This window comes from Marmota monax, unplaced genomic scaffold (assembly GCF_021218885.2).
Source record: "Marmota monax isolate L192 unplaced genomic scaffold, Marmota_monax_Labrador192_F-V1.1 WCK01_AAM20220418_F8-fsc00022, whole genome shotgun sequence".
Taxonomy (NCBI): Eukaryota; Metazoa; Chordata; class Mammalia; order Rodentia; family Sciuridae; genus Marmota; species Marmota monax.
In genome coordinates this window covers 18,521,122-18,643,017 of record NW_026695215.1, presented here as the reverse complement: position 1 = coordinate 18,643,017, position 121,896 = coordinate 18,521,122, and the positions used below count along the sequence as shown (strand labels likewise).

The window sequence follows — 121,896 nt, the reverse complement described above, 5'->3', positions numbered from 1 at the left end:
AAAATTATACAGCAACTTTTATCAAACAGCAACTACTAGAAAAGAATGGCAGGAAAAAAGGACTTCACAAAAATACACTAAAAAGTTTGACAATTTTATGCAGGAACTGCCAAAATTTTAGTGTTTAATAATTAAGAGCACAACTGACCAAGTTTCAAGATGTGAAGATACCGTGTTCCAGAAACCGGAGAGAAAAATCACTCTAAAAACTTATTATATGTGATAAGAATGCACTATAATATAAAACCTGTCTACACTTAGTAGTAGTTAGTTGCAAAAAGCCATTCAGTCTTCTCTTGGCTTGGAAAAATGGTGTTCCAGATTTCAGGGTAATTAGCAACCTTCAACTCTTTTGTGTGGCAGGTATCTTGTTTTCTCCTTCCAGTTCTTCCACCTCAGCCTGTGTCATGAGGTCTGCGATGTTTTTCTCCAGATCATCAATGCGACTACTCATATCATCAATTCTTCCAATGATCTGGTCGGACATGGTCTGAAATTTATCTTGCATCTGCTGCAGGAGTGTCTGCACCACCGAGGTGAGGTCCTGCACGGTCTTGGGGTCAGTCTTTGCCGTCTCTCCGGTTCCCAGCTTGGCGGCGAGGTCTCAGACTGTCACCCACACTTCCGTTTCCTTTTTTATTTTTGAAATTCATAAATTCAACAAAGACTAAGAAAGGAGAGTCAACCAGTTCTTCCAACCAACCGAGCTTGGAAAGCAGATGGGCCAGTGATAATGACTTTGTCAGACTGGAGGAAGCTGAATCTTAACCTAGTAATCAAGAAATCCAAGGAGCCACTTAACCCATAGTACAGGCCTCACCACTCCTGTAGGAAACAGGAAGAAACTTCTCTGAGAAGTTTGATCAGGCTAAGGGGAAAGACTTGGGACCCGGACACCAGGGGCCTCCTAATGAACAGTCCTCATCACCTGACTGTGGAGGGGCCTGTTGAATTCCAGCCACACATCCTTAGGGCTTCCAGGGACCTTTTGAAAGTCACACTCTTAGGATTTGGTAGCATAGGATCTCTATATTATTATTATTTTTTCTAAACCTTTATTTTATTTATTTATTTTTATGTGGTGCTGAGAATTGAACCCAGGGCCTCACACATGCTAGGCGAGCTCTCTACCACTGAGCCACAACCCCAGCCCAGGCTCTCTATATTATAAAGACATTTTCTTACATGTGTGAGAGAGACCAAAACAACAGATACAAGACTTTTGCAATAAACAGTCTGCAGTAGGAAAAAGTGTGAAAACCAGCTATTTATAATATTCTCAGAGGTAAAAGAAGACATTTCATTCATGAGACAAGAAAAATGCTATGAATCCAAAACTATTGGAATTTTAAGAAGAGAGACAAAATTAAAAGCTCAAAGCTCAATAGAAAGGGTAGGAGAAAAATTTGATAAATTTTCTCAAAAGGTAGAAGAGAAAGTCTGGTGATAGACGATAAGAGAATCCATATAAGAAAGTTATAGAACCAGTTCAGGAGGTCCAATACCCAAATAGTAAAAGTCAAAGAAAGAGAGAACAAGGACAGTAAAGAAGACTACATCATTTAAGAAACAATTTGAGACTTTTTCAGAATTAAAAACTCAAGTATCCAAACTGAGAAGTCCCATTGAGTGTCAAACATGGCACATCATAAAATTTCAGAACACTGGGGGTGAAGAAAGATTTAAAAAGCTTTTAGAGACAAAATCCAGGCTCTCATTTCCCAATCATTTCACCTCTAAACTTTCTTGCATTTTCTCACACATGAGCTTTGAGGGGGACACCTCATAGCCAAACCATAACAATGGTAAAGGGAAATTTCAAGATCACAGTTGCACTGGATTTAGGCAGTAATTCAGACCATTGGAGAAGATCAGAAGACTAGGAGAAAAATATTCAAGAATGTAAAAATGATACACTTCCTAATGATTCTGAACATATTGAGAAGAGACTACTGTATATAGTTGAATTAATGACAAGAATATAGAAAACTAAGCAGATGAAAGACCAAGACCATGTTAAAACTCCATGGAAAAGAAAATGTATTAGAAAATATAAGTAATCATAGCCTACAAACCTAAGGAATAAGTTGTGGATAGTATTTATGGATCATAATAATGTAAACATTGAGTTTATTGAATTTAACTAAAAATGAATGAACTTCATTGGGAGGTTGGGAATAGGAAGTAGGTGTGTGTGGAGGGGTTGGAAAGAATGGTGGAAAAGTCCAAGTAACACGCAGTGTCAGTGTGTTACTTACAGATAGGGATGAAAGCCCAAGACCAAAGCAACTTAAAGTTGAAAGTAGTTTTCTCTGCATGGTGAAATGGGGCCGTGGGTACAAATGCTCTTTTTCATACCAGTCTTATAAGTTGCTTGGATTCTTGAAACTATACATATAAAAGCAAGTCCTAAAGCCAAGGATGCACGAAATAAGAAGAAATGCAAGGCCAGTTGGATATATTAGTTTATGTATTCTCTCTCCCCAGTAGAAACCCAGTAGAGAACAATGCTACCAAGAACACCTCGATCTTCAGGCTTTAGGAATAAAGAATATTAGAACCTTAAAAAGCCTAACTCATGGAACCATAAAAGTTTGAAATCTTTTATTCATAGAATCTCTTTTCTCCTTCGATGTGCTGGGGAACAAACACCTGCTAGGTAAGTGCTCCACCAGTGACCTACATCTCTAGTCCTTAACTCCTTCTTTAAACCTCACAAGTCCATGCTGGCATCTGAGAGGTGTGCCTTCGACCTCTAGTTCAGTTTCTGGCATTGATCCTAGTGGCACCTGCTGAGATGTCTGTGTTATTGGTCCAGGTCTTTCTTGTCTTGACCACAAGACCCTCCTTGTCTGCTGTCCCTCCTCAGCCATGCCCTTTAGCCCCTTGGCTGTACTCCTGAGCCTTGGCAAGGCTGACGCAGACTTGGGGAAGTGATGTAGGTACTGTTGGCTCAAACATCTCCAACCACCATTTTTCTTTCACTGCATCTGTCCCACGATGGGGCTGTGAAACACTTAGGAACCTCACTTACCTTGCTGAACCTTAGCTGGGAGTGAAAGGCATCCCTTCTCCTACACATTCCTAAAACTAATCTGTATAATTTTCTATTTTTGCCTAATGACGTTTACCACAAATGTAGAGGCTTTGCTATCTCACGGTTTCCACAGGTTAGGAGTCTGGTCACTGCTTAGCTGAGTCTATTATAAGGCTCTAGTCAAGATTTCGGCCAGGACTGAGTTCTCATCTGGGCCTCAACTGAGGAGAGATCTTCCAGGCTCATATAGTGGTTGGCGGTGTTTAGTTCCTTGGAGGCTGCCAGATCGAGGTCCTCATTTTCCTGTTGTCATTTGGGGACTACTCTCAGTTCCTTGCCACGAAAACTCACAATATGTCAGTTGGCTTTTTGTAGTCAACAAGATATTTTTTTTTCCTTGTCAATGGACACTACAATCATAGCAGCATAATCACATATATGTAATCATGTTCTGTTGGAAAGTCTAAGAGTCCATCCATACTCAAGAGGAGGGGATTATGTGAAAGCATAGACACCAGGAAGAGGGATACCTTAGAGTCTGCTACAGGCCTGTCTCCTGGACCTAGTGTACCCACCTGGGGTGGGGGACAGAACCTCCACTTTTGTATTCCTTTTTTAAAAATTTCTCTGATTCCTCATGGCCAATGAAGTCTTTTTTTGGGGAAATGACTTGCTCTTCCTCCAGTTATGTTCTACTGTTTGTACAAAGCTGCCTTTTTTTGGTACTCAGAAACCAGGGTTTTCAGATTTTACAATATATTTTTTTTTCTGCCAGAAGTTCCAAAATTTAAAAACTTGAAATTCGCTTTTTCATTGTTTAGTTTTTCCTTCCTTTCCAATCCAGTAAGTCCAGACTGTCCTACCTGCTGCCTGAGGAGTGGGAAAAGGTCATGGGCAAAGGTGAATGACTGGGAATAACATCACTGTGCCTTGCTGTGTCACCCGCTGAAATGACCCGGGTGTTAGTCCCGGCTGTACACTACCAGCTCCTTGCTCTTGGGCAAATCTCTTATTTCCTATGAGCCTCAGTTTCTTTCCCTTTGAAATAGGGATACAATATCTATTCTTATGTTGTGAGAATAAGTAGTCATAAAGTTGTTCAAAACAACTTTGTAAGTTTTAAAGTACCACATGTGTATGTGTTATTATAGTTACTGATTCTCTGTTGGGTGGTTGAAATTGGCCAAAGTGCACACATTGCCACTCTAATGGTGGTTAGAGATGGTGCTCGATTCTGATGAGTCTTCTTTGCATTCCTGAAATTGGCTGAAAGGTCCAGCACTTCTACTGCAGGTTAAATGTGTGATAGCAGATGCTGACTGCAGACTCATTGCTGTGTCAAACTCTGATTTGACTCGAGACTTGACCAAATCAGTGTCACAATGCTAGATGTGTTTAGATGCCTCTGGTAAATCATACAGGTGCCATGAATGAACAGTTAGACTCCCAAACCCAGGCTTATCCACCCCTGGGACTGTTATTCCAAGATGCCATTTAGACAGAGTTTATTCATTCCCTGCACAATGTTCTTTCCATCACAACAGCATCATAACACATCCTGTTCTTGATCCCAGGCTTTGTGCAGGGAGAGTTATATTATGCACAGACTTGCAGAAAAATTTTCTTCACTTTTGACTCAAACAATATTATTTTTAGTAAGAATTTATGAAGGCCCTGCTGTCATGGGGTGGTACGGACAACATAGATAGGCTATAAAATTCCTTTAACTTTCTCCTGGAAATCTCATCTTCTGTTGCTTAGTAGCTCATCTTTTTCTAGAAGGAAAAATTGATGCACATTGCAGAACTGGCTGAAGGACTATAAAATGGGGGAAGCAGATGAATGAAATTAGGACCCTCGGATGGTAGAGGACCTTCCAGACAGGACTGTCTCATTTTGGTCACAGAGGTTTTGAATTTGCTCTCCTGGAAGTTGATAGAAAGATATTTGTTCTCCTCAGTGGGACCTTTTCACACATCTTTCTTTGAAGCAGGCTGACTTGAACACTCCTTGCCACAGTAAATGGCATTACTAAATATCGACAGCGGAGTGGCTGAGGGTTCACGTTGACTTGGGAAAAAAGAAAGAGAGAAGGTGCTCATTGGTCCTAAATGGTGGTGTTTTGGATCAACTGAGGACTCAAGCTTTGGTGGACAAAGGGACAGAATAAGCCACAGGAGCCAGATCAAGAAGCCCAGCCTGCGTGACTGCAGAGAAGGGATGTGGGTATAGGGTGCCAGTGTCTGTGAGGCTTCACAGCCCGAGGGACATAGATGGGTGATGGGACTCCCAGCCTGGGAGTGTCTCCTCCCTGCATGATTTCACATTCCTTGCTCTAGCCCACAGGTGTTAAGTCTGGAAGGAGGAGGGAAAGGCAGAGGGGCTACTAATATTTTTGAGTTTTTACTATGTGCCAAATCCAGGGACTTTGTAGATGGAGCCGCCTTTAGTCACAATAAAAACTATGTGAAGCAAGTACAATGACCATGACTCAGATGAGAAGAATCGAAATAAAAATTTTCGCATAGAACTCAGACGGCAAATCTCTATTTCTGCTCCTAGGAGAAAATGTAGTCTAATGATAGTTCAAGATTTCAATGCAACATGTTTATTTTCTGATCACTTCTGGTTCAAAACTTGACCATTTAAAGACATGCTGCTTGCTCCCCCATACTCCTGCATTTTGGTCAAGAGAGTCTTCAGAAACCAGTGGCCTTGGGGTGGGGGGGGACCTGGCCTGTGGTCTCAGGGTCTGCTGCTGACCCCCTCTTTATCCCATCTTAGTATGGCATGGTGCTCGTCTGGGAGCCCACGTTTCTTCCTCTGTTGGCTTAAGTCTACCTCTGCCCTGGTGTTACTGTGCTGTTGATACCCCAAATTCAATTTCAGAGAGTGTCCCCCAGTCTCAGCTCTCAGGTCCCCTTGCCTTGTGCTATCTGTGGTTACCTCCAGGATGGATGGTCTTTTCTTTTTTTCTTCTTCTTCTTCTTCCTCTTCCTCCCCCTCCTCCTCCTCCTCTCCCTTCTCCTCTTCCTCCTCCTTCTCTTTCTCCTCCTCTCTCCTCCTCCTCCTCCTCCTCCTCCTTCTTTTGGTACCAGCCCTTTTTTATATTTTGTTTTGAGACAGGGTCTTGCTAAGTCCTTAGGGCTTTGTTAAGCTGCTGAGGTTGGTCTTGAACTTTCGATCCTCCTGCCTCAGCCTTCCAAGTCACTGGGATTACAGGTGTGCACCACTGTGCCTGGCTCTAGAATGGTTCTTGGTGCTCATTCTCAGTGGCCTTCTGCCCTCTACTTAGGTCCATGCAAACTCCAGGAACTCCTACAGCCTCTCACTGTCATAACCTGTCACTGTCACTGTCACCCTCAAAGATCCAGGATGGGCAGTGTATCAGTCCTCTCCACTCTGAGAGCCTCTCTGCCCACCCTGGGCTTGGCACAGGGATGAGGGACAGGGTGTTGGGCTCCAAAAAAGCATCTCCTTCCTTCTCCCCCAGCTTGGAAATCTTCCATTTGCTATAGAGTACAAGGACAAACCTGCTCTCTCTATCGGCATCTCCATTTCAAAGTTTTCCTGTCTCACACCTTTGGCCTTAAAATATAAAGAATGAAGCCCCTCGATTCCCAGAGGTAACTAATACTGATAGAAGCTCAGTCAATTGGATGCCCTCTCCTGTTAGAGTTGCAGAGCCTGGGTAGGACACCTGCTATCTAGCAGTACATCAGCAAAAGCTGTGAAATATTATTTCATGGTTCTAATGTTATACCCGTTTCACACTTGGAGAAATTAAGCCTTGGAGATGTTGAGGCCAAGTTGAGGTCCCAGCTGGGGCAAAACCCAGAGGTGTCTCAAAGCAGATGCTTTTCCCCACTGCCCCACCAAACCATGCTACTCTTCAGAGGAGATCAGTGTCAGGTTCTGAATGGCTGCAAGGAAGGTCCATATAATGAGTGACAGGCCCCAAAGCCACACTGAAATTGTTGGTCTTGAAGTGCAACCGGGACAAGAGTCATCACTCAGAGACTTGGCTCTGCCAGGCGAGGCTGTGGGAACCATGGTAAGTGTGCAGGCAATAGGCTCTGGCCGACAGGTCTTTGCTGCTTCAGCCAAAGCAGGAAGGAAAAGCTGGTAAGTGAATTCCCAACTATTCAGACTGTGCTGTGCACTCAAGGAATCAGAAAAACCCACAGGAACCCCCAGTAGGTTCTATCCAGTAACAGGGCTGCAGAGACAAACTAGGGAGAGACAAGGGGACATTCGTAACTTCTGAGGGCTGCCTCACCAGAAGGCATAGACACAATTGAGTGGCCCAAAGACAGCATACAACCCCCCAATTTCCCAGAAAGAAACATGAATTATCATAAATGTAATAGAAGACTTGCAGCTCAGTGAGGTAGATTAAATCCATAAACTGATTTCTGTTTCCTTCTCAAATTTCACTGAAATCATAGAAGGAATAAAAAGATGTAACATCTCAAGGACAACGAGTACAAGAAAGAGCAGACCTTCAGGTACTGCTATTGGAAACCCCGCACACAAAGTGGCCGTGTCACCATATGATCCTCTGCTGTAAAAACCCATCAACCAAAAAGCTCTAACCTGGCACAAGAACATTTTGGACTTCACTTTTAGATAGAAAACCAAAGAACCAAAGATCATCAGGCACTTGAGAAAAGTTTCCTATAGAAAAGATAGTGATCAGAACAAGCAAATAACAAAAGTAACTCTAAGGAAATGCCAACAGGAAATATATAAGAAAACTTCAAAATAAAACAAACAACCCTAAATCTATACAGCCTCAGAGAGATAATATTATATAAGGTAACTTTGCAGAGATAAAAGGTGATACAGCACAGAAGTGCTTCTGAGAATTTAAAATATGATAAAATGATATATTCAATAAATATGATGAGAGATAGCATTGAGGAAGAAAATGTGGATTATAACCCCTAAGAAGTAGAACAAAAAAGCTAGAGATGGAGAATAGGGGAAAAAAGATAAGAAAACTGAAGAATGAGTCCAAAATGTCAACAGTTGACTGATAGAAGCTCAGAAGAGAGAATACTGAGGATAGAAATAATACAAGAGAAATTTTCAGAAATACAGGACAGGAATTTCTGAATTTAAGCCCCAAAATGAATTAATGGGTTTGGCTCTCTCTCATCTATCATCTTCATGTAATTTTAGAACACTAGGATGTGGAGAAGAGCCCTAGACTTTCTAAGGAGAATAAGCCTGTACATGTAAATAATCAGATATCAGAATGGCCATGGAACTAATCTACAGCCTCAGAAGCTGGAAGACAATGAGTAATGCCTTCATAATTCTAGGAAAAGTTAATATTGACCTAGAATTTTATATTCTACCAAACCATTGATCAAGTGTGAAGGTAGAATGACTTTTGAAAACATATGTGTTTTAAAATAAATATTTCTTTTGCCTGATATTCAGAAAGCTACGGAGTGTGTGTTCCACAAATGAGATTGCAAACCAAGAAAGAGAGCATGAAGACAATGTGAGGAAAGGGAAACATATGAGAGAATGGAATTCCCAGGATGGTAGGAATAGAGGTTCTTGGATAGAAAAGTTAGCAGGTCTAGAGAGCACCAGTTGAGATTTGGGTAGCAGGATAAAAGGCTCCAGTGGAAATATTTCCATAAAAACAATTGAAACACAGACAATATCCAGCGTGCTTGGTGACATTGAGATGTATGTCCCCCTACCCCAGGAGCAAATTCATATATAAAGTATAAAACAGAAATCTCAAGAAATAAGAATTTATTATTATTATTATTTAGAAATAAGGAATCAGAAGAAACAGTTTAAACAATGAAATTGTTTCCCTCTGGGGAGTGTGGTTCAGGGGTACAGAGGGCAGGGTCCCAAGGACCGATGTTTTTAAGTCTATAGATATACTTAAAAATATGTAAATGTATTATTTTGAAATTTTCTAATATTTGGCAGTTTTAACCTATGAAAATTACATTCTTCTATGGTTTAACAATAAAATTAAATAAAAGTGTGAGGAGTCCTTAGGTGTAAAGCAGCAGAAAGACAAATACTGCTTGACCGCACTTATATGTGGAATCTAGAAAATCCAAATTTAGAGAGAGTAGAATTATGGTTGCTAGAGGCTGGGGAGAAGGGTTTGTGGAGGTATTGGTAAAAGGATAGAAAATTTCAATAGGAGGAATGAACTCAAGAGAGCTATTGTACAACATTGCAACTATATTTAAGAATAATGTATCCTTGAAATTGCCAAGAGTAGATTTTTATATGTTCTTACCACAAAATGATTAGTATATGAAGCAATATATGTTAATTATCTCAATTTAGCCATCTCACAACATGTATGTATTTCAAGACATCATGTTTTATGCCACAAATCTACATAAATATGTTAATGAAATAAAAATTATAAAGGGCGTAAAGAATAAACAGAGCAATGCTATACATATTAAGATAGGTTTGTTACATGGAATTATAAAAGTCAAGAATTTCCCATCAAGATAGAAAAAGGAAAATAAAAGAAATTATAACCCAGTGAATGAGAACACTGCATTTCTGTCATCTTTGTCCTTCAGGTCAGTGTGTTAATTGTTTTTCCATTATAACATTGCAGTTCCCTTTACAATTTCTTCCATGGTTGTGGCTTCCTTCTTGATAAATCATTATTTAAAAGTAATTCCTTGGCAATCCCTCGATGTCCCTGCATGTTATCTATCCATCTACTTATCTGTCTGTCTGTCTATCTACATCTCTTGCATCTTTTCACCTTCTCCTTCCTCACTTGGTTCAGATTTCCTGGGAGAGGTTGAACAGGACTCAGCACTTCTAGGGCTGGGAGAGGCACAATGGTGCTCTATACAGTGTTGGTTCAGGACCTCGGACAACACAGGAACACCTGCTATCCTGGGAACTGCTTCTGGATGCTCCAGGGAGGCCCTGAGCAGCCCTGTTGACACTGCAGCATGTGTTCCCTTAGCTGCAGCTGGGTGGAACAGAGATGATAAACTTTCACAGGCTGGGAGGGTCAGATTCCCTGCTCTGGGAATTCTGAATTAAATACCAGGGTGCCTCAATTATTTCATTTATTTGTGTAGCTGCAACATGGTGTCTCAAAAACTCTGGGTTATACACCCTGACTTGCAGACTGAAGATCAAGAATGCCAGTCTGCAGTGACAGGACAGTGAAGCAGATATGCAAAGAGGGTCAGAGAGGATAGCTGGAATCAAAATCATGGTGACTTTCTAGTTCCACTTTTGAATTCTTTCTTGAGAAAGGCTGCATTTTTCCTCTTGGGCTTTGTAATACAGCTTAGTGGCCTTGAAATAAATAAACATAATTCCCTTCCTCTGCTTGGGCTAGATGGAGTGGGCTTCTGTTACTTGCAGTTATGAGAATTCTAATGGGCACATGTTAACCTCTAGATTTCTAGAATTTGGTGACACACAGGGCTGCTGATGTTTTGGGGGAGGTGGGGAGCGAGGGAACTGGCAGTTCTGGGCAAGAAGCTTTGCAGGGTACTTGGCATGAGGGTGAATATGATCAGGAAGAGAGCCTAACTAGACTCAATAAATGTCATTTTTCCTTCAAGTTTTGATATCAGTATTTGAAGTGCTCAAAAGCCTAAATGAGCCCAGCTGGTATTTAGCTGTGGTGGGAGGAAATGCTTTTTTTTTTTTTTTTTTTTTGATGAAGATTTTTCTTTCTGGTCTTCCGTGTATGCAGTATGGAATCCATTTTTAGGAAGTGCCTGTCTGTATTAATTTCTTCTCATGCTCAGTATTTTTCTTCCTTCCTCCTGCTCTGTCTGACCTGATGTGATGTCATTTGGGCTGTATTAAACATTTTTTTTTTGAAAAAGAGTGAACATTATACATTTCATCCCCAAAATGCTATTTCTGGGTCTACAATTCATCTCTGCCACGGCATTTTCCTGGTTCCTAAAGGACTCTGGTACAGACGTTCCCTCTCCCCCTCCTCCCTTTCACCTTGGATTCAGCACTAAAAAATGTAAAAGACGTTAATAAGGCAGGAGGTGCTTTTATGCCACAGGGTATAGATGATACTACTGGAAATGAGGAATCTTCTTCCTGAATGTTGTCAATTTGTTACTTTTTCTGAGTCTGCTGGTGGCAGCTCAGCATGGGGCCCTGTTATCTTCTGGCCCAAGCAGCTGGCTTTGGGCGCAAGTCTGGACTGGGAGAGATTGCTTCATGGCCCCAGTGGGACATTTCACAATTTCCTTTTCCTGAGAAACTTAAAAAAGTCATCTAGGCTCTACCACCTGTGTACTTCATTTAGAGCTTTGACCATGTGACTCAGTTCAGGAAAAGCAGCAGCCAGATCCCCTGCTGTGGAGAGGGTGAAATATGGCACCCCGCTGTGGGCTGGTGCCTGGGACCCAGGGTGCAGTGGGTCTGGGAACCAGAACAGTTTGGCTCAACACTTAATTGACATCTTCTGTGTGTGAGCAATGATGCTAGGTCTAAAGATACAGAAGTCAATAAAAGGTGGTCCATGCCCTCCAAGAACTCAGAGTTTACTGATGAAATGGAGAAATAAAGCATATACAATGGGTGAAGTGTAGGGTGAGAAAGTATTACAGGAGCAGGAGGAGAGGTATTGGGGGCTGGTAGGTGTGGAAGGGTGAGAAATAGGTTCTGGAGGGAGGTGACTATCTGATTTGAGTCTTGAAGAGTCTGCTAGAGTAGCCAGGACTAAAGATGGGGGAGAGGCATTCATAAAAAAAAGAACAGCATGGAGGTATGAGATGGAGTGGTCTGGTAGATAAGTAGGCTGCTAGAGTGTTCAGGAGAGGAGGGCTGCAGAGGCAAGGGGGCCAGGCAGTTGGGTGCCATGTTGCAGGGTAGGGGGTTTGGACTTTCTCTTGTAGGTTTTGGGGAATGACCAAAAGCAAGGGTGGGTCTTACATAGACTGGGGAGCTATGCTGCAGTGGGAGCCTGAGGAGGGGAGCCCCTCAGGTGTTGAGAGTCTGAACAGTCTAGGGCAGGAGGGAGCCGTAGGTGTACAGACAGGCAAGGAAGATCCCAACTGGGAACAAGGCCTTGAAAGCCCTGCATCTAAAGTCAGCACTGTGAGGTTAAGTTCAAAGGCGGAGGCAGAGATTGAGTCAGAGCAAGCCTGAGGAGGGCAGAAGAGGTCAGAAGTCAGAGGCCAGCTCAGCAGTTGGAACAGGAAGGACCTGCAGGAATTGTGACCCCAGCCAATTCACCACCTTCCCCTAACTACTCCTCCCCTGACTACCCAATGCCAGGAAATGACAAAGTTCCACTAGCAAGTCCATACCTGCTGTGCTGCAGGGGACTAATAACAACATGCCTGATTATCAAATAGCTGAGGTGGTTCTAGTCAACAGATAATGGCCATGAGGTGGCAATGGAGGTGGAGAGAGGTGGACAGATTGAGATGTACTTTGTGGATTGACACACATACTTGGCTATGAGTTGGCGGTGGGATGGATAAGATGTCTCAGGACTGACTCCCAGTTTTCTGGCTTTTAGCTACTAGATGTTGGTGGGATGCTATGAGTTGTTTATATGGTGTATTAGTTTTCTAGGGATGCTGTAACAAAGTATCACAAAGTAGGTGGCTTAAAAAATATGTTATTTTTTCTCATAGTTCTGCACACCAGAAGTTGATCAATGTGTTGGAATGGGTGTATTCCCCATGAGGGATGTAATGGAAGACTGTGTTCCTTGTCTCTCTCTCCTTGCCTTGCTGATGAGCAGCTTCTCCCTGGGTCTTCTCATTGTCTTTCTTCTATATGTGTCAGTGTCCAATTTTTTCTTCTTGTAAGACACTAGTCTCAACAGATTAGGGTCTACTGAAAGGGTCTTACTTAAGTTTGTCTTTAAAGATTCTTTCTCCAAATAAGGTCACATTTTGAGGTTTCGAGGGTTAGGAATTCAGCACGTGAGTTTTTGGAGGAGCACAGATCAACTTAGAACAATGGAGATGACCAAGAGGGGGAATAGTTTTGTGAAGAAACTGAGTTGTTTAGTATCAATTTTGAAATAACTTTCAGATATATAAGGACAATGTCAGGCTAGCAGTTGTGGATACAGAGTCTGGAGCTCTGAGGTGAAGTCCGGATTGCAGAAACAAATTTAGGAATGTTGGTGGACTTAAATTTTATGTAAAGCCATGGGACTTGGCCCCATGTGTGTATGTGAGGGGAAGGGCACTTGTACACCAGGAAGAAGGATTCAAGTTTTATGCAACAAAAGCCCACTGATGGTTCTTCTACCTACAAAGGGCCCCTGATTTCCAGCATGCCACACAGTTGGTCCTGCAGGTCAGTTACAGAGTAGACATTGGCTTGGCAAGAATTGTGGAGTTCTTGGCAAAGGAATCTTTTATTGCAAATAGGTGTTTATTTAAAAGGAAGGTTATATAGTATCTTTATAATGTGACACATGCTTATTACAAAAAATTCCAGCAAATTAAAGAGTATGATAAAAGTGAAAATTACTCCATACTGGACACTTTATATTCTGTTTGAGCCTTATCCCAGCCTCAGCTATGGCAAATGACTTTGTACAGGGTTTGACCTTCTTCTGTTGATAGCACATTGACTTAAGTAACTTGACCTAGGCCTTCTGTGACACCATGACATGGGATGCCACTGGGAACCTGCTTGTCACTCACACAGCCCAACACTGACAACTCAATTAGTGGGGATGGAAGCCAGCAGATACATAAAACTCCATGTTGACCATTGGGAGAGGGGAATAATTCTGAGAAAACTTTTGTGCATTTCCTCAGGAGAAACTGGCTTGATGGACCACCATTTGCTCATGGTGATGTTCAACTTGAAAGCATCCTCATGTTGACTTTTCCTCCTTCCCTGTTCCATTCTTCTTGGTTTCTAGAGATAACTTCTTGAATAAATTATCTGTTTATCATCTTTGTCCCAAGATGCATTTCAATCACTCAACCCAGAAATAACCTTCTTCAATATGAAAACCCTTCCAGAATCTATGTTCATACACAGAACTGTAGAGAGTTGAAATAAGTTTATAGATATTTTATATATCCTTGAATAGTATTTTTTTTAGAATATCAAAAGGCAATCCTTAAGAAAAGCCAGGTCTGGGACTAGGATAAGGTAACAGGACTTGGAGGGTGCAAAAATTAAGGTGCCACTCATTTGTAGTGTCATATAGGTAGGTGCAGGGTCTGCCTCTCGTCTCACCTAGTCACAGCCCTAAGAGATTCAGTGGGTCTTTTGATGACTATCATTCCAAAAGCTTGTTCAAGAACAGGGCACAATGCTTGCCAGGTAGAGGAGAGCTTTGGGGACAGGATGTTCTCTTCCTTGTGCCATTTCTGTGGGTAGGTAAAGACAGAAGAGTCGATGAGTCTCAAAGAGCACAGGTTTTAGGGCCAGAGGGGCTGAGCTCAAATCCTGGCTCTACCACTCACAAGACCTCAGGCACCTACGTGAGAATTTATCTGTTCATAGTGGGCAAAGCCTGCCACCCCGAATTGTTGGGAGCTGGGTCTGCTCTACTGGAGGTCTGATTATGGCCCTCTCTCATGAGGTGAATATTCTGGGAATCCCAGGATGGTAAGAATTTCTCTGTCCTGGAGAACTGGATAAAAATACTGTATATTAAAGGAGAGTACTTCTAAGTGCATTTTAATTCAATAAATAATCCTTAAGGAACACAGCGTATGATGCATTGAGCTGTAGAGGACGTAAGGACAGAGGTGTAGTTAAGGCAATGGATATCCTTACGATCTCTTGTAGGGCTGTGCCTGGTCTTGCTGCTGTGGTGTCCTATGGGGGGTAGCGGGCCAGAACCTCCTATCCCTTGACTGTTAAGGAGTCCAATACTGGATCCAGGGAGAAGATTATTAGTGGAAGAGAGGAGGGGATGAGGCGAGAGAATAAATGTGAAGAGGGTCGTGGCTGAACACTTTGGAGAGAAGCTGCTCCCCTGACCCTGCTTCTACCTTCATGGCATGCCTGTGGTGAAGTAATGAAGCAGATGCCCATCACCTAATATAGCAGCTATCTTCCTTCTTCCTTCTCTAGACTTGAGTATTCTTGAGGAGGCATGAGGACATTTCTTGGGGGTACAGCAGGGCTGAGTTTGGAAGTAGCCTTAAAAAGACTACTCTTCATTTTACTAAAATATCAGCATAGTTTGGGCATCAAACCAAATTTCTACCCTCCACTGCTCCAGATCAACTCTTTATTATTCTTGACTTTGCTGTGACTGACATCAAGTATTCAGCCATGACCCTCTTTACATTCACATCTGTCAGTCACAGAATTTCACCCACAAACACATAGGTGATTCATGTAAGAAGTGTTGGTCACGACTACTTGTTGCCACCCACAGTAAATCATACTCATTTTTTCTCTGATGTTAACAAAATATCCTTCCTTGACCCCATCCTATTTACCTTTCTCTTTATTTCTTCCAAGTTCTTTCTTTCTACCTGAGTTTTAAAGGGTGCAATCACCTGGTCTTCTCCACAATCACCCCACAGACCCTTTTCTACCAAGATCCTCACCGCATCACTATATCCAATGAGCATCTTTCTGGAAGTGCTCATTCGGTGGTATTGGATACTGCCGGCCATGAATCTCTTCTTGGTTTTCTTCTTTGCTTTCTTTACTACGGCTTTCTCCTGTGTCCCCTCTATCTCTGACTGTCCTTGGTGGGTTCCTTTAGTTTCCTTTGTCCCTCAGATGTTGCTGTTCCTAAACCGTTTGTCCTGACCTCTTCTTTCCTCCTTTACCTTGAGTGTTTTTGATAATTCCTATAATTTTGACTGAAATCTATTAGTCATTGACACTTACATCTAAGTCTGCATCCATCTTACTTCTGAGAATTCAGACCCATGTATCACATTACCTACAGAGTACCAGAAGTGCTTGAAACTCAAGGTGCCCAAACTGGACCTCTTTTTTCCTAGGAAGCCTGGTCTGAATCAAGTACTACCTTTCTCAGTAATTGTTAATCCCATGTATTCAGCTGCCAAGGCCCTGGACATCATCCAAGACCCCTTGCTTTCCTATTTTTCACACACAGCTGATGACCACATTCTGTTCTTTCTGCCTGCTTGATCTCCTGTTTGTTTCCTCTTCTTTATAATCTTTTCATTGGTCTCTTTGGAGTGAGTCTCACCACAGTCAATGTATTCTTCATTTTTTTTTTTGTACCAGGAATTGAACCCAGGGGTGCTTTACCATTGAACCACATCCCCAGTCCCTTTTTACATTTTATTTAGAGACAGGGTCTCACTGAGTTGCCTAGGTCCTTGCTAATTTACTGAGGCTGGCTTTGAGTTTGCTATCCTCCTGTCTCAGCCTCCCGAGCTGCTGGGATTACAGGTGTGTGCCACCACACCTACCATCCATGTATTTGTCAAACTCTTATCAATGTGATTTTTTTAAATAAAATATTTATATTTTTTAGGTGTAGATGGACACAACACAATGCCTTTATTTTTATGTGGTCCCGCTCGTGCTAGGTGAGCGCTTTACCGCTGAGCCACAATCCCAGCCCTCAATGTGATCTTTATACATATCTGACCATTGTTTATACAAATATGACCATCACTCTCTGTTATAAAACTAGTGAGTCTTCTCACCACCTAGAGGAAAAACCTAGGCTTATTAGACTGACCCACCTGAGCTGCTATAATCCAGCTTCTATTCATCTTGCCAGCCTCATCTTTAGGAGAGTTCTATGAACATACTATGCTCAGTGACAGAATGAATAAGTGAAAGAATCCATCATTAAAGTCACTAATAAACACAACAAGTGTACCAAGCAGGTCAAGATCTGCCCCTGTAGAAGCCCACTCATCAGGTTGATAGGTCTATAGGATGTTCTGAATCAAAAAATTTGAAACCAGAGAAAATTTTATTCTTCGTGACTCTGGAGGGCAGGAATAAGGAATTTCAGGGATATAGGATCCAACTCAGCCCAACTTTCTAGCAAGGAGAACTGACCACACAGGGATGGATTTCCCTACAGTAGAACACTCACATTTGGAGGTGACTAAACAAGTAGGTGCCTAATGACCATGGCAGGCAGGATGGAAGAGGAACTCCTGCACTTTGTGAGGTGTGGGACTTTATTACCTCATCTCCTTTCCATGTGAAGGGGAAATAATATTTATTTATTTAGCAGTATTGGGGGTTGAACTGAGAGCTTTGTGTATGCTGGGTAAGTGCTCTACCACTGATCTACTTCCCCAGTCCTTTTTATTTTTTATTTTGAGACAAGGTCTTGCTAAGTTGCCAGGTTGGTCTCCAACTTGCTATCTTCCTGCCTCAGACTCCTGAGTGGTTGGGATGTCAGGTGTGCACCACTACACCTGTCTAGGAGCTAATATTTCTTGAATATCTATTACATGCCTAGAATTGTGCCCCCCCCACATATTCATTTTATCTTACAATTAACCTACGGGAAGGTGCTATTATGATCTCCATTTGATTGAGGAATCTAAAACTCAGAAAGGTAAAATAACTTTCCCAGCACCACACAGAAGATAAGTGACAGAGCTTGGCTTAGACTCCACCCTGGCATGAATCATAGTGTGTTTTTTCCTGAGTGTCACCATCACTATCACCTGGGATCTTGTTAGATGCAGATTCTCAGACCTCATTATAGATCTACTGAATTATAAGGTCTGGGGTGTGGAACCAGAAATCTGTGGTTTTTTTTCTCTTTCATATTTTGGATAATTTAGAAAAAAAAGATGTGCTCTCACTTGTGTGGAATCAGCATTTGGTCTGGTGCCTTCCAGTATGGGGCAGCCTGGGGGGCTTCATGGCAGTCTAAGCATCCTGCAGCCCCCCAGCTGGCTACAATTCTGCAGATTCCAGTTGGTAATTTGGAACCAAATTTTCTCTGAGAATATTTTCTAGTAGTTTCAGATATTGTTCTACAAAAGGAACAATATGAATCTGAGTAAAAGAAAAACAAAACATTAAAAACAGAGAATGGTTTCCACGTTAAAATACAAAGAAGATGCCACAAATCTTCTAATAATCTCCTTTTTATAGAATGAATTCAATAAAAGCAAGTGAAAATTTTGTATTTTGAGAAAAAACCAGATAGAATTGCCGGTGGTAGGCTATCATTTATTTTGTTAATTCAGCAACATTTCAAGTGAGACCCAGACACTATAGCATTTAAAAATAATGCAACCTTGCTCCCAATGCAAGTGGCAAGAGCGAGAGGTCTCCATGGAGCTTTGCAAAAGGGGGGGAAAAAAAGAAATTAAAAACCGTCCACTAATGTGCCGGCTAGTAATGAAATAAGAATCTGACACTTGGTGCATTGAAATGCAAACAAGATGTCCCTGTGTTACCCTGGCAATTCATCATAAAGGCCAGAGCATTGCTGCTTATTATACATGAGGTGCAGTGAATTATTACCAGGCTGGTTCTTCTAACAAACTTTTCAAACTATGTATACGATAGGGTCAAAAAAAGATTTATATATGTGTTTGCATATGTGTGTGTGCTCATGCTAGGAAATACACATTGAAGTGTATGTTTCTCTGCCTGTGAGTACATGGAGCCGAATGAATCTGGATTACAAATGAGAAATTCAGGTAATGACCTAGGTATTTGGAGGCATTTGCTGTCTCTCACTCTCTCTCTCTCTCTCTCTCTCTCTCTCTCTCTCTCTCTCTCTCTCTCGTTGTCACTGTATATGCATGTAAGTATGCATATGTGTGTATGCATGCATAAATTTTAGATGTATACCCACTGTGCAGATGTATCCCTAGATAAGATGCAATCTAGTGTCAAGGAACACTAATCCAAGCAGGTTTTGGAAAATGTGGAGTTTTGGTGGGTTAAGATGGTCTCAGAAAATTATTGCTCGAGGTACTGCACCATCATACCAAAAGGAAGAGTTGGAAAAAAAATTCATGAAATTATGAGAGTTAAAAACAGAAACAAGACCGAAACCTGGGAAGTGACTGTCTGGGTGCTTGGGCTTTTAGAGAAGAAGTTTGGGACACATGGGTGTCTACATGAACATGTGTCTGTCCATTCCCATCCCCCCTCAGTGAAAAGAGAGCTTTGTGTTGGGAGGAGACTTTCAGTTATCCTACTTTTTAGTGCAAAAACCCCCTGAAACTTTAGTCTATTTGTGGTGTGTGTGTGTGTGTGTGTGTGTGTATGCATGTGTGCATGTGCATATAAGGTTAGAACTGGGTTTTGGGCTTGAGTCTGGCAAAAACACAGAGAAGCAAAAACATATTAATGAGAAGATTCTGGTCCAGAATTTAAACTTCACAGATGTTACTTATCACTGCATCTTGAAGAGTTGGCTCTATTGTTAGTATCCTGACGCTCAGGGAGATTGAGTGAAATCCCCAACTACAAAATGGTGAATCTGGGATTTGAACTCTGTCTGGCTACTCTCAAAGCCTTCAGAGTTCCTGAAGAGGGGAGAATCAGAAGAGAAATTGCCCAGTGGGCCGTGATGGCTCTCAGGCAGGTAGACTGGGACTCCAGCATCTGCTTTTGGTTGGAGTGAAACAGTAGGTGTGGGTATGAAGGAAACAGGAAGAAGGTGGGTAGGGGGTTTATAGTGATTTCCCCAGGAAAAATTTCTAGTCATATTTCCTAAACCAATTTCATTATAGGATCTGTCATGAGGTTGGCACCTATGTGGAAAAAATAAATGGAGATTTAAATGGAATATACAGAAAAATATCTGGAAGGTTATTTAACCAACTCCCAATAATAGTTATTACTGGGGAACAAGAGTGTGGGAAGGGAGAAACAGGAGGCTTTAGTTATTATTTACATACCTCAGTTTTAATTTTTTTTTTAAAAACTTCTAATCATATACAAAAGTAGAATAAAAATAATAGAAACAAAATAGAACACATTCTTAGTCCCAGGTTCAACAGTGATCAATTCTTGGATAAACTTGTTTCATTTGAACAGAACATCCCTCCTCCCAGTCCGCCCTCAACCTTCCAGTTTATTTTAAAGAAGCTCTCCAACACTTGTCCCTTTACCACTAATGTATCAAATTAGAAAAGAAAAATCATGTTCTAATATGAAAAGGAGAGAGAAACTAATTTGGCATCCATGATAATTCCAATAGGGTCGGAGTCTCCATGGTTTATTTAATTTTGTTTTCTAATGCATTGATTCTCATACCTGGCTAATCACTGGAATTTCCCAAGAAGGTTTTTAAACATGTAGACTCCAGAGCCAACCAGGACCCAGGGAATCAGAAATCTCCATGGTGGGTCCAGGTATCTCTGATTATAAAGTTCTCCATATGTTTCTGATGATGAGCCACATTTGAGAATACTTGGTCTACTTAAGATAAACTGTTTCAAGAACCTTCCAGCACTTTGGAAAGACTTAATTCCATATAAGCAGTTGATACACTAATTACAAATTTGCCTTATCTAGTCATTAAATTAGGTTCCCTAAGGACTACTCTTTTGGATTAAAGGAGTAGTTGAATGTAGTTAACCTAGTTCTGATTAGTGTATAGCTATAACATAAAAAAACCCTTCATTTAAAAAAATAGTCTACAATTTATACGTATTACCAATGTAATACTAGTCTTTGCTATAATTAGTGCAAAAAACATGCCTTATGTTTATCAGTAGATTCCCATATTTTAACATGAGAAAATGGAATCTCAAGGCAATTAAAAAAAATTGCCTAAGGATGTGCAGCTGGTTAATGACTGATTCAGGACACCTGCAAAACCCACACTGTGGTAGGCACTTATTGACCTGTGGCAAATAATATAGGGTTCCAATATTCCAGGAACTTAGGGCACAGTGAAGAAGCCAGACAGATGGTGTGGCCGTAACTCTCAGTCAATAGAGTTGAGAGATCTGTACCCTGGGGTGAATGACAACAGAAATTACACAAATTCAGGTGTCTCTAGAATGGAAATCAATTTCTATTTTGAGCTCTTATTCTTATGGGAAGTGAATGTTTTCAAACAATATAGATGGTCAGTTCAGATTTCCTGCCCCCTCCCCTTCCATGGGAATGCAATTGAGTTCTGGGGGTGGGGTGGGTATCCGAATGCCAAGGCGTCAGGGAATGGAGAGATTGTCTTCCATCTGGCCTCCACTGAGCACTTCATGTCCATCTGGTCTCTAAGGGCTGATCCATGTAGAATGCAGCTGTGTCTGTCCTGACCACAAGTCTTGTCCCAGACAGTTGGCTGATCTGTGCACTGTGCTCAGAAGATTGAGAACTCTGGGAGGCAGCTTTGGGTCTTCCTTTGGGAACCCCAGGTGGCTAGTTTCGACTTTGCTTTTTTTTAAAAAACTTTTTTCTTTGAATATTTTTAAAGTTGTCAATGGACCTTTTTTATTTCTTTATATATTGTGCTGAGAATCAAACCCAGGGCCTCACACATGCTAGGCAAGTGCTCTACCACTGAGCCCCAGCCCCAGCCCTTGACTTTGCTTCCTTACACATTACTGGGCTTAGGGAGATTCCATGGTTTGGCCCAGTGCTGAGCACCACCTGGGAGTGGATTATAGATACTCCTCACCTCTTAGCCTCACACCTATATGGGAATTCTCTTATATATCCTACTTCCAAAAGACTCTGCTGCATGAGGGTGGGTGGAGGTAGATGGGGTAGATGGGAATGTAAATGGCAGGGCTACTCTTTCAGGGAACAATCAGGGTTCAAATTTCTTCCTTCATACTTACTGCAATACTGTCTTATATCAACCTATCAACCCAATATTCTTGTAGGTTGTACTTATTTTTTAGTAGCATAATGCCAGTATATTTTTCTTTTATCTCCTCTTTCCTTTGTTTCAATTTTCCTGAACTGTAGAATATTCAAAATATTATATGATCTACTGTGTTTGGGAATTGGAATAAAATTATCTTTGCATGACCACATGAATTCTTTAATTTTTTTTTTTTTTTGGTACTGGGGCTTGAACCCAGGGGTAGTTTACCACTGAACCACATCCTCAGTTCTTTTTTTAAAAAAATATTTTGAGACCGGATCTTATTAAGTTGCTGAGGGCCTCACTACATTTCTGAGGCTGGCCTTGAATTTATGATTCTCCTACCTCATATTCCCAAGCCCACCTGAGATTACAGATGTGCACCACTGTCCCCTCCTTTACATCTTTTTAGCATAAACTGTGCCTTGACTTCTTCACAGTTCAGAATGTCAATCCACTCTCTCCTCCACCCCAACAAATAAGACCAAGGGGAATGCATTTGTAGTTGAACTAACTGGGTTTATTACTCATTGCAGTGAGTGGGAGCATATACCACAGGGAATTGGGGTATTGTTAGTAAGAGTTAGAAAGAACTTATAGGATTTGGGCTTGTGTTAAGAGGTTTTGGAAAGGGTTTAAGGAAATGGAGTATTGCTGCTCTAGATTGCTACTGTCAGGAAGTAGGGTAATTCTGTGATTATCTTGCATCTTTGATCTAGAAGGAGGAATGAGTAGGTAGAGGCTAAAGCAATAGCTGGTAAAGAAGCAGTAATTACTGGTATTAGCTTGGAGGGGGAGATGTTGGGTATTTTTGTGGTTTTGGCAACAGTCACGTTCTTTGTTCAGACGTGCCTGTGAAGTGGTCTCGTGTTTGTCTGATCCATCATGATCTCACAGGAGCTTTGTCTACTGTTGATGTTCTGTGAAATTAGTTATGTTTAACAGGCTACCTTCTTATAAGTGCCAGGCCACATCCTCCAAAACCAGGGCCAGGCTGGTAGCATTCACTCCCAAACACCAGGGGCAGTTTTTCTTTTTTGGTACATATAAGCAAGCTCTGAAATCTAGGTTTGTCTTCCCCAAATGGATTTTAGAAATACAAGAGCCAAGAATAAGGCACTTATGATTTCCCATGTTCTCAAAGTATAGCTCCTCAAAATGGGGGGAGCTTTGAGGTATTGGGAAATCCTGCAGAAATTGCATCAATTAAAATACTGAAACATTGCCCCATCTGCACAGTGATGTTACCAGATGTTGGTGCTTTGACAGAGGAAGCATTGGGAAGGGGGAATGTAACACTCTCTTCCTGGAAGAGATGACTTTTGAGGTGGCCCTTTTCAGCAGAGAAAGGGAGAGGAAAGAAAAGGATCTCTAGGCAGAAAGAAAAACATGCATTTTTTTTTTTTTGTACTGGGAGAAACAGATGTAGAGTTTTTCTTGCTCACAGCCACTTCTTGAAAAAAAAAATCAAGAACTCTCCTTGTAGTTCACTCAATAGAAAGTGCTTAGCAATCCCTGAGCGCAGCCAAGTGGTGGGTCCTCACAACCTGGGAGGTTGCCCTGCCCACAAAGAGGAGCTGGGCCAATCAGAGTCTCTCTCAGAACCTTGGACTAGGGAACACCAAGACAAAGAGGCTGTGAGGAGCCAGGATGGGAGCTGAACAACCGTGTAAAGAAGAACCCTGAGGAAGAGTGGGAGCCAAGAGGGGCCCTGGGATGGTGGAGTTGTGAGGAGGCAAGGACCCGAGGCAGAGAGATGGCATGGGGTTGCTGTGACAGACAAGCTGTGGCAGAGAAGCTACCTGACCTGAGCTGAGTGCTGTGATTGTGGAGTGGCAGAGTGGAAATCACTTTCTCCGGTGGTTCCCCCCTTTAATGCCATTGGGACCTGACTTGACTATTATTAGATATGGAAAATTACCCCCCCCCAAAAAAAAGTGAGGCCTGGGAAAAGAGGAGTGAGAAAGAAAGCCACACCTTGGTGGCCCTGATCCTTTCCCAATACATTCTTTTCTGGGGATAAGACAAACTTACAGGGGAGGAGGTTTCCATCAGACCTAGAAAGGCAGTCTCTGGGAAGAGGCCAAAGCATTGATCCTTCCCTAAATAAATCCTTTTCAGATACCAATCACTGACCCCAGGCCTTCCATCCGGTCCAGTGAGATAAATCCCAGATATTGACCAGTGACCCCAGACCGTCTCCCATTTTGCCCAGTAAAGCAGACCCCAAATTCCTGAGTGTGCAAGCTGACACGCTCATTAGTTAAGTCACCTCTCGGTATATAAGCCCAGTCCCCTCCATTGTTCTGTGGCTTATTTTCCAACAGGAGAGTGGGTCCACTCCCATGGGTACAATCCCGTTCCTGAATAAAAGGCCAAGATGATCCGTGACATTTGTGTCTGGCCTGGTCTTTTTTGTGCTAACAACCAGACTCTCTAGTCCTGGGCTCCTGGTCCTTTCCTCTTCATCACCACTCCACATACATCCTTTCAACCCCCAACCTCCCAACTTATTTGAGTTTTTTGAAAGAAACGAATTAAAGCGAGAACAGGGGGAATCAGGACCAGACTAGGTGAGTGCTGTCTGATAAGACCTGGGGTTTAGAAATGTTCCCAAAAGAACTCATTCAATTTTAAGGGACAGAAAACCCAACTCAGCTTGACTCAGAACCAAACAGCCATGTATGATCTCACAGAACTGATAGGCCTGGGGGTAGTTAGCTTCAGGTATGCTGGATTCAGGGGCTCAGAGATGTCAGTGAACTCAGTCTCTCTCTATTTCTGCACTTTTTTTTTTCTCTGCGTTGTCTTCCTTTGGGCAGGCTGTCCTCTAGATTTTCATTCTATGGCTACACACGAAAACAGCTGGCTGGAAGTCTCTGCAAGGGAGCCTAACTGTTCAGCTGGGGTCTGCCCTATAGTCATTATTGATTCATTGCACTCTGTCTTCTTCTTGGAAATGGACGCTTCTTTGAGTAAGAGTAGAAACTACCGAGGGATTGGAATATAGATGTATCCCCAAAACTCAGCTGACATTCAGTATAATTGGTTATAGAGTTCTAAGAAGGAAAACACGTTGTTTCTGATGAAGGGAAGCATAATTAGCACATTGGGAGAAAGATACTATCTTGTGATAATTTCTATAAGTAATTGCTAAACGAATGTGTTAAGTTCCTCTAGTTCAGTGGTTTTTTAAGTTTGGTGTCTGGACCAGCAATAACAGCAGCATCCAGGAGCTTATTGGAAATGCAGACTCTTAGCCCCTCCCCAAATCTATGAATCTGATACTCTGAGCAGCGGGCCCAGACATCTTGGCTTCCTCAGGCCTACCAGGTGACTGATGGATGCTCACATGTGAGTGTCTCTGCTCTGAAGGTTGTGCCCAAGTTCTTATTATTGTATTGAAGCCCACCTGCCTTCTTCAGCAACCTGTGAATGCATGCGACCCATTTCTTGGTTTTCCCTAGGCCTCTGGTCTTTGTATTACACTGCAATAGGATGCCAGAATTGTCTTCCACCAGTTAAATTCAAGTCCCATTTGTATTTAGGAAGTTGATGGTTGTTTTTGGAGGGTACATTCTACCAGAGGTCTTTTCACCTTCAGACTTGTAGTAATTAAACATGAATGTTCTTCTGTATTTTAAAATATTTTTTATTTTTATTGATTGATTGATTAGATACCAGGGATTGGACTTAAGGACACTCAACCCCTGAGCCACATCCCCAGCCCTATTTTGTATTTTATTTAGAGACAGGATCTCACTCAGTTGCTTAGTGCTTCGCTGTTGCTGAGGCTGGATTTGAACTCGCGATCCTCTTGTCTCAGCTTCCCGAACTGCTGGGATTACAGCTTGTGCCATCGTGCCTGGCTTCTTCTGCATTTTTTTAAAAACTGTAAATCTTTGCCAGTGTTGTCAGGGAAAAGCACATAAAATACGACTAGTACAATTTCTTCTCAGTTTCTTGCTTACCATCTTATTAGGAGTAGAAATTTCACTTCTATCTAGTAAATCTAATCAAAATTTCTAATTCTAATTGTTTTTGTCTTCTCTCTTAAAATCAGCATATTAATTCATTTGTATATTTTCAGAACATCTAGCTTTTCCATTTCTATGGCATTTTATGCTTTCTAATTTTTTTCCCCTAAAACCAAACACAGTGAACCATCTTATTAAGAGAAAATGCAAAACCAGACAGTTGTCCTTCAGATTCAAAGACAAACTTCAGATTCAAAACACTGAGAGACTCAGTGTTTTGATTTTTATTTAGGTTTATCATATTACATAGACTTAACTAAAGCTTATTACAATGTTGAAACACCTTTGGGAATTCTGTACTTACAGTATTTAAAAATGTTGGCCAATGCCAAGTAGAATATCATATGTGTGATCTTTCTTCTTTACTTCACCCTATCAAGAACAATGTCATTTATGTTCTGTCTGGGTACAGTCTTGATTAGTTCAGTTATGTAATAAATTTTGAACTTAGACCAGTTCCTCTCACTTTTTTCTTACAAATATTTTTAGTTATTTTAATTTCTTTGTGTTCTATATAAATTTTAGCATAAGTTCTTATTGGAACTTTGGAAGGAATTGCATTAAAGTATAGGTAAATTTAGAGAGAATTGACATATTTACTACATTGAGTTTTTCAATCCTTAAACATGGTATGTTTCCCCATCTATTTAGATCTTCTTTGATGTCATTTGTCTGCCTGGTGGAGTTTTCAGTATATAAATCTTACTCATATTTCTTTAGATTTATACCTATTTAATTTACTTGAGAGATTAGAAATGGTATTATATATATATTTTCATAATACCTTTATTCAATTTATTAATTTTTATGTGGTGCTGAGGATCAAACCTAGAAAAATGGTATTAGATTTTTTAATTTGAGTTCCAAACATTCATTGCTGGAATATAGAATGTAAAATTAAAATTTCTATGTTTATCTTGTATTGTGTAATCTTGTGGAACTCATTTGTTAGTTCTTAGAATTTTTTTTTTTTTGAGATTTCTTGGGATTTTCTATGCAGATCATCATATCATCTGAAAACAGGAAAAGATTTATTTCTTCTTTTCTGACTATTTGTATTTTACTCCCTTTTCTTGCTTTACATGTCTGGATAGAACTTTCATCATTCTGTTTATTAAGAGTGGCAAGAACAGAAATCAGTGCCCTGTTACTCCTTTTATGGGGATAGCATTTGTATCTTACCATTAACTATGTTGTGAGCTGGAGGTTTTCACGTGTGTATGTTCTTTAAGTTTAGAAAGTTCTCCTTATTACTATTTTTTTAGTGTATCTTGTTTCCTTTTTTTATTTGTTGTTTTTAGGCATACATGACAGGAGGGTGTATTTTGACATATAATACATGGAGTATAACCCATTCCAATTAGGATCCCATTCTTGTGGTTGTACATAATGTGGAGTTACACTGGTTATGTATTCATTTATGAGCAAAGGAAAGTTATGTCTGATGCATTTTACTGTCTTTTCTATTCCTATCCCCCCTCTCTTCCCTTCATTCCCCCTTTGTTTAATCCAATAAACTTCTATACTTCTCCTCCTTACCCTCCCTTGTTGTGGGTGAGCATTCATGTAGCAGAGAGAACATTCTGTCTTTGGTTTTTTGGGACTGGCTTATTTCACTTAGTATGATAGTCTCCAGTTCCATCCATTTACAGGCAAATGCCATAATTTAATTCTTTATGGCTGAGTAATATTCCACTGAGTATGCTTTAGTCAGATTTTTCACTGCTGTGGCTAAAGGATCCAATAAGAACAACTGTAAAGGAGGAAAGGTTTATTTAGGGGCTCAAGGTTTCAGAGGTCTTAGTCCATAGAAGGCCGGCTCCATTCTTTGGGGCTTGTGGTGGGGCAGAACACCATGGTAGAAGAGTGTGGCAGGGGGAAGCAGCTCATGTGATGATTAGGAAGGTGGGAGAGAGAGACAGACAGACTCCACTGTCCAGATACAAAATATATACCCCATAGCCCTGTCCTCAATGAACCATTTCCTCCAGCCAAACCCCACCTGCCTCCAGTTACCACTCAGTTAATCTCCTCAGGGATCAATTCACTGATTAGGTTAAGGCTATAACTCAATTATTTCTCCTCCAAACCTTCTTGCATTGTCTCACATGTGAGTTTTTGGGGAGCACCTCATATCCAAACCATAACAGTGTATATGTACCACATTTTCTTTATCCATTCATCTATTGAAGGGCATCTGGGTTGGTTCCATAGCTTAGCTGTGGGGAATTGAGCTGCTAAACACTGATGTGGCTGCATCACTGTAATATGCTGATTTTCAGTTCTTTGGGTATAAACAAAGGAGTGGGAAAGTTGGGTCAAATGGTGGTTCCATTCCAAGTTTTCTAAGGAATCTCCATACAGCTTTCCATAGTGGTTGAACCAATTTGCATTCCCACCAGCAATCCTTTTCCCCCACATCCTTGCCAACATTTATTGTTACTGGTATTCTTTTTTTTTATACTTTTGATATTCTGTGTATAGTCTAAATCAGAACTCATTTAAAGAACTTCTTAGAATCTCTTATGGGATCACCAAAACTTTTTTACCTAACTTCAAATGAGTGAGTCAAGCATATAACTTAGCAGCTTTTTACTTAGAATGAACTCCTGAGGTTGTCAGATTGAACATATAAATAAGAATAGTTACTATTCTGACTTACTGACTATAGCTGAAGTATAAGGCACTTTCAAGAAGAATAGATTATTTTCATTTTACTTATATAAGACAAAAATTTGCAAGTGAGGTATAGTCATTCAGGTCCCCTGCAAATATTTTATATCTAACATAAAATTTAGATGGAACACTGATCTTGGGTTAAATATAACCCAAGATATATTTTTACACAAATATTTTGAACTCAAGAGTTTGCAGAATGAGTATTTCTTTACATTTAACAAATAACTAAAACTGAACAGCAAATAGTTTATTGGTAAGTACATGGTTTCAATTGCAGTAATAAATTCACTTGAACAGGAAACAATAATCAAGTTAAAAGTAATAATGCTTGCTAATCATCAGAAAATCTGTGGCCATTTGGGCTGTCACATAGAAATCCAAAATCACTTAGAGGCCAGATCTTAAAGAAGATTCATTCTCTTATTAGTCCATATGGAATCAGTCCATAATACCTGGAATCTGTAGAATTCTGTAAATTATCACTTTCTAACCAAACATGACCTGTTGGCACATAAATATGGCTTTTAAAGAAATCTGATGGACTAGTGGTGAGGATTTTGTCTCCTTCTAAACCAATTACTTTTTTACAAATATTTGATTTTGGATCACTTGGGCTTTTTGCAATCACAATGTCACCTCTTTGGATACCAAAAAATGTTGGCTAAGCTTTTCTGCAAAGACAATATCTGAATTTTGAATTGTTGGCTCCATTGATGGTCCAGAATACATAGGTCTGTTCTGTAATACATTGAATTTTAGGGTAGTTGCAGGGCTTCCAGGAAGAAATCTAGAAAATGTCTCAAAGCATATGTGGGTGATTCATGGTTTTAGGATTCCTCTGGCCCCAAAGGACCCTGGGAGACCCTCACCCAAGACTCAGGTGGGCCTTTCTCACCGGGGTCCGGCAGAAGTCCTCCCGTTGTTACTTGTATCCTTGATAATTGCCATTCCGTCTGAATGTGATAGAATCTCAGTATAGTTTTAATTTGCATTTATCTAATTGCTAGAGATGTTGAACATTTTTTTCATATATTTATTGACCATTCATATTTCTTCTTCTGTGAAGTTCCAGTTCAGTGCCTTTGCCCATTTATTGATTGGGTTATTTATTTTTTTGGTGTTTATTTTTTTGAGTTCTTTGTATATCCTGGAGATTAATGCTCTACCTGAGGTGCAGGTGGCAAAGGTTTTCTCCCATTCTGTAGGTTCTCTCTTCACAGTCTTGATTATTTCCTTTGCTGTGAAGAAGTTTGATACCATCCCATTTATCAGTTCTTGATTTTACTTATTGCACATTCCTATATACCAATGACGAATCAGCCAAAAGAGAAATCAGGAAAACTATCCAATTCAAAATGCTTGCTAATTCTTTATGGTTGAGTAATATTCCACTGTTTATGCTTTAGTCAGACAAACAAAAAACTTAGGAATCAATCTAACAAAAGCAGTGAAAGACCTCTACATTTGAAAACTATAGAACACTAAAAAAAGAAATTGAAGACCTTAGAAAATGGAAATCTCTCCTATGTTCTGGGATAGGCAGAATTAATATTATCAAAATAGCCATACTATAAAAAGTGCTATACAGATTTAATGCAATTTCTACTAAAATCCCAATGACGTTCTTCATAAAAATAGATAAAGCAGTCATGAAATTCATTTGGAAAAATAAGAGGCCCAGAATAGTCAAAATAATCCTTAGTGAGAAAACTGATGCAGGAAGCATCACAATATCAGATCTAAATTCCTAGTTCAGAGTTATAGTAATAAAACTGCATGGTATTGGCAGCAAAACAGACATGAAGATGAATGGAATAGAAGACACAGAGACACACCCACATAAATACAGTTATCTCATACAAGTGTATGTTTAATACACGGGAGGAAAAGACAGTTTCTTCAACAAATGGTGCTGGTAAAACTGGAAATTCATATGTAGTAGATTGAAATTGAACCCTATTTCTTACCTTGCACAAAACTTAACTCAAAGTGGATCAAGGACCCAGGTGTTAGACCAGAGACCCTGCACCTACTAGAAGAAAAAGTAGGCCCAACTTTACATTATACTGGCTCAGAAACTGACTTCCTCAGTAAGACTCCTAAAGTATAAGAAGTAAAACTGAGTGTATTTCTTTTAATTCATGAGTGGGTATTGGATTTACACTGATTAATATTATCATGTGATTTTTCTTTTTTAACTTGATACTGTAGTGGATTACATTGATTGATTTTTGAATATTGAAATAGCCTTTGTATCCCTCATTTGGTCATGGTATATAATTCCTTTTATATACTACTTAATTTTATTTGCCAATATTATGTTAAGAATTTTTGCATCTAATCTAATGAGGGATATGCTTAGATGTATTCTACAGTTTGATATGTTGTACTTTAATTTTCAGTCAATTCAATTGTCTTTTGATTTCCCTAAATATTTCATCTTTGATTCATGCATTATTTGGAAGTGTTTGTTTGAAGACTTTTCTGTTATCTGTTATTAAATTTTAGTTGATTACATTGTGGTTGTAGATACACTCTCTGATTTATTTTATGTTTGATGAAGTCCCATCTCAAAATAAAAAGGGATGGGGATATACTTCAGTGGTAAGAACAAAGTCTAATTTGGTATATACTCCACAAACACTTGAAAGACATGTATTCTATTTTTGGGTAGAGTGTTATATAGATATTGATTAGATTCTGTTAATGGGATGTGTTGTTGAGTTATTTTACATCGTATTTTTTATTTAGTTTTTCCATCAGTTGGTGAGAGAGGGTTATTTAGTCTATACTATTGTAGATTTGTCTATTCCTCCTTTATTTTGCATCTCTGTTGTTTGGTACATATACACTTAGGATTGCTATGTCTTCTTGGTCAACTGACTCTTTTGTCATATAATGGCATTTTCTATTTTTGGTAATTTTCTTCATCCTGAAGCCTACTTTATATGATCTTAATATAATCACTTCTGCTTTCTTTGATTAATGTTTGTAATATATATAGATATCATACGCTTTAAAAACCTGCTTAAATCTTTATATTTGAAGTGAACTTCTTGTAGATAGCAAGAAGTTCACTTCAAATATAAAGTTCACTTGTTGAGTGAGGTTTCTAGATACACTCTGCCAATCTCTCTTCTGATTAGTATATTTAAACAATTTACATTTAATTATTTATATGCAGTTGGTTAAGTGTTTTATTTATTTATTTATTTTTGTTTTCTATTATAGTTTTCATTTCTCTGTTTTCTTTGTCCTGCCTACCTGTGGGTTTCTTGAACAATCTTTTAAAATGGAATTTCTTAGAGCATTTTCAGCTCACAAAAGCATTGATTGGAAAGTACAGAGAATTCCAAGAATTCCAAGATAATGCGTAGATTCACACATTATCAATATCTCCCAGCAAAGTGGTACATTTGTCACAAATGATGAAATGACATTGACATATCATTATCATGTAGCATTCACAGTTTACATTAGGGGCTTCAACAGCAGAAAAATTTCATTTTAATTATTCTATAGTGCTTTTAGGTATAAAGTTTTATATAATTTTTTTATTAGTTTCTTTAGGAATTAATTTCATATATAAGTGTGTATATATATATAATCTATCTATGTATTATCCATCTGTCTGTCTATCTATCTCCATAGTCTATTGTTCTTGTCATTTGACCAGTTTGAGTGAAAAATAGAAACGTTGTTTCTCTCTCTTTTTTAAATATATATATATATATATATATATATATATATATATATATATATTTAGTTGTAGGTGGACACAATACCTTTATTTTATTTTTATGTGGGGCTGAGGATCGAACCCAGGGCCTCATGTGTGCCAAGTGAGTGCTCTACCACTGAAGCACAGCTCCAGCCCCACCTTGTTTCTCTTTTAAGTGCTTTCATTCTCTCTCCCATTTATAACACATTTTTCTTGAATTTTTTTTCTACGTACATTTAGGAACACATTGGTGTTATAATTTTTCTTCAATTATCAACTATAATTTAGAAATTCAAGAAAAGTCAATAGTATTTACCCATATTTTAAATTATCATACTTTTCTATTGTTTCATTTTTTTCTATTATTCTAAGGTTCTTCAATTTAAATTTACTTCTGTTTAAATAATTTTTCTTAGCTATTTTTTTAAACTTTAAACCCTTGTCTTTTTTAACCTTTATTTTATTTATTTATTTTTATGTGGTGCTGAGGATTGAACCCAGTGCCTCACACGTGCCAGGCAAGTGCTCTATCACTGAGTCACCAACCCCAGGCCTCCTTAGCTATTTTTATAAGGTTAGGTTGGCTGATGGCAAATTCTCTAAGTTCTGCTTAATCTGAGAATGCCTTGATTTCCCATTCATTTCTGAAGGATATTTGTGCCAAGTATAGATTTCTAAGTTGTCATTTCTTTTCTTTGAGCACTTGAAAAATATTGTGTCATTTTCTTCTGACTTTCATAGTTTTTGATGAGAAATCTGCTGTCATAAGAATTTTTTTTTTTGTTTTTTTTAAACCTATAGATAAGGTCATTTTTGTCTGACTGCTTTCAAGACTTTTAAAAAATGTTTTCTATAGTTTTTAGAATTTGAACTATGATACAAGTTAGTATAAACTTATTTCCTTTCTTCCTTCTTTTACAGTACCAGAGATTGAACCCAGGGGTGCCTTACCACTGAACTACAACCCATCATTTTTTATTTTTTATTTTGAGATGGGGCCTCATTAAGTTACCCAGGCCAGCCTTGAACTTGCAATCTTCCTGCCTTACCCTTCCTAGTAGTTGGGATTATGGGTGTGCATCACTGCACCTAGCATTTGGGATGGATTTCTTTGGGTTTGTGTTCTTTAAGATTTGGTCATTTTCTCAAATCTGTAGTTTTATGCCTTTTGCCAAATATTAAAGGTTTTCAGTCATAATTTCTTGGCATACTTTTCCAAAAATATCATGCCTTTTTTCTCCTCTCCTTTCATGACTCTGACAATATAGATATTTTAGTCTCATGGGTTCCTGAGGCTCTTTCTTCCCCCCAGTCTTCATTTTTTGGTGTTATTTAGATTGGGGAATTTCTATTGTCCTCTCTTCCAGTTCATTGCTGCTTCCCTATATTCTTTCTCTTCTCTGTTGAGCCTATCTACTGAGTTTTTTTATTTTGGTTATTGTAATTTTTTTAGCTATGAAATATCCATTTGATTTTGCTTTACATCCTTTACTTATTTTCAGAGAATTTCTGTTTCTTTGCTAAGGATTTCCATTTTTTCATTTCACATGTGTTTGTAATTGATCTTTTAAGTATTTTTGTAATGTTGGTTTTAAAATTGTTAGATAATTCCAACATCTCGATCACCTTGGTTTTGTAATCTTTAATTGTCTTTTTAATTTAGTTTGAGAGTATAGCTTTTTTATATTTTTATCAGGTTTTTTTTTGGGTGTTTTATTATCTTGATGATATTTAAAATGAGCTTTGGTGCCACATTCTGGGACCTGAGTCAGGATGGGATTGATGAAGGGTCATTCACCACTGCATAAATGACTTATCCTGAATACCCCTCTTTTTAGTTTCTGGTTTACACTCAACTGGCCTTGTGTTGGGACTTTTAAAAATTTATCTCCCTTCCCAGAGAATAGTACTTCACTTTTCTGCTGGGGTTCAGGAAGGGGTGTCTCTGCTTGTGGGAAGGGAGAGGGGTCCTTGGAGGCCATTTGCTTCTTAGACAGATTTTCAACTAGCCATATTATTTTCAGCATCAGCTAGTATCTCTTTCATTGTTCAGAGCTACCTGAATTCTAATTTCAGAAACTTTTAAGGGTTTTATGGCATAAATTTCATTGAAAATTCGCTTGTTTTTAGCCATATTCCCAACACCCCAAATCACTGGTTTATAAGCTAGGTTTCTCCAGAGAAACAGAAATCTTTAGAGCGGATTTATTAGATTGGCTCACATGATCACCAGAGGCTGAAAAGTTCCACTATAGCCATTTGCAAAAGAGCCAGAGAGCTGATAATGCTGTTTTGTGTGCTTTTTTTTGCTACTGTGTCCAAAAAGACCTGAAAATAACACTTTTAGAGGAGGAAAAGTTTAATTGGAGTTTACGGTTTCAGTCCACAGACAGCTGGCTCCATTGCTCTGGGCCTAAAGTGAGGCAAAACATCACAGTGGAAGGGCCCAATGGAGGACAACTCAGGAATAAGAGAGAGGGAGAGGGAGGGGGAGAGGGAGAGACATTGGGACTCTGTTCTCCAAGGACAAAATATATACCCCAAATACTTGCCTCCAGAGACCCATCTCCTCCAGCCACACCCTACCCTCCTACTCTTACCACCCAGTCAATCCATTCAAGTGGATAATGCACTAATTGGTTTAAGGCTGTCATAACCCAATCATTTAACCTCCTAACTTTCTTTTAATATCTAAACCATAACAGATGCTCAGTCCAGGAAGCTGGAAGTCTCAGAACCAGAGAGAGGCCAATGATGTCACCTCAGTCGGAGGCTGAAGGTCCAAACCTCCTTTGGAGGGCTGCTGGAATTCCATGTTTAAAGGTTAAGAACTTGGAGTCTAATGTTAAAGTGCAACAGCCGAGAAAAATGGAGAGAGAGAGAGAGAGAGAGAGAGAGAGAGAGAGAGAGAGAGAGCACATGCAAACGCACTTGCCCAAGTTTCTCCCTTGTTCTGCTTTTTTGGTCCATCTGGATCCCCAGCCTATTGGATGGTGCTTCCCACATCCAGAGTGGGTCTTCCCCACTCAATTTGCTGACCCATATGTCAGTCTTCTCTGGAAAACCCTCAGACACACTCATAAATGTGCTTTACTGATTTTCTAGGCATCCTTCAATCTGGCCAAGTTGACACCCAAAACAAGCTGGGAACAGTGGCACATACCTGTAACCCCAGTGGCTTGGGAGGCTAAGGCAGGAGGATTGCAAGTTCAAAGCTAGCCTCAGCAACTTAGCAAGGCCCTCAGCAACTTAGAATCTGTCACTAGATATGTTCAACCTATCATTCTAACTAGAAGAAGTCTTTCCTAAGTGTTAATTTCACTATCTTCATTTTTTTCCACCTACCAATTTCATAACCACTCTCTTGCAAACATCTTCAACACCCTTGTCCTTCTCTTTCTCTTTTCCCCATGACTGTCACAAGCCTGGCTGAACTCAATTGCCTTTCTTCTTCATGCTCATATATAAGATCAGAATATGCTAGAAAAAATGCGTTCAGGCTAACTGGTTACACTTAAAATTTGTCATACCTGATTTTAAATAGGCACAGGACATTGTCTGAAATCTTGCTCTTTTCCCTACTGGGCTTCCTTTTTACTAAGATGATTTCTATTTTTTTCAAACTTCCTATAATGTTTCCCTTCCTCTTCTGTTGATTAGTGTGACCTCATTGCCTCTTTCAGGAACATTCTTGTTTCTGGAGCTCAAAACTTCAATCCTCTCCATTCTCACATTCACATTCTTCTGCTATAGTGAAAGACACATCCTTAACATGGATTAGAATACCCCTCTCACTTTTCAATAACTTTGTTCATGCAGCCATCTTTTTTATATTTAAACTATTTTTTAGACCTTTATTTTATTTATTTTTTATGTGGTGCTGAGCATCGAACCCAGCGCCTCCCACATGCTAGGCCAGTGCTCTACCATGGAGCCACAACCCCAGCCCCTCCTGCAGCCATCTTTATTCTTGCTCCATCTTGGATTTCTTCCTTACTATTGGATCCTTCTGTAATCATGCTGACACATTTCCCACCTCAAAAATTTAACAAAGCAAAACAAGAACCCACCTTCCTTGATATGAATTCTCTCTTCTGTTACTCCATTTGAGCTCCTTGCCTGAGCAAAACTTCTTGTTTACTCTTGCTGTCTTCGTTCTCTTATCTGCCTTCTAAAAGCTAATATCAAATTAAAATTAAATTTTGTCATGGAATATTTCATATAAATTGACAAGCTCCTTCACTTTTCCATCTGTTGGCTTTTGCCTGTGCTCTGCTATGGATGCAGCTTTTGTCTTAGTCACTAATGATCATGTTGTCAGATCTAATTTAATTTCCTTTTACTTGTTTCACTGTTGGTTTTTGTGACAATCTGGTCTTACTTCTATCTATCTTGCTTTTCCACTGGGACTCCCTCAGGTCTGCTAGGTGAGTGTAGGAGTCCCCTGGGCTCAGTCTTGCCTTCTTTCCTTTACCTACTTCCTCTCGTTATGATCTTATCCAGTCTTGGCCTGGTTGCCTCTGTATCTGATCATTTCCTACTACAGCTGTCCAGTGCTGGCCTCTTCCCTGAGCTCAGGTATCCAGTTGCCTTCTTGACCTCTCTGCTTAGACATTTAGGTGACTCTTAGACTTAACTACAGTAAGCACAGTTTGGGTGAACTCTGGATTTTTGACATCTTTCCTCACCAGGATTCTCTCTATAACCTTTCCTGTTCAGTCTTCTGAATCTCCGTGAATTTTGTCCTCTCAGCTGCTTGATTTCCAGACCAAGGCATTACCTTGATTCTTGTCTTTCCTTCACCGCCATCCACAACATTAGTGCATCCTCGGAAATATATTTGGAGTACGTTGGCTTCTCCCTGATTTCAATGCTTCTACCTGGTTCAAGGTACCCTTGATTGCCCTCTGTGGGACCCCACGGTCCACAGCCTTCTCTGCTTCTACTTTTACCCCTCCATGAAGCCAGAATCTTTGCTTTCATATGGAAAAAGAATGAAACCACAGAAAAGTACAGTAATAACAACCTGATAACCATCTCCATGAATACACAAGTGTTGACATGCGATCAGGTACGGTGGCTGAAGTAGGATCTCTTCCAGGTCAGCCTCCACCACTTAATGAGACGCTATCTCAAAATAAAGAATAAAAATGGCTGGGGGAGTGGCTTGGTGGTACAGTGCCCTTGGGTTCAATCCCTAGTGTAGCAAAAATAAACAAAAACAAAACAAAACAGAACAAATGTTAACATGCAGGTGTATTTGTTTTTTACTTCGGATTTTATTTTTCTCAAGTCAAAATAATATTGATTGAGTTGGATTCCTTATTGTACCCTTGTGCCACGCCCCCTTTCCCTTCCTTCCTGATGTTACCACTTTTTACTTGGTCTTTATTCACCGAGAAGGTCACCATGGAATGTGAGGATAGTTTGCTGGGGATTTGGACCATGGGAGAGAAACTGTGCTGGGTTGCCTCTTTATAATAAACAAGTAACTGGACCCAGGCAGGTTGTGGTGTGAAAAGATAGGGTCTTATAGGAAGCAAATGAAGACAGGCAGAAGACGGTCTAGGAAGTCCTCTCTGAGGAAGGAGCGTGTGACCCTCGTCCTGATGATTCATGGATGAGCTGAGAACTGGAAGCAGAACTGACCCAGAGAAGATCAAAGCTTCAAGGCAAGTCAGAGCCTGGCTCTGTTTTCTCAGGTTCATAGGGCCTAAGGAGGGGTCCATATTTATGCTTCTATTTTCTATCCTTGTATCAAATGTCTAGCATTGTTATTTCTAGTATGGTTCTACATTTTTTTTTGACAGTGCTGAGAACTGAACCCAGAGCCTTGCTAGGGCTCTGTCAACTGAGCTACACCCCCAGCCCATGGTTTTGTCTGCCTTAAATAATTTATATCTTGAAGAGATCACACTTCTTTATTTTAAGAACCAAAGAGAATTACGTTAATTTCACCAGCATGGGTGTTCTTGTTTCTCTATATTCTCCAACACTTGATATTGCCTGACTTAAAAAATAATTGGCAAGATGTTAAACAAGTATTCTCTAAAATTAAAGATTGTTGAAAGGATTGTTACATCCTATATCACAGAGAGCAACATACCAGCAGTATCATTGGCCTATAAAGTCAAGCCTATCCATCTCCTAAATCTTTTCATTTCGATTATATAATTATAAAATTATCAGACAGTTTAATTCCTATTTACACCATTTTTACAGATTTTTATCTTTAAAAAAATGAAGATACCAGTGACCATTAGCTTATTTTAAAATTTAGATTTATTTATTTTTATTTTTTATTTTTGGTAGTAGTGATTGAACCCAGGGGTGCTTAACTACTGAGCCACAGCCCTCACCCTTTTTATTTTATATTTTGAGACAGGGTCTCACTAAGTTGTTTAGAGTCTCAATAAGTTGCGGAGGCTGGCTTTGAACTTTCAATCCTCCTGCCTTAGCTTCCTGACTGCTGAGATTACAGGTATGGGCCACCACACCCAGCTAGATTTATTTTGAACTGATAAGTAAAAACATAAAATTATACAGATGGGGTACCATGTGATATTTAGATACATGTATACATATACATAATGTTAAAATCACTTTTAACATGTCTGTCTCCTCAAACATTTATTATTTATTTATGGTAAAATATTCAAAATCTTTTCTTTCAGGCTTTTAAAATACATAGTACCAAGCTGGGCATGGTACACACCTGTAATCCCAGTGACTTGGGAGGCTGAGGCAGGAGGATCACAAGTTCAAGGCCAGCCTCAACAACTTAGTGAGACCCTCTCTCAAAATAAATAAAATAATAATAATAATAATAATAATAATAATAATAATAATAATAATAAAAAGAAAAGACTGAGGATGTAGCTCAGTGCTTAAGTACCGCTGGGCTCAAATCTCAGCACCCTTGCAATAATAATATTACATTATCATTATCTATAGCCATTGTAGTGTGCAGTAGGACATCAGAACTTACTGTTTCTAACTACAATTTAACCATTATTCTTTTATCTATCAACCTATTTAGGAGGTAGATAACTGATCGAATTAGAATGGGCAGCTGTCACGGTATTTCTCAAGCTTGGTTGGTACCATCTAGAGTGTGGATCAGAAGCACACATTTCCAAGTCACTCTCTCTCCAGGAAATTTGATGCATCAGGTTTACCCAGGTGTTGGAAAATTATTTTAAAACAAATGATCCAAGCAACTTTTATTTTTAAAGCAAATTTGGGAAACACTACCCTATAAGAACTTTTGATGGAGAGGCAGCTAATGTGAACTTGGAAAAGAAGGTCCCTGGAGTTTTAGGGAGAATGACAGGGAAACAAGGAATTCCTTGCAGATGCAAGCAGCTTTTGTGACAAAATATTATTTATACGACTGAATAGAAGCAGAAATGTGAGTACTCCACTAGCCAGGTGAGAAATGGAAAAAGAATATCACCTTAGGTAATTTAAGAGAGAAAATGTATCCAGGAATTAGTAATAAGAGGTAATAGAAGGCCTGGGTAAAACAGAAAGGTGAGGTTGGCCAGAGTCATAACTGCAGGAATCCACTAGCAGCCAGGCTGGAGGAGCAGAAGTAGAAACAAGGTAATCAGAACAGGGAGGCCTCTGAGGTTCCTGCTTTGGAGCAGATCCCATGCTTAGATACCCCCAGGCTTGGTCATTGACAGGGGCAGTGCTAACACTGCAGGAGGAAGGCAGGGAGTGAGGGAGAGATAGAGAAAGAGAGAGAACAAACACTGGTGTCTGCTCTCTCCCTCTCTTTAGTCTCCTTCGCTGGCTCTCATTGGCTGAACCTAACTGGAATTCTGCTGGGAAGGCAGTGCAGGAATTGCACTATTTTAAATAGATCTTGAAAAAGTATCGAGGCTATTGGTTGTGTCCTGCAGGCCAAGTTTTAATCCTTCTGTAAGTCCCATCTGGGTTGACTCCCACCTTCCATTTTCCCCACCTCTCTGGGACAGAGGAGTTGGCTGGAGTGTTCCCACAGGGTGCCTCTTGGTCTTTTACATTTGAAATAAGCCTTCCTGGTGCCCAGCCATATTTCTATTGGTTGGCCTCCTGGTGTGGTCTCTACCTTTGAACAAGACCTCAATTGGGGCCCAGCACTTCTGATTGTTGACCATTGACTATTCTTGTTCAATCTGATATCGTTTATGATTTAACAAATGGAAAGAGGCGATCTATGATCCTAAGTCAGAACTAGCAGCCCTTGAAATGAGTCGGGATGCCAGCCTTATTTTGCAAAGCTTACACCTTTTTAAAACAAGTTTGAATTGGTTGTCAAATGTAAAGATTCCGACATTTTCACACAAAAATGAAGCTTCTCTTGAAAGGTCAGGATATTTGGTAACATTGGAGTCTCCTGCCAAGCAGGAGAGTGGCAGCCGTATTACACAGGGCATTTGATCTTCCCAGTGTATGCCTGGCCTGTGCGCATTTGTGTTTTCTGCTAGTAGTCTTAACCGACTGTTTTATTTTAATACACAACTTTATTGAGTTTTAGTTTATAAAATGCAAAAAGAGAGCCATCTGTGTCTGAGACAATTTACCACTGTTCGTGGGTCATATTGAGAGGGAATGATATGATGACAAGGACAGGATTTGGATGAGGATGATGAATGACATACCAGTCACCAGGGGACAGTATCTTGGTGAATACCGATCCTCTGGGCAGATATTAAATTCTTCTCTAGCTCTGTCAACTTGTTTTTTTAATGTGACCAAAATGTCACATAGTGGGGCTTACATAGTGTTTGTCTAGTGTCAAATTTCCCCTAATATCAAACATGATGCTCAAGTTCCTAAATCATACCCTCATAGGAAGGGAAGGACCATAGGGCTGCGTGATCCTTTATCAGATTTCCTAAGTCAGCAAATAATTATAAATCACTTATAAAATATCTTGGTTACCCTGAACACTAAGAAATTTCAAGAATCAATGTGTAGCTACCTAGACAGGAGCTTTGATGAGGAACTCTTTGAAGATGCTTTTCCTTTACAACAGCATAAAGTTATTACTTGGGTTAGCTAGTAAGGTTTTAAGAACTGTTTGAGCATAGTTGACTAGAGGGATGAATGGTTTACTGGCATTCAGTGGAAACAGATTAAAGTGAATTTGTTCTTGGCTTTTCAGTCTCAGTACCACTAAGTTCTTTACTGGGGATTTAGTCTCCACTGCAGTGTGGTGGCCTGATGCAGTTAGTAGGATGGAGTGACCACGAGAGGGTGCCAAAGACAAAAATATGTTGCTGTTGCTGACCTGAACACTATCTGAAAACAGGACATAAAAGGGAAGGAGCCAGAGAGCTAAAGGAAAAGAGGAAGGGATGAACTCACAGACAGAGGGTCGCGAATTCCTTTATAGTTTCGTTGGCAAAGAATTAAAATTACAGAACAAAACAAGATCTACCCACTATGTAACTAGAGTCTGCTTTAAAAGATTTTAGAGGACTTACACAAATGTATTCTGAAGTAGAGTTTGCGATTTGCTCCAGACCCTGGAAGCATTTGTGGGTGAACATTTGTGTCTTCTCTTTGAAGACAATGTCTTTATCCAGCTCTAAGTGAAGATAATCCTGAGTTTTTACTCTTCAGAGTGCATGTCAGGAAGGTCTCAGGACGTTTCCTTCTATTTTCCTTAGTCTCGTCCTGGGATAATTCCCGGGGAAAGATGAAACTCCATTTCAATGTACCTAAAATGTCCAAGAGTCACATAAATGTCAATATTTGTTTTTTTTTTCTCTCCCAAATGAAGGGGATTAGTCTGCAGTGACTCTGCTTTTCTTTCTGCAATGATAACAGTACCACAATGTGAAAGAGCTTTTATAGAGTCTCATGATTTTAAGACTTTAAAAATTGTTTCAAAAATACGTGTTTGGATGCTGGAAAATTAAATCTTTTTGTCTGTACCTTCCCAATAATTTATGTTTATAAACAGCTAAAATGCTAACTTTCCTTAAAATATCTGAATTGCAAGATGTCTTATGGTTCATGATGGACTATTTGAACTTTTTCTTAAACAACATATAGGATTTATCTTGAATTTTTTAAAACCCAAGAGCATAAAGTAGGAATTACTTCTTTAAGGAAATGGAGGTTTTTTCTATGTGGTGCAAAATCTCCCAATAAAAGCAGAGGAATTCAGCGTATAAATAACCATCTATAAGCAAGTCCAAAAGGGCTCCGAAACCTAAGGCTGGACAGTCTTTTGGACACCCAGAAAACTCAAAATAGATTCACCAGTGAGGATGAAATAACCTGTCAGATAGGGAAACTGAGTCTAGACTATGAGCTCCTGCTTAATTAATCATATATATGTATGTATACATATATACATGTATATGTACATGTATATATTACATACATGTGTATATTACAAAAGATATATTTTTTCCTTTTTTTTTTGTGAGAGCATTTTAAAAAAGTTGTGTGGTGTGATACAGGTAATTGCTTAAACTTAAAAGCAACAGTTCCACTGAACAACGAATCTCAGGTAGTGTTTAACACAGGAAGCCGTTTCCATGGAACTAAGGAAACCGTTTGCATCCCAGGGAAGGGCAGGACACAGACCATGAGCAAGGTGAGGGATAAATGGATCTCTCATGGTCAGAGGAATGGGGTCCTCTGACCATCAGTGTTTTGATGCATGGGTAATAAATGACTAGCACGAGACAAGAACAATGAACTCTGCAGATTTGTAGAAGATGCCAACTGCCCAGAATCCTAGCTGGGCTGAAAGTCCAGGCACTCAAAAGAAGAGATTGAACCAAGTATCCGGACTGTGTGTGTGTGTGTCGGGGGAGGGGTGGGAGGTGGGCGTGGCCGGGAGGCCGGAGTAGGACAGCCAAGTTCAAAGTTGCGAAGAGGCTGCGCAGTGCGGAGGGCTGGTCGCGCAGCTGGGCTGCCTGCACCCGGGAACGTGGCTCATCAGTTATCCCGACTGCCAATAGGGGACTGCGTGGCCTGGCTTCCAGAGGACAGATGGCCAACTCCCCTGCGTGCTCCAAGTTCCGTATACACCGTTGAAAACAGATTCTTTTAGATAAAACAGAATGTTCTCCAGCTTTGATAGAATGTTTGAAAACAAAGAGAATATTTCCTCTTTCACTAGGTTCGTGGGGAGGAGCGCTCCTCATCTGCCAGAGCCCGCAGCGTTTGCATATGGAAAGGGCGCAGCAGATACCAGGTCACCAGTGGATGCCACTTGTGTCCCCTGGGAGCCAGGATTCAGCGCTGAGTTGTTCAAACTACTTCACCTCACTCTCTCTTTTTCCCCGCCTAATGTGTCTTGTGTCTTTCCTCCCCTTCTCTTTCATAAAATTTAAAATACAGAAAAGCACTGAGAATAATGTAAACATTGTTTCTGTATCAATATTAGCATAACATCTTTTGTAACAATATCGGCATTTTGTTGTGTTCCTGTCAGGCTATTTTTAAAATGCATATGACATTAGATATTCCCTTGAGGACTGGTGGATTCCTCAAAATCCTTCTCTCTCCCTCCTTCCTTCTTTTCTCCTTCCCCAGAACTAACCACATTCTAAAGTTTGTATATGTTTCTTTTGTCTGATATATTTTTACCACATTAGGGATGCTTGTTTCAAAAAGTAACCAATGGCTTTTTGTGGGGATTATTTACAAAACTTCACCTAAATGTGTGTATATTTCTGTAGATTGCTTTTGTCATTCACCATTATGATTTTGAGTGATATTGCTGTGATATATATATATATAGTTAAGTTCAATTTATTCATTTTAATTTACTATTTTGCAACTAATTTTTAATATAACACAATTAAATTAATCTCTTCACCTTTTGGTGGGCATTATATTGTTTACAGTTTTGCACTATTTATCAGCAATGCTGGAATGAATGTCCTTTGTGGTTCCCTGGAGTATGTAGTTGAGTATTTTCTCCCAATACAGTAGCCACCAGACCCATTATTTGAAGTGTGGCTGGTCCAAATTGTGCTATGCTTTAAATGCAAAATACATGTTGGGATTTGAAGACTTAGTGTAAAAAAGAATGTAAAACCCCAATAATTTTAATATTTCAACTGCATATTGAAATGATGATATGGCTATATTAAGTAAAATATATCATTAAAATTAATGTTAGCTGTTCTTTTTATTTTTAGTGTGGCTATTAGAAATCTTAAAATTATATATGTGACTTGAATTTGTGGCTCACATACTGAACACTGCTGCTATTAGCGTGTTTCTCTGGGACTTGGGTTTTATGTATTCTCATTTTCTGTCCCATTCTTTCTTTTTACTCCTAATGGCAATTGATTTCTAGAGCCATTGCCTACCTATGAAGAGGTTCCTTTCATTGCAAACCCACCAATCATGTCACTCCTTCTATAAGCTTCCTTTCTAGGCTCTACCTGTCTTTTTAATTTCTGCAGGAGCAGGGTGACTGCTAGGGATACTTGTGTGTTTTCTGATGCTCTGGATAGCCGAGGGTGTTTGATGTTTGACTAGCGGATAAGAGAGGTGCAACTCCATTATTTATGGAGTTTTGGGGTTATCACAGCACTCTGTTCTGCCTTCTCAAAACTATTGGTTTGAGATTCTGCTTAAGGACACAGATTTAGCTCTAAGCTATCACACCCAAACTTACAGTATCTGTGAGTCAGCGTCTCTACCCAAGAAACTGAATAAAATCTCTGAAATGCTAATCCATCTCTATGGAGCCCAATAGTGAAGGTTTCAAGAGAGAGAGGTTCCCCTCCCCTTCTCCCCCACGAACTCTTGCCATTATTCTCTAAGAAGGCAGGGATTTGAGACACTCTCAATCCTGCTTGAGACAGGGATTGGGTATGCACTATTCTCCCTGCGATCACAGCCACCTAAAAAATGGCAGCTAAGCCAAGCTGGAAGGAGCCTCTGTTCCCTATAGTGGTGGCTTCCCCATGTGTGACACGGCTCTGCTCTCTTGGCATCACCATTTCCAATGAGAAAATAAATTGCCTCTGTGCAGTCGCATGCAAAGCAGAGAGCCCTTTTAGCTGGCTGGAGCCGGGAGGTTGATAGAGAGTCGGAGTTCTGCTCACCGATTGTTAGTGGGTAGAGCTAGGGATGATTTTTCATTGTCTGCTGAACTCCAAGCACACTCTCTTAGAGTGGGTCTCAAATTTGAAAACAAATCTTCACAGTGGCTTTTCCAACCTGCTTGGTTTTAGAAAGATGGAGATGTTGCTCAAATTTTTCAAAAGCCCAGAAAGTTGAGTGACACTTTTTGTATCTTAGCAGAAATATTTCTACTTGACATGTAACAAACACTCCTATCTTCAACCAAAGCTTTGTTTACAGAAAGGGAGGGACTGTGGGTGGTGGGGGGACCTTTATTTTTAGGGCTAGATTTGAATTGCAATGCCACCACTTTTATTAGCCATGGGGACTTGGACAGGGGATGACTTGCATCTCTAAAATGGGAACAACAGCATTACGTACTTTATAGATTGCTGGAATGATGAAAATATTATTACAACTGCTATTAAGATATAAACCAACTTGAATAGATTCAGTTGGATCAAGCTACTGGTAGCTTTGGAGCCAAATGTCAGGTTCGTTTATTTAAATCAGTTGTTTTCAAGCTAATTCTGAGATGTTTGTCTGAGTGAACTTGTTCAGTCAGTCTTTCTGGAAGAGATTCCTTTCACCTGTATCCCTGCAGTTCTCTTATGGGCCACTAGATGTATGTGAGTGCCATTAAGGACAGAACTCAGATCAGGATAATAATACATCTGTTCCTGGCTAGTTTGTTCTGCTTACCTATTAAAAATATAATTTAATTTTACCTGTTGATTGTAGTTAGAAGAAAATGACATCTGAGGCAAGATAAAGGAGGAGACATTGTATGGGGGGCTGGGCCACCTGTTTTCACAAAGCGGGTGAACATAGATTCTTGGGAGGCAAAGTCTCACTCTTTTTTTTTTAAATATATTTTTAGCTGACAATGGATTTTTTTTACATTTTTAATTTATATGTGGTGCTGAGGATCTAACCCAGGGCCTCACACATGCCAGGCAAGTGCTGTACCACTGAGCCACCACCCCAGTCCCAAAGTCTCAGAGAGCACATGACCTAAATGGATACGCAGCACATGTGTGGTTTTAAAAAAATCTAACTGGGTGCAATTAGGGGATGGCAAATGGAAAAAGCTGAGAAATCCTTTCAGGGTTCATGGGGTGGTTCCTCTAGTTTTTGGGGAAGGGATGGAGCCCTGAGACCCAGATGGTCACCCAGCTCTCTTGAGGGCTTAGAGCTTCCAGAGGCTCAAGCCCACACCTGGCCTCAGCTTCTCAGGGTTTGGTGTGAGAATCATCAGCAGCTTTTATGTTCCTACACGCAGCACGTTACCTTAATGAGCTTGCTTACAATAGCTGCCTTACCTATTTTCTTTCTGCTTTTCAACTTGGCCTTCAAAACTTATCCCTTTTGTATTTTTTTTCCTTGCCGTGGATGTTTACTTCTAAAACAAGAAGGAAGGGAGGGAGAGAGGGGGAGAGAGAGAGAGAGAGAGAGAAAGAGAAATCCATTGATTGGGGAATCTCAGTTTGACCCTGATCCCATGACCCTTAACTTTCCAACGAGATATAATTGGTTGGGTGAGTGAGTGACTGTATTAATCCACTCTGTTCTTTCCAGTTGTACAACTGACTCCATGCAGGACTGGGCTGCACAGGGAAAGGAGCTATCTGCAGCCTCTGGGGTGGTGGCAGATGCACCTTCCTTCCACAGCAGAGTCTTATTTAGGCTCCTAATATTTTTGTTCTGATCTCACCATATATAAATGATGTTAAAACTGGCATGTGGCCCCAGATCTCCATTTCTTGGAGAAAGCATCTCCATTTCTAGGATGATTTACACTTATTTTTAAAGACTAGTAAAAAATTTACACATATTGTCTCCAAATACCAATGAAGTTGAGAAAACCTTCAATTATTAAATAAATTCAGACATTTCTATAAAGATGAAAAATGAAAGAGTTGTTTTATGTTACCTTAGAGCTTTTCCCCTTGATGCTTTCTCCTTTCTGTACAAGTTATTTTTGTCTGTGCTTTGGATTTCTGGGGAGTGCAGCCTCAGCTACAATATGCCTGGGATGGTCAGTTGCAGAACATGGCACAAGGGTCCTCCTGGAGTCAGATGCCCTGGAAGTAGGCCAGGAAGGGAGGGAGGAAATAGTCCCATCTGCTTGTTTTGTCTGGTTCAGGTATGACCAAAGGAGTCATTAAATCCCACAAGATAAATGGATGAATGGCGTGAAACTCATTTATTAATGTAGAAAGAGGTAACCACGCCCCCTGTGAAAGGCAGATCCCTGGAGTCCTAGGTGTGCCTGGAGCTGGGGAGTCTCTATTTGCTGAACCACTGGACTTCCGTATGTATTTGTGCTGAGAATGCAGAGGAAAACTTTTTTGGGGGAGTGGGGTGGGGTAAGGTAGGTCCAAATTTGATGTTTACTTATATCAGAAGAAAAAGTTATATCTTTCCTCATCCACTGCAAACTTCAAGGATGACTCCCCTAAAACAAGTGACAAGTTAACAAAGAAAAACATAGCAGATTTATTTAATGTAAGTTTTGTGTGGCATAGGAGTCTTTGGAAGTGAAGACAGAGAAATGGGAAAAATATGTTGTTGTTTTCATTTAGATAATTACCTTCTCAAAGGATCTGCCTCAAAATGCAATCATATTAGGGTCAGAGATTCAATATATGCATTTTTGGGGGGCACAGTTCAGTCCCCAACATGCACCATTTACTGTCATCATTAGGCTCTCTGCTCCTTGGAGTCGGGCACTTTATCATTCATCTTTATATCTCTAGTGCTCGGCACAATCCTCAATGCATGGTAGGAGCATTGAGGATTGAGGAACTTAAACAATGAGAATCATCAGCATTGAGGAGCTTAAACAATGTCTTCTGTTTGCTGAGACATCTTGTTTTGCTCTGTTTCTGACTCTCCCCTCCTCATGTCCTTGGCTCATATGAATCTTGTCATGGACAAATATCTATACCCAGTGTAGAGCCTTTACTGCTGTTTGCCAAATATCCCTGACTCTCCACATTCTGTAAACTTGTTAGGGTTGTATTGCTTGGGCCCTCTGTGACTGTATGGGGGGCCTTGGAGTGGCACTGGACAGTGAGTTGTGAGTGGAAGTGGTAGGAGTCCCTCCACATATTTCATTGATGGGTGTGAGACCTCCAGAGATTTTGCCCTCTGTTGTGGGGGCCAGCAATGTTCCTGATGGAAGCTTCCTCATCAGCCTGCACCAACAGTGAAAGAGACAGAGTCGCCAGCTGAAGTGGTGAACACGGAGTTGATCAAGACATGTGTTACTGTTGTAAGCTACAGGGATTTGGGGATTGTTGTTTTTGTATAGCATAAATTAGTTCGTTCTAGTGAGTACATTGTCTTCTCCCTTTTATTTCCTTGTACCATTCTAATGGTTCGAACCTTAACCATCTTCATATCTCACTCTCTTGGCCTACTGAAATCCTTCGCACTCTTAAAGCTCAGGTTATTCATTCCTCCATAAAGCATTCCTATGCCTTACCCAGTTGGAATCTGTCTTTCTCTCCTGTGGGTTCCCCATGAATTTCCACCGTAACCTCGTTCATTCTGGAAGTCCAATAGTTTGTGTAAAGTCTGTTTCCTCCACAGTACTGCCAGTTCCATGTGGATAATAATCCCGATGCACGTGTCTTTCCTCACACCAACCTGGACAAATGATGGTTGAACTGAATTGAAACTTTACCTCCACACCCATCACTATGCTTTTGGTGTCCTCCAAGAAATGGTGGTGGTGATGCATTTTTTACCTTCCAGAACCCAAAAACGCTGTGGAATTTGTACTTACAGAAATGCAGGTGCTAATTTTTGGATTTGCCATGTGCTAGCCGTGCCGCCTTGGGCAAGTCACTTATCCTGTATGAGTCTTGCTTGCCTCATTTGTAAAATGGGGATTATTCTCTTATAGGGTTGTCAGGAAAAATTAGATGACATTTGCCAAATGTCATCCCAGAGGTGTCTGGCATGGCTGCCAGTGAGTGTTAGCACTTTTTCCTTTCAACAGTCTATTTGGGAAAGTGGGATTGGATGCTCAGTGCAGAGGAGACATTCTGGAACACCTGGCCCTTCGGAAGAACACTTGGGGATCCTGTAGAATTCTTTCTCATTTTTTTCTCTAATTTTAGGCAGTCTTAAATCTCACCCTTGAACCCAGGAGTGACAAATAATGGATGATTGTAAGATATTTAGGTGAGTTGTATTGGACATCTGTAAAATGTGGTTTATTGCTATTTCAATAGGATGCTTCATCCAGAAAATTCTTGGATGTGGGATCCTTCTTATCCTGATAAGTTCATCTTTGCACAGTAGCAGAAAGGCTCTTTGAATTAATCAGAAGTCTTTCAGTTATGGGGGGAGGGCAGGCAAAATAAGATTGGCTTAAATAAACAGGGGAATTTATTGGTCCATTTAATTGAGACGTCCATGGGTATCTGAAACTGGGCTCACCTTGGATGCTGGTGACCAATAGCTGTCAATCTTCTCTGATGCATTTTCTTAGCTTTTTTTCTCTTGATCTCATTCTTTTCTTTATTATAATAGACAACTTTCCCTTCTTAACCCAGGAAGATGGGTCCTGGACTTTTCCAGCCTTACTTCTCTTAGCACTAACAACCCCCCCCCCCAGCTCCAAGATAAGGTAAGAGACATTCATTTTTATTGTTTTACCAAAAAAAGTTCTGGTGAAGAATCTGATTGGTCACATGATCTGTTATGGTGTAGATATGGGGCATTCCCAAAGCTCATGTGTTAGATAATGCAAGAACGTTTGGAGGATAAATGATTGGGTTGTGAAAGCCTAACCTAATCAGTGCGTTGATCTAGTTGAATGGATTAACTGGATGGTAACCATAAACAGGTAGGTGTGGCTGGAGGAGGGAAGGCCATGAGGGGTGTATATATTTTGTCTCTGGTGAGTGGAGCAGACTCTCTGCTTCCTGGTGGCCATGTCCTGAGTATCTTTCCTCACCCACATCCTTCTGCCATGATGTTTTGCCTTATCTTGGACCCAAAGCAATGGAGTCAGCCATCTATGGACTGAGACTTCTGAAATGATGAGCCCTCAAAGCAACTTTCCTCCTCTGTGTTGTTCTTGTTGGGCCTTTTGGTCACAGTGGAGAAAAAGCAGATAAAACATGATCATTCCTGAACAAATCTCTGCTGTGGGTTGGAGGATGGGTGGAATTCTGATTGATCAGCCTGGGTTTCCAGCCTGGGGGTTGGAGAGGATGGCAGAGGGAGTGCCCATGATTTACAGCACCACAGGTCCACATTCACTAAGAAAAGGGTGTCTCTAGTGGAAGAGATTGGCCTGGCAAATAAAATAGGGTGCTTTGTTTTAGAGAATTTTTCAGTTGCCTCGGTCCATGCCCTCTTTTATTATTATTTTCCTCTAGAGGACTCCCTTCATTAAGTGTCTTCCTTCCACAGACTGCACTTTCTTCCACTGTTGTTTTCTACTTGGAGTTGGCTGACTATTTAATTAGAATTAAGGAGCCTCTTAACCTTTCCCCATACGTAAGTTCGAATGTGAACACCCAGTGGATTCCTGGGGAATGTCTCCGGAAGGATAGAATGAAGACGATAACATCATTTGAATTGTTAGGAAGACGAATTGCTCCTTTTTAAAAATGTTTTCTCCAGGGTTGGGTGAAGTTCAGCCTTCACACAGGTAGTGAAGGAGACAAATGGTGAGGCTTCTGCAAATTGTGGCAGAGCCTATAACTTTAAAAATATGATCTTGTGCTTTGGTAACAAGAATTATATATATATATATATATATATATATATATATATATATATATATATATATATATATATATATATATATATATAAAATCACTCTATAATGTAAACCTGGGGAGACTCGTGCCTTATGTTGGTTGCCATGATCAAATGTTGGTGGTATGATGGTATGACCAGAAACCCAAGCTTGCCCAAATCCTGCCCTGCCAATCAACCCCTGCTCCCCAGGACAACATAAGTGGCAGACATATCCATGTGGGGTTCTCTGGAAAAAGTTGGAATGAAATAGGTTGTATGGGCCTGAGACCTAAGTAGGTTCTCCCTTCTCTTAAAAACTTTGGAATTTTTACTACCTTTTGGTTGACCACATGGAAGAGTAGAACTAAAGAGATGTTGAGGGACTGCTGATGTGGTCAGATCCACTGGCTGGGACTTCACTTCCTCCCTTGGCTGCATGTGGGAGGAAGGAAGAGACAAGGGAAGCTATCAGGTTTCCTTCTGACACTGACAAGATTTCTGATTCTTCCGCATCAAGTAGAGGAGGACTGTTAAGTAAGTGAAGCTCTTCAAAACTCAGTGACTCCATCCTTCCATTCAGTGAATGTTCTGGAACCTATGCTAATCAGATGCCTTCCTCTGAAGGGTGTGGGTGATGAGATCCCACAAAGGCAGAATTAGACCTAGTATGGGAGAAGGATATGAAATCATCCCAGAATTTTATTTTGTTCCATTTTCTGACCTGATTAAAAAGTCTGAAAACATTGGCCTGTTGGCCATTTGAGTCCGGTAAAAACTTAACCTCCATCCCTCAAATCTGCTCAGGGTTCTTGTTGATTAAATGACATATATTTACAAGATAACCATAAGCCAATTCAGACACTTTGTCTTAATGTTTTAGTCAGCTTTTTCAATACTGCAACTAAAGGATTTGACCAGAACAATTATAGGAGGAAAGGTTTATTTGAGGGCTCACAGTTTCGGAGGTCCATAGAAGGCTGGCTCCATTCCTCAGGGTTCCAGGTGAGACAGGAACAACATGGTGGAAGAGTGTGGCAAAGGGAAGCAACTCACATGTGGTCAGGAAGCAGAGTCTTCACTTTTTAGATACAAATATATACCCCAAATCCACACCCCAATTCCCATCTCCTCCAGCCATACCCAACCACTTTAATTACTGCTCGGTTAATCACCATGGGGAGTAATTCACTGATTGGGTTAAGACTCTTATAACCCAATTGTTTCTCCTTTGAACCTTCTTGCATTGTCTCACATGTGAACTTTTAGGGGACACTGCATTTAAACCACAACACTTATGCATGCCATTCTGCCATGATGTGACATAAAATTCTTGAAAAGCTCTGCATTCTACAAAACCACACACTGGAAATAACAGTGTGGGAGATTGTGGAAAAACAGGGTAAGAGAAAGATCACTCAAAACTTAGGCAGTTTTGTCATCAGAACATGGAAAACCAGTTGCAGTCCTGATAAAAATATTAGCAGAGTAAAAAAGATGTTAATTCTCTAACAGGTGAAAAAATACTGCAGTAATTAATTCCATTAATCTAAAAAAATGGTTAATGGAAGTGTGAGTTAGAAAGTGTTTGGCTGTTACAGAGACAACAGCAAAATAAAGATGATAAACACGTTGGAGACTCTTATGGTTTGGATGTGAGGTGTCCCCCAAAAGTGTGAGACAATGCAAAAAGATTCAGAGAAGAAATGATTGGGTTATGAGGACCTTAACCCAACCAGTGAAATAATCACCTGATGGGATTAATTGAGTGGTGAGGGGAAGTAGGGTGTGGCTGGAGGAGGTGGGGCATTGGGGGCGTGGCTTTGGGGTATATATTTGAATCTGGTGCGTGGAATCCCTCCTCCTCCCTCCTCCCTCCTCCTCCTCCTCCTCCTCCTCCTCCTCCTCCTCCTCCTCTTCTTCTTCTTCTTCTTTTCTCTCTCTCTCTCTCTCTCTCTCTCTCTCTCTCTCTCTCTCTCTCTCTCTCTCTCTCTCTCTCTCCCCTTCCTGATCATCGTGTTACCTGCTTCCCTCTGCCACACTCTTTTGCCATAATGTTGGGCCTCAGCTTGAGCCCTGAGGAATGGAGTCTGCTATCTGTGGATTGAGACCTCTGAAACTGTGAGCCCCTAAATAAACTTTTCCTCCCCTAAAATCGTTCTGGTCAGATATTTTAGTCCTAGCAGTGAAAAATCAGACTAAAACAGAGTCAGAGAATGTGGTCTCACCAAATGGGGAGGACAAGGTGTGTAACAGACGGGCATCATGTGCAGCACCTGATCCTTTCCCAGCTTGCTGCATTTGGCACAAAACATTAAAATGTCAGCAAAAGTTGTACCTGAACTACAATGGCTTCTGTGTTAAATTAACATTGTTTCTTCATTTTCCAGTCTTATATGAACCAATTTGCATTACAAATCAGTGAGTTGTGGAAACACTGTACATCTCTGAGATGTGTGCTACCAACTCTTTTATAGTTATGTTTGAGTTTCACTTATGAAATTTACCTCAGGTCTGTTAAATGAAAAGATGCATTTGAATGCTTGCATAACTGATAAATGGTCAGGTAGGCATTTGGTAATGAGATCTTATAATTGTATATGACTATTCTTTTTCCACTTACTTGCTTACCAGCTTTGGGAAAGTTACTTAACTATTTTGTATCTTGTTTCCTCATCTGTCAAATGGAAAAAAAATATTAATATCAGAGCTGTAATGAGGATCAAATGAGATGACTTATAAGTCACTTAGAATAATCCTAATACACAGAAATGCTTCTTCCTATTCCAGGTATTTTAATGTCATTGCCGGAAAAAAGAACATTTTAGAGGTAGGATTAAGTGTCTTTCACTACTTCAAACACAAAACCAAAAAAATCCCATAAAACCATCAACATATTTCCTTCCAGATTTTCAAATTCTATAAGTAGCATCTTTTTTTTTTTTTTTTTGAGGGAGTGTTGAGGATAATTTCCAGTATCTTCATCCTCCATCCATCCTGTAATCTGCAGCTTTTGGCCATTCTTCTCCTTGCTGAAAATTACTCTTTTTGTCGAATATGGATTTCCAGTTTTCCAGCACCATTTGTTGAAGATGATGTCTTTTCTCTGATGCATGTTCTTGGCGCCTTTGTCTAAAATAAGGTAACTGTAATTATGTGGGTTTCTCTCTGTGACCTCTGTTCTGTACCATTGGTCTACCAGTCTGTTTTGGCATCAGTACTATGCTGTTTTTGTTACTATTGCTCTGTAGTATAGTTTAAAGTCTGGTATAGTGATGCCACCTGCTTCACTCTTCCTGCTAAGGATTGCTTTAGCTATTCTGGATCTCTTATTTTTCCAGATGAATTTCATGATTGATTTTTCTATTTCTATGAGAAATGTCATTGGAATTTTGATCAGAATTGCATTAAATCTGTATAGTGCTTTTAATAATATTAATTCTGCCTATCCAAGAGCAAGGTAGAACTTCCCATCTTCTAAGGTCTTCTTTGATTTTTTTTCTTTAGGGTTCTGTAATTTTCATTATATAGATCTTTTACCTCTTTGGTTAAGTTGATTCCCAAGTATTTTTTTTTTTGAGGCTGTTGAGAATGGGGTAGTTTTCCTCATTTCCCTTTCTGAGGATTTGCCACTAATATAGAGAAATGCCTTTGATTTATGGGTGTTGATTTTATATCCTGCTACTTTGCTGAATTCATTTACTAGTTCTAGAAGTTTTCTGGTGGAACTTTTAAGGTCTTCCAGGTATAGAATTATATCATCAGCAAATAGTGTCAATAAACCCCTATCTCTGACCATGCACAAAACTCAACTCAAAATGGATCAAGGACTTAGGAATAAAACCAAAGACCCTGTGTCTAATAGAAGAAAAAGTAGGCCCTAATCTCTATCATGTGGGATTAGGCCCCAACTTTCTTAATTAGAAATCCTATGACACAAGAATTAATAAATGAGATGGACTCAGACTAAAAAGTTTCTTATCAGCAAAAAACAAACAAACAAACAAACAAACAAAAAACAAAAACAAAAAAAACCAAAAAACCCCACAAAAAACAAAAAACAAAACAAAACAAAAAAACAATCTGTGAGGTGAATAGAGAGCCTACATCTTGAGAGCAAATCTTTACCCCTCACACATCAGATAGAGCACTAATCTCTAGAGTATATAAATAACTCAAAAAACTAAGCACCGAAAAAACAAATAACCCAATCAACAAATGGGCCAAGGACCTGAAAAGACACTTCTCAGAAGAGGACATACAATCAATCAACAAATATATGAAAAAATGCTCATCATCCCTAGCAATCAGAGAAATGCAAATCAAAACTACTCTAAGATATCATCTCACTCCAGTCAGAATGGCAGCTATTATGAAGACAAACAACAATAAGTGTTGGTGAGGATGTGGTGAAAAAAGGCACACTCATACACTGCTGGTGGGACTGCAAATTGGTGCAGCCAATATGGAAAGCAGTATGGAGATTTCTTGGAAAACTGAGAATGGAACCACCATTTGACCCAGTTATCCCTCTCCTTGGACTATACCCAAAGTACTTAAAAACAGCATAATACAGGGACACAACCACATCAATGTTTATAGCAGCACAATTCACAATACCTAAATTGTGGAGTCAACCTAGATGCCCTTCAATAGATGAATGGATAAAAAAATAATGTGGCATATATACACAATGGAATATTACTCAGCAATAAAAGAGAATAAAATCATAGCATTTGCAGGTAATTAGAGAAGATAATGCTAAGTGAAGTTAGACAATCCCAAAAAACCAAATGCTGAATGTTTTCTTTGATATAAGGAGGCTGATTCATAGTGGGATAGGGATCGGGAGCATGGGAGGAACAGACGAACTCTAGATAGGGCAGAGGGGTGGGAGGGGAAGGGAGGGGGTATGAGGTAATTAATGATGGTGGAATGAGATGATCATTATTATCCAAAGTGCAGGTATGAAGACACAAACTGGTGTGAATATACTGTGTATACAACCAGAGATATGAAAAATTGTGCTCTATATGTGTAATAAGAATTGTAATGCATTCTGCTATCATATATAAATAATATATATTTATAGTAAATATATATTATTTATAATATATTTATTATATACATTATGTATTTATATTATATATATAATATATATGTCATATATAAATAATATATAGAAAATCTTAAAAAATTATTTTCTTTTAGTGTGTGCAGTTGTTTCCTTAATACATATTTACATATGTACTCTGTCAAGTACTTATATAGTGCTTCCTGGGTGCTGGGAACTATTTATGCACAGATATTAATTTATTTAATTCTCTGAGGTGGGTGTGAGTGTCATGCCTCAGACCCACTGTAGATGTATCTGCTGCCTAGGAGGATTCCCTGTTGGAGCAGATCAGCTCAACCCTGCTGATTGTTGGTTGCTTCCTTGGTCTCTGATATCTATCTTGAGGTTCTTGGATAATTGCACAGGTGGATTCTGCACTATCTGGCTGGCTTTGGTCTTCTAGAATCTTCCTCAGGGAATTCTGGGACCTGAAGCCTACCCTTGCAGGAGAGAAGCACAGAAAGCCTCTGAAATGTTTCCTCTCACAAAACAACACTTAGGTGGGCCAATGAGATCATTTTAGAAAAATGTGTTATCTGTTAAGAAGTTTTAGGTATAATCATTTAATTCACTCAACTTACAGTCTGTGAAAGGATATTTTTTCCTCCCTCATAGCCTCAAAAGTTGTTTTCCTCACTTCCAAAGGAAAAATTTATTATGCATTTTCCTTCATTTAAAAAATATTTAACAACTGATTTGTATGTTGCATGAAAGTTACACATTTCCTAAGATGCATTTGCTATTTTATTTTCTTTCATTCAAAAATGTGTCAGTAATCTTTTTGTTAACATGAAGATAAAGGATTAGTAATGCAAGATGCAGTTTTCTTGTAACCTCCTTGAAAGCAGACTATAGTTTCTTATCTGGCTCCAACATTCATTTTCCTGAATTGAAAAAAAGGCGACTTAAAATGAAATAAACCACATTTGATTCCTAAGAGCATCGCTAGCAGGGAAATGTACTGAGAGAGGCAGACTTGGTCGGATTCCAGAAAGCCCCTCTGCTCCCTGAGTGAGGGAGTTGACTAATTTTGCATTTTAAAGTACAGTATTAATACAGGAAGAATTGTGAATTGTCTCTCATTTGATCACTAATCAGAAGATTTTATTCCCTGAAAACTCAGACTGTTAAGGGGGAAAAAATATAGTGAGATGTAAGTTTTCATGATTTCAGTTTAAAATTTCATTTTATGTATTGGGTACCTACTCTGAGAAAGGAAGTAAGCAAGATGCTGAGACCATTCAGAGAGGAAGGGTTACATCTGCTCTCTCTGACTGTGATGGTGGAGGAAGTATTTGTGGTAGAGGAAAATAAATGCTTGGGTTTTACTCTCAACCGAAATGTTCAGGCATAGAGAGAAGGAACTTGAGGTCTTTTGTGCTCTTATGTATGGTCAGAGGGAGGATCCCTCCACCTCCCCCTTTGGTGGATCTGCATGTGAAGGTGGGGATTTAAGCCATTTGAAATGTTGTGTTGGTGTAGATAGGAATCCATTTCCCCCAGAATCTCTTGGGCTAACAGACCATGCCTTGGGGACCCCTCGCATATGCCATTTCCACAGCATGAACACCCAGCTCAGTCCAGCAAACACCTGGCCTCCTCTGGGTCAGACCCTGGTCAGGGCCCTGGAGGAACATAGGTGAATGAGACCTAGTCCCTGCCCTCTAGGAAATACTTTCAACATAGAACTGATATAAGTGTGGGTCGTGTTCAGCCAGAGGTGGGCCATGTGGAGCAACTTGGGGCTTCTGGGAAGCCTCTTGGAGGCAATGTTAGTTGAGTATTAGTAGTGGGGAAGAGCCTTCCAGGTAAGGGAGGGGACACTGCAGGAAGACATCAGACAGTGCAGCAGAGAGCTCCACCTGGCATTGGTCAGGCCTGGAAAGTACCACTGGGTGTGCTTTGTGAGAGCAGTTCCATGATGTGAGGGGCCTCGTGTCCCAGAGGACCTGTAGGTGCAAGAGTTGGACAGTGGCTCCACTTTCTCCACAGGGAGCTGAGGCTGTGGCTGGGGGAAGTGGTGGGGAAGCTGCCCATGGAGTGGATGAAGGAGACTTCCCCAAGACCAGTCAAAGGAGCACAGAGCAGAAGTGGGGTGGGGATGGATTTGGAAGTGGGCAGGCTCAGGCAGTTGGTGGGACTGGTTGGGGACTAAGTTTTGCTGGGCAGGAAAAACAGAAGGGCAAGAAACACAGGAGTAAGGAGACTGATGAATGTGGTTCAGATCATCAGCCATGTCTCAGCCCTGGGTGGGCCAGAAAGAGGGGCCGAGGGGGGCATAGTAAGATGGAGACATAAAGGGATGATGGTATCTTGGAATCCCTTGAAATGCAAATGTCCCTAAGTGGGGACAACTGGAGAAGCCCCTTATGTCATTAAGCCTGAATCTACTAGAACCTTTTTCTCCAGGCTTGGAGAGTCTGGAACCATGGTAAAGTGCCTGGGGGGTTTAACCTTGATGAGAAAGGGGAGGAGAGAGAGAACATGATGGGCATGCACCTCCTTGCTGTGTACATTGGGCTGGTTGTTATCATGATTTTTTCTGGCTTTAATGAAAGTATTTTCTAAATGTTACATTGAAAGAACCAGAAATTGTCTAGAAGGCAGCTAAGTTAGGCTAGAAGCAGCTCTAAGTGCTGATCTTTCTGGGATGGGAAATGCTCAGACATGGTTAACAAAACTGAGATGGATCAGAGGTGAGACCAGGGCAGGAAGCTAAAATTGGGTCTTGGGAAGAATATTTCAGAAAAGGCCATGTCTAGTGCAGGATAGGCATTCGGTTAATAGTTGTGGAACTCAATTGAATTCAGTTGTAGAGGTGGTAGGACAGGCTGCTCAGAGAGGGGAAGCTGGTGGCAGCTGCTGTTGTGCAGAAGCCTTAATGAGGCAGGATAGATTAGGAACCCTGGTCCCAGGCTCCACTCCACTGTGATTAGTAGAGCCCACATGAGTCTAAGGACCCCCTTTCACCTCATTCCTTTGCATTATTGGAGGAGCTGATTTTCCTGAACTGTAAATAAGATCCTGTTTTTAAAAAGATTGTTCCACCATCCTGACGAGCATGCTCAGAAACCCCCAAGTTTGACCCAGAATAACCTAAGGAAGGAAAGCCCCTATTGAGGACTCCATACGTATTACTTGCATCTCATGCATCTTAAAATCTAGGAATGAACATTTGGTACATGTGCAATAAACATTTTGAGCAAGGCACAGGAATCTGTCAATCACCCCTTGTTTAGCATAAACCACTCCTTACAAAAAACGTGCAAAAGTAAACAAAGGACTCAGGAAGTGCATGCAAGCTCCAATCCCCCCTGAGACTTGGGGAAGATATTTTTATCTTATCTGCACTGCACCCTTGCAGCAGACCTTTCTCCACTAAACTCTCTTAACTGCTTCTCTTTGTCTTGGAGAATTCTTCACACTGCCCATGCACCTGCCATCACCCAGGTTCCAGGACCCTTAGGACCAGAGGAAACAGTGTTACTAGTGGAGCTTCCTGGAGGCCATATGCCAGTTTTGCTGTTCTGTATCCTCCTGGCACCCAGCCTGACACAAAGGACATGCGCGTAGATGAATGCCTCACCCAGAGCAGTTTCCATCTTTGGGAAGCTGAATTAGAAATAAGTGGAGACCGGAAGACAAATCTGGGGCCTACAGGGATGCCTGGCTGGGAGGAGAGAGGTCAGGGGCTGACCACTGGTGATTTGTCCATCATGTGGAAGTTCTTCCATTTCAGTGAAGGAGCAGGGAGTAAGTAAGCAGGAAGGTACTCCCAGAGGCAGAGAGGTAGTATGGTGCCTACCCAGTCTCCCTGTCCCCTGCCATGCTGTTCCTAAACCCCTCTGTCCCCACTATCTCCACCCTTCTCCGACTGACCTTTCTCCTCCATTCTATAGAGTCTACCACATTCACTGAAGGGAACAAAAAGGAACATTGAAAGAGTCAATTCTTGGCTGTTGAGTTCCTAAATAGATTTAAAAACTCATACCAGAGACATCATTCTTGAAACCCAATGCTTTTGATTTGAAACTTTTTCTTTCTTTCTTTTTTTTTTCTTTTACATCAAAAGAATAAGCCCTAAAGGAAGCTGGAAATACAATTCACCACAAACCAGTGGTTCTCAACTCCATCATACCCAGAAGCCTCTCCTTTTCTTTAATTTTTTTCTATTATAGAAAATTCCAAAAATTCCCACCAGTAGAGAGAATTGTAAAAATGAGCCTGATGTAACATCATCCGACATCAATAATTATTGATACATGGTATATCTTGCTTCATCTCTTTCTGACCCACTCAACCTCTCCAAAGACTTCCAAGTAAATCATAGCATTTTATCTACAAATACTTCTGGATGTAATCTCTTAAAATAAAGGACATTTAGGAAACATAACTCCAACATGATTATTACGTCTAAAGATAATGATAATTCAATTAATTCAATTAATTACTATATTCAGAATTCTCCAACTTTTTTTTTTTTTTTTTTTTTTTTGTGGTGCTGAGAATTGAACCCAGGGCTTCGTGCATGCTTAGGCAAATACTCTACCACTGAGCTACATTCCCACTACCCTACTTATAAATTTCTTTGAAACATTTGGTGTTTTGAAAATTTCTTTAATTATCCTGAAATAAAACTGATAAATCTGACCTACACATATAATTACAAAAATCAAAATAATGTCCTAATCGAAAACAGAAGGAAAAAATAAAACAAAAACTCTTTAAATTGAAACATGTATTTTAACATTGTTGTATTTGGATACTACTACTCTATAGGATATCTAATAATGTAGTGCTTGAACTTGAATATAGAGCCACTATGAATATGACAACCTTGAACATAAACTGGTACAGAGTGTCATGGTGATTTAAATATTATGAACAGAATTTTCAGTAGTAATATACTTCTTTGAAATGATGAACAACTCTTGAAATAATTTCTAACAAAATAGGGTTCAATATTTCCTTGATTTACAATATTGTTGCTGTCCTAGAAAATTGAGTATATTTAAATTGTGCAAAATATATTTTATATATATATATAAATATATATAAATTAAGAGTATATTTATCATGTGATTATATATAAATTAAGAGTATATATATATATATATATATATATATATAAAATAAGAGTATATTTATCTTGTGATTATATGTGAAATGGCACTAGGTTATAGGTGCAGAAAATTATAAGTGATTTTTAAACCTATGCAACTGTCTGGAGACACATCACATGGGACTTGGAAAATTCTTCATTGTTGGGACCATCCTTGAGAAGTCTGTTGCTTTTGGTTCCCGTCCATCTGAACTATTTTAGATGAAAAGAGACTGAAGAAACTTGAGAACAAAATTCAATGTATAATTTTTAATTTTATTCTGGATGGAATGAAAAATTACCTATAAAGAACATTACTGGAATAATTGAGGATATTTGTAGAGTAAACAAGGCTAAATTTCTTGATTATTTAAGTGTTGATCTTTTCTTGCAACTCTTCCGTAGATTTAGAAAAAAATTTTGAAATAAAAATCTCTTAGGGAAAATATCCTCAAAAATAAAAATCTTCTGCCATTGTAGGAAATTGTAGTAGATCCAGAGGGAAGGGGATTAAGCTGGGAAAGAAGTAAGAGAGATGGATGTGGAGTGAGACTCCTTCTCTAACCCTGCCTGAGGCTGGGTCCTGGAGGAGTGCCTTGGAACCCCTTTAGATTTGGGCTTCTGAGAGTAGTGATGAGAGTTCTGCCAATCCTCTGGACATTAGGAAGCGGTGGACTTGCTGATGTTCCCTGGGCCACATGGCATGAGAGGAATAAATTCAAGAAATAAATTCTCACAGGCCTCAGAAAATTGATGGAGAGCATCCAAAGGCCCCCACATCCCTGGGAGACTCACTTAATGGCTGATGAAGGGTAAAGAGCTCATGTCAGCAGATGTCTGCAGAGGGCTGAGCATGGCTGTGGCCTAGAAGCCTTCTCCATGTCCATTCCCACATCTTGGACTCTGCTACTATCCTTGGACTTAGCCACTGTTCTGGGTAGAAAGGGCAGTATACAGTGGGGGATCAGGAGGTAAGTGGCACATCACAATGAATTAAAATGTCTGAGTGATCACTAATTTTATGGCAATTACCCAGGGGGTAACTACATTTTTTTTTTCTGCCATCAAGTGGAAACGGGGACCTCAAGGTAGAAACCAAGTGGAGTTATAGAAAGTTACATTTTTTTTTTTTTTTTGGCAAACCTGGTTTTGTGACTGTGAAAACTAGAATCTACTCAAGCATTTAAATCAGATGTGTCCATGGAACAGAGTATTCACTTCCTAAATTTGCATTTACTCACTTTTTTTCAGTGCCGTTGTTTCAATTCTGCCAGTCATGGCAAGGCCTGGGACATTGCTATACAGAATGTATCAGAAAGATGACAGAGAATTGGACAGAACATTGTGCAAATAGAGAAATGCTATTTTAATGGGGGTAGGGAGCTGCTCGGGAAGAAGTGGTGTCTGAAATCGTGAGCGTGGAAGAGTTCCTCAACTCTTGGAGATGGATCTCTTTTCCAGTTCTTTCGTTTCATCTAAGAAGAGATGAAGAAGGTGATTTGTTCCTTTAGTTAAAAATGTATCAATTTGAAAAACTCTTTGTATGGCTAGGTGAGATCTGTAGAGAATCTGTGGGTTCCCTGTGAAATAAAACCCCTGTGCCTGCAGCCCGGCTCCTTTGTTTAATCAGAGGATGCCATAGGAACCAGCAGGGGCAGATGGCTGAGATCCTATCGCGGCAGCCCCAGGATTTAGGAACATTAATTTTAAAGGGGGGATTAAAGCACAGAAGAACATTTTTAAAACATCATGCATTTTCATAAGCACCTAGGCGCTCCCTGGCTGGGTGTTTATGGGATGGACCTTTGGAACACAAACTGATGGAAGCAAGGGAGCTAAATAAAATACCAGGAAGACTTCCTCCCTTGTCTCATGTTTGGTTGGTTGGCTCACAGGATGGAGGGAAAGAGTGGTATGTTTTGCTTTGGTGGCTCCTGGTGGCTCTGGGGATGGAGCCTCTCCTAAGACACTGTGGCTGCCATGGGGGAGTCCTCAGATGTCAGTGCAGCGAGGCAGTCCACCTGTGCTGGGCCAGAACCTACAGTGGTTCACTTACTGCGCTTCAGAGGTCAAATTATTCTGTTTGTGGCCTTCAGACTGGTGGTACCCAAAGACTTTCTGAGAGGCTTGAGGACACACAGGTTAGACCCTCAGATGCCACGTGTCTTCTTTGCTGGAAGTCTGATGACTCTCTTTTCTCTTTGACCTGGGATGGCTAAATCTCCAGGGGCAACAAGCAGTTTTCATCAGAATAGATGTATGTTCCTGGTCCTTGTCCTGTACCCCTTTCTTTTTACCTAGGTGGCAGTGCAGATATAATTATTATGTCTATCAATAATAATTATGAGCTTTAACTGTGTATGGGATTAGGATGTGTCTTATCGTCAACAGCATCTTACGATTCCCTCAGTTGGTTCTTTTTAAAAAGATCCTGTTTTAAAATTTGCAGAATGGTGTCTATAGCTCGAAAGAAAATCCCAGAGACAATGGGCATAGCACTCTTGCAATGTAATGTCACATCACCAATGTTCTTAATGGCACAGAGGATGACATTGCGTGGAAAACCATCATAATTTATGCCTCGGTTTGAAAAGCAACTCAGAAGAGCTGGATTTGGAATGAAGATGATTTAGGAATGCCATAGCCAATTTGTTTTGCTCTGTTACCCTTCATATGAATGCATGAGAAGGACTTATCATTGGAACCTATGCCAGACCTTCATTGTGGGGTCTGCCAGTGGTCAGCCACCCTGCTATTTGCTCCAGGGCCGGAGGTAGAGAAGGGATGGCTGTAGTCATCAGGAATGAAAAATGGAGGCCTTGGACAAATGCCAGAACATAAAACAACAAGACTTCTTTAAGAGGGAACGGAAAGCCTGTGGTGAAATAAAAATGATGAAGAGGTGATTTTAGCAACCGCTGGTGACCTTGATGATTATTTCAAAGTCAGTTATTTTGAATAGTTTAAAGTGTTAACCTTGGCCCTGACCTGCTGCCCTTAGCCATGAGGCTGAAAGTATCTAAACTGAATTATGCAGAAGGCCATTTAGGCTGAGCCTCTTGGCATTCGGAATCGGATGCCATTTTTAATTCTCATTTTCTCATGGTTGCTGTGTGTGTGAGTTTGTGTTTGCAAAAGCAGTTTTGGCCCTGGAATTGCAAGCTGTTCTGTTAAGACCCGGGGCCGCCTTGCTATCTCCTATCTTTGTTCCTCACCTCATTTTGAAGGATTGTTACACATTTGTAAGTACAATGGGATTATTTATTCATTGTGTTTGTCCACTCTTTTCTGTGCCACAAAAGGAGAAATAGCCTGCACTGCGACTTAAAAGCTTTCTGACCGCTCCAAAGTCATGACATTTCCTTTGCTTTTTGATGGCTGGCTTTGAAAAGCAGGGGAAGCTGGGTGACAAACTCTGTGGGCTCCAGGAGGGAGATGACTTGTCGTTGTTGTGAAAAAGCGTATTTAGTCACTTTTAAAAAGCAAATTGTGGACTTAATAGAGCCACACAGTCTCCTTTGGAGATTGCTACAAGGTGGATTGTCTTGATAAAACATTTGAAGCCAGAAATCCATCAAGCCTCAGTGAATGTAAGCACTGACCTGAACTCACGCACACGGGGTTTTCTCACCAAACTTCAGAGTTATATATATATATATATATATATATATATATATATATATATATATATATATATATATATTTAATAGACAAAGGATAACTGTCCAGTATCTTTCATTTTGTCTTCTCTGCAATTCTTCCAGTTTCAAATCAAATGCAAGAGTCCAATGATGAACTATTTCGAGTCTATCTGAGACCAGAGGCATTGGTATCTGTAGGCTCAGCTTTTTGGGTTTCTGCAGAAGCCGTGAATGTGAACTTGACGCTGAGCATTTAGCAAGCCCTTTCATGGCCAAGGGCAAATCTCTATGTTAAACAGAATAGATGCCTTCTCAGCACTACCCACTCCCAACCCCCTCCATCACTGTGATGTTCCCTATCACTGTTGAGATGATACTGATGGAGCAACCCCAGGTCATGTTGATTTCCTCCTGGCTACTTCCCTGTCTTAGAAGCAGCTGCCACCCTGTGAGGACAGAGGCTTCCGGTATGGCTGCACTTTACCTCTAGCTCCTCTGTCCATACCTCTTCTGTCTGAGGAGGGCAAGGGAGAGAGAGAATCATTGTTTCTTGTATTTTTTTCTTTTAAAGTAATATCGATGCTAAGGGATTTTATGAGTAGCTAAGTATGTGTTAATTAGTAAGCCTTTTCCCAACCTTCATTTCTGAGCCTGATTTCTGCTGTCAAAGGGGAGTGACATGCCCTTCCTACTTGTGGACTGTTGATGAAGTACTGCTTCAACGGATCATGCTGAAAAAGCAAAGAAAACAAACAAACAAAAAACCCCCAAACCAACCAAAAAACAAGAAAATAAAACTCCCCAAATAACTCCAAATGAAGAGATTTAATAAGGAATTTATTCGAGAAGGATAACAGACACTTTGTGAATAGTTGGGTTCTGCTGTGATCTAGTGGATCGAGCAAGGTGAACAGAAAGCTCAGGTGGGGAGGGGAGTCCAATTGGAATGGACTCCTCTTGTCTCAGCCCCTGCTTTCCTGGTCTTTCAGCCCAGGTCCTTGAAAGGTTTGTGATTATAGCATTTTTCTTTCTTTTTTTCTCTTTCCTTCTTTCCTTTCTGGAAAAGAAAAATGCAGAAAAATGGAAATATCAAAGTAAGATCAATACTTCTGTACTTACAACCCAGAATTAACTAATATTAACACTTAGTCATTTTGGCTTTATTATTTTTAAAAAAATATTTATTTTTTAGTTGTAGTTGGACACAATAGTTTTATTTTATTCATATATTTTTTTATGTGGGTGCTGAGGACCAAACCCAGGGTCTCACAGGTGCCAGGCGAGCGCTCTACTGCTGAGCCACAACCCCAGCCCTTGACTTTATTCTTTTAAAACCATTTAAATCAAACAGAACATCACTAAAGTTGAAGTCTCCTTTTCCTTCCCCTCCCCAGGACCATTCATGTTCCTCTTTCCTTAGGAAGGGGAACTTGATAATCTTGGTTTATTTTTCTTCCCCATGAAAAGCCAACCAGTATGGCCTGAGCCATTATTATTATTAATTATTTGGGGTACCAGGGATTGACATTGACCACTGAGCCACATCCCCAAGCCATTTTTTGTATTTTATTTAGAGACATGGCCTTGCTGAGTTGCTGAGGCTGGCTTTGAACTTGCGATCCTCCTGCCTCAGCCTCCCAAGCTGCTGGGATAATAGGTATGCACCACTGTGCCCAGCCTGAGCCATTATTATTATTCTTTAAATATAAATAGTGTCATTGTGTTCACAGTATTCTCCTTGCTTTTTCACTCAACTTTTTGATCTTCCAATTCTTTCTGAGTAGAGATGTGTATGTTAATTTTGATTTCTGCATAGTATTTTATTGTATGAGTATATAAATGTCTCCTCTTGATATGTTCAGACACATTAAGAATTGACAATACCATCTGCTTGAAGAGTCCCTTGGGCCCTCTAGACTTCCCCAGTCAGAACTACATGCCCTCTCTACTGGTGGTATAGGTGTTACCCTAGAGATGCTCCTTTTGCCTTTTATGTATTAGATTTCCTCTCTTCTAGTTCCCTATCTTCCTTTTTCTTGCTTTCTTCCTTTCTGTTGACAAAGCTTGTATTACAACAGCTTCCTGAGAAGCGATGGAAGAGAGAGAAAAACTTTTGAGAACTTGAACATCTAAAAATATCTTTATTTTGCCCTTCTCTTTAATACACTTGACAGATGCATAATTTTAGGTTGAAAGTAACTTTATGTCAAAATTTTAAAGACTCTGCTCTGCTCCCCCATCCTCTGCCTTCAGAGGGTTGCTAGTTAGGGCTGCAAAGCTGTTTTGATCACTGTTTTTTGCTTGTTATCTTTTGCAATTATTTTTCCTCTTCGGAAGCTGAAGGGTCTCCTAGTGTTTTGAAATTTCCTGATGGGGTGTCCTGAGCTGGGTTGGTTTTCATCCATTTGCTGGGCCATTGCTGGAACACACTGGGCCCATTCAGTTCCAGGAAATTTCTCTATTAATTTCTTTCCCTCCATTTTCTCTGGCTTCTCTTTCTTTCTTTTTATTTATTGATTAAAAAAATGACAGTGGAATGCATTACAATTCTTATTACACATATATGTCTTCTTTCTCTTAACTCTTGTTATTTCAATGTCAAATCTTCTAAACTGTTCCTCCTAAATTTTTATAGTTTTTCTTCTATTTTCCCATCTCTTTCTCTTTCTGTTTTACCTCCATTTTCCTCTTAACCCTTTTAACTCTCCCAATGAGATTTTTCCCTTTTATTGAAGTTTTTTTAAATTTCCACGAGTCTTTAAAAAATCTTTCCCATGGTGTATTGGCACATGCCTATAATCCCAGCAACTAGGGAGGCAGAGGCAGGCGGATCCCAGTTTTCTTCTTTTTAAAATGCTGTCCTTTATTGCTGTATATCATAGATATACAGTATCTTATTTTGTAATGATATTAACAATAAATGTTATTCTTCCCACATAGAATCTATTTCTTTCAAATGGCCTTCTTCGCTCCCGTCTTCCATTAGAAGACTTCTTCAGATGCCTTGGGGCTCCTGGGTTGTTGTTTTGTGTTTGAGTTGGGCTGGAAACTTGATAGGGACTTGCTAACTCTGTGCTTCACTGCAGGGAGATCAGACTAGGCACCTTTGCTTAGAAATTCCCACCATTGGGATGGGGATATGGCTCAAGCAGTAGCGCGCTCGCCTGGTATGCGTGGGGCGCTGGGTTCGATCCTCAGCACCACATTAAAAAAAAATAAAGATGTGTCCACTGAAAACTAAAAAATAAATATTAAAAAATTCTCTCTCTCAAAAAAAAATTCCTACTATCATTTTCTTTAATTCTGAATATTTGCACTAATACCATACTGTTTTAATGACTAACAAGACTTTTAATGCTCTTGGTTAGAACATAATGTAAGCCTGACTGTCAAAATGCTGGGAACCAAGTAGAGAAAAAACACTGGTGGTCTCAACTTCAGAATTAAGACTTTGACTTTAATTCCTCTGGTTTTCACAAAGGTACCCCTGGCCTCAACTAGGCAGATGTCCCCCAATCCATAGGCTTTCTATTTTATCCTCCCCAGAGAATAAGTGCAGGGTCAGGGAGGGGTAGTTTCCCTATTAGACAAAGTGAAGATGGGAATTTGGGGGTCTAAATGCTTCTTAAACAGACTTTGATCTATTTTCTTGTTTTTAGCTCATCTTTACTCCTGGGTCCTGTCTTGAGGCACTGGTAAAGTCAGAGAATAAATTTCTGGGAGATTCCATTAAATCAGAGTATTTCTTGATTTCTTCACTGTTGGTTTATCTGGCTTTCTCAGGTCTGCTAAGCACGTTACTTCTGCTTTTCAAATTACGAAGTTTGCTGCTGTGGTTCATTTTCTCATTCTTTTGGTGGTTTTATGCCTTGAAAAATTCATTCATTGTTATTTCACTGGGATTTAAGGAGGAAGTGAAGCTAACATGCATTTGAGTTTCCATTGTTAGTTGGAAGCCATTTTCACTTTACCTCTGTACTTTGAAGTTTTGATTTTCAGTCTTATACCTTTAATTAATCTGGAATTCATTTTTTTTATGTGCAGCATAATATTATTGTTTGTTTTGTTTTCTAGTTAGAAAGCTAAAATTTCCAACATTATTAACTGAATATTTCCCTGTTGCTGTATCAACTCATTTCTATCATACACCATATCACCAGGCTTTTTAATTATTACAAAGTTTGTGGCATCTTGACATCTGCTAGGGTCACTATGCTGGTATTTTTTATTTAATTGTATTGATGATTTCTCTTAGAAATTAATTATTTCATTTGAATTTCAATATCAGTTTGCTAAATTTTACTCTTCGGCTAGAATTAGAATCATACTGATCTTATTGGGAAAAAAAGTGCATCTCTTATTCAGTTTCCTGTCCATGAACAAGGTATATCTTATTTATTCAAGGCTGCTTTTATATTATTTCATCATTAAAAATATTTTTTAGTGGTAGATGGACACAATACTCTTTGTTTTATTTATTTATTTTTTTGGTGCTGAGGATTGAACCCAGTGTCTCACACATGCTAGGCAAGTGCTCTACCACTGAGCTATAACCCCAGCCCTGTTTCATCATTTTTAATAATATTCTCTAAGACAGTTTATTAGACTTATTCATAGTTTGCTTACATTTTTTTGTTGCTATTGTGAATTATATGTACATCCATATCCCATTGCATGTTTTAAATTGTAATTGTTATTGCTGTATGGGGTGTTATTGATCTTAGTGTATTGATTTTGTAGCCAGTGAACATCTTTTGTTGCTTCTTATAGTTACTATATAGATAATCTTGCTTTCATAAATGGATAATATTAATTGCAAATAGTAGCAAGTTGAGTATCTTTCTGCAATAAGGACTTCCACTATAACATTGAACCTCAGCAGGCATCATTTTATTTTATCTTAATGATGATGTTTCTAAAATTTCACCATGATAAATGATGTTTGCTCTAGGTATTTGGCAGATACTTTAAAAATCCTATTAAGAAAATTCTCTTCTCTTTAGAGTTTACCAAGACCATTTAAAAAAAACAACAAACCAAAGATGGATGCTTAATTTTAACAAATGATTTGTCAGCACCAACTGACATTAGTGTGAGTTTCATATTAATAGATTTTCTGATGCTGTACTTTCTTTACATCTTGGTTAGAACATGGCTTGTGATGTAATTTAAGAAATACTATTGGATTTGACATTAATATTTTAAGGCTCTTCCAAGTAGATTAACAAACTTGGCTTATAATTACCTTTTATAACACTGTGCCTTTCTGGTTTTATGATCAGTTTGTTATTGTTTGTTACTGGGTTTGTGATCAAATTGTTTATTTGTTATTAATTTAGTAAAATTAGTTGGGGCCTTTCCTTCCTTCCTCTTTGAAACATTTTCTGTGAGATAGGAAGGATCCTGTCTTTGAAGTTTTGGTAAGAGTCATCTATAAAACAAGATAACCCCTGGTGGCTTTGGTAGACCACACATTTGGGTCACTGATTCCATTTCTTGCTTCCAGAATATTCTGAAAGGACCGTCCTGACCAACCAAAGCTGGTCTACCATCTGAGTAAGCTAACTGGACACAGGTGTTGAACCAGGCACCCCAGGGATATGCTGTTTGCTGGGCAGAGCTGTGGTCCTCAGGACACATTCAGTACCATAGCAAGGAAAGGTAGAAAGATGCTACTGGATACCAGTGACTTACAATGAACCTCCAAGTGATGAGAGATGTATTCTCTAATTAAAATGTGTATTATTGTACAGAGTATCACTGTGTCTCATCTGGACAACTATAGTTCTACAACCTTTAAGATAGAAAAAAAAAAAAAAAGGAATTCTCTCCAATGTCCTTTGCAGTGTTGGGAGATTACTCTGTCATCTTGTGAACAGAATTGATTCCAGAGCTATGATTACACAAGGGCATAGTCAGCATTGGGCCTGAGGGTTGTTTTTGGAAACAATCTCAGGAGAAGTCAGATTTTCCGCCACTAATTTTTTTTTATTTGCAAAGTAAAATTTAAGACATTTCAAAGTACTTTCATTTTTAATCATGCGGCTGCCACTGTTTAAGTAAAAATTTCACTTGAAATGAATATAGACCCACCTTGGGAATTGCTTTCCAAACCTAAAAGAACTTAGATAAGCGTCCTTCTTAAATTCAGTTCTCTTTTGAAGAGAAACAAGTAATGACTTTCAAAGTACTTAATGTATTATAAAGGAGTGGCAAGGGGAAACAAATTTCCTTTAATATAACCTCTTATTTTAATAACACAGGGACAGATCTCACTGAAATAAAGTCTTCTTTGGTATATCAATCATTTTATCTCAAAACAAGGGTACACTGAAAATTGGGTCATAAAAACATGAACTTTATCTCCGGTTGTTAATTCAGGAGGCTAAAAACACCTGCTGGAGGAAGGACATCCTTTCATATACATTGAAGTCTCATTAGTTAGTTGCTAAGGAAAAGCCAGATTTAGTCTTAGTTTGTCATTTAACCCATAGGGAACTAATTTTTATAAGCAAATCAGTTAATGCTCAAGGTCTTTTTTTTTTTTTTTCTCTTTCATAATGGAGAGTGACATGCTTGTTTCTTGGACCATGTTTTAGGAGACATGGAGGAATCTGGCCTTTAGTGGGATATGTACCAGCTCAGCAAAGCAAGGAAAACAACACTTTGCTATTAGTTGGGCTCTGTCCCTGAACTCCAATATGGATTTCTAGCAAATGAGGTTAATCTAGTGGCACAAATACATTAGTGGATAATAGGTTAGGCAATACATGGCCTCAAATTAGAGCACATTTTTCAGAATGATAATGATGTCCTTCTGTTCTGATAAGTGACCATTTCCATCTTGATGGACTTCTTCAGAGGTAACTATTCATCCCATGAAGAGTGAAGGGAACAAGGAGATATTTGGGCAGTTCATTGAAAGAGGTCCCAGTGCCTTCCCATGGGCAGGGTTAGGTTTTACAACTTATTTTAGTGTAATCTGGGTACATGCTGCTTTGTATTCTGCTTGGGGCACATGACCCTGCCTCCTTTCCATTTGGAAGGACTGTTTAGTATTCAGTTTTATTGATAGTCTGCCAGTTAATTAAAACCATCTTCAATGTCTGGCTTTAATTCTTTCCTCCCCTTTTGACTTTTCAATGTGTACATGAGTGTGTATTTGTGTGTGTGTGTGTGTGTGTGTGTGTGTGTGTGTGTGAATGTATACAGGGGAGGCTATAGCATCATTTCATGACAGAACTTGGAATCACAATGTGATGAAGGATCCTCTATTTGGAGCTTTGGTGGCAGATGGCAGGGGCACTGATGTAAGTGAGACAGTAATTGCTGAAGACCTTTCTATATCTTATCCATTATGGGAGATATGAACAAGAGCAGTGCTGAAAAATTCATCTCAGGAATGTGCCTTTTGAGAGAAAGGTCTAATATTTTACAATAATATGATTACAGTGCCTGGACCTAGTAGATGATTGATGCATATTTGTTTATTAGTTGATTGACTTCATATTAGAAATGCTCCAATTTAAGGCAAACATTCGAGGTTTCTGAATCAGTGCAGGTTATGGAGGAGAGTCTCTGCCCCTTGTTTTTGCATATGGAATGATTGTGTTGCACCAAAAGATGTTTATTATTCTGATGCTGTAAGATGTGTCTGCCTACTTAATAAGCTGCTCCTGCCCCTTCTTCTGTCCACAGTGGTGCCAGAACAGCCAACCATAAAGTAACAAATTCTGTCAATCTTGCAGTTTTCGGGTTTACATTATTTCAACATTATTTTTGTGAGTTCTCCTTTTCCCCCTCAGTGGATTGCATGAGATTTAAAAAAATGAAATTAATGGATGATTTCGCTTGTTGAAGCCACAGCTCTAGAAGCAGGGGAAGGGGAATGAGTCTACCTAGAATAGAAGAGTTGTTTTAAATTTAATTTTCTAGTGTCTAGTTGCTATGGCTAGTCTGGGTAAATGGATGAACAGTGAATAAAGAAAATGAACAGATAAATCAATATTAATGTTTTCCTTTCTGTGCCTCAGAATCCATCATAAGACCATGGCTGGGTCCCAATTTTTGGCACCAATCAAAATGACAACCTTAGTTGTTGGGATCATGCCGTGATACATTTGTTTTTGGAAGGCAGAGATAAACTAGGGAAAGATGGAATGCTGTATTTTTCCAACAGAGACATTGTTTGTATTGTTCTTGTCCTATTTTCCTCTCCAAAGGCCAACAAGTTCTTTGGTCCAGGGCGGTGTGCTAATGTTCCCCAAATCGCCACTGTGCTGCTCAGAGCACAGCCCAACACAGTATCTCTCCTTCCCCAGGAGATTCCAAAGGCTCTTGTGACATCCTTGTCTTAGAGTTTCCTACAAAATGCCCCACCTGGAGACTTTCATTATAACCTGGCAACAGGTAAATGGAGGATGCTGTTTGCAGAACTGGCTACATAATTTGTGGTGTCTGGTGCAAAAAGAAAGTGTGGGGCCCAAAGTTAAAATTATTAAGAATGTCAAGACAGGGCTGGGGTTGTAGCTCAGTGGTAAAGCACTTGCCTAGTATGTGTGAGGCACTGGGTTGGGTCCTCAACACCACATAAAAAGAAATAAATAAAATAAAGGTATTGTGACCATCAACAACTAAAAAAATGTCAAGACAGCAAGAGCAGAGCATTACACAAAGTTCAGGGTCTCTTTTAAGTGGGGACCCTGTGTGGCTGCACAGACTTATGTCCATGAAAGCTGACCTTGACCATCAGGGTATTTGCCTTCTCAAAAAGGTACACTGGAGACACAGCTTCTCGGAGACAGAGAGATTTTCTCTATGCCTTACTTCCCTTTTTTAAATCATATCTGGTGATGCTGTGTGTCCCACTGGCCTCTCAGGTCCCTGCTTAGGGCTCTAGTCCCATCTTCCTATTTTACCTGCTCCTCTGCCTCACCTGCAGATCCAGCTCCCCCTGCTCCCATCTACATCATCAGCAAAATGGTCCAAGGAATCTCTACCAGTTGCTGAGGCCTCGTCTCTCCCTCCACATCTGTTGGCTCCATATATTCAGAGCTCCACTTCTTCTCTCCACTTCACCTTGATCACTCTAGTCCTAGCCACCTGGAGCTCTCACCTGTACTGTTGTGGTGACCAGCCTCCAAGCTACTCTGCATGTCTCAGCCCCACTTGCCTGCACCCTCCAGTCTCTCCTCAAAGAGCACAGGGTGTCTCCTTGACCTCAAAACCCTTCACTCACCTTACCTTACTTTTTGTGTCCCAGTCTTTGGCTACTCTCACCTTTACTCTGTCCTGGACAGTGTGACCTCCTTGCTTTTCCTAGAGAAAACAGAGCATACTTGTGCCAGGGTTCATGTTTCCTATTTCCTTTCCAAAGAACATCCTTCCCCAGATAACCACATGGCCACTGCTTCCCAGCTTCAAGTCCTTAAATGTCCATCTATTGCTCCCCCGGCCCCTCCAACAAACTCTGCTCCATATTTTATTTTTTCCTTAGCACTTTCCGCCCTATGCTGTGCAATATATTTCACTCACATATTTACTTATGTTTGGGTCCCCTTCTAGAAACTTCATGAAGGTGGGGCTTTTTTTCTGCTTGTTTTCCTGTGACTCTCCAGTGCTCAGCTGATACCTGGCACATAGCAGATGTAAACTTCATGTTGGCAGGAGGATGGTTCTCTGCCAGAATTGGGCTGTCTTGGGCATTTTCTGCTGTATTTTAGAGTTGTCTGGCCTTGGCCTGCTTACCTTTACTTGCTTCTCATTTGTTTATTCAGAAAGGAGCTAGGAGTTATGGATACACTAGTGAGAAAGAGACAGCTTCCTGGCCTTGTCATATTTACATGCTATGGGAAAGAAGAAAAGAAAAGGAAAGCAAAGAAGGCAGTATTTCAGAAGATTGTGACAAAGGTGTGATAGCTTCCAAGCTGTAGAAACCAGGTATGGCCAAGAAGCAGAAGCCACTAGTCCCCAGGGCTCAGCTGCCTCAGATACTGATGCTTGTGGGTGCTCTGTCTCCTGGGGCAGAGATCATGAGGATCAAATGGAACTATGTCCAAATTCCATTTCTACCACATGACTTTCTATGTAGTTCCTGAGCTGTACTTATTCAACAAATGCTTATTGTTGCTTCCAGTATAGGATGACAGTCCCTGGAGGCTCACATGCCCACATACCAGCTGGAGGAGGCGTTGAGTTGCTGGAGCAACACTGGGGTCCCCTCCCTATACCAGAAGTTAACTGCTAATTTCTGGGATTGGGGAGACAAGGGGGACTCTTAGGGAAGGGCCTGGAATCAGTGGCTTATTACCAACCATTCCGAAATATTTGCATTTTAACTGTGTATTTTCAGAAACTAAGCCCTGTGAGGAAGAAGCAAATGGTGAAATCATAATCCCTCTCCACCAGCCACTTACAGTCTTGTGGCTGGGTAGGAAAATACAAAACAGTAGACATACATGGTGTTATTTAATTTGCACATATTCTCCACTAGGAAGCAGAGCAGCATAGTGGTCCAGAGTATAGACTCTGAACAGTTGTCTGTGTTCAAATTCAGTCTGGGTCACCTACTTAGATATGTAATTTAGGACAGGTTACTGACCCTTTCTGTGTCTCAGTCTCTCCTTCTGTAAAGAGAAGATAATGATTGGCTGGAGATGATAGTGATTTCCTAGGGTTGGTGTGAGGACTGAATGCATTCATTCATATAACAATTACAACAGTGACAACACTGTCTCAATGTTTTGCAATGCTACCACAGAATACCTGGGGCTAGTAATTTGTAAAGACTAGATTTCTATCTCTTCCAGTTGTGGAGGCTGGAAAGTCCAAGATCAAAGGACTGGCATCTGATGTGGTGAGAGCCTTCATGCTGTGTCATCCCATGGCAGAAGGTGGAAGAGAGAGAGAGAGAGAGAGAGAGAGAGAGAGAGAGAGAGAGAGAGAGAGAGAGAGAGAGAGAGAGAGAAAACAAGCAAGAGTGCAGGAGGGAATGCAACTTGCTTTAATAACAAACTCACTCTCTCAGGAATGAACCTACTTCCATGAAAATGGCATTGATTCATTCATGAGGGCCTAATTCTCAACTCCCAATGCTGTTGCATTGAGGATTAAGTTTCCAACACAAGAACTTCGGGGGGCATATTCAAACCACGGCAAACTCTATGCCCACTAACAGAGGAGCATTCTGAGTTTCAACAATTCATGAGCCCTCTCAAGTTTACACTGAAAACTTGAGAAATCAGGACTGAAACCCAGATCCTTAGATTTAATCCTGTGTTATTTTCTATTCCGATCAAATAATTCCTAAGCAAGCTCCTAGTGAAATTTTACGTAGAGGTCTGTTTGAATTAATTCTCCTTACCTCAATACCAGTCAGTCCATTCAAACTAGGATGGACTGATTAGTTTACAGCTTTCGTAACCTACTCATTTCACCTCTGAATACTTCTGTTTAACATAAAAGCTTTGGGGGTCACCTCATATTTGAATCATAACCGCCTAAATGGCCCAGTTTGGCCTTGACTTCTCTATCCTCCTGCCTTAACCTCCCAAGTGAGCTGGGATTATATGCGTGTGCCACCATGCCAGGGTCCACCCAATTAAATTTAATACCGCAGGTAAACTAAATATCTGTTTGTGTTTATGTACACTCGTGTTTGTACATAAAAAAGATTATTTTTTGCCTACCAAGAACATATTTTTTTCCCCCTAAAGAAGAATGCATGTGTTGGATAAAAGACTAGAGATCTGAAGAATAGAAAGAATAGAAGTTAGAAGTTCCTTACTCAAGTTCTTTCGGTGATACATTTGCAATTTTTATTTACCTGCAAGGTGGTTTTATTGGGTGCAGTTGAAGTTTGATTGTCATTCTCTATCAGTACTTTGAAACTTTTTTTTTTTTTAAGGGCCAAGGACTTAACTTAGGGCCTTGCCCGTGCTAAATCCCCAACCCCAGTACATTGAAGATTTTATTTCACTAACTTCAGGACTTCATTTCTGCTGTTGAGGAACTGCTTTGTTTCTATGCAAGTGACGTGTCTTTTTGATGTTAAGATCTTCTCGTTGTCTTTGGTGATCTGTGTCTGTGAATTTATTTTTATTTATTCTGCTTAATAAATGTTGTACTTCCTATTTATGAAGATTCAGGTTTTCCATCAGTTCTAGAAGATTCTTAACTGTTTATCTTCATTCTTGCTTCTCTTCCATTGTCTCTATTCTTTCCTTCTGTTTCTCTGCTTGGATGCAAGTTACTCTTTTGCCCACATCTCTTACATCTCTCTCTTTTTTTATTTGTCTTTTTAGTCATATGTGACAGTAGAGTGTATTTTGACATATTTATACAAACATGGAGTACATCTTATTCTAATTAGGATCCCAGTCTTGTGGTTGTACATGATATGGAAATTCACTGTGGTGTATTCATATATGAATATAGGAAAGTCAGGTCAGACTTATTCCACTGTCTTAGCATCTACATATCAGAAAGAACATTGAACTTTTGGCTTTTGGAATTTGCCCACATCTCTTAACCTCTTATGTATTCAGCTTCTTATTTTTCTAATACAATTTTCTCCAGATTCATATTTCAATTCATGATTTTTTTTAGAGGTGACTTACCTGCTGTCTAACCTATTCATTTAATTTCAACTATTATATTTTTATTTCTAAAAGTTCTTTCAGTACTTTAAGAAAATCTACTAGCTAATTCTTGATGCCTTTCAGTTAGTGTTCACTTTAAAATTTCTTTTACTTACTTAAGACATTCCATACAGAAATTTAAATTCTGATTTTGAGATTATTTTAAGTTCTTAGGTTCAACCATTGTTTTGGTTTTCTGTTGATTCTTTTTTTTTTTTTTAAAAAAATTATTTTTAATTGTAGGTGGGCACAATACCTTTATTTTATTTGTATGTGGTGCTGAGGATTGAACTCAGTGCCTCACTCATGCTAGGCGAGCACTCTACCTCTGAGGCACAACCCCAGCCCTTTCTGTTGATTCTTAAACTTGCTTGTTGCCTTGTGTGAGTTTTGTAAAAAAAAATTTTTTAATGAGCTCTTATTTTGATGTCCTTCCTCTATGGAACTCCTGAGGGCACTGTCTCAGGGACGTGTTTTTTCCATGGAAGATTTCCCTTTGTATATGCTAGAAACTGGGGAGCATTACCAGAAATACTTTTATGTTCTTTGAGAGTGAGAAAGATGCTGGCTCAGATTTAGCACTTTCATGAGGACCAAGGCTCAGTTTCTTGGTAGCAGATGTGATGTTAGCAATGTTTCACTTTTCAATCAGGACACACTTTTGCATTTACTTCCTGCAAAAATGCCCAACACTAGGTTCAACTTGCTGTTTTCTTTTAAAAAATTTTCTTTGAAAGTTTCCTTTTTGGAGAGTCTAGTAATTAACTAAAATTTTTTATGTGTTATAGTTTATCTAGGATATAATAGTAGTTTAGAATGAGAACCCTTCAGAGTAGCTTCTCTGTCTTATTTCTGAAAGCTGCAGTCTGAAACACACTATATGCCTTTCATGTATTGAAGCTGACAATGCATTTCCCACATATGATGTCTATTTTGACCCTCACAATTTTTAAAGTAAAAAATATTCAATTTCACTTATGTTTTTTTTTTAAATTTTTTATTGTTGGTTGTTCAAAACATTACAAATTTCTTGACATATCATATTCCACACTTTGATTCAAGTGGGTTATGAACTCCCACCTTCACCCCATACACAGATTGCAGAATCACATCAGTTACACATCCATTGATTTACATATTGCCATACTAGTGTCTGTTGTGCTCCGCTGCCTTTCCCATCCTCCACCATGCCCCCTCCCCACCTCTCCCCTCCCCTCCCCTCCTCTCTCTCTACCCCCTCCACTGTATAACCCTGAGGGTCTCCTTCCATTTCCAAGCAATTTCCCTTCTCTCTCCCTTTCCCTCCCACCTCTCATCCCTGTTAAATGTTAATCTTCTTCTCATGCTCTTCGTCCCTACTCTGTTCTTAGTTACTCTCCTTATATCAAAGAAGACATTTGGCATTTGTTTTTTAGGGATTGGCTAGCTTCACTTAGCATAATCTGCTCTAGTGCCATCCATTTCCCTGCAAATTCTATGATTTTGTCATTTTTTAATGCAGAGTAATACTCCATTGTGTATAAATGCCACATTTTTTTTATCCATTCGTCTATTGAAGGGCATCTAGGTTGGTTCCACAGTCTTGCTATTGTGAATTGTGCTGCTATGAACATCAAAGTAGCAGTGTCCCTGTAGCATGCTCTTTTTAGGTCTTTAGGGAATAGACCAAGAAGGGGAATAGCTGGGTCAAATGGTGGCTCCATTCCCAGCTTTCCAAGAAACCTCCATACTGCTTTCCAAATTGGCTGCACCAATTTGCAGTCCCACCAGCAATGTACAAGTGTACCCTTTTCCCCACATCCTTGCCAGCACTTGTGGTTGTTTGACTTCCTAATGGCTGCCAATCTTACTGGAGTGGGATGGTATCTTAGGGTGGTTTTGATTTGCATTTCTCTGACAGCTAGAGATGGTGAGCATTTTTTCATGTACTTGTTGATTGACTGTATGTCCTCCTCTGAGAAGTGTCTGTTCAGGTCCTTGGCCCATTTGTTGATTGGGTTGTTTGTTCTCTTATTGTCTAATTTTTTGAGTTCTTTGTATACTCTGGATATTAGGGCTCTATCTGAAGTGTGAGGAGTAAAGATTTGTTCCCAGGGTGTAGGCTCCCTATTTACCTCTCTTATTGTTTCTTTTGCTGAGAAAAAACTTTTTAGTTTGAGTAAGTCCCATTTGTTGATTCTAGTTATTAACTTTTGTGCTATGGGTGTCCTATTGAGGAATTTGGAGCCCGACCCCACAGTATGTAGATCGTAGCCAACTTTTTCTTCTATCAGACGGCGTGTCTCTGATTTGATATCAAGCTCCTTGATCCATTTTGAATTCACTTTTGTGCATGGCGAGAGAAAGGGATTCAGTTTCATTTTGTTGCATATGGATTTCCAGTTTTCCCAGCACCATTTGTTGAAGATGCTATCCTTCCTCCATTGCATGCTTTTAGCCCCTTTATCAAATATAAGATAGTTGTAGTTTTGTGGATTGGTTTCTGTGTCCTCTATTCTGTACCATTGGTCCACCCGCCTGTTTTGGTACCAGTACCATGCTGTTTTTGTTACTATTGCTCTGTAGTATAGTTTGAAGTCTGGTATCGCTATACCACCTGATTCACACTTCCTGCTTAGCATTGTTTTTGCTATTCTGGGTCTTTTATTTTTCCATATGAATTTCATGATTGCTTTCTCTATTTCTACAAGAAATGCCTTTGGGATTTTGATTGTCATTGCATTAAACCTATAGAGAACTTTTGGTAATATCGCCATTTTGATGATGTTAGTTCTGCCTATCCAGGAACAGGGTATATTTTTCCATCTTCTAAGATCTTCTTCTATTTCTCTCTTTAGGGTTCTGTAGTTTTCACTGTATAAGTCTTTCACCTCTTTTGTTAGGTTGATTCCCAAGTATTTTATTTTTTTTTTTGAAGATATTTTGAATGGAGTGGTTGTCCTCATTTCCATTTCAGAGGATTTGTCGCTGATATACAGGAATGCCTTTGATTTATGTGTGTTGATTTTATATCCTGCCACTTTGCTGAATTCATTTATTAGCTCTAATAGTTTCTTTGTAGAGCCTTTTGGGTCTGCTAGGTATAGAATCATATCATCTGCAAATAGTGATAATTTAAGTTCTTCTTTTCCTATTTTTATGCCTTTAATTTCTTTCGTCTGTCTAATTGCTCTGGCCAGTGTTTAGAGAACTATGTTGAACAAAAGTGGAGAGAGAGGGCATCCCTGTCTTGTTGCAGATTTTAGAGGGAATGCCTTCAGTTTTTCTCCATTCAGAATGATGCTAGCCTGAGGCTTAGCATAGATTGCTTTTACAATATTGAGGTATGTTCCTGTTATCCCTAGTTTTTCTAGAGTTTTGAACATAAAGGGATGCTGTAGTTTGTCGAATGCTTTTTCCGCATCTATCGAGATGATCATATGGTTCTTATTTTTAAGTCTATTGATGTGGTGAATAACATTTATTGATTTCCGTATATTGAACCAGCCTTGCATCCCAGGGATGAATCCTACTTGATCATGGTGCACAATTTTTTTGATATGTTTTTGTATTCGATTCGCCAGAATTTTATTGAGGATTTTTGCATCTAGGTTCATTAGAGATATTGGTCTGTAGTTTTCTTTCTTTGAAGTGTCTTTGTCTGGTTTAGGTATCAGGGTGATGTTGGCCTCATAGAATGAATTTGGAAGTTCTCCCTCTTTTTCTATTTCCTGAAGTAGCTTGAAAAGTATTGGTATTAGTTCTTCTTTAAAGGTTTTGTAAAACTCTGCTGTATACCCATCCGGTCCTGGGCTTTTCTTAGTTGGTAGTCTTTTTATGGTTTCTTCTATTTCCTCAATAGATATTGGTCTGTTTAGGTTGTCTATATCCTCCTGACTCAATCTGGGCAGATCATATGACTTAAGAAATTTATCGATGCCTTCACTATCTTCTAATTTATTGGAGTATAAGGATTCAAAATAGTTTTTGATTATCTTCTGTATTTCTGAAGTGTCTGTTGTGATATTGCCTTTTTCATCCCGTATGCTAGTAATTTGAGTTCTCTCTCTTCTTCTCTTCACTAGCATGGCTAAGGGTCTGTCGATTTTGTTTATTTTTTCAAAGAACCAACTTTTAGTTTTGTCAATTTTTTCAATTGTTTCTTTTGTTTTGATTTCATTAATTTCAGCTCTGATTTTAATTATTTCTTGCCTTCTACTTCTTTTGTTGTTGTTTTGCTCTTCTTTTTCAAGGATTTTGAGATGAAGTGTGAGATCATTTATTTGTTGGTTTTTTCTTTTTTTAAGGAATGAACTCCAAGCAATGAATTTTCCTCTTAGAACTGCTTTCAATGTGTCCCATAGATTCCGATATGTTGTGTCTGTGTTTTCATTTATCTCTAAGACTTTTTTAATTTCCTCCTTGATGTCTTCTATAACCCATTGATCATTCAGTAACCTATTGTTCATTCTCCAAGTGATGTATGCTTTTTCCTTCCTTCTTTTATCGTTGATTTTCAGTTTCATTCCATTATGATCAGATAAGATGCATGGTATTATCTCTACTCCTTTATATTGTCTAAGAGTTGCCCTGTGACATAATATATGATCTATTTTTGAGAAGGATCCATGTGCTGCTGAGAAAAAAGTGTAACTGCTTGATGTTGGGTGGTATATTCTATATATGTCAATTAAGTCTAGGTTATTAATTGTATTATTGAGTTCTGTAGTTTCCTTATTCAACTTTTGTTTGGAAGATCTGTCCAGTGGCGAGAGAGGTGTGTTGAAGTCTCCCATGATTATTGTATGGTGGTCTATTAGACTCTTGAACTTGAGAAGAGTTTGTTTGATGAACATAGCTGCACCATTGTTTGGGGCATAAATATTTATGATTGTTATGTCTTGTTGGTGTATGGTTCCCTTAAGCAGTATGTAGTGTCCCTCTTTATCCCTTTTGATTAACTTTGGCTTGAAATCTATTTTATTTGATATGAGTATGGACACTCCTGCTTGTTTCCGAAGTCCATATGAGTGATATGATTTTTCCCAACCTTTCACCTTCAGCCTATGTATGTCTTTTCCTATCAAATGCGTCTCCTGTAGGCAGCATATTGTTGGGTCTTGTTTTGTGATCCATTCTACTAGCCTGTGTCTCTTAATTGGTGAGTTTAAGCCATTAACATTTAGGGTTATTATTGAGATATGGGTTGTTCTTCCAGCCATTTTTGTTTATTTATGTTACTAAACATGGTTTGTTTTCCTCTTTGATTGTTTTCCCCCCTTTACTGTCCTACCTCCCACTGTTGGTTTTCATTGTTATTTTCCATTTCCTCTTCCTGTAATGTTTTGGCGAGGATGTTTTGAAGAGATGGTTTTCTAGCTGCGAATTCTTTAAACTTTTGTTTATCGTGGAAGGTTTTAATTTCATCTTCCATCCTGAAGCTTAATTTCGCTGGATACACAATTCTTGGTTGGAACCCATTTTCTTTCAGTGTTTGAAATATGTTATTCCAGGATCTTCTAGCTTTCAGAGTCTGTGTTGAAAGATCAGCTGTTATCCTGATTGGCTTACCCCTAAATGTAATCTGCTTCCTTTCTCTTGTAGCTTTTAAAATTCTCTCCTTATTCTGTATGTTGGGCATCTTCATTATAATGTGTCTAGGTGTGGATCTCTTATGATTTTGCACATTCGGTGTCCTGTAGGCTTCTAGGATTTGGGATTCTGTCTCATTCTTCAAGTCTGGGAAGTTTTCTCGTATTATTTCATTGAATAGACTGCTCATTCCTTTGGTTTGGAGCTCTGTACCTTCCTGTATCCCAATGACTCTTAAGTTTGGTCTCTTAATGTTATCCCATATTTCTTGGATGTTCTGCTCATGGTTTCTTAACAGTCTTGCTGAGCTGTCTATGTTCTTTTCCAGTTGAAATACTTTGTCTTCATTGTCTGATGTTCTATCTTCTAAGTGTTCTACTCTGCTGGTAGTATTCTCCATTGAGTTTTTAAGTTGGTTTATTGCTTCCTGCATTTCTAGGATTTCTGTTTGTTTGTTTTTTATAACCTCTATCTCCCTGTAAAGTTGATCCTTTGCTTCCTGGATTTGTTTGTGTAATTCATTGTCGAAGTGATCTTTCATTGTCTGATTTTGCTGTTTAATGTCTTCCTTGATAATCATCTGAAGCATGTATATCCTGAATTCTTTATCTGGCATTCCATCTGCTGCAGCTGTTACCTCTTCTAAAGTTGCATTGACCTGCATTGCTTGTGGTCCTTTCTTTCCTTGTCTTTTCATACTGCTTGCGTTTCTTTCCTGCAGGCGCGGGTGGCGGCTCTGCTCTCTCCTTATTCCAATTGGGGTGTCGTGACTACCCCGCCGGCAGGTCACTGGGCCTGTTCTGGGCGCTGGCGGCGGCTCTGTTCTGCCCCTACTCCAATTGGGGTGACGAGTGTACCACGCCGGCAGGCCACCGGGCCTGATCCGCCGGTCGGTTGCAGGTTTGCCTACCCTGCAGGCGCGGGCGGCGGCTCTACTCTGCCCCTACTCCAAATGGGGTGACGTGTCTGTCGTACCGGCAGGCCACTGGGCCTGTCCCGCTGGTCGGTCGCAGATGTGCCCACCTTTCGGGCACGGGTGGTGGCTCTGCTCTGCCCCTACTCCAATTGGGGTGTCGTGACTACCCCGCCGGCAGGTCGCTGGGCCTGTTCCTGTCACGGGCGGCGACTCTGCTACCACGCCGGCAGGCTCCTGGGCCTGATCTGCTGGTCTGTCGCAGGTCTGCCTACCTTGCAGGCGCGGGTGGCGGCTCTTCCCTGCCCCTCCTACCACGCCTGCGGACTGCTGTGCCTGATCTGCAGGTTGGTCACAGGTCTGCTCACCCTGCGGGCACGGGTGGCGGTTTTGCTCTGCCCCCACTCCAATTGGGGTCACGTGACCACCACACCGGCAGGGCCTGATCCGGGCGTGGGCGAAGGATCTGCTCTGCCCCTACTCCAGTTGGGGTGACGTGTGTACCACACTGGCAGGCCACTGGGCCTGACCCGCCAGTCTGTCACAGGTCTGCTTACCTTGCAAGTGCGGGCGGCGGCTCTGCCCTGCCCTTCCTACCACGCCCGTGTACCCCTGGGTTGCGGGTCTGCCCACCTTGCGGGCGCGGGTGGTGGCTCCGCTCCACCTCCTCTCCAATTGGGGTCACGCGGTCACCACGCTGGCGAGTCGCTGGGCCTGCTCAGGGCGCTGGCAGCGGCCCGGCTCCTCCCCTCTGGCTCGACGACAAATCGAGAGAGACTCGGGTTTCTGTGCCTCACCACCCCCTACCAGGAGACCAACTGTTTCTGTCGCCGCTGGTATTGATGAAGTTCTCTCCTCCGCCGCTTTCTGATGACATCAGATCTCTGCCATGTTGGTATCCTATGCGAATGCCAGCATTTCGTTCCCCTTGCCGGGCAACCAAAGCAACGGGTGAGTCCTGACTGGCCCTCAGCAGGACCCGGACCGAGAAGCAGTTTCCGCGGGCTCCTAGCCCTGGGCCAGGGCAGTTCCGGGAGCCGGAACTCGGCCGCCCCGTGCTTGGTGTATGCTCTGATAAGAGCAGACTCCAAGAAGCAGCCTCCGCAGGCTCCCCAGCCCTGGACCAGGGCGGTTCCAGGAGCTGGAACTCGGCCGCCCCGCGCTCGGTGCTCGCTCCGATAAGAGCAGGCACTAAGAAGCACCCAGGCACTGAGCCCGAGCAATCTGTCTGCAAGCCACAGGCGACTGGCAGCCTGAAATTACCTGTTCTATGGCTGAATGAGCTGCCGTCAGTCGAAAACAGGGATGGTGACGTCAGCTTTCCAACATGGTGGCTGCTGGCCTCCTCTGTGGTCTGACTGGTGTGGAGAACCGAGATGGACTGCTTCCTTTCCCCGTCTCGAACCCAATTTCACTTATGTTAAAGCTTAAAGCTGTGTGTGTAAAAACTCTCACTGTAAAAACAACTCTTCCATGCTCAGAATTATTTTAGCAAAGTACTTGAAAGGAAATATGCATATTTCTTTAGGACCTAGACATTTATGGAGCATAGTTCAAATGATTTTGATCCATACATATGAATCTTCAAAGGTGATAAGAAAATCTAATGAATTAGATCAGACAATAGTGCAATATGTGATTTCCAAATGTTACCTTTTACTTGACTGGAAGAGAGAGAAACATGGGTGTTAAGGAGTCAGAGAGAATGGCAGGTTTATCTTCCACTGTGCCTTTATCTTCTAATCTCCAAAGGAAAGGGAGGAGAAAAATGGCTGTCCTTAGCCAAGTGGGTCTTGAAGGACATGGGGCCTGGGTTTCCATCTCACAGAGGGAGTTAGAATGAAGGGTTGTTAGATCTGAGAATGAGAGTGGAAACATAATAGTAGTACCTGTAGAAAAAACCGCATGCTTTTGAAGTTTTAAAACTCATTTTCATTTTTGATTTTCTTAATAGTGTCTTTTGATGAATAAATCAAAAAATTTTAATGAGATACAATTTATTGATGGAAGCCTTTTGCATCTTGACCAAGATGGAAAGATTTTTCTTCTAAAAAGCTTTATAGTTTAAATATCAACTTTCAGAGTTATAATCCATTTCTAAGTTTTTAGGTATGGTATAAAGTAAGGGTTGAGGTTATTTTCCACCATATATTCAATTATTCTGATATTGTCTATTGAAACTATTTTTTTTCCTGTTGAATTGCTTTGGCACTTTGTCAATAATCAATTGACAACATATATGGGCCTATTTATGGACCTCTTATTCTTTTCTGTATGGAACTGTAAACTTAACATCTGTACATGTTCTTGTATAAAAATATACTTCCATAACAAATAATAAAATTATTAAAATACTCTATATGAGAGTCATGTTTGCCTAAGGTAGTAATTAGTGGATTAGAAAACAAAGGCTACCATTCTATTCCCTGGTTTTATAAAAGCCAATCTACTCATCCAGCCATTCTGTTATGGGCCAGGCTATCTGGACAATGACCAAACAGACTTCATTTTACCCTGAGACTCCATGTCATGTAAAAATGCTTTCCCCCACGGAAACATGCTGCCTCTGTACCCATCAACAGTTGCTTAGCACAGCATGTTTGACAACACAAAATGGCAATTCTTTTTTTTTTAAAGAGAGACAGAATTTTAATATTTATCTTTTAGTTATCGGCGGACACAACATCTTTGTTTGCATGTGGTGCTGAGGATCGAACCTGGGCCGCAGGCATGCCAGGCAAGCGCGCTACCGCTCGAGCCACATCCCCAGCCTGGCAATTCTTATACAATGTAAAATTGTTCTCTTTTTGGTTCCCATTTTTCTTGGGCAACATGTCCTAACCGTTCCCTAACAGCATAGAATGTTACTGTTTGTCCAGATGTTAGTAACCATTCTTTAACGTGTACAACTAGGGTAGTTTTTGAACCTCTTCCCCTTCTGTGTATGATTTTAGATCTTATGATTTTTGTTTATGGTTTTGAATTATATCAAGATCTACTTGTTACTAACATACTGACATGCTTTAAAAGGTTTGCTCTAACCCCTGGGAGGGGTCGAGGAGTACAAACTTGCAATTTGCTTCCCAGCCCACCAGCTGGTGAATAAAGGTGGTTCTACCTCTTGTTTCAAGATTGACTTGGTGATTTATTGCAATCTTGCCATAACAATTCAATATTGATTTGTTAAGAACCATTACCTGCTAGGCATGGTGGAGGGTCCTGGGCCTACAGAGCACATGATCCCTGGTCCCTGTTCTTTAGGAGCTCTTACTGGAGGGAAAGGAGATGGGGATGAAAATGACGATGTCAACCCAATATGATGAGGATGGTGAGAGAGATAGCTGCAGTGCATTCTGGGAGCCAGACATCCTGCCATCCAACCCAGCTAGGGTGCTGAGGTCAGAGAAAGATGTGTCAAGGAGCGTGTGAATTGGCTGAGGGCTCATAGCTGGGGAGTGGGTGGAAGAGAGCAGTTGGGAAATGATAGGCTCTGTGACCAGGGATTTTTAAATGCTTCAAATAGGAAGGTACACGTGGCCACTTAAGTAATTGGAAAAATGACACTTTAATAATAAGAGAAGCAATCCATTTTCTTTATGAGAGGAAGCCCAAAGCAAACTTGTTGAAGAAAATGGCATGTAAATGTGCACTGCCACAGAGAACAGTGTAAAAGAGATTTCCCGACACTGAGAGTGGTCACCCACTGCTGAGCTCTGGGCAGAGGGGCAGTCACTGGGATATGGTGCCTAAACACTAAAATGTTTAGTTTGTTTCACAATTTACTTGAGCCTATTGATGACATTGACTCCTACTTCATTGATGGAAACGTATGAACTAAAGAAAAAAAAAATCAAATGACAGCTACTATCAGTTAAATGCCACCAGGTGCATGGTGTGGTGCCCTATGCTTTGCATACATTAAGTACAATCCCATCTTACCTGTTCTCATCACCACTTTACAGGTGAGGGCCCTGGGTTCAGGAGCTTAAGTCAGCAGCTTGAGTTTGCTCAGCTCCTAAGTGTGGAGTCAGAATTTGAACTCAGGTCATTCCAGAGATGAGGCTCCTATCACTATTTCACGTAATATAGCTCTATAATTATTTATTTGTTTTTTTGCATGCAATTAAAACTTTTTTTTCCTCATAGAAAACTCTGCTGATTGAACTTAATTTGCAAAACAAGATTCACTTTACTTTGAAAACCCATCCTGCCTTCTTTTTTTTGTTGCGGGGGGGTTACCAAGGATTGAACTCGGGGGCACTCGACCACTGAGCCACATCCCCAGCCCTTTTTGTGTTTTATATAGAGATAAGGTCTCACTGAGTTGCTTAGTGCCTCCATTTTGCTGAGGCTGGCTTTGAACTTGGATCCTCCTGCCTCACCCTCCGGGGCTGCTGTGATTACAGGCATGCACCACCGCGCCCAGCTAACCCATCCCACTTCTGGAGTTAGTTTCTGCATAATGGCATCTGGCTGGACTAGAGCAGGGACTATTAGTGAAGACTTTATGCTTACTATTCTTGTTACAAATGTTTCATTTATCCTCCCCCCCCCTTCTTTTCTTGATCCTTCTCCTTTTACCACCTTTTGGAAATCCATGTGTTCAATTTTTTTTTAACAGTGTTGGGGACCAACCCAGGACCTCATGCTCACTAAGCAAGTGTTATACCACTAAGTTACGTCTCCAGCCCCCATATGTTCTGAAAGTACAGTGTTTATATATAAGTACAGTGTTTATATATAAAGTACATATGCTTAGGTCCTCACACTGATTTGGAATTCCCAGCAGTTTGAATATGCACTTTTTCATGAATTCTCTCTATTTTCTTTTATCTTGGAATGTGAATGTCCTATAGCAGGGCTCAGTTGATTAGGAAGAGTTGGGACTTAGAATGAAACCTGTGTACTGAGGGAGAGTAGGTTCTGAACACAGACCCACGTGCTAACAAAGGTAGGTCCCCCAGAGAATACAGCACATGGTGGCAAGACCATTGTCAAGCTGTGGAGGGGGGAGAGATGTATTGACCTGAAGGAATCAGAGTTCCCAGAGGCATGTGGAAAAGGCTGCGTCAGCCAAGATGCTTTCAGCTGTCATAGTGAGAAAACCCAACACAGCATATGCACACGAAAATGCAAAATTCATTCAGTTAGAGAACCAAAACTCCAGAAGCAGGACTAGCTCCAGGGATGATTTTTTTTCAATGTTTTGGTCACATTTCTTTGTGATTTTCTTAATTCTGTCTTTCCCCACATACTAGCATAGTCCTGAGGCTGGGAGAGGGGTGACTAACAGCTTCCAGACGTCACGTATGTCACATCCATCACATACAGGTAATGTCCAGAGGACGAGTGAGTCCCTTAAGCAAGGAAGCACTTTCCCAGAAACCCAGGCTGGGGAAAAATGCCTTTTCTATTTACTGTGGCCTCTTGTGAAGCTGTGCTGGCCATATTTTTGTTTAAAGTAATAGTACGCATTTATCGCTGCTCCCTATTAGTGACCAAGTGGCTTCTGCTGAGGGGTACAGAAAAAAAAGCAGAAGTTGGGAAAATAGTTCTGTGTGTGAAAACTGAGAAATTTGATGGTGTTGATGCGTTCCTGGGTGCAGTAGCCTCTCAGGTTTCTTAATGAAGTGAAAAATCTTCAAGCTGAAAATCTGTTCTCAGGTCAATGAGAAAGGTGACAGATAATATGTTACTAGCTTTTCTGTCGATTATCCATTATGTTATGAGGATTGTATGTTGAAACACTGCAGATAAAAATGTCTCAATTAAGACTTTAATTTAGATTTAATAAGAGTTATTATATGTTAATAAAAGATCAATTAGCAGTTAAACAGCCATTGATCCAGGTACAATAAGTATGTCACAAAGACATCAAGTTGTCATTGAAAAACTGGAGATTACACAAGCAACATGTGAGCAATTAGATTCTCAATATATCCAGGCTATAATGAATGTCAATGCATTTAATTGCTATTTAACAAGGAAGCCTAATGTAAAGTCTCATGCCTATTAACTCACATACCTGTTCACAGTCTTTCAATAGGTTCATTTATTCATTGATTCACTCAACAAATATTTAATTAAGCACATGCCAACTATAGTGAGAGAAATGCAAGTATTAGGTATAATTGCTACCTTCAAAGGACTTAAAATCTAGTCATGAAATAAGACTTGCTTCCATGGGAAAACAAAGTGACAAGGTAGATAGTAGGACATTTTCCACATATTTTCTAGTTAAGTTCCAAATCACTACCATCAGCAGAAATTTCTCACATGTTGAAAGATACCTTTGCTTTTGGGAACCAATGAGTTTGGTGTCTACTTGTTATTGCATCTTGATGCAGCAAACCTGACTAATACAGTGTTTCAAAGGGGAGTTAACAGAGTCAGGTCAGAGATGTGTGTTCTGATGTGATGTTGTCACTGAGAAGCTAAAGTTTTCTCATCCTGGATGTTGAAGGGGTGGCTGAGAAATATACTAGCTCTCAGGAGGACAACTGGGCAACCAGATGTAAAAGTTGCTCTCAGTGTTTCCAAGAATCTCAATTTCTCTAAGACCATAGAAGAACTTGGAAGGGAGGCAGACAGACATCAAAGGCTGATAAAAATGGTTAAAATGGTAAATTTTATGTTATATGAAATTTATCTCAATAAAAAGGGACAGATATATATTTGTGTAACGGTAGCAGGCATATTTTGAGCTGTAGAGCCACTGAGAATTGTATTCCTTCCTCAAAGGGAGACCCCTGAGGACATATTTGTTAGGGTCTGTAAACAAGTCTGGATGGCGCCTGGCATTTTGCCAGAGGGAGTGGTTTGTGAAGTAACGCCAGTGAGCCATTAAGTGTGGAGATTCCTTATTGGTTGACTGCTGTATCTAGTTTATGTAAATTAAGTTAAGCTGTGTGTAATGTATATATACCCCTCCTGTCCTACAATAAAGGGCTCCCACTCCTGCTGTATCAATGTACACAAGTTCCTCGTCACCCCCCCCCCCCCCCCCCCCCCCCCCGTTAGTTTGCTGCAGCTGGACTGCGGCACATGTTCCCACCTGCTACCTGACTCCCCTGTTCGTGCTCAGGCCTTTGGGGTGCAAGGCTCTCCTGGAGGCTGGCACTCTCTCCCCAAGCCCTCTTCTGCAAAATGAATTACGGGTCCAATTTTCTTTTTGGGATCCCTTTTTCTTCAGCCTCTGTTTACCAGGACCAGAAAGGTTTTATTTTTATTTATTTTTATTTTTTTAGAGAGAGAGAGAGAGAGAGAGAGAGAGAGAGAGAGAGAGAGAGAGAGAGAGAGAGAGAGAGAGAGAGAATTTTTCCATATTTATTTTTTAGCTTTTGGTGGACATAACATCTTTATTTTATTTTTATGTGGTGCTGAGGATCGAACCCAGCGCCCCGTGCATGCCAGGCAAGCGCGCTACCACGTGAGCCACATCCCCAGTCCTTTATTTTTATTTTTAAAACATCTCCTTGTCAGGCAGGACCATGGCTTTTATGTCATTACTGCATTCTATCCCACTTTCAAATTCATTTCACAAATAGTGCTCAAGAGCTCTAGGCTGTGGACCTTGGAAATCACAATCCCTTTTCTCTTCCAGAAAGCTGATCTCTTTCTAGGAATTTCAGAATCATATTGTTCAAAAGACAAGCTGTGTCTTTCTTCAGTCCTTCCCTGTGTGAGGCTGAGGGTTGGAGCTGCTTAGGGTTCAGTGGTGGGACAGGTATCAAGTCTTGTTTTATATGCTGTGACATAACGGACCCCAGACCCAGCCTAGTAAATCTCCTGTGTACGTCAGTCTCGGTTCGTGTTCAACTCAGGGAATTTACAAGACCTGTGTTTCACCCTTAAATCAATCAAGAGCTTAGATAAGAGGCAACTACCAAAGATGTATGTATGAGATTGACAGGGGGAAGAACCTGGAGCCGGTGGTGACCATGAAAGCCTAAGTCCTTTAGGTATTAGCACAAATCTAGAACATTCTGTTGACTTCTGATGTGGGAATGGAAGCTTCAGAAGGCTGAAAGAATCTGAGACCACTTAAGGAGATGACCTCTGAACTGCAATTATAAAATAAACAACTAACCAGAGGAAAAATCTGCTTAGAAAGTAAAAAAAAAAAAAAAGTAGTTAAATAGAATATTTCAAAGATGGGCTAAAATGGTTTCCTATTCAGTATCCTTAATGTCCGTTAGTCAGGTTTGTGTCCATGGAGTCAAATTTTAGCTTTGAACACTACCTTCAAAGGGGCTTTCTAGGGTCTGGCTTCACTTCTGCAGAAGGAGGAGCTCTGTAAGGAGCAAGCATATAGGAGGGGCGTGGTGACCAAGAGGAGGCTAAGCTAGGAAGGACCCATGTGGACCTCAAAGGTGGCACACAGAGGTGGCATGTGCGGAGAGGGTGCACGGATACGTGAACCAAGGGTCCTGTTGCTAGGACCCGCAGTGCAAAGGCGGGGCGATGTTGTGAGTGGGTCTTGTTTCCATCCCCATCTTATTTTATCACATGCACAAATAGATGTAGCGACTGCACCAAATAATTATTTTGCAGTTAAGCTGCCTCCCGGCTTCCGGTAAGGGGAAGAAAGAGAAAATAAAGGAACCGGGGTGAAGGGAACTCTGTGTGCTTCTTGTCCCCAGACCTTCCCTTCCCCTGGAGGAGTCTGGGTTGGAGCAAGCCTGACATCACTGAGTAAATTAATCCTGACCATAGGAGGCGAGGGAAGCTTCCATCAGAACTGCACCACACAGAAATGATGGACTTAAAGGGGATAAAAAATGCGATTTGAATAGCAAGCACTTAAAAAGGCTCCTTGTTCTCCACCTCCAGGTCTAATAGCCCTCCCCAGACAGACCCAGAGTGTTCTAAGAGAAATGAAAATATCCCTCCCAAACACACGCAAGCACATAACAAAAGCCAAGTTAAGAAGGTTAGCGACTTAGTTGTCTCAGCAACATGTCACCAAGTTGAGATGAGCAGGAAGCACAGATAACACGAGGAAGAAGGAAAACATCATAAGCCACAAAGAGGGAAAAGCCGGGGTGCTGAGAAAAGCAAAGCAAAGCCCTTCCTCTTGCTGTTTCATTAAGGGGAACTTAACTTTTAAACAGCCTCTCAAAAAAAGCTACAATAGAATTTGCTTTGGTGTAACCTGTGTATACTTGGCTTGTGTCAAGAAACTGCATTATCAGCATTTCCTGAGTGGCACCACGTTGGAAATCAAAATCGTTAGGGATGTCCATATAATTCCACAGAGAAACAAAATGAGGTCACGTAATAACGGGATTTGATTTAAAAAAAATACTTTAGAGGAAATTAGCAGCTTGGGATAAACGTACAGAAATGACCAAATGTAGATTACTTTGCTTACCTGAGCCAGAACTCATCATAATAGTAGAGCACAAAATGAGACACGTGGACATTTTAGAGACCGATTCTTTCTTGCTGTTCTCATAAGGTTGTATTCAGAAAATTGCTGACATTCGGTTTCTGGGAGGAAGAAGTTTCTGATTGTGGAAATAGGAGGTCTACACTTTCAGCCAGAGTTGTAAACTTGTTATTGGAACAGGAGAGTAAGGATAGGGGAGAAATGAAAGGAAGGTGGGAAAAGAGGCAGAGGAGGGTGGAGAATTTCAGCCTATTCCATTGTTACATGCCTCTGGTTATTAGAAAATGTGTTTTTATGTGGAGTCAAAAGAGCCATGTAGAACAAATCAGCTTTGTCTGGACCACAGCAGTTCTTCAGATACTTATGTGATAGCGTGTCTTCCCTCAACTGTCTCCCTTCTGGAATAGGGGTTCTTAAATTGTGATTTCCAATGGTAACATCAACATCACCTGGAAGGTATTAGAAATGCAACTTCTCTATGGCCATCCCACCCTGAATATGCCCTGTCTTGTCTGATCTCAGAAGTTAAGCAGGGTTGGGCATGGCTGGTACTTGGATGAGTGAAATGCAACTTCTAAACCTGTCTTTCTCCACCTAGGGGTGAAGCTCAGCAACCTGTGATTCAACAAGTCTTCCAAGTAATTCTGATGAATGCTCCAATTTGAGAACTACCACTTTAGGCCAAGAATCCTTTGTTCATTCAACTCTTCTACCTTCCATTCACTCAAACTCACCTATTCATTCATTCATTCATTCATCAAATATTTGTAGGCCTATCACATTGCAGACTATCTTTGGGAGTAGGGATAAATGCACAAAGGCACAGTTTGTGCACTCAGACAAGAGATGGCTTTGAGATACCCTCCCTCCCTCCCCTGACTGTTCGCTGGTTGCCTGCTTGGTTATAATTCTCAGGTGTGATCTATCAGTAGCTCTGTCAGTAGAATGTAGCCAATAAGACTGCTTCCTCCCTAAGAGGTAACTTTTATTCCACATTTTAACCATGAGATGAGCATGAAAGAAATTGTTTAAGCCTCATTCAGTACCTCATTGAATCCCAGTGATCATTGATTTGGAATAATGGAGCAGGTGTTTGGGGAAGATTATCTAGGAATGGTGCTTAAGATTGAGTTGGGAGGTGTGGTAGATGACTTCCCCTAATTTTCCCCAGTGAGTCGCCCTCCTCTTATCTGTGCACTTGTATGTTCCCACCCATGTTGATGCTGGGCTTGGCCATGTGACCTGCTTTAGCCAATGGGGCAAGAGCAGCCATAAAACAAGCAGAAGCTTGATCAGTGTTGGTGTATTAGGATTTGCCCTCTTGGAATGCTGCCTCTACATTGTGCAGAAGCCCAGTTTGGCATAGTTTCCTTGGAAAGGAAAGACCATGTGAAGAGAGAGGCCCAGAAATCCCCAGCTGTTTTCACTGTTCTAGCTCACTGGACCTTCTAGCAGATCCTCCATCTGAGTGTAGGTGCATGAGTTAGTCTAGGTGAGACCAGCAAAGAATCACTCAGCCAACCCATAGAAGTGTGCAAAATAAAGTAATGGTGTTTCAAGCCACTGAGTTCCTGGGTGGCTTATTATACTTCAATAGGTAACAGTCAGTGGAGAGTACTAGAGATATAAGGGGTTCTGCAGGTTGTGGAGAGCTCTGGTGATCAGTACTCCAGAGCAGCAGGACTGTGGGAATGTGGAAAGGAGGAGACTCTCAAGAGAGGCAGTTTCCCTGTGGTGGGAGTTAGTGCTGAGATGATAAAAGGGCAAAGTCAAGGAAGGCTCTGAGATTTTTGGAAACAGGATGGCAGAGTCTAAACTGAATATGCTTCTATTCTGGGAAAGTGTCTCTATTATTTGTTCTTAAGAGGGAACAAGTGGAATTTTGGAGATTATCTCTCATAGCAGGAGCTATCCTCAAGGAGTGTAGTGAGACCCTTTGTCAGGATGCACCCTTAGATATCAGGGCAGTGATATGCCTATATCACATGTCACCCCAAACTTAGCAACCTGAAAGAACAATGTCTATTTTCTCACAGCTTCTGTGGGTCAGGAATTCAGTGCAGCCTGTCTGGTCTCTTTGAAGGCAGCAGCTCAAGGGGCAAGGGCATGCTTACTCAGAGGTGTAGATCACTGTGGGCCATGGTAGATGTTGTCTCTCACTCTAGGACTTGGGGTAAGGAGTTCCTGACTGCACAACACATAGGTGACCACAATCTTGTTAACTTGGCCAAATTTCCATTGGTTTGTGTGAGAATGGTTGAAAAACATTCTAGAGTCACCTCTTAGGCTTTAGATTTTCTTATTTTGTTGCATGTGAAGATAAGCTCACTCCTTCTGTGCTGAGAGCATTGCTGCAGATGACAGAATGGTTCTGTTTTCCCTCCATTTTACCTCAGACATCAAAGTCTTTGTGTGTGTGTGTATTTTTTTTTTCAATTTTGTACCAGGAATTGGACCCAATGGATGCTTAACAATTGAGTCCCATCCCCATTCCCCGCTACCAAACCTTTTTATTTTTTATTTTGAGAAGGGGCCATGCTAAGGTGCTCAGAGCCTTGCTAAATTTCTGAGGCTGGCCTTGAACTTGTAATCCTCCTGCCTCAGCCTCCCAAGTGTCTGGGAACAAGAAGTCTGCTTTTTTTTTTTTTTCCTTTTAATATTTTTAGTGGTAGATGGACCCAATACCTTTATCTATCTATCTATCTATCTATCTGTCTGTCTATCTATCTATTATGTCGTGCTGAGAATCAAACCCAGCACCTCACACATGCTAGGCAAGCATTCGACCACTGAGCCACAACCCCAGCTCCCAAGTCTGCTGTTTTAAAGCCTTCACTTACTCAATGGCTCCCTGTGATTGTTATCATTCAGGGGTCTTGTGATTTCTGAATTCATTTTTTCATTACTCATCTGTAAATATAGCTCTCTGCATCTATCCCTACCTCTTTACTAAAATTGTGTTTTCCAGGGTAATCAAGAACTTCTTTCCTTCATTGTCGTCACTGGCGTTGTATCAGACCCCACCTCTTGGACGTCTTTTCAGCACAGTTGACAATCTCACCACGCTCTCTTCCTTGCATCACTTTGTTTTGGTTTTTGGTGGATGTAAAGTGCCTGGCACATGGTAGACACTTGATAAATACTTCTGGTGACTTCTCCTATTTCTATGATTGTTCTCTGTTTCCTTTCTTAGCTCTTCTCTTCTTCCTTTTTCCATGAATATGGATTTGATGTTTGATTCTATGTGTTCAGATGATATTGCTTAGAAATGTTTTTTCTGAAAATTTAAAAAAAAAGTGTTTTCTGGAATTTATTTTCCATAACACTAACACTGGTTTGTAAAAGCAAAAGGTCGTCATTTTTCTTTCTGAAAGACAGGATAGTAGCCTACTGTTTTCAATATTTAGCATCTGCTAGGCCCTCTGCCCAGATGGGTGATTCTGTCCCTGACCGAGGGGGTGAATCACAATGTGTGAGCCTATCACTGTGGCTTCATTCCCTTGCCAAGGCCTGGTTCACACATGAACATGTGACTTTGTCTTGGCCATTGGAATTTGTTCTTTAGATTTTATTTCTTTTGTAGTTTTTTTTAATGTCAGTTCAGTGGACTCAGGGAGGAAAGTGAGACAAATATATGTGTGCAGTCTTTCATCTTGATGAAAACCTGTTAACACACTGAGCCTAACAACTGTGTCAGTTTTCTGTCTCTACATAATAAAACATCTCCCTCCTTAGGCATTTAACACAACCACTGTTTTATTTGCTCACAATTTGGTGGGGACAGCAATTGGAGTTGGGTTCCGTGGGCATTTTTCCCTAATACCATCTGAGGTCACTCAATGCTTATAGTCATCTGGCAGCTCTACTGGGGCCAGATGGGCCAAGATGTATGGTGCTTGGTGCTGGTCATCCACTGGCGAGTCTATGGGACTTGAATAATTTATCTCTACTCCACATGGTCTCTCCCCCTCTAGTGTGTCAGCCTTTGATTCTTCATATGGAAGTCTCAGAAGAATATTCCAAGAAGGTAAGAGAAGTTGCAAGACTTCTTAAAAACACAAGTTCAGAAGTCATGTATGATTGCTGCCGCATTCTATTGATTGATCAAATCATAAGGCCAGTTCAGAATCAAGGGATGGGAATATCGACTCTATTCTTTGATGGTATAGCTTGCAAAGTCATACAGCAAAGAGACATGCATACAAAGGTGGGTGGATTTTGTGATGGATTTTCGCAATCTGGTATCTGTGTACTTCAAACTAAGTGACTTCATTGTTTTTACATAAGTAATACATGCCAAATATAAAGTATGGAAATAACAAAAAAAAGACAACAAAAAATTATCTCAAATTCTATTGGCAAGAAGAAGTCTAATAATTTCAAGTGAAAATCATTCCAGGTAGCTCTTTAAGTATATAAATGTAATGAAAAGTCTGGAATAATTTTGTAAAAATTGGATCTTACTATACATTTTTAGAAAAATAAAAAAGCATTAAATTGAGTTTTTCTTGAATTTAATGGAAGAAAAAGAAACCAAAGAGAAAGCAAAGGAATTATGGAACTTCAGATAATGTATTTTTACCACAGAGATATTAGATCCTAAAAGTTCTCCCTAAGGTTACAAAAAAGATTATAAAAAAATTAAGAAAGCTAGAGGTTTTTTTTTTTTTAAAGATCCATTTTAATTTTAGGCATATTGATTGACTCTCTGCTATGAAAGATAAGGAAATTAAAACTTTTAATCTTCCTCTCACCTCATTTTCCACTCCCCTCATCCTCGGAGTTTTTAGTAGTATTTTTAAAAAGTCATTGTATAAAGCATTTATATCCTGTCTGTACGATTCTGTATTATCATGGTTTAGGATTATACTATAATTAAATGATTTTGCTACTTCCCACTTGTCCTTATATCACAGATTTTGCTTTCCTGCATTATTTATTTTTTAAAATTTGTGATTCATTATTGATTTGCTGGACTTCCTTGCACCCCACCCCCTCACCCCAAGATAACTCACAGTGCTTGTTCTCTAAATTCTTGCATTTATATTTCTGTTTATTGTCTTCACATTTATCTGGCTGGGTGTGAAAGTTTATTGTACCAATTTCTTTTCCAAAAGACTGGGCATTGTCCCACTCTCTGGGCATTGCATTCTGTACTATTCCCACTCTTATTGCTTCTCCATTCATTCTCGATTGACTGGACTCATTATTGGTTACCTTTTTCAAGAAGTACTTTGAGATGCTTTATCCTCCAAGTTCTTTTATGTTGTCTGTTACCATTATAAGCCTGGCATTCACCTCCCTATGGATGATTCTGCATTTTTCTGGAGGATTTCTTCCTTTGTAGCAGGAAGTTTTTGTGTGTGTGTGTGTGTGTGTTATATCTCTATATTTCTATTTTGTTTTCAGACTCCCATTCCTTCCTTCCCTCCTTCTCTCTCTTCCTCCCTCCCTCCCTTCCTTCCTTCCTTCCTTTGCTTCAGCTTGGGAAGGCAAACTTCTGCAGAAGAGAGGGTTACTGACCAAGGTCTGGCAAGCAAGCACACTTGGGTGGAAAGTTCCACCTGTTTTTATCCCTGACACAGCACTGTCCCTTGCTCTGATAGGAGGAACTCAGGGTTACAATCTATTCGATAGGCTAATATAAAAATTGGGAAATACAAAGGGAAGGGCTATAGTTAAAATGGCTACAATTGGATCTTACATCCCAAAAGGTAGATACTATATTCTGAAAATGGACCACTGGACTTTTTCATCTTTGCTGGTCCCTCATTTTTCTTTTTATATCTTTTGGTCTCATTGTCATTTTTGTTCCTGTTCCCTTTGGTATTGCTATTCATCCTGGCTATATAAACATGTGGAGGTGGAAATCACCCATGGTAATGAGTTTTCCTTCTTTTAGCAGTTTGTGTAGCCATCCTAGGGATCAGAAGGATTTGGTAAGGTTCTTTTCAGTTTAGTGGAAGCTTGTCTACTTTCCAGGTCTTGATTAAAATCAAGTTGCCAGGCTGGAAGTGATGAATTGTGAAATCCAGAAGAGGAGTCTGAGCAGCAGCTCATAATAATCTCAACAGACAACAAAAACAAAAACAAAACAAGAAACACAAATAGGTCTCACATTGACTCAGAATAAACTTGTGATGCTGACAGAGCTTTTTTAAAATATATTTATCAGGCACTAACTATATAAAACCCTTTATAGCCTCCCAGTTTTACTTACTTTTGGGAGGACTGACACAAATGTCCCTCTTAAGTAACAATAAGAGAAACATTGTCTTATCTTTTAAATGTCCACGTATGGCTGTGTTTTGGTTATACTCTCCTGCCAGGTTCTTAAGACCAAGTTGGTAAAAATTGACATTTTTCCTGTCTATTGTTAGAGTCAGTTGAGATTGGGAACTTGTAAGAAGCCTCTTGGCTCTTTTTAACTTTTCTTCTATCAGTTGTGCCATTTCCCAGGATGGGTCAGGGTCTTGCTGACCACATTTGGCTTTCCTTGGAAGCATCAGGGACATTTCCCTCTCCAATGGTCCTCCCCTTGCAGAATGTGCACTGTTGGTTTCCTGTTCTCTAGGATCCTATTGGTCCCCCTGATCAGGAGGTTGGGTTACTCACTGGACATGCAGGGTCTTTAGAGGGATCCCATCATTCCTGGATCCTGGCTTATTTTAGAGGGCAAGGGCTAAAATATTGGCCCTTTTACTTCCTTGAATTTGGTCTCCGAGTTTTGTTTTTAAATATCCAGCAAGTCAGCTTCACCAGTCTTAAAGGAAGAATACTGGGTTTTAATTTTAATATCTATAATTAATTGGGGTCAAAATATTAGTACTGGAAGTCAGCATTATACCCTCTTTCTATAGGTGATGGTTTATTGTCTCAAATTAACTAAGGTTGTTCTATTAGAAGCAGTGCTTCTGCAAAACATGAACAGGCAACAGTTACAAAGTTTTATAAGGAAAATACAAAATGAAATTAACAAGAGCAAAAATATTCAGTTTGTACAATAGCTATGAACCAAGAAATATAATTTCTATAATAACACTATATATCTTTGGTATCTATTTTGCCTCCACAAAGATCAGTGAATTTATTAACTCAATCACATATAAGATTTCATAAATTTTGCTTTCCTTTAAAAACTCTTTTATTACCTTAAATACCTTTCATAATTTACCCAAGTCCTTACTTAGTTTATTACTTACTTAACCCTTACTTATTTACTTACTTTATTTTTGAGATTGCAGTCATCTTTACAACAAGAACCTATCTTTTGAACACAACTTTAAATGTGCTTAATTCTGGTCGGCTTTGGAGCGATCCTAACATGGAATAAGGTAAGAGGCAGAGTCTTATCTCAGGTGAGGCAGGGTTCTTGACAAATTTTATGTAAAGTGTTTTATTTTTGAAGCTGATCTTTGCCTCTTTTTAAAATATCATTTTACAAGGTTCTTATGTATTATTTTCTGAATCTATCTAAAAAATAGTTAGCATAATACAACATTACATCTGAAATATGAATCAAACAGAAAGGCTAAGAGAGCTTTTAAAAAAATCAAACTCTCCTTATTACCTTCCAAAAATACATTTAAATTCCCATCCTAGTATAAAGAACAACACAAAATTATGTATAACTTATTGATATCAGGTTACTTTTATCCAGTTACAAAACATTAAAATGACATATATATCAACCAAATTGGTTATTTCTATATAAATATGAAGGAGACTATTGCTACAGACAATTCTAGTTTGGATAACACCAACTTGGTAAAATGCTCTTCTGAGCTTTACATTTTAAAAGGCATGTATTCTTGAAGAACATGAATACATTTAATATACAGAGAAGCCAGTTATGGCTAGAGTCATAATTATACATGTCTTTGTTAATTAAGTTTAACTTTTACATTAACTTGGACAAGACTCAAACAGTTCTCAGAAATACTCATAAAAGTTGTTTATTTAACTTGTTATAAATTAGTAATTTAAAAGACTTTGAAATAGGTACAATCCCTAATCCCTTTAAGATTTAGTTTCCCTAAGTAAAAAAAAAAGCCTAACAGACACCAGAAATTATCTTGATTGATAAGAGCAGATCAATGTTTTAAGGAGCCCTTGTTATTTCTAATCATAGAGGATTAGCAATGTTAAAGGTTAACTTTAGGAAAAAACCCTTAAATAACTTTGAGTGCTCTACTTATAGCCAACTTAATCATATACACAAACTTTTTGAGATTTATCTTCCACAAACCTTGTGCAATTTAGACATTCTTTTTAAAATATATTTTTTAGTTGTAGATGCACAACTAAAAGCTTGTCTAATGTATAAAATACTTTCTCATCCAGAAACATTTCCTTTTTCTTCTAATATTCCATACTAAAATGTATTTCCCTACCTATAACTTTCTTATATCTCTCTTTCCCCAATTGCTGAGTCTTTCTTAAATTTACATTCTGAAATAATCCTTATAAAATTTCTGAATTTCGACAAGTTACTTTTTAGTAAGCTTTTTACAGTACTTTAATTGAAACACAGCTGAAACTTTTTGTACTCTTTCATATAGAATTACACCTGTTAGAATTTTAACTCTTAGTAAGCTTGTTTTTAGGTTAAGATCTAGAAACAAGCAATTTTAAATCTTTTAAAAATATATGAAAATACATTTAATAGACCCAAATATATATTACCTTATGGAATTCAAGAAGCCAAGTAATTGAATTTATACTTAGTTGATGTTTTAGTATCTTAACTTTGCAAATTAATCAGATGTCTTTTCTCACAAACAATATTTGAAGATTAATCTCATTTATGTTAAAACTAATATACCCATTTCTAACTTAGATTATTCATGAAAGCCAAGGTGTCAGACAAGTTTAGTTAACACTTTAAGTCAGTTATTCCTGCCAAAGAAAAATCCTTAAAAGCAATGGACATTGCACTTTAAATATTTTATAGAAATCAATGCTGTCTTGATTGGTTGGTTATCTAGAAAACTTGGGAGTAGTCTTAAAGAAACCTTTACTCAAATCTATTTAACCAATTTAAGTCACATGAACTGAAGGGCATTTGGATCCATTCCTTTTTTTAAAAAAATATGAATATGCATTTATTTATATGCTAATTTTGGTACCATGTACATAATATAGACACAGCACATATGTAGATACAACATATAATACACAAGTGTGCACAGATAATACACAAAACAGGAAACAAGGATTTTATAGCTTTTTACAAAGTATTGCATCCCTAGAGGTAGAAACCAAAAAGCTATCACATTTAAACTTTTAGAAATTAAAATAGACCCTGGATGAGTCAGACATGGGAAAGCCTGTGCTTTCCATGTTCTTTCCCTGTTCCTAGGTCTAGAATTTTTCCTGGGGATTTCTTGTACACCCCAAACTTCCTGCATGCTCATTGAGTCCAAGTTAAACAACAGTGTTTCATCATTTTTGTTTTTTTTTTCCCTTTTCATCCTAGGACTATTATTCCAATATTTTATCAAAAGGCCCAGAGGGATATCTAGGGGAATTCAGGTCTTGTTCTCCTGCCAGAATCCTCTTTCTCTAGACTAGAGTTTTTATTTGGAGCCTCAACCTCTCTACTGGAGATTTCTTGCACTCCCCCCATCCTGCTCCCTGGGTATGATCTAATGTTTGAGAACAGAGGTTCAACCCTGCTACCCTTTGGAGGTTTCTTGTACTCATGTCTCAATCACACTCACACAATCTTTAGATTGTCCTGACTGCCAAGGAAATACTTCTTTCCTGAGAATAGATTTTCCTTCCTTGGTCCATGCATGGAGTTACCCGGTCACCAAGGTCCTTGCTTCGCCCTTTCCTTGCATTGCTGATCCACTTTCAACTTGTGGTCTGTTATTGGCCTCAGAGATTGCAATTTCTTTCCCCACTCTGAAGTGGCCACAGCAGTGGGCTGCCTCTCCTCTGAGGAGGGAGTCCTCATAACCCCTAGGCAATGTATGGAGCCCCAGGTTGTGAAAAAATTGTTAGGAATACCAGGGTGCCTCAAGGAATCAAACATGTACTCATAAGTAGCTCAGCAAGGCAAACTTTACTTCTGCAGAAGGGTGTGCTACTGAACAAAGTCTAGAAAGCAATACCCAGACTTTTCTTTATAGATAATTCCTAGGCTGAATGGCCTTGACCCTCCATATCTATTATGTTGTAAGAGTTTTGAAACTCATCTTTCCTTCCCAAGATTTATTTTTTATTATCTCAAAGTCATTCCCTGATGAGCAATTCATTGTTTTGTCAGGTCTAGTTATTGGATTGTTAGTTCTTTAATGATGTAACTTTGGTTTTCAGGTTATTTCATAGCTGTGTAGTATCTCTTTTGGTCTCATTCTGTTGATTTTAATTTTGCCTTCATACTCTTGATTATTGATTTCATGATATTTTTAAGAGACATATGTTTTTTTAGTTGTAATTGCACACAATACCTTTATTTTTATTTATTTATTTTTATGTGGTGCTGAGGATTGAACCCAGTGCCTTACCTGTGCTTACCATTGAGCCACAACTCCGGCCTTGATTTCATGATTTGATTAAGTTTCTTTTAAAGCCCAAATTGGTAGCGGGAAATTTTCTTCTAAAATGGGTACAAGGCTATCAGCATTCTGGGTTCCTTTTGCTGTGGTACATTTGTATAATTATATATATATATATATATATATATATATATATATCTTATTCATGTTATTGGGGCAGCTCTCTTCACCTTTTTCTATGATTGAATGGGACTGAATTCTCCTTGACTCCCTTTTCTCTGTAATTGAGATCTGTTTTCTCTGTATCTGCAGTTTGGAGGCTGGGCTTCTGAAGTGTTTTGTTTTGTTTTTTTTAAGAGAGAGAGAGAGAGAGAGAATTTTTTTTAATATTTATTTTTTTCAGTTTTCGGTGGACACAATATCTTTATTTGTATGTGGTGCTGAGGATAGAACCCAGCGCCCTGCGCATGCCAGGCGAGCGCACTACCGCTTGAGCCACATCCCCAGCCCCCTGAAGTTTTATTCACTTCTCAATTTCCCCAAGAGCACAGGGCAGGAGCTGGGTGGGGTGGGAGAGGAGAATCTCCAGGAGCTATAGGCAAGCTCTGCTGCAGGACCTGGGCTCCCGGCTGGCTGTCCTCTGGGATTTGGTGAAGTGCCCTGTTTTGTGTTTGCACCTTCTGGTCAGGGTGTGACCATTTCATAGGGATGATGCTACTCACAGGCACCAGATCATCTTTGAAATTCAGCATGGCACTTTGGAAGGCCATTTTCCTCCTCTTGTGAGATCCCAAGTTTCCTCTCTGGGTGGTAGGGGCTTTTATCTTGAGAGTTTTGCTATGATATTTGTTTGGCTTAGCTCCCAGTCTGCTATCCAGAATAGAGGTTATTGGAAAAAGTCTTAGAACCTTATCTCACCTTTCCCCCCAATTTTGTTACTGGGAGCTGAGGGTAGCATTAGGTACTGACAGAGTCACATCATAAACTTGATTTATTTCTTGGTCACCATTTTTAAAATCTGTAGATGCTTGTGTGTTGATGATTTTTTTTGCTGCCCTTATTTTGATTTATTAATTTTGGATTATTTCATGAGGTAAAAGAGGGGGAAATTATGTCTAGCTTCACTTTTACTTTAAATCTCTGACATACTTTATCCAAAGATGATGCTTTCCTTTGAGATTTTGAAATGATGATATAAAGAATATATTTTTTTAAAATTCACTTTTCTAGAAAGTGTAAGAAGAGCCTATTTTTATTCTTCAATTCTGACAAATTCTGAGATATAGTAAAGAGTGGTAAGAATAGAAAACAAAAACCCATAACTTAATAATAGTTAAAAAACAATATTAAACAAAACAAAATACATTCAATAACTTTAATTGAATCCCACAATTGAGCCCAGAGTCAATATTTTCATAGATAGTATCATTTAGTTCTAGATGGGTAATAGCCTCATTTTTCAGTTGAGTAAAATGAGATTCAGAGACTTTAAATTACCCTAAAGCATAAGACCACACAGCTAATAAACACCAGAGCTGTACTTTAAATGGAAACTGGTGTTGCTCTAAACCTCAATTTCCTTTTCAGTACTGTGCTAAGAAAGAGTTTTGAAGAATCCTGTATTATTGGTTAAAGACAGTGCAGAAGGGAATTGAGACAACAGCTTTACCAAACAGAGAGGACAGAGGGACAGCTCAGTCTGTTAATAAAAATACCCCATTTTTGATAGTTCCCCAAGGGTCAGGCTTCCCTTAAAATTAAAGCATGGTCATCTTTTAGTTTGGATTCCACAGGGAGGCTTAATAAAATTTTAGGGAGCAGAGTTGGGGATGTTTATGCCAATTGTAGGAGACTGCATCAACCACCTATTGTGTAACAAAACATTCCCAACTCAGTGTCTTCAAACCTTTAATCTCACTGGTGTCTATATCCGTCAGCTGAGGAGGGCTAATGGCTGCAGGTTGCAGGGTGGATCCAGGTTTACTCCAGATACCTGTCCTCTTCCTTGCTGCATCAGTGCAAGCAAGCACATTGTTTTTGTTCTAGCCATGTTTGCTAACCTCTCATTGGCCAAAGCAGATCACATGGCTGAGCTCAAGGTAAAGGTCCTCTAGTAGTTGGAATTACAAAATCAGGAGGGGTAAAGAATTGAGGTCAATCAAATAACGGATCATAGGGACTAGGAAGATTTTTAAAAGCATATAAGAAAAACAGCATAAAATCCCTGAAAATTAAAGGCATGAAATTGACAAAGTTTAATTTTGCTTGGGAGGTTATCCCAGGAAAGCATAGTATAGACTCTGGGTAACTCAGGACCTAATTATTTGAAACCTGCCATGGAATGAAGTAAGAAAAGCGGTTCTTAATAAAAGTCAGACATGACCTATCATCTCAGGGTCCTATTTGCCTCATACACCATTTTGCTAGGTTGCAAACATAAAGAAAACAAGGATCATTTCTGTCTTTTTTCCCCCCTACTTTCCCCCTACTTAATTCAGTCCTTGTCACATAATGGGTGTCCCACAGTTCTTTACTGAATGAATAAACATGAAATATGGAAGCTCTATTGCAGGGACATTTTAAGTTGTTTCCTTTTCCTGTGGCTTGTATTTAAAAATCTGGATAATTGGGCATTAGCAAGTTAGGGTTGAACTGGGATCCAGTATAACATGAGTTGAAAATATGCCTCCACTTTTAGATCAGAGACCTCACAGTTTGTTGAGCATTAATCAAGTATTAACCCAGGAGAAAACTGTGTGGGGAAGGTGTGGTCTCAAACGGATTCAGAGAAGAGTTAAAAAGAAAAAAAATGGATAGCGAGCACTCTTCCAGATTGAAGAAACATCCAGGGACTTCCTTTTACAAACCAGATGGCAGCCTCCAGCTGGCTACCCTAGAGATACTGAAATTGGAAGACTCAGTATCTAAGCAGACACGCCCACCTGCAGGTCTGTGGGAGGCCTGGGATGCTATGGCTTGTAATTACCTCCCAACTGAGTCTTTGTGTGGTCACATAGCTGGCAGAGCTGAAGCTGCTGTAGCATTTTCTGTATTAATTTGAAATTGCCTCGGGCCATATTATTTTATGGATGTAAAGACACAATGCTGGTTAAATCAATATTTAGGCCCTGTAAAAAAATGTCCCCCCCCTCGGATAAAATGGTGTTGATGGTGGGGCAGAGGTAAGGAAGTTGTAAAAAGACTTCTCACACTTTTAGATACCATTGGCGGTGATATAACTTCACCTACCTTTTTGGAGAGCAAATTGATGATGATTATCAAAATCTTAAATGTGCATGAAATTTTGCACCAGCAGAGGTCTTTCCATGAGGGCCTCATGGATCATGTTTTAACACAACATAAGCAGGTTGTGTTCGTCAGCTCTTTTTTCACTGTGACAAGTACCTGACATAAGCAACTGAAAGGAGGAAAATTTATGTTGGTTCACAGTTTCAGAGGTGTCAGTTCATGGCCAGCTGGCGCCATTGCTTTGGACCTGATGTGAGGCAGAACATCATGGTGCAGGGCATGGAAGAGGAAACTGAACTCATGGCAGCCCACAAGTCTGGGGGCTAGAGAGAGGGGAGGGGCAAGCTGGGGAAAAGATATAGTCCCCAGGAGCACATCTCCAGTGGCCTATTTTCTCCAACCATGCCCCACCTCCCTGTAGTTTCCACCTTCTTCCAGAAGTCCATTTGAATTATTAACCCATCAAATGGATTAATCCACTGATGAGGTTAGAACCTTTATTCCAATCACTTCCCAAAAGTTCCACTTCTGAACACTGCTGCATTGGGGATAAAGTCTTCAACACATGAGCTTTTGGGGGAAATTCCAAATCCAAGCCATAACATCTGTCCACATCTTAAGAACAAAAGGAAGTTTTTATAATGTTTTAAAGCAAAAAGGGCTAGATGGTGAGATTGGTAGTTTGATTGGATTTCTAGTTCATAAAGGTAGCAAATGAGAGATAATTGTAGAAGTTTAGGTGAGATAAGGTGGAGGCTTGGACTGAAGTGGTGGTAACAAATGAAAAAGAGGGGTACATTTGAGTGAATTTGGGAAGCAGATTTACCAGGACTTGGTATTTCAAGGAAGACAGCTCAGTTTTTAATCTGGGTGGATGGTGATTCTGTTCATTCATGGTTTTGCTTTTAGGCTGGGCAAGATTAAGCAGCCATTAATAGTGATAAATCGATCTTTCAAATTATTCAGACATGAATAATATTATTGAGAATATTATAACAGTATTTTATAATATGTTAACATCTATGTATCTATCTACCAATTTTTAAATACTTTTGTGAAGTAGGCATCAAGCTAAATAACAGTGTTCATCTCTAGTGTATGGGTGGAATTATAGGGTACTTTTAGCTTCTCTTTTACTTATGTAATTTTATTTCATTTAATTCTCTTACAAACATGCTACAGTTTAGAAATATTACAGTGGCTGACTACAGGGAAGTCAGAAAGACTGAGGGCTGAGTATTTAAAGGTCAGTCCTTCCAGGGACCTAAGGGAGGCTAAGAGAATGCAGACCACAGACCACAGCCCAAGCCCAGAAGACAGAATCTATAAGGGCAGCCAGTGAAAACAAGTGCAGCTTTAGGAGAAATTCCAGATGCTTTTACCTGGGCTAAACAAATCCCTGGTATAAAGTGACAGTGTCCAGCCTGTATGATCCAGTGCAATGCAGTGAGTACCGTGGAGATGTGGGGCTGCAGCAGTCTGCAGGAGGGTGGCCATGAATCTCTGGTGCGTGAAATGTTCAGAAAGGGGAATAAAACCCAGGCTGGCAGAAATGAAAACTTGAAAGGCTTTTGCAGGTTATTTTCCTGTTCTATTTGTCTGAACTTCTACTCATCCCTACATGGAGCCACAACCACAGAGACATCCCTACCCATCAGTAAGACCGATGCTTGTTTAAGGATGCCTGCAGTTAGCCCAAATGTGAGATGGTTTAATCCTCTAATTATAGATGACTCCAGTAGCAACAGGCGCTCTGAGCCCCCAGCCAGGATCACAAGAGACACAATCCTGGCTCCTTCAGGTAAATCCTGCGATTACCCAGCAGAGGAAAAGGGTGGGATCTGAAGGGTTCTTTATTGAACCCCACATGGGCACTGGCTCTCTGAAGCCTGTCTTCACAGGCCCCATGTGGCGCCCATCAGCTCAGTCTGTTCACCCTGACAACCAACTTGTGGTGCGAGTTGCAATTAATAACACTCTCGTTTTTGGCTCTGAGTATTTAATGCAGCAGGGCACGGTGTATCCTGTTGGCTTGAATGGAGCGCCAGCACTTACCCAGCTGTGAGAATTTTTAAAAGTTACCTTTGTGCCTCAGTTTCCTCCACTGCAAAATGGATACTAACACCAGCACCTTCTTCATATGATTGCTGTGAATATAGAAGGAGTTGCTTCTGAGACACTTCCTCTTAGTGCCTGCAAAGAGGGAGCCCTCAATGAATGATAATCACTTTTATTTGTTATACTTTGATTGGGGCTAGAAGTCCTCAGAGTAAAACAATTCCATACTAACTTTTTCCGTACCAGTATTTGAACACGTGGTGAGAGTTCTCTAAGGTTTTTGGAAATGAGGAATATAAAGTGTTTCTTTGAGAATGAAACAAAAAGATAAATAAATACATTATAGATCAACACAAAGTGACCTCAGAGTGATGGAACAGCATGCTCCCAGGCAAGCAGGGATGGACTCTAACTAATCATCTATTCATTCATTCATTCATTCATTCATTTGTTTAATGACTTCTGAGTGCCTACCATGTCTTAGGCATCAGGCTGGGTGTTAGATGTAAATTGGGGCCTGATTCTTGCCTTCATGGAGATTACCAAATGGCTCGGGAAATGGACCATAAGTGAGAGTAAATGAATAGATACATTATTATAATAAGTTGATTTAGTGTTATAAAGAAGAATAGAGGGCACTGTTAGAAGGAGTGTGGCTCTATAGTATTCCATTGTATAACTATATCATACACTAGTTTACCATTCTATTGTTGATGGACACTGTTTTTTTTTTAATGATAATGAACAACGCTACAATGAGCATTATTATCTGCATATTCTGGTGCACTGAGTCCATTATGAGAAGCTGTAATTTTTTAGGAATTTGTCCACTGGCAAGGTTGTTGAAACTGTGTGCCCTGGATGTATGCAATAAAGGAGTACCTTTTCTGTGGAGAACTTAAGAACAATAATCAAACCAATGAAAATGGCAACAATTCCAAATAACTACCCTGGCTCAAATCTTTTGTTGGTTAATTTCTAAAACAATGGCTAAGATTTTTATTGCATTTTCATAATATATGTAAATTTTACATCTACAAAACATATACATATAATAATATAAATAATTATAAATTATAAAATAAAAAATTAAGTACATGTAAACATAAACACATTCTTTAAAACACTTTCTTTTATGTGAAAGTTAAATGTTAGATTGTACAGTTAGCTCTTGACATATGGGCTTGGCTGCAACCTTCGTTTTGAAAGTAAATTTGTATTAGACGGGAATTAATAGTGCTTGCCTGCGTTGGTCTGATAATATCTCTCACCCCTGATTACTACATGTTCCTGAGTTAAATAGTAGATTAGAAATGAACAAGAGCACATTAATTGGAAAAACAAAGAAATGGAGCTTGAATTACAAAACTTCTGACATTTTTGGTGACTATTTGGAGCTTTCAAACATCTGTAGAGGCATTTGAAAGTGACTAAAGTGGATCCCAGAGAAAGTAAAGCATGGACAGTGTTGGCATTTCTGGAAAGGATTGTGAGGTGCCATTTTTATAAATCCCAGACAACCTTAACATTGTCTTTAGAACTTTTTGTAATGACTTGTGTCTTTGTTCCTTTAGATGAAAAATACTTCTCAAAATTAAAATAAATTTTAAAAAGTATTTTTTGCTCAACTCTGAGTGAAGATAGATCGACACATCTGGTTAGACTGTGAGCAGGCATGTGTGAAGATCAACTGTGATGAAGTCATTAACAAAATTGCAGAGGTTCAGACTCAAAAAAAGGAATTGTGATACTTGTATTCATTACTGTGACTGATCAATATGTAAGTATAGGCATTTTGCTTTTAAAAATACATTGAGGCAATTGAAATGTATTAATCTACTGATTTCTTTCATCCCTTTAAAAAAATTTTTAAAAACACCTTTTTTTGATGTATTTATGATGACTAGCACATCAAGGTTGATAAAAGACAAAGTGTTCAGAAAATGTTTTTTTCCACATTCTTATTATTTGATTATATGTTTATTCTTTTAAAAAATAGTTTTTAAATTGTAGATGGACACATATCTTTATTTTATTTACTTATCTTTATGCAGTGCTGAGGATTGAACCCTGTGCCTCCATGTGCTAGGCAGGCGCTCTACCACTGAGCCACAATCCCAGTCTCTATACATTTATTCTTGAAAATAATTTTGTTGAAAAGAAGAGGAGGGTGTTAAAAATGATTTTCTCTGGGTGTCAAATACACCATGCATGCCACTGTGACCATTTCATCTATATTTTCAAACATATAAGCATTAAACCGCTTGTAACTTTCTCTTATGTGTTTAATGTCTTTAGCATCTTAACTGAATTATAGCATCATTACTTTGCTTGGTTATCTGTGCCATTTCTTGTCAATCCAAAGAATCAACTTTGGCTTTGTTTCCTCTCTCTTGTATGTTTGTCCTCTGTTTCATTGATTTCTGCTGTTCCTACTCCAAGTTTTCCCCGATTTATTACCAACATTTTTAGACATTGCTTTTTTATGAATAGAAGCATTTTAAGGCTAATATTTCACACAGATTTCAGTGTATGGTATATTTTTAATTTTTTTTAGTTGTAGATGGACACAATACCTTTATTTTGTTTATTTATTTATTTTTATGTGGTGCTGACGATCGAACCCAGTGCCTCACATGTGTGAGGCAAGTGCTCTACCACTGAGCCACAACCCCAGCCCCCAGTGTTTGGTATTTTAAAACTGTTATTTAGCTCCAATTGTTTTAAAATTTCTATTTAATTTTTTTATGACATATGGTTATCATATACCTATCTTAATTTCCAAATATTTGAGAATTTAAAAGTTATTGTTTTAGTGTTGTTGATGGCTTAATTTCACTGTGGTCCAAGAACATACTGTGATCTCAGTCCTTTGGTCTATTTTCATAAGTGTATATCTATGTTTGCAAAAAATTATATATTCTGCAATTGTTGAGCATAGTATTCTTTGTATGTTCATTTGGTTAATCCTGCTTTTTTCAAGTCTTTTATATATCACTGATTTTTTTATCAATCACTTAATGTTGAAATCTCCCTAATTGTGAATATTTTTTTCATCTGTTATTTTAGTTTTTATATTATATATTCGGATATGCAATTAAATACACATAGATTTAAAGTTATTTCATTTTATTCATTAATTGACTGTTTTTATTGATTTGAAGTAATAGTTTGAAGTCTAAGAATGTTTTTCCCTTAAATTCTATTTTGTCTGATATTAATATACCTGTATCATATTTCTTGTTATTAACATTTTATGCTATCTCTAGCTTTGTTTTTCTATATATTTATATATTATGCATTTTTTGAAAGCAGCATATAGTTAGATTTCATATTTTTCTCACCTAATTTTTTCTTTAATTGAAGCATAATTGGCTTGTATTCATCATAATTACTGACATTTTATAATTTTTATTTTACATATGTTCTATATCAATTTTATGTTTGTTCTTCCCTTTTTATTTTTGCTATTTTTGTTCTATTCCCTTAATTTTGGCTGTTTTTATATGTTCTATTTATATTCTTATAGAAGTTACTCTTGAAAATTATAAAATGAATGTTTAAATTATGAAAGAATGAAGTTAATAAATTTTATTCATGTTTTTAGAACACTGTTATGACTGACTAATATATTATTTCTATTGGGTAATAATGCCTTTTTATTTTTAACCCTTTTAGACATAATTATTACTTCTTTGTACAATCAATATTCATTTACAATTTCCATATATTTTCATTCATTTTCACCTCCTTGTATCTTAGACCTTCAATTTGGGATCACTGCTCATAGAATGTTCTTTAGCATTTGAATCAGAGAGCTTGTACTAATGATGAACTTTTTAAATATTTTTTCTGAAATGTCTCTATCTTCTATCTTCAAAGTTTTTTTTTTTTCTTTGCTGGATATAGAATTGTAGGTTGCAATTTTTTTCCTTCAGGACTTTGAAAAGACATTCCATTGTCTATTAGTTTCCATTGCTGATGTTCAGAAGTCAGTTGTCAGTTTAAGTGCCTGTAATCTCTCCATTTTCATTTATAGGATTTGTCTAAGGATTGAATTTCTTTTATTTATCCTGCTTGAGATTCTCTGGGAGTTTTGAATTTGTGGATCATTGTCTTTAATTACTTCTGAAGATTCTTAGTTATTTTCTCTTCATAACTTATCCTCTGTACCCCACTCTTTCTTCTCTTCTGAGTTTTAAATTTTAGTTATTTTAATTTTTAACTTTAGAAGTTCTTACTTAGTTCTTTCTTAAATTTCCTATGACACTCTTTATAGTCTTCTCTTTCCAGTAGTTATTTCCAAGTTTTTCCTTTCTATTTTTAAACATGAATAACAATGGTGGGCGCAGTAGTTTAAAAAATGATGTGAGATGACTGTAATATTTGCAGTGTGTGTATATCTATTTCTACTGTTTGTGGTCTCTTATTTCTTATATGTATTCATATTATCTTGCATTCATATATACCTGTTAATTTCTGATTGCTTGGTGGTTATTGCTTTTCAAACATCATTTATGAAGGTTTCATAAGGGCTAGAATAGTTGTACTCACCTACAGAGACTTTGTGTATGATGGCCTGTAGCAGACACTGTTGTCTCACTTAAATTTTCTTCAGTTTTTCTTGGTAGTTCTCTGTGTTTGTCCTCCAGCATTTTAAAAATGCTTTGCTGCTAATTGTTCGTACCTATAACATTCTTCAGAGGAATATCCTTGGACTATTGGTTCTACCATGTCTATTGAAATAGCTAGAAGTTTTTGGGAGTGCATCTGGTTAGAGATACCTTAGCCAAACACCTATTACTAGAGGAATATCTGAGACTTTACATTCTCTCAGGGAAGCTTATAGAGAATGACTGATTGGTATAGGAGTACAAAAGTCCATTTCTGTTGCTTAGAGATGGGGGAACCATCATGTGAAATTTTACTGCAGGATCAGGCTGAAGCTGGGATTCACCTGAGTTTTCTCTCTAACTTGGATTTTTCCTTTTTCACATCACCTTTACATTTTAGTAGATCCTTAGAAAATTTCTTGCACTGAATCCTTGCTCAGGGTTTGCACGAAGAACCTGATTGCAGATAAGCCTATCTATCTGTAGCTACACCCTAGTAGAGATGGCTTCTTTGATTTTATTTCCTCTTCTGATCTGCTTAGCAAGGCAGCTCTTTCCATCTTTCCCATTGGGCAGTTCCAGCTAGGTCTGATTTCTCTCTTTTCCCAGAAGGTGTATCTCTGTAGGATCATAAGTTAACAAGAAAAAGGCCTCAAGGAAGACTTTCTCCCTGGATTAATTTTGGATTCTGTCTCTGTCTTTCCCTCTCCCGGCCCAAACATTGATCCAGAAGACAAGTATTTGTTATACCTGCAATTGCCTCTTCGATGCTCTGTAATGCTGTTAATGTTGCTTGGTTACACCTTGAGTACGTTTCCCAGGGTCTCTTGCAGTTAGGTGGGACCTCTGATGCATGGCAGAATTGACAGATGCCTCATCCAAACCTGGCCCCCTAAAAAACTTCTTTGTGATCCTTTATGCATTTTATTTCCTGTTGTCACCAGCTGGATGTGGATGACTCTGAGGTTCTAGGAGTGACAGGCACAATAGACAAAAGAAACTTTTCTAAATAACTATGTGGAACCAAATTACCTCCATAATCCTCATTATCAGATGATGATGATGATGATGATGATGATGATTCTAATTGTTAATGGACATTTATTTATTTTTATGTGGTGCTGAGAATCAAATCCAGTGCCTCACACATGCTAGGCAAACGCTTTACAACTGAGCTACAATCCCCAGCCCCATCATAATCATCAGATTATTATGGGAATAATAAATAAATATTCATTGCTGAAACCACTAGAAATTTAGGATATTTATTACAGCAATTAGAAAATCCTGAATGATACACCTGAATATTTTTTTGTCACTGGTGATTTTCCTTGTGTCACCTTGTATCTATTTCTTCACTCTAACCTTCTGATTTATGAAACAATTTATTCATTCAACACATTTATTTATGTCAGCCACTATCATAGGCACTGGTGATACAGTAGTGAATGAAAAGTAGTTCCTTTTCTCATAGGACTTACAGTTTTCATATTTATTTATTTTTTTTGCCATGGCAGAACCTTTCTTTCTTACTATCCCATGAACATTGAACAGATTTATCAACCAATGAAATGTAATCTTCCTTTTTCCTTTCTAACAGGTACTTTCTTCAATCTAGTACCATTTTCTCTTTTATTTTTAAATATTTTAATTCTAATTTAACTTTAGCTTCATTTTTAAATTTTAGCTAGTTTAAAAATTAGGCAGGAAGGAGAATTTCAGAAGAATGAAACTATTTCCTCTTTTTTACTTCACTGAGGGTGCGTCTACTTCCAATATACCTCGTTTGCCTCTTTATTATTCCTTTAGTTATGTGATGTCTTAATTTATTATTTTTCTTCTTCTTTTTTTTGTCTTGACACAATTCCATAGGCTTTGATGTTAGAAGGTTTCACTGCTTTGGATAATTATTTTATTTCCTTTAAATAGATTACTTCTAAAAGAGCAGTTTTAGGTTCACAGCAAAATGAGCTGGAATCACAGAGACATACACCCTCTGTCCCCACGTGTACACAGCCTCCCCATGATTAGCATCCTGAACGGGTTTTATAATCAATAAACCTACATTTATCCATCATTATCTCCCAAAGTACTTGGTTTACATTCAGGTTCATTCTCAGTGTTGTACCTTTGGTCATTATAAAATGACATGTGTCTGTCTTTATTATAGGGTCATGCAGAATAATCTCACTGCCCTACAATAATTTTACAAACCCTCTGTGCTCTGCCTAATCATCTCTTCCTGCTCCTTAATCCTTGGTAACCATAATCTTTTTTTATGTGTCCATTGTTTTATCATTTCCAGACTGTCACATAGAATCATACATGATGGGGCTTTTCCAGATTGGCTTTTTTGCATTTAAGATTCCTCCGGGTTTTTCCATGTCTCGACCACTCATTTCATTTTTTGCACTGAATAATAGTCTGTTGTCAGGATATTCAGCAGTTTGTCCATTCATCTGCCAAAAGTCATCTTGGTTGTATTCAAGTTTTGGCAACTATGAGTAAAGCAGCTATAAACATGCACATGCAGGATTTTGTTTGGACCACAAGTTTTTAACTCATTTGGGTAAATACCAAAGAGCACTGTAGCTGGATCACATGGGAGGAGTGTGCTTAGCTTTGTAAGAAACTGTTTATCTATCTTCCAGTGTGGCTGTACTGTTTTGTATTCTCAACAGCAATGAATTGGAGTCCCTCTTATTCCACACCCTCACCAGTGATTGGTGATGTCAATGTTTTGGATTTTGGCCATTCTAATGTAGTAGTGTCTACATTCTAATGTAGTGGTGTAGTGGTATATCATAATTGCCTCCATTTGCCTTTCTCTCGTACTGTGTAATATGGGGCATTTTTTTCATATGCTTATTTGCTTGCTGTATATCTTTTTCAGTGAAGTGTCTGTTCAAGAATTTGGCCTATTTTAAAATCAGGTTGTTTGTGCTTAAGGATAAAGATAGTATGAAAATAATAACTGTAAGAATTGTTCAGAGAGGCAAATATGAATGATCAGCCCATTGATTTTTCTTTTCTTTTTTTTAGTTGTAGTTGGACACAATACCTTTATTTTGCTTATTTATTTTTTAGTGTGGTGCTGAGGATCGGACCCAGGGCCTCGCCTGTGCTAGGTGAGCACTCTACCGCTGAGCCACAACCCCAGCCCCCAGTGACTTTTTTCTTTAAACAACACCAAACACCTTTCTTTCTCTTTGAGCAGTGGGGGACTGAATCCTGATGACATCATGAGCCCTAAACTGAGGACTTTTCAGTAAAGTGGTTTCATGAAATCCTCATGTAAAGCCAGCTTGGAAAGGTATGAGAGCACCTATCCCTTTCTAACTAGATTCTACTGTGTTACCTCTTGCTTAGGAGAATATCGAAAGTGTGCAGGAGAAATAATCTGTGGGGGAAACTGCATGATTGCAAGCCTTCCCTTAGCCTCCCAGATGTATTATCTATGTCACATCAGGCAGTTAAAGGCTTGGAAATTTATGAACCAGTAGCCAAATGCAGCCAGGTCCTAGTTCTATTGCTCACTTACTGTGCAACTGGGGCCAGTTGCTTTCCCTCAAAGACCTCAGTCTCTTCACCTGCAAAATGGAGATTCTTAACACTACTGAGCCAAGATCCTCACTCAGATTTGGGATTTGTGACCTCAGACTTAAACTCTAGTATACAGACCTTTGTCTCTAAGGTGCCTACTAGCTTTCAGTATAATCAACAAATGTTTTGGCAATTTTTAGACAACATCAGAGTCCCACCCCCTACAACTTCCCTCCTCCCCCATATAATGTTGAATATATTATGTAAATAAAACTTCTTCAATTATTTTCTTTTAAGGTTTACTAGTTTATTTTTTCCCTGGTAAATTTTCTGTGGGGGAATTGAGTCCTAGGAAAAACTAGAGTGCTTGGGCAGAGAGAGAAGCAGGTCTGCTTCCAGAGGAAGTGACACTGACTTGATGTCTACACAGCACACATGCACACAAATGGGGAATTGAAATCACAGTGCCCAAATGCCCAGAATGTTTGAAAAAATGTTGGCTTTCTTCAAAGTCCAAAAATCTTGGCAAGAGCTCTGATGGCTGCTGTGTCCCTCTTCACCCTTCTTGTGATGGGCGGCCCAGGGTGTCGTCTCCCATGAGAATGAAATCCAGGTTTTAGGAGAACATTCTTAGTCTGGTACAAATGCAGCTCTAACCACTGCTGTGCCTGCCAAGGAGACAGGTGCATCACCTAACCTGGGCTGGGGTTTTGCTGCTCAGTTCTTTACCTAGCTGTGGTCAGTCTAGTCAACTCTAGGAAAGTGGACATCTTATTGGGAGTTCTACAACCTTCCAAAAGAGGGTCATCTTGGAGAAATCACTGTAATCTAGATTTTCCTCTTTTTCCTGAAGATCCTCCTTATTAGTGATTATAAGACCTGGGGAGGTGGGAGGAGAAGAGGAAGGAGAGAGGGAGAGAGAGAGAACGAGAATGAATGGGTACACTCACTTAAGAAGAGGCTTGGACCATGGCTGATTTGAAATATTACTAACCTTGCATTTTCAAATTTGATGCACAACAACCAAGATGCTAATACTTTCCTTAGTTTAGAAAAAAAAATCCTTTCACCCATCTCTTCTAGCCGAAGATTAGGAGAGAGGCTTTAAGAAGATTTAAAAAAAAAAAAAAAAAACTCAACTTCTGAGCAGCGGAAAAAATGGTTTGTGATTCAGGGGCTTCGGGCAATTCATCATGGAAATTGGGTTTCTTAGCAGACATCGTGTGAATCCTTTCGTCCCTGTCAACTTTTTAATACATTACATTGAGAATGTAAATCGTGTTGGTGAGGGGGAGCGAAGGAAAAAAGGGAGCGAGAGAAAAGAGAAAGCTTCCTCATTTTGGATTTAGAAGGGAGGAAGCATGAGGCTTGTAATTCATATTAACTAAATAATAAAAAAATCTGTATAAATATATGATATGCAGGTATATTCTGGGGAGGAAGTAGGAGAAGTGAGTGAGACAGTAAAATTGAAATCGTTTTATCCTTTTGAAGGGTCTTTAATGGGTGCTTCTTATAATTTATTTTTATTTTTATTTTTTAGTTTTTCTTCCTTTAGGTTTTTTTTTTTTTTTTGGTTTGCTATAGAAATCAAATTATCCCTCTGTAACACCCCCTCCCTTTCCTAAAAAAAGCAGAGGACAAAGGCTTGGGGCTAGGAATTCCACGATTAGGGAACAGAGAGGGAAGGTAATTAAATACTTCATTAACAGGGAATATTGGTGACCCAACTGGAGTTTCTGCTCCACCTCTGTCAGGAGCGGGTGGAGCAATTGACTGGCTTTCTCACTATGCAAGTTTTGCCCAGCTCCATTCATTGCCTGTATTAAAGGTGTTCCATGCCCTCGAATTCAGTGGTTCACATCACTCAGGGTTTGGGGGGATAAGATTAGTTGGTGCATTACTTGTTGGTGCCATGAGCAAATCTCATAGTCATTTTGGCCCCCATATGGGTTGACCTCACCAAAGTTCACTGCAGAATTTCTTTTCTATTCTCCTTTCTAGTTTTTCTGGGTCTCTGGTCCTCTGGAGGAAATTTCAATCTTAATCATTCCTTAATGCAAGGCTTCAGCTGCACTGGGCCCCACCAGAGCCAAAACTGGGTGGTTCTATGTCTCACTTGACTCCTGAATTCAGGCAATGCCTGTTCTCTAGTGGTTTCCTAAGACTGAGTGTATGGGTGGGAAAAAAATTGAGCTTGGTGTCTGATGTCTTTATTTTTCCCTTTTAATTTATTGGGGGGTTTAGTTATTTATAGAACTACAGGTTGCAAATCTTTTCTCCTTAGATTATTAACAACATTGTTTTACTGTTCTCTAGTCTTCAGTTTTGTTCTTGGAGAGTAGGTTGTTTTTTGGATTTTTATTCCTTTGACTACAATATGTTTTTTTTTTCCTCCTTTTTCTCTCTCTTTGGGATATTTTAGCATGTTCTATTTTACCTGATACCCTAAAATATTATGATGAAGTATTACTTCATTGTGCTGGATGCTCAGTGAATCTTTTTAATCTGGAAACTTAAGTTTTTTACTTGCATATTTTCTCTGAGAATATATTCTATTTTTATTCCATTGCATCTGGATAGCCTGACTTAATTCTCTAATTTCCTCATTATTTCTCTCTTATTTTGAGTTCCTTATATTTTGCTCTACTTTCTGGGTCCCTTTATTACAGATCTGGCAGTCTGGGCTCATTTTCTCCTAGATCGCTACAGCTTGTTCCTGAGTTGCTGGTGGGTGAGGATGCTTGGGATTGGAGTCAAGGTGGGTCTCAGTTTCAGGGACTCTGCTGATGCTCTGAACACTGAGAGAGAATCCAGGAGGGACTTCTTGGAGCAACTAGGTGCCCCTAGTGACCTGGTCTCTTCTGTTGCTTAGGAAGAATTGATGATAAGGCCTAAGATCACCTGGCAGAATACATAGAATACAATTCTGCAGAGATGATCTATTTCAGGGTTCATCTTCCCTCTCCTTGGTGAAATTTCTGCACTCCCCAGCCCGGCCCAGAATGCAGTTGTAATTAAAAACAAATAAATGCTAACACTGGAGATCTTTGTATTCTCTACAAATTGTTAAAAGTTTCACGTGAAAAACTTAAAAGTGATCACAGGAAGTTTTTGGGCAAAGAACATTCTAAACTCTCCCCTTCCCTGAGACCTTAACTGGGAAAGTGAATCGGGTAGGGAAGGAGTCCACGTAGGTGACAAAGAAGGGAAGAAGGGATTGTGGCAGCTCCCGGCAACAGCCAGAGTAGCATCTTGATTTCATAAGCCCCATTTCAGCATAAATTATCTCATTTTAGCTTGTCAATTTGGATAATCTTGGCCCCGGAATGGATTCAGGGGGTCTTAAATGATCTGGTTCGGCTCTTCACAGAGTCTGAATTTGCAGATAATTGCGCGAGCTCTTTTGGCTGTGTAAACTTGTTATCAATTGCCTTTTTAAAAGTCAGCACTAAAATAATCATTCCCATGAGCAAAACCCATTACAAACCTTAAATTCAGGAGCATAAACACATTTCAGTGCTGGGGAACAAATGTGTGAGATTTCATCATTGCTCCATCTGCGAGAGCTTAAGAGGAGCGAGTGAGGCATTAGGAGGGTCCCCTGCGTGGCAGCGCCTCAGGCCTGAGCTGGGAGTTGACAGGCTCAGCTGGGAATCAGACACCTTCAGGAGGCCTTGGACTGGGAGCCCTGGGCATCTCTTACATGTCTCATCCCGTGCAGCCTAGTGGGCAAAGATGCAGTGGCCTCGTGTGTCACCATGAGTTTGAGGCCAACCCTGTCCCATCTCCTGCTTCAGCATTTCCCCAGGTCAAGTCCCCTGATGTGTGCCTTTCCCTCATCCTCTCTGAGAAGGACCTCCCCACTGAAAAGTAGAACCTTAAGATCAGACGGAGGAAGCAATTGATGGGGTCCTGGAACATGATGGCCAAACAGGTTGGAGCCTGAGTTCCTGCCACTTGGACAGCTCCACTGTTCTGGGACCCAGTTTCCCCAAACTTCCTCCAAAAAAGGGTATCAATACCAATTCTGTGGGCTTTCAGAGTTGCCATAAAAATTAAACTTGAAAATTAAAATTATTTTATAAATAGAAAAATATGTATAATATTTATAATATGAATGTCATTGTAAGTCATCATCTCAAGGTAGGAAGGGGCCCCGTCTCAGACTAAAATTTGGTTTGTTGAGTTTTCAAGCTGCCCAGAAGATGTGTATCACAAACCCTTGAAGTTCCACCTGGCTTCATGCTAAAGTCTTTGTTCATTCTTTTTTTGGCTTTGATCTTGCTGCTTATGGGCAATGGGTAATTTATGATATCCATTTAGGATAATATAATTTATAGAATTTAAAGACAGGCCATGTCCCTTGTCTTCATAATTTTTTTCCTGTGAGGGGACAATGTACCATTTTGTTCTTCATGTTTCCCCTTGAGCTGGAGCTCAGGTAGACCACCCAGCCCCCTCTTCTGTTCTCAGCAAT

The 121,896-nt window shown here is 39.6% G+C and overlaps 1 protein-coding gene across 1 annotated transcript; it reads right to left on the bottom strand.

The window, feature by feature from the left end:
* Positions 1–210: 210 nt before the first annotated feature.
* Positions 211–98,635, bottom strand: LOC124084482 (heat shock factor-binding protein 1-like). The gene is made up of 2 exons (XM_046431785.2): positions 98,464–98,635; positions 211–603 (listed from the first exon to the last, which is right to left on the bottom strand). Exons 1-2 carry the CDS (start codon positions 98,633–98,635, stop codon positions 344–346), a joined length of 432 nt encoding a protein of 143 aa, XP_046287741.1. The 3' UTR covers positions 211–343.
* Between the last annotated feature and the right edge of the window lie 23,261 nt (positions 98,636–121,896).

What these genes read in the sequence shown, in the direction of transcription:
- LOC124084482 (XM_046431785.2), bottom strand. Translation starts at nt 98,635, where the DNA reads ATGAATGGAGAAGCAATAAGAGTGGGAATAGTACAGAATGCAATGCCC. An exon ending in GAATTTAGAGAACAAGCACT is followed by an intron (nt 604 to 98,463) that starts GTGAGTTATCTT and finishes TGACAGTCTGAG; the next exon opens with ACCTCGCCGCCAAGCTGGGA.